The following is a 144,179-nucleotide window of genomic DNA, read 5'->3' as shown; positions in this document are numbered from 1 at the left end:
CAATGATCGCTTTGTTATTTTAATTTTTAACTAAAATGCTTGATTGCATTTCAAAATCATGAATAACTTGTATGCTGTGTAATGATATGATTGATACAGTAGCCTATATAAGTATTGAAATAAGTTAAGTTACGGTATTAAGACTAAACAGGATGCGCTCTTAGGCCTACAGCGCAATGGTAGTTATACAAGGCTGTTATACTAAGCCTACTAATGATAATGACATTACTTATTATTATAATGATGATCACAATAATAATAACAATAAGGAGATCAAGGAAAAAGGAGGGTTATTATTATTAATATAATTTTTTGGACAATTTGGAACAGTGTAAACAACACTAAATAAATTATAAATAATACCAGAGAGGCTGGTGTAACGATTTTTTTTTTTTTTAAATCCTTTATTACAGCATAGCAAAGATTAAAAACTGCCGAATTTGTGAAATTATTTATCTGACATGTGGATGCATGAGGCTTGGAGCTCACAGAATCAGCAGGCTATTAAACAAACACTCAAACAGGCAACAGAAGCAGGATCTGTCTTATTTCTGTAGATATATAGATTATTTATAAAGCCAGGCACATTTAACAGTTAGGCTGTTGATTATAGACCTAATTAAGTTGGGGTTTCCTCTCTCCTCACTTTTCTTAGACAGTTAAGGCAAGGGCTGTTTTCTCGTCTCCTCACTCCGCTGCTGCCTCCACCGCATTGTTCTCAACACCAATATGCTGGTTAACTTTGCTATTATGCACATAGCAACATGGTCTAGGAAAAGGCGCCAATTCAATAGCGCACTGATGCGTTTCAGAACCGTGGACACTGGATATCGACCACTATCTGACAAGGAAGAAAGCGCATTTGTTATAAAATATTATTTTTATTTGTGTTGCACCATTTTTGTTACATAATATAACCATATACAATTTCAGTAGCACGTCTTAGACTGATGCCATCCCCACGGCCTCCACAATGGATCCATTATAATTTTTTTCTATAAATGTGCTGCCGCTCGACTAAAGAAATCTCGGTCGACCAACAGCCTATTGACCAAACAATCCACCAGTCGACTAAATGGGGTCAGCCCTAATTCCATCTCATCAAGGGGTGACAAAGAGAAATAGCAATCACAAAAATCAACAAGAACAGGAAAAAACACAGTGACATTAAAGCATATGATTAAAACCTGTTTTCAGATTTTTGGAATAAAACACTGCCTTTTTCAAATCTCCTGCAAAAGCCTTTGCTTCCCAAAGAGCCAGAAGGTTGGAGTGACGCTACTGCCCCCAAGTGGTAAAAATATAAAGGACTTACATCTGATAAGAAATCCATAGAAATCCATGGGTACATCCAAAATGGCACCATATTAGGGCTCTGCTCAAAAGAAGTGCACTATATGGGGAATAGGGTGCCATTTCAGACACAGCCCATGACTTAACAGATGCATGGACACTGATGACTAACCTTGCTGTGCTGTGCGAGGTGTTTTCTGTGTCCTGAAGCTGTGCTGTTGTGTAGTGTTCTGTGTGTTCCGGATGTTGGTGGGGTTCCAGCGCGTAGGCTTTGGGATGACCCTGCGAGGAGCTGGGGTCTCCAGGGGGCTCTTACCCCCTCCTCCCCTCTGCTGGCTAAATGGGTCTGGAGAGGCTAAAGAAGAAGAGGAGATACATAGCAGATTACATAGATTCACAACTTATCTAACATACAAAAACTCTGGGTGTGTCTGGAGAAGCTAAAGATTAGAAGTACAGGAGATATGTGGCAGATCTGACATGGATTCACAACTAAACTCACTTGTATAAGTAGAAGTGAATTTCCATGAAAATTGACAAGTATCGTATCGTAACTAACCAATGAGGATAAACTTAGGGATTGAACAGGCCTCATTTCATTATACAGTGCCTTCAGAAAGTATTCATACCCCTTGACTTATTCCACATGTTGCTGTTACAGCCTGAATTCAAAATGGATTACATTTATTTTTTTCTCACCCATCTACACACTATACGTCATAATGACAAAGTGAAAATATGTTTTTAGGAATTTTTGCAAATGATAATGAAATACAGAAATATCTCATTTACATAAGTATTCACAACCCCGAGTCAATAGTTTGTAAAAGTACCTTTGGCAGCGATTACAGCTGTGAGTCTTTCTGGGTAAGTCTCTAAAGAGCTTTCCACACCTGGATTGTGCAACATTTGCCCATTATTCTTTTCAAAATTCTTCAAGCTCTGTCAAATCGATCATTGCTAGACAACCATTTTCAGGTCTTGCCATAGATTTTCAAGTAGAATTAAGTCAAAACTGTAACTCGGCCACTCAGGAACATTCACTTTGTAGATTTGGCCTTGTGTTTTAGGTTATTATCCTGCTGAATGGTGAATTAACCTCCCAGTGTCTGGTGGAAAGTAGACTGAACCAGGCTTTCCTCTAGGATTTTGCCTGTGCTTAGCTCCATTCTGTTTCTTTTTATCCTGAAAAACTCCCCAGTCCTTAACGATGATGCAGCCACCACTATGCATGAAAATATGGAGAGTGGTACTCAGTAATGTGTTGTATTGGATTTGCCCCAAAGAAAACACTTTGTATTCAGGACAAAAAGTTAATTGCTTTGCCACATTTATTGCAGTATTACTTTAGTGCCTTGTTGCAAACAGGATGAATGTTTTGGAATATTTTTGTTCTATACAGGCTTCCTTCTTTTCACCCTGTCACCCTGTTAGGTTAGTATTGTGGAGTAACTACAATGTTGTTTATTCATCCTGGGTTTTCTCCTATCACAGCCATTAAACTCTGTAACTGTCTTAAAGTCACCGGTTTCCTTCCTGGTCTTTGTGGTTGAATCGGTTTTGAAATTCACTGCTCGACTGAGGGACTTTACAGATAATTGTATGTGTGGGGTACAGAGATGAGGTAGTCACACTATTATTGCACACAGAGTGAGTCCATGCAACTTATTAAGAAAATTGTTACTCCTAAACTTATTTAGGCTTGCCATAAAAAAAGGGATTGAATACTTATTGACTCAAGACATTTCAACTTTTCATTTGTAATTAATTTGTAAAAATGTCAAACAACATACATCCACTTTGATATTATGGGGTATTGTGTGTAGGGCAGTGAACAAAAATCTACATTTAATACATTTTAAATTCAGACTGTAACAAAACAAAATGTGGAAAAAGGTAAGGGGTGTGAATACTTTCTGATGACATATTCAATTCCATTCTCATCATTTGTTTCAATGAGGCAACTGACTGAGGAAGCGTAGCACCCTACCTGTGGCTGGAACAGCAGCGGAAGAGTCTGTAGCATTAAGGTGGGTCATTTGGAGGTCCTGAGGAAGCCGAGGTTCTGGATGTACAGTGGCAGCAGGGCCAGTGTTCAGCATGGAGGGTGAGGGCAGAGGGGCGTGGGCAGTCATTACACTCAAAGCAGAGCCTAGGAGACGGTTCTGAGAGGATGAGAGGACATGCATGAAGTGGTCAGAACTGTTATTGAATGACTAAAAGTAAAAAGAGTTGAGTATAGCGGTGATGAAACATGCAATAGAAAAAGAAGTACACTGAACAACCACACACTGCTTGAAACACTACAGACATACTCGGACTCGGGGACTGTATAAAGATGTGTACACCTTTAGGGGTCTACATAAATATACTCTTACATTCCTTTATGCAACGATTAGAATGACGGCAACTTATTGAGGAAAATATTACTATCTGGAGCACTCGTGTGAAGGCTCAGTGCTCCTCCTTCACTACAGTACCTGCAGCTCCATCTGTTGGCTCTGGATCCACTCCAGGTGCTGCAGTCTCTGCTGGGTTACGGTGTTGAGCTGCTCCTCCAGCTGGGTCACCTTCTCTGATGCTCTGTCCTCTCTGGCCTCCTGAGCCCTGCCTGGGTACCTGTCTGACTCCAGCAGTCTCCGTAGCCCCTCCGACACCTGGGAAACACACGCCTCCATGTCACTCTGAGCCTGAAAAAGAAGAAAGACAGAAACAAACCATTAGGCATCCACATCCAGACCACTTTCAATGATCATTGTATGTAGACTTTGGGGGGTTTGGACTTAAAAAAGCTCTCTCAAATGGCATCTTAATCACAGAAGGACACAGAAAAAAGTAACACACAACTGCTCTGCTACAACAATACCGTGACGAGTGGTGCTGTGGCAGCGGTTGTGACCATGGCTGCAGTGGAGGCAGCCCCCTTATCCCCTGAGAGGACAGAGGCAGGCTGGGGCTTCTGGCTCGATGGTGGCCCCTGGTCCAGTAACTGCACCTTCACCTCTCGCCTCAAGGGGGCAGTCTGAGACCTGAGGAAAACAGTATTGAATGGCGTCATCATGACTAACACCTAACGATTTGGGATGTACAGCTGTGTTGCAATGTAGACAAACATTCCAAACACAAATACATCTGGCATGTAAAAAGTGAAAGTCATTCCAAAGCTTTGTGCCATGCTTACCTCTGTCTTAGAGCTGCCAAGATTGCCCCTTTGCCACCACCAGCATATCGGGATATTAGCAGATCATGGCCTAAGGGACAATCCAAGAGTGGGGTTAGGATACAAAACAGCATACAGTGAGCTCCCAAAGTATTGGGACAGTGACAGTGTTATTGTTGTTTAGCTCTGTACTCCAGCACTTTGAATTTGAAATTATACAATTACTATGAGGTTAAAGTGCAGACTGTTGAGGGTATTTTCATCCTTATCGGGTGAACTGTTTAGAAATTACAGCACTTTTTGTACATAGTCCGCCCATTTCAGGGGACCAAACGTATTGGGACAAATTAATTTATGTGTATTAAAGTAGTCAAAAGTTTAGTATTTAGTCCCATATGCCTAGCACACAATGATTATATCAAGCTTGACTCTACAAACTTGTTGGATAATAATAATAATAATAATAATATGCCATTTAGCAGACGCTTTTATCCAAAGCGACTTACAGTCATGCGTGCATACATTTTTTTTTGTGTATGGGTGGTCCCGGGGATCGAACCCACTACCTTGGCGTTACAAGCGCCGTGCTCTACCAGTTGAGCTACAGAGGACCACGGATGCATTTGCTGTTTATTTTGGTTGTGTTTAAGATTATTTTGTGCCCAATAGAAATGTTTATTGTAAATAAGAATAGAATATAACAGAATGTGGATGCAACCATGATTACAGATAATCCTGAATAATGATGAGTGAGAAAGTTAAAGATGCACAAATATCATAGCCCCAAGACATGCTAATCTCTCACTATTACAATAACAGGGGAGGTTAGCATTTTTGGGGGGGCGGTATGATATTTATACCTCTGTAACTCTCACTCATCATTATTCACGATTCATTCAGGATTATCGGTAATCATGGTAGCATCCACATTAATGTAGAAGTGTTTAGAAACATATTCTATTCTTATTTAGAATAAATGTAACTCCAAATACTCTCAAATTAAAGATGACAGTCTGCACTTTAACCATTGTATCATTTCAAATCCAAAGTGCTGGAGTACAGAGCCAAAACATTTTACATTTACATTTTTGTCATTTAGCAGACGCTCTTATCCAGAGCGACTTACAGGAGCAATTCGGGTTAAGTACCTTGCTCAAGGGCACATGGACAGATTTTTCACCTAGTCGGCTCGGGGATTAGAACCAGCAACCTTTCGGTTACAGGCACTACGCTCTTAACCACTAAACAACAACAACAAAATCACTGACCCAATACTTTTGGAGCTCACTGTATATGAAGTAGGCAGTAGATAATCATTGACAGCATACTGTCCAGTACATCAGAGGTTTAGCCCAAGGACACTTACCTTTGTCCTCACTGCCCTTAGGTTGAACAGAGGTTGGTGTCTCTTTTCCATCTATATTAGGAACCTGAAACTGGAAATGAAATGACACCAGTTCAAAATGGATTACATTTTTGTGGGTGACATACTTGTGAGGCACACACTCTTCTCAGAAAAAAACAAGCTAGAAGTCATCTTACATGGGACTCTTTTTGTGGGACACTTTTTATGGGACTCTTTTTGCTTGCTTTCGTTCCCTCTGGAAAAGACAACATTGGAAGAGCAAAATGTTGTTGGTCAGCCTGAAATCAGTGGCAAATATAACGCAACTGCAATACAATATAACAGTTTCACTGGCCATATAACGAGTGTGGGTTTACGTAGCCTACCTGAGGGTGAAACTGATGGCAGGCTTGCTCGCAGGGCAGGATGCACATGCCTGTGCTCTTGTTTCCTTGCTTGTCTTTGCTTTTCGATCTTTGGTGGCTCGTCAAGAAGAGAGGGCTGGGCAACATTACGCAACTTCTTCACTGTTATCTTTACATTGTCTGTTTTATTAGATATGGTGGACAACAACCCCAAATCCCTCTGCCCTTCATAGCTCTGCTCAGGAAAGTGAATCTTAGTTGCACGAATCAAGACGTCTCCAGCGTCAGAACTTGAAGTGGATTCGTCAAGGTTTATATTCCTTGTAAAGTTCAGAAGTTCATTTGATCGGCTCAGAAGAGTATGAGCCATATCGGATCGACTCTCTGTCACTCAGTTGATTATCTAGTAGCGAGCACTGCAGCAGAGTAATTGTCTGATAGCTAGTAACGTTAACGTTAACTTGATAGCTAGCTTGCTCAACACCAGACCCGATCAGGAATTACACATAACAGTTGTTACTAGCCGTGGGAGTTGATATAAATAAACAACCAATGTCGTCCTTTTCCTTAGCAAGTCGAACATTTAAATATCCCGCTTCACGATTGTTTAATGACGACGTTATGCTAACGGTAGCTAAGTTAGTTACTAACGTTAGCTGGCTAACACCTCTAAAAAGTTGAAAGCACAGCACGACAAAACTCAGTAGAAAGTAGTTATTTTGAACAAACGTAATTCATTGCAACCCGAGGTCAAAATCTAACGATACAACATAGCTTCCCAACTGTTAGCTACCTAAGGGAAAATATGAAACCCCCGCAACTGTTGCTGACAACAATAACTTCCGGTAAATGACCAATCCTCTCTCCGCGAGAAATATCGCCATCATCTGCTGGGCATGATAGGGACTCCATAGGTGAGGAAACATTAATCCAAAGATAAAATATATTAATAAAATACTAAATAATTACATAATTAAACGTATGCTGTTGATAATTATTGATTTTAGATAAAGGGAGGGCTAGCGAGCAACAGGATAATGAGGTATTGAATATTTTAATTACCTCGTGTTACACCGGAGTGTTTATGCAGTGACACAAAATTCATCCTAATTTGACATTTCGGTTATTATTTTCGAGAATTTACTTTTCGATTTTGAGTTCCATACATATCCACACGAACGTATAAAATATTTCATACTATTCCAGAAATATTTGTTTGTTTTAAAAACAATGTTTATTGTCCAATATCTGGCCTTTCAAGCCTCTCGAAACCGTTGGTGCCGCAGCCACTGCAGTCCCCTTTTCACAACGTCACATGTCCTTCGGAATCTGGGTGGGTGAATGACTTATTTTCTGTGTTAAAGAACATGTGATTGATCATGCATTTTGTGCACAAAATTTGATTTCAAAATGTATGTCATGTCTTCAAAGGCTTCACTTGACCTGCAGTACTAGGATATATAGTTAGCATGTGAACCTTACCAAATCAGCTAGTGAGCTTTTAACGTTAGCTGTCTGAGCTTGCTAGATAGCTAACGTTAACCAGCTAGCCAGCTAGCTAACACAAAAAGCCTTAAACTATGTAGTAGCTAGCTATGGAAATGGTCAGTTATGAATGCATGGTCAGGTGTCATATATAGCTAATCAACGAATACTCTGTAGCTATCTTGGTAATTCAGTACTCCCTATGCCTAGCTAGTTATAGCTAGTGAGCAGACGTCATAGCTACATAACAATGGATAGGGCTGTCATTCAATGAATTACATTCATGGGTGTAACTTTAATCCAACAGAAATCTCGTCTAATTGAACCACAATGGCTGTCCAGGTAACAGAAGCGGACCAAGTTAAACAGGTATGTACATTGAGGATATTCGCACACAATTCAATCTGGTTTAGTCTTAAATCAGTGTTAAAAAATTGATGCATTTGTAAAACATTGTATTTGAATTTATTATGGATACCCGTTTGCTGCTGCTCAGCTACTTTTCCTGGGGTCTAACAAAATTAAGGCCGTTATATACAATAAAAAAATTACGTTACATTACATTTCACAACACTTTAAGTGTGTGCCTTCAGGCCACTACTCTACTACCACATATCTACAACCCAAAATCCATGTGTGTGTCAGTGGAGGCTGCTGAGGGGAGGACAGCACATAATAATGGCTGGAACAGAGCGAATGGAATGGCATTAAACACATGAAAACCATGTGTTTGATGTATTTGATCCCATTCCACTAATTCTGCACCAGCCATTACCACGAGCCTGTCCAATTAAGGTGCCACAAACCTCCTGTGGTGTGTGTATAGTGATTTATGTTATCATGTGTGTGTCTGTGTGTCTCTCTTCACAGTCCCCGCTGTTCCATAAGGTGTATTTTTATCTGTTTAATATGTATGTGTTTACAGTTCAAAGAATTTCTTGGCACCTACAACAAACTCACAGAGAACTGCTTCATGGACTGTGTAAAGGATTTTACCACTAGAGAAGTAAAGTCAGAGGAGGTAGGTTGATTTCCTTGATGTCTTCAAGACTCAGGTCTTGTTCCTCCGCTCAGACGTTGCTGACGCATGCCAGATCTTATAACGCCTGGATAGGTATTTTATGTATCAGCTAACCACATTAGTGTTGCGTTCCCCTGCTCAGACGTTGCATACGTCAACCAATGGTTGCGTACCACATCATCGACTATGCAGTCGGACACCAGATTACTATAACATATGATTTGGTTAGCTAATACGTAAAATACCTATCCAGGCGTTGTAAGATCTAGCATGCATCAGCAACGTCTGAGCAGGAGTACACGACCCATATGTATAGGACAATCCCACGGTAGCAGAATGATGCTGAGACTCAGATTCTTTTCACTTTAAAATGTATGTCAAACAAAAACCAATGATTGCAAAGTTAAACAAACCATACAACTCTATGCACAATGACTACTTTTAAAACAATTTCCACAGAACATTTTACAAAAATACATTTACTTGAAGAAGAGTGCATATAAAAAAAGTTGGGTAACAGAATGACAGTTTGATGTTTGTGCCGTCATTCTGTTACCAAACTTTGCATTTACAAACTTTCTGGATCATGTCCCACGCTGTTATTGAATGGCATTAAAGATCATATCATCAAATTCATGAAAACAACATGGTCATTTAAGATATGTAAAATTGTATTTGTGGATTAATTTACTTTTACCTGATGATTTTCATGAAGGTTTTCAATTGTTTTATTTTCTGTAAACCATCATAGAAGGCATTGGGTAGAAGTAAATTAATCCACGAAAAATAATATAATTTTACATATCTTAAATTACCCAGTTTTCATTAAATAATCTTGAAGGCCATTCAAACATTGCGATGACGTGGCACACAACCATTGGTTGATGCATGCAAGATCTGAGCAGGGGAACACAACCTCATACTTATTGCTGGGCAGTAGGCAGTCTCGAGGCCATACTTCCAAATCCTGTCTTATCGTTCGAGGCTCGGTAGTGGGTAATCTCATCCACCAGAAGGTTCTCTCTCTATAGCAATCAAGCCTGGGGACAACGTTAGGTAATGGGTAAAATAGGACACAATGTGGCACCATTGCTTATCAACTAAATGTTGTCACTGAATGTTCCTGTATGTTGTCAAATTTCACATTTTACCAGGTTAGCTTCTTTAGAGTAGAAGCCTTTGCGGTTGACAAAGCAATATTTGGAGAGGTGTGATATGGATGTGTGATGTCATAGAACTGTAATTGTTTCCACCTCAGTCCACCTGCTCGGAGAGCTGCCTTCAGAAGTACCTGAAGATGACCCAGCGTATCTCCATGCGCTTCCAGGAGTACCACATCCAGCAGAACGAAGCCCTGGCTCAGAAAGCAGGCTTAATGGGACCACGGTAGAGAACTACTGCCCTTTACATGGACAGATAACGCCAGGAGTCGCCCATCCAGTCTTGGCACAACTCAATGTAAATGTGAATCAGTGGATGGCTAACACCGGCCACAAACTTCTCCTTGTCAACCTCCACTACTTCTTAGGCTGGGGCTGATGACTGCTTGGACACTTTTATCCAGAGAGCTGTTATGAGCCCTCAAACAGAAAAGCCTGATCATGACATATGAGATCATATTGAGTTGCGATCCAGGCAGAACATGAGATAAAATAAAAATTAGCTACCTTTTTTGTTTTTATTATAGTGTACGTGAAATATTGTCTATGATTGTTGTATAAGGTAATGACAATCCTGGGTATTAATAGTTTGGTGTCTCCTTTATCCTATAATGATAATTCCCATTTGTTCCCTGAATAAATGTTTCGTACCAATGATTGTGCATCATTCATTAAATTAAATTGTACATTGGCATACTGCTAAATTACCCATTGTATAATGTCCTGTTGTTTGACCTCTAAACACATTTGAAATCACTGCCATCTGTTGGTAATGGATTGTCACTACAGCTAAGATGGAAATATTGAGGAACAGCTCAAGGACAAAACTGTCCTCACTTACATACTTCTGTCTGTCACTTGAAGGTCATTGGCCTAGAGATGCATAACCAGAGGATATTGAAGATTATAAAGCAGGTAGTTTGGGTCCTGAATGCTGATTGGCTGACACAGCATTTCAGTTGTGTGTATCAGACAATATACCATAGGTATGACTCAAAAATACTTATTTACTGTTCTATTTATGTTGGTAACCAGTTTATAAAAGCAATAAGGCACCTCTGGGGTTTGTAGTATATGGCCAATATACCACAGCTGAGGGCTGCATCCAGGCACTCCGCTTCGCATCTACACAGGCAGCCCAATTCAGGTCTTTTTTTCTCACTAATTGGTATTTGACCAGCTCCTAAAAAGATCTGACTTGAAAAGATGTGATTGGTCAACAGACCAATTAGTGGAGAAAAAAATATCAGAATTAGACTGCCTGTTGAAATGCATCAATTTGTGATTGAGGTTTTTCAGGCAATCCAAGCAAAATGGTTTGTCAACCTGATAAAAAAGGACAAACAAAACAAGATTTGAATACTGCTTGAATCTAGTGTAGGGCGTATCTGTGTGTTTATCTACATATACAGATGATGTTTCTCCAGAAAATTAAATGAGGGAAATAACAGTTCTAGCACAGTGGATGCAGGACGTCCCCCGAAGCCAGATTTGTCCACATTTCCGCCTCTTGACAATGATCAGTATTGCACAAGGGAAATATTTAAAAACTTTATTAGAAATGAAGAGAGCTCTGCTTATTTTACATAAAGATACAATGGCTTTGCTCAGGGAATCTTAATACCTTCATCTAGGAATCCGTAGATAAACTTCGATTTTAAAGAAGTACGTTTTTCACAATGAAATCAAGTCTAAAACAAACATTTTAAAATGTTCTGAATGCTTCCATTATTCTCTTCTATGGGGTTCAATTCAGACTAATGCTGAAACCCACTGGTTCAGTATATACAGTATAATGTGTGCTAACGTTTCTACCAACTTGACAGAAAAAAAGGTTTTAATATACTGGTACAAAGATGAGGTTTAAAAAATAATAATCATTCTTTACAGTTTGTGTAAAATGTATTTTTCAAATACATGGTTTTGGATGATCTATGTACAAAAGATACAATCATAAGAAACCCCTGGGCTTAACATACATGCTTCTTATGCAACTGTTTTATTTAATTGGTCAGAACTCATGTCGAAAATAAGATGTTTTAAATAACAAATACAAGTACCAAGAAACAAAGTGAAAAAGTGTGAAGGCCACCAAATTATGGTGTTCCCCAAAAATAATCTAGGGAAAAACAAAGGGAAAGTAGTGGGCCCTATTGAAAATGGGGGAAATGTACACTGAGTTTACAAAACATTAGGAACACCGGCTCTTTCCATGACAGACTGACCAGGTGAATCCAGAAGAACACTATGATCCCTTATTGATATCACCTGTTAAATCCACTTCAATCACTTCAAGGGAAGGAGACAGGTTAGGTCCTCTGTAGCTCAACTGGTAGAGCACGGCGCTTGTAACGCCAAGGTAGTGGGTTCGATCCCCGGGACCACCCATACACAAAAAATGTATGCACGCATGACTGTAAGTCGCTTTGGATAAAAGCGTCTGCTAAATGGCATATTATTATTATTAAATAAGGATTTTTAAGCCTTAAGACAATTGAGGCATGTATTGTATATGTGTGCCATTCAGACACAGTTAAGTGCCTTTGAACGGGGTATGGTAGTAGGTGCCAGGCCCACCGGGTTGAGTGTGTCAAGAACTGCAACGCTGCTGGGTTTTCCACACGCAACAGTTTCCTGTGTGTATCAAGAATGGTCCACCACCCAAAGGACATCCAGCCAACTTGACACAACTGTGTGAAGCATTGGAGTCAACATGGGCCAGCATCCCTGTGGAATGTTTTTGACACCTTGTAGTCCATGCTCCTACGAATTGAGGCTGTTGAGGGAAAAAGGGGGTGCAAGTCAATATTTGGAAGGTGTTCCTAATGGTTTTGTTCCCTCAGTGTATCTACTGCACAGTAGCTACCCAATTGAAACATCACAGTAAAAGTCTGCTTTTAGATGAGCACATGACATTATTTCGATATCATACTTTCCCATTGTCCAAACTGTGGAAGGGTCATGTCTCTATATTGTAAAAAATACAAAAAATGTGTCCACTAACAGAATAAATATATTTAACAATGCAAACCATTACTTTATTTTACACAAAATTTCAGGTCTAGAAATCTTTCATTAAATAACTTCACTGCTGTGATATATACTTTTTGAAATGTTCCATACTAAAATAAAAACTCTGCAATTACATATAAAACGGCAAAATACACTCGCTAAGGAAATTAGTCCACTGAAATCATTTTCTCTTGTGTTCCACTGTAAACCTTTTTCTTTATATATATATATATATATTTTTTTATTACTTTTCTTAAAAAGAGAACAAAAAAATATAGTTTGCATAATTAATCTGTGCTGACACTGCAATAGTGGAAGACAACAGCTGTAGTTTTCAGTGAACTACATTCCCTTTCACAATTGAATTTCACACTTTTCCAAAATAGGGCACTCTGCTGTAACACTAGTACTTTGGCAGTTCTGATGGTGCAAGCGAACATAATTGACCTTTTTGCAAACCATGTCCAGCTGGTTAAGTGACCATTATTAACATAGGTAGGGACCCTTTACATTGTAGGTTACATACATTGCATCTGTCTGGTTCTGTCTGGGACATCATTGATTCATTACTGCATCCAGATTGGTCCCGTTTGGGGAACCAGAGGAGGATATATCTGTTTCTGTGGTTCTGACAGAGCGGGAGGAGAAAAGTGCCATGGACTGTTCAAGGATGGAGAGTCTGAAGGGGTTTGGCTAGGAGTATCTTGGGTTTGTGGTTTACTTTACATTCAACTCACATGGAATCCATTTCCTGACGACTGCGATAGGTGGACTACAATGACTACGAGGCAGGAAAGTGCAGGAAGTGGAAGTGGTGGATGGGATACGGTAGAAAGGATAAAAGGAGACCGAGGGGGGCAGTCGAGTGCTTTAGGCCGCTTGCTCCTACGTGTCAGTACATGGGTGCGTCCCAAATGCCACCCCTATGCCATATATAGTACACTACTTTTGACCAGGGTCTCTGGTCATTTGAAATGGGCTTCTGGTCAAAAGATATGCACTATATAGGGAATAAGGTGCCATTTCGGACGCAGCCTGTGTCTCCAGGGAGGCAGCGGGATGCTGGGATGGCAGGCAGAGATGGGCATGGTGGTTGCCATGGGAACCATGGGGGAGGAGGCGTGTCATCACCTACACTCGACAGCCACAGTGTTCTGAGTGGGCGAGGCAGAAGAGGGGCTCATCCCAGTGTCTGACGAGCCGGACGATGTTGACGCTGTGGTGTGGGACACTGGGAGGGAGAGGGAGGAGAGGTTAGACAGCTGTATCTGTCTTTCATAGAAACAAAACAAACCATTACAATGAAAGCTATAGACATGAGTAGGACAGGGAAGAGGGAGACGATGTTAGACAGCTGTATGCGTGTCATAAACAGACACTAAGGAAATATTCCAAGTAAAGCATTACAATACAACGCTATTGAAGCAGTTTGCTCGAACATGACTGAGGACTAGAATAACACAGTCTTCAGATAAATCAGAGGAGGAACTGAGGAAGAGTCATTACCTTCTCTTTCTTTCTTCTTTAACCTCTTCCTCCTCCTGTCTATGGAGGCCACTTCAGACTTGAGTGACATGTAGTACTTCCTTATATCCTGTAGTTTGTCTTGTAAGAAGGATATCCTCTCAGCACTTGTCATGCTGTCCAGTTCATCTGCTCAGAGACGCACAAAAGTTCTTATTGTAAAGGTCGGAACAAATACAAACAAAAACATACTTTCACCATTCAGCTATAAAGCTATGCATGCTTTCAAAATAATTTAACTTAGAACACCAAATACGAAATTACATTTAAGAATAGTCACAAAATTAAAGGCTAAAATCCAAACTCTTAGGGTCAGTTTCCCGGACACAGATTAAGCATAGTCATAAAAAACGTGTTCAATGGAAAATCTACATCGAAAGGGATTTTTAAGTCCAGGACTAAGCTTAGTCTGTCTGGGAAACCGGCCCCTGTTGTGATTCCTCAACACCTGAGATCAGTGTGATAAGCTGATTAGCGATAAGTGGTTAGTTCTACTTACTGAGCTGGAAGGTCCACTTGTATGTGCGAGGGGAGGGGAAGGAGGACTGCTTTTCTTTGTGCTTATACTTCTCAAGCTCCTTACTGTTAGGAGAGACCAGCTTCTGGCTTCCTTTAGACATGGAGTGTTTCACTGGAGTCAGCTTACTGGAGGTGTCCATGACAGCCAGGTCCTCACTGTCACTGCTGTTCCCTGTGGTCACACACACACACACGCGCACACACACTTTAAATACTTTATTTGAATCCACAAATCACATTACCGCCAAGAATGATTCAAACATTGACAAGTTTTTTGGGGAGTGATTTAATAGCCTGCCATTAATGGAATTGAACAATGCAACTTACCTGTTCCGTTCTTATCAATTTTGGACGTTGTGCTTGGCCGTTTCTGGTTTCGCTTCTGCTTCTTTGCAGAAGAACTCATATTGCAGTCCATCAACCTTTTCTGACCTGATGGTGAAAGGGAGAATATTGAGAATTTTTATTTCAGAGGACCAAATCACTGTGCATTTATTTATCACAATACCACTAACCGGTCTCTCATCTTCATAAAGGGACATTTATTTTACAAATACCTAACAACAATGCTGTAACGTTAGTAGGAGATACGCATCTATCAAATGATTTGCCACGGATATAAAGCACGGCGCAGGTCATCGTCGCCATGTTGGAAAAATGGCAGAGAAAGGCAAGCGAGTTGCAACAGCAGCGAACAGCCTGCTCTGCCCCAAGTCAGTACAGTCTACTGCTGAAGTATGGACTGACTGCTGGGAACCTGTCTACAACTTCATCAGACAAGCTGTCAAACTATCATAAATACACGCTGTTTGTCAGTGCAGCGCCCAACATCCATAGTTATCTAGCTAAAATTCCATCCCTGTGTTTGTCAGTGAAGCTAGCAAGCAGCAGGCAGGCTACACCAAGCTAAATCAGCTGATAAAATCACTGGCGACCGATATAATTGCACATGTTTTGTGCGGGAATAGGGAGATGTCGTTTTTGACAACTTTCTCCCGGTCGATCAGTGCCCGTGTTTCATAGTGAGTGAGTCATGCACAAGACAGGTCGAGGGACAGAATGCTTGCAAATAGATTTTTTTATAATAATATAAATAATAAGCCATTTAGCAGACGCTTTTATCCAAAGCGACTTACAGTCATGCGTGCATACATTTTTGTGTATGGGTGGTCCCGGGGATCGAACCCACTACCCTGGCGTTACAAGCGCCGTGCTCTACCAGCTGAGCTAAAGAGGAGCACATTTATATTGGTAAGCGGCAGTTTGGATATCGAGTGCGCATCAGCTCAATGCTAATTTTGGCCAAAAAACTTGCAGACTCGAGTGATCGCTATGGAACACAACAGCAAGTGGCCACTCGATAAAAGGGCTTAGGGGTCAAGTGTTCGGTTTGAGATTCAGCATTTGACTACGGTAGATAGAACTTCATTGCCCCCTAGTGGTCACACGCAATTAGACGACCATACACAATAGGACCATATTCTGCATTGTGAAATTATGATATTTTTCTTACTGTTTTAACGAAAAGCTTTAAAAAATGGCAGTTTAAATGTTAAGAAAAATATGCCATTTGTAACATCCCTAAGATAGTCTATTCTATGCGTTTCTTTGTGTGACCCACCTCTGTCCTTGGTGTCCCTCTCCTGTAGTGACATGCTGGAGTTGCTGGAGCTGGTGCTAGCTTCAAAGCAATTGGAGTTGGCCGACTCGTTATCGCCAAGCCCCTCCTGAGACTCCCCGGCTACGCTGTCCACCTCGATGGTGACGTCGCTCTCACTCTTGGTGCTGTGGGACTCATCAGGGCTGGGGGCAGAGGTGGGGGAGAAGACCCGTGGAGGAGCAGCGCCCCCCGATGATAGAGGAGGGGGGTTGTGGGAGGAGGCATTGGACGGAGGGGGAGCATGGACCTTCCCCTGACTCATCATCATTAGGAGGTCTTCTGCTGAGGTCTTGTCCTTCTCATCCAGGTCGTCCAGATCCACCTCGTGGCAGACCAGCGCCTCAGGGCCGATCTGGGGCATCACCTCCTCCTCGGCCCCCAAGCCTGGCTGCTCCGACCTGGGTCGACCTCCTGCTACACCTCCCTCTCCTAGACCTTGACACTGCACCTCCGGAGTGAGGGCAGGCATCTCTGTTTTAACCTCAGGCTCCGTTTTCCCCTTAGTTGGCGTCAGGCGCTCCTCGTCTTTCTGTCCCCCTGCCTCCAGCCTCCACTCTGGCGAGTCAGCGGGCCTCCTGGCCGGCGAGTCAGCGGGCCTCCTGGCCGGCGAGTCAGCGGGCCTCCTGGCCGGCGAGTCAGCGGGCCTCCTCCCCGGCGAGTCAGCGGGCCTCCTCCCCGGCGAGTCAGCGGGCCTCCTCCCCGGCGAGTCAGCGGGCCTCCTCCCCGGCGAGTCAGCGGGCCTCCTCCCCGGCGAGTCAGCGGGCCTCCTCCCCGGCGACGCCATCTTGGTCGTCTCCTCCCTCCTATCCAGACGCACCTTCTTGTCCGGCGTCCTCTGCTCGGTAGCTTTACGCTTGGCCACACCTCGCTCCTCCCTGCAGGTCTCCTCCTCTGTGGCTGAGTCTGTGTCCGAGTCCATGGTGGGAAGGTCAGGGATGCTGGGAATGTGCTCAGCAGGGAGACAGTGAAGGACCACCATGGGCTCATCCTGCCTGTTCAGGGGGCGCGGGCAGGGAGACGACTCGGTCTCAGTGTAGTTGGGAGTGGTGGTGGTGGTGATTGTTTTGGTGGGTGTTTCAGAGCCAGTGTCGTTGTTGGTGGTGTTCCTCTCTGGCTCGCGAACGTTACTTCTACGTGCTGCTTTAGACCTGGGGGATTTCGGGGTAGGAGGGTCCTCCTCCTTGGGTCTGTCAGGTTCAGGGGTCATTGGGGGCGCCTGGGGCTGCTCCTCAGCCTTCTCCAGCTCCCTCCTCTCAGGGAGCTTGTCCTCCTGCTGCTCCTTCTCCTGAGGGCTGCTGGGAGGCTGGACCTGTGCTGCGGCCTGTGCTGCCTCTGCTCTTCCTCTCTCCACCCTCCGGTCCTCCTCCTCCTCCTGCTTACGGGCCGTGGCGGGGTCCGTCCTCTCAGCCCACGAAGGCTTCTTCTCAGGAGAATCCTCTGACTCACTGTCCTCGGACGAGTTCCCCGATTCTTTTACCAGAAGTAGAGAGGGGGGGACATCAAGGGTTAGCTTGCATCCATCAAAAGTCCAGGCTTCAATCCTTAAAATAACAATTACTTCCCAAACACCAAGGGGCAGTTTCCCAGACAGTTTAATTCTAGTCCTGGACTCAAAATCAAGCTCAATGGAAAATCTCCACTGAAAAGGGCTTCATAGTCCAGGACTAGGTTTAATCTGTGTCTGGTAAAACCAGCCTCACATGGCCAGAAACGCCCTCTAATCATTTTTAGATGTGGAATATCATAGTTATCCTAATTAAACTAGTGACTACACTATACTGCATCTAGAGGTATGTTGACCTACCATTGGAGTTGGAATCCCTGTCCGAGTCATACATCCCAGAGGTTCTTCTTGTGCGCCGGCGAGGGGTCCCTGTTTACACAGACCGACAGACAAATTGAATGAATAGAGCTGTCATGATTCACTATTCTACATGACAGACAATGATATCAGTTCTATATACTAATACATTTCGGTCTGAACATCTTATAACATTGCACACTGCTGAACGAGCCCCACGGTCTTACCCTCTCCATAATACTGATGATCTGTGCAGATTAATGTGAGGAGGAGATGGGTAAAAGAAGTCAGGGTACACCATCAAGATGCACCCATGGAGTCATGTTACATGCTGGTACCTAAGTACAGGTCTCGGGTCTCTTACCCTCTCCGTTGGGCAGGGCTGTTACATCAGATTTGCTCTTGCTGCTGGAGCGCCCCTCACTGCTGGGGGTCTTGGAGACGCTGCGGTTGGCGCTGGCGGGAGTGGTTCTAAGAAGAGGGCGACCTGGCTTCAAGCCACCCGGCTTCCCCTGCTTGTCGTCCTCCTTCTCTCCTTCCTCTCTATTCTTCACTTTCTTTTTCTGTTTCTTTTTTGTTCCGCCCTTGTCCACAGGCCAGATGATCCGGTCTGCTTTGACCCACTCATCATACCTATAGGGGAAATGAAACCATAAACACTATAGCTAGACCCCCTCATTCATCTCTCAGATTGTTCACATACAACAATAACATACTGCTTGCACATAGCAGCAAAGTATTACATTGAAAGTCAAAGTCACTTCAAAAACAGAGAGAAATATAGCGAAAGGTGGAAAGTAATACTGATAATCCTGACGTGATCAAGACAGCGAATCATAAAAACACAAGAATCCCTATCATGGCTTTGAGGTGGGTGAGAATGGAAGCATGTGTCCTTGGGTTACCTGACGTTCCAACCGTAGTAATGGACCAGGTACAGGACATCTCCTCCATCGTCGTTCTCGGCCTTCTTGATGTTGGCCTCGTAGATCTTCTGGGTCTTCCCTCGACCGTACTTTACCTTCACCTTAGTCCCGGTCACTGAGTCTTCAGAGTCCTCGTCCTCACCCCTGTCCACACATACGTCAACTTAGAACCACGGGTAAAGGCTGTCCCTGAGAGCCTTCAAATCTTATGGTGCCCATTCACAAAAATAAGCTAGCTGCTGCTAGCTAGCATCCAAAAGCAGGTTATTAACACAGCCAATATTGGGGTGTATTCACTAGGAACCAAACAGGCGAAAACAGGAAGGGACTAACTTTTGCAACTAAAAAGTTTTCCACTGCATAACGTTTGCTACAGTTTTCTACAGTGTGCACTAATGAATACACTGCTTCAAAGTTTGTTCAACATAAATGGAGCAGCTGAGCTGACCTCTGTCCACAAAGATGGAAAAAGCCCAGGGTTCTGATGAAAAGGAGTAGAACACATTGCTTTACCGTGATAGTGCAACTTTAAGTAGCTGCCATTTCCTGGTTGCAAAAACTCTTAGTTCACCTAATTGTAGTTTGTGACTAAATAAGCTAGTATAGCGTAGAGAATCATTGTACCATCTAAACCGCTGTGAAATACATTTTGAATAATCAAAAATATTGTTGTTTCAGCTGTTTGACACTGTTGTACAAAACCGAAAGACGCAAAAACAAAACTTAATAACGGGAAGCATAGAAATAGCGCACATAGAACAGATATACCGCTTCTTAGGCTTGCTTTCATGTAGAATGATGGATCTATAACTCACATTTCTATGTGAATTTGGTCAGGTCCCCCAAAAAGTTGCATATTGCCACTAAGGGTTTTCTACAGACCCCCTTTCTGTGATGGTACAATGATGGCTCTGGCACCCCAATGGTGGAACAAGCTCCCTCACGACGCCAGGACAGCAGAGTCACTCACACCTTCCGGAGACATTTGAAACCCCACCTCTTTAAGGAATACCTGGGATAGGATAAAGTAATCCTTCTACCCCCCCCCCCCCCAAAAAAAAATTTGTAAAGTGGTTATCCCACTGGCTATAGGGTGAACGCACCAATTGGTGAGTCGCTCTGGATAAGAGCGTCTGCTAAATGACGTAAATGTGCCCTTGAGCAAGGCACTTAACCCTAATTGCTCCTGTAAGTCGCTCTGGATAAGAGCGTCTGCTAAATGACTAAAATGTAAATGTAAATCTAACAAAAGAGTCCAAAAAATACCTTTGGGTTCGCTGTAGAGCCATTCGAACAAGGCCTCAAACTCAGCGAAGAAGCTCTTCAGCCAGTACTACAAGCACTACTCCAATTTCACATGATAGAAATGGGACGTATTCATTAGCTCACACCATAGCAAACCGTTTTGCAACGAAAGTGTGAGTTTCTTATTGAACAAGTTTCGGTCAGTTTGCTTCCTAGTAAATATGACCGTTAGCTCTGCACGTTACAGCAACAACAAAAATCAGCAGCACCAATAGGAAACATGACATCACAAGACTTCAGCAAGTATGTGAAACCACACTCAGATTAGAATCATATTCCGCCTGTTTGTGTGTTACCCAATTTAAGACATTCTAGTTGGTTAAATGGCCACATCCTGACAAGTACAAAATAGAGGAACTTGAGAAGATGAACACTTGGCAGCTAATAGACTTGATGCCCTGAGGTGACATTCAATTATTACATCATCTTGAACATTCCATGAATTCTATCACCATTTACACTACCAGTCAAAACTTTGGACACACCTACTCATTCAAGGGTTTTTCTTTATTTTTACTTTGTAGAATAATAGTGAAGGCATAAAAACTATGAATGAACACACATGGAATCATGTAGTAACCAAAAAAGTGTTAAACTCTTCAACTGGAATGCTTTTCCAACAGTCTTGAAGGAGTTCCCATATATACTGAGCACTTGTTGGCTGCTTTTCCTTCACTCTGCGGTCCGACTCATCCCAAACCATCTCAATTTGGTTGAGGTTGGGGGATTGTGGAGGCCAGGTCATCTGATGCAGCACTCCATCACTCTCCTTCTTGGTCAAATAGCCCTTACACAGCCTGGAGGTGTGTTGGGTCATTGTCCGGTTGAAAAACAAATGATAGTCCCACTAAGCCCAAACCAGATGGGATGGCATATCGCTGCAGAATGCTGTGGTAGCCATGCTGGTTAAGTGTACCTTGAATTCTAAATAAATCAGACAGTGTCACCAGCAAAGCACCCCCACACCATAACACCTCCTCCTCCATGCTTTACGGTGGGAAATACACATGCGGAGATCATCTGTTCACCCACACCGCATCTCACAAAGACACGGCGGTTGGAACCAAAAATCTCCAATTTGGACTCCAGACCAAAGGACAAACTTCCACCGGTCTAATGTCCATTGCTCGTGTTTCTTGGCCCAAGCAAATCTCTTCTTCTTATTGGTGCCCTTTAGTAGTGGTTTCTTTGCTGCAATTCGGCCATGAAGGCCTGATTCACACAGTCTCCTCTGAAGAGTTGATGTTGAGATGTGTCTGTTACTTGAACTCTGAAGCATTTATTTTGGCTGCAATTTCTGAGGCCGGTAACTCTAATGAACTTATCCTCTGCAGCAGAGGTAACTCTGGGTCTTCCATGCCTGTGGCGGTCCTCATGAGAGAGTTTCATCATAGTGCTTGATGGTTTTTGCGACTGCACTTGAAGAAACATTCAAAGTTCTTGAAATGTTCCGTATTGACTGACCTTCATATCTTAATGATGGACTGTCATTTCTCTTTGCTTATTTGAGCTATTCTTGCCATAATATGGACTTGGTCTTTAACCAAATAGGGCTATCTTCTGTATACCCCCCTACCTTGTCACAACCCAACTGATTGGCTCAAATGCATTAAGGAGGAAAGAAATTCCACAAATTAACTTTTAAAGAAGGCACACCTGTTAATTGAAATGCATTCCAGATGATTACCTCTTGAAGCTGGTTGAGAGAATGCCAAGAGTGTACAAAGTTGTCATCAAGGCAAAGGGTGGCTATTTGAAAAATCTCAAATATATTTTGATTTGTTTAACACTTTTTTGGTTACTACATGATTCCATATGTGTTATTTCATTGTTTTGGTGTCTTCACTATTATTCTACAATGTAGAAAATAGTAAAAATAAAGGAAAACCCTGGAATGAGTAGGTGTTTAAAACTTTTGACTGGTACTGTATATTACAGTGTGATGGTTCATTAACATTTAACTGTACCGTTCTCCGACTCTCCTCTCACTGTCCTCATCCTCATCATCCTCCTCCTCCTCTTCGTCCTCAGACTCTTTATCGGACTCCTCCAGGCGTCGGCTGCGTCTGTTCCCCGGGGTGTCCCCTCCATCTGACCTGATGCCGTCTCCCGGACCTCCAGTCTCCTCTCCGCTGGTCTCCCCCACACCTCTCTGCTCCGCCTTCTCCAGCTTTGCGGGCTCCTTCACCTCAGCTTTGACTGGGGTCACAGTGCACAGTCTCCTCCCCTGAGATAAAGAAGAAAGTAAAGTGATTAGTGTCTATGGAGGAGGAACCCTGGGCTGCCTGCAGCAAAACTACCTACAGCATTCGTCTCGAATGTATTTGCTCGATTCCTCGCATCCTCCCTCCGGCTCCTTCTCAAAACGCATTGAAAGAGAAGATATGAGGGAAGGAACAGTAGAAAGACTTCATCTCAATGGGCCATCTCAATGAAAGAGAACCTACCCTGGTCACACTGACTGCACATGAAACTGAACAGGATTTCAATCTAACAGAGTCCCAAAACAGAGTTGTCTTCAGTGTCATGTACAAATTACAAAAAAAAAAAAAAAATACTACTAACCTTGGGAGAAGAGATATCTTTGTGGCCCTCTTTGTCGCTCTCGCTCCCCGACTCTGCCTCCTCCTGGGCAGGCTTGTCCTCCATGGCTGCAGCAGACTCAGTTTCGACGGGTGGTGTTGGGCCCTGGCACTCCTCCACCTCAGGGACCTGGGCAGCCATATGTTCTGTCTGGGACTGGGAGGCTGGCGGATCCTCGCTGTGGTGGATGGTCCTGAAGACGATGCAAGCTGAGCGACAGTACTCCTCAAAGCCATACAGGTACCTACACACACAATATATTAGCATTCCCTCAAGCAAAGTAGACGTCACTTACAACACTTCTAAACAATCTTGGTGCATAAAACAGAAATATCCATCAATCAAATCTATTTATAAAGCCTTTTTTACAGCAACATATTTCACAAGTGCTTTACAGTAATCTGGCCTAGAATACAGTTTGAAGCACAGAAAATGACTCAACAGCTTCAAAAGAAAGAACCATCTGGTAAAGAGTGTTTGTCAGTCTGAGTGAGGTGAACAAACACCTACTTTCTGTAGGCAGTCTTCACATTGTAGGAGGCAGCAGAGTTTAGGACGGGAATGCCAAGGTCTATGTAGATTTGTTTCCACACAGATCCACTTTCAATCTGCAAAAAAACACCATCACAATAACATATCAATAATCATTAAATGTAGGCTATGCTATATCAATAATATATTAAACAAAAGAAACAGAGGTACTGAGACAAAACGCTACCAACATCACTTGATCGAGCGAGTCCAAATGGTTAAGTCGTTTTTCAGGCTTGTTGTTTTCTTTGCCCTCATAGCAGCCAATGTGCAAAACACCAGCCAGACAGACACCGCTTGACCTTGACAGTCCACTAAAAAGCTACATGCTGCAATTTTGCTTACAGAGGCGCAGGAGAGGCGAGGCAAAGCTGGAGAGAACAGGTTGTTCACATTAGACGACGAGACCAGACAGTCTGCCTGCCGCTGCAGTGAAGAGGACTCGGAAGAGGGAGGGAGGGAGAGAGCAAGTTGTAGAGATGATGCACTTACTTTGTCACAGCCCCCCTGGTGGTAGACTAGCCTGAAGAGCTTGAAGAGGTTCAGATCCTTGTAGCCGAGCACAGGAGGCTTGTTAATTGGCGTCCCTAAGGAGGAAAGGACGAGAAGAGCAGAGTGACGTTACACAGAGGAAAAGTAGCCCATTTTAGGGCATTGAAAAATAATCACAGGAGGATCCTTTTTATTTCATAGGTTGTTGAATGAGTGATAAGGATGCATTGTGTTATAAAGACCTGCAGTGAAATTCAATGAAAGATGGATGGGGAATTCAGAGCCGGGCCAGGTAGTGTGCCTGCGCAGTAAAGTGTTGTGTGCAGTAAAAGTCATTTGAAAGATCACCAATTATTTCCCATTCTTCTCCCAGACGTGTGCACTTTTTCACTCTCTCAAGGATTTAAAAGCACTGGATTGGTGTGGAGAGTGTCCACCATATTTCTTACATCAATCCAATGGTTTCAAACTCTTGTGAGTGAGGGACTGCACAATTCAGGGCTGCGTCCCAAACTGGTACCCTATTCCCTATATAGTCTCTATGTGCCCTGTTCTAAAGGGCACTATATAGGGAATAGGATGCCATTTGGGACATAGACAGACTGGAAGATAAATGGGACAGTGCTGAAGGCTCACCTCGATCCTCCATGAATTTATACAGCTGCTGCAGGAAGTGATCCCTCTCCTCTGGGTCCGCCTCATCCTCAGGCTGCAGGAAACACACACCTTGGTTATATAGGCAAATTAGGCATCAACTGACAATTACTGATAGTCATTATCCTTCATTGAGTGTGCTACTAATTTAATAATAATAATAATAATAATAAGCCATTTAGCAGACGCTTTTATCCAAAGCGACTTACAGTCATGCGTGCATACATTTTTGTGTATGGGTGGTCCCGGGGATCGAACCCACTACCTGAGCTACAGAGGACCACCAATTTGACACGGTCTCTCGACAAAAACACATTTGAGCCAAAATATCAATGCAACTAACCTGGTAAAATAAAAGGTTACATTTGTTTAAAAATATATAATAAATAAAGACAAAAGCCATAGTCACAACCTCTACAGACTAGTCTAGCAGAGTAGACAAGGAGACATGCAAGCCATCAGTCTTGACATAGCTAATACATTCCTGTAGAGTTAGCAACGCTACTAGAGCAGAGGAAGATGTCATGTATGCCAAGGCCAGTAGGCAGTCAGGTGCTGAGATTATTTTGAGCTCATGCCCCGTGTAGCTCAGTTGGTAGAGCATGGCACTTGCAATGCCAGGGTTGTGGGTTCGATTCCCACGGGGGGGCCAGTATGAAGAACAAAAAATATATATGTATGCACTCACTAACTGTGAGTCGCTCTGGATAAGAGCGTCTGCTAAATGACTAAAATGTTAAAAAAAAAAAAAAAAAAAAGTAATGCTTTGCCTCTGAAGTCGTTGCACATTCTGTTACTTGTCAAGCCAAGTCACTTGCGTAAAACAATTTACTGTAGGTTAAATTCAAGGACCGATTTAATGGTTAAATATATTTAACACTCACACGGGTAATCCGATAGCCAGGAGAAACATGTCATCATAACTTCCGATGAGTTTGCGAAACCATTCTCAGAGATTCATATTGCCCCTGTTGTGTTGGTGTAACCTATTCACAGCATCCAGGGCCATAGATATGGCTCCCTATGTACATCTATTACTAAAGAACAGATACTGTCACAGTACACTGAAATCTAAAATGGAGGAACTAGAAAAAAAAAAAAAATGTACATGCCATTGTAATCTATGTAGTCTGTGACGTGTAAACTATACCTTGACTGACAAAGTGCTCCAGACACAAGCAAATACACAGTGAAGTGAACACATTTCACTCATGAGAAGCGAAGCTTTTATGACAAGCAGCAGAGGTAGAAAGAATTCGAGGAGTCAGGAGCCTCCACTGGCCCCCAGCCAATCCCCACAGCCCCTCTCTAAATGATAGGAAGTAGCTGCCAGTTGCTATGGGAACAGTGTCTGAAACCACACGAATGGCCATTTGTCCCAAACTCTGGGAGCAGGAAGAAAGAACCATTGTTGTTCCGGAGGAAGGGGCTTTCCCTCACACTGGGAGTACGTCCCAAATGGCACCCTATTCCCTATGGGCCCTGGTCAAAAGTAGTACACTAAAAGGGAATATGGTGCCATTTGGGACGCAAACAGGGTCTATTGGGAGTCTGGCTCAATCAAGGTGGCTCAGTAGCCACAAGATGTTAGAAAGGGAATGCAATGAATCCAAGGTGCCAAGCCAACTTCATTCTCAGAGCAGGTGAGGTCATTACAATGTACAATAAACAGCTGGGTTTACATTACTCAGTGAGTCGGCGCTCAGATAAAACTTATCACGACAAAATGAATACGCAGCCAAGAGATTGGTAAGAACTTCCTTTTTCTCTCTCCATAAATTAGTAGCTATTCAAGCAGGTTGTGATGGTCATTGTTAGTAGAATATTACACACTTCAGTAAACAGTTAGTCAAACAACTGGATAAGCTACTGCCTTGTCAAAACTGATAGATAGACTTCTCATTTATGAATGTAAAAAGGCTCTGGCCTAATCAGCATCTAAAAGGAAAGTGACTTAATTGTAGGCTTAAAATAACCCTCCAGACTAAAACAGTGTTCTTCTTACCTCATCATTGGCATCTTCCTTCTCCTCCTCCTCCTCCTCCTCCTCGTCATCACTCTCCTTTCCTTCCGTGTCCTCCTCGTCACTGCTGGAGGACTCTAAAATCTCGCTCATGTCCATCTTCCAACTGTCAGGGACCACCTTGGTCTTGAGGAAATGCACTGCCCCATCCAACCCTGGGAGTAGCCAGAATAAGGGCACTTTCACACATAGTTCTGAGCTATAGTTCGAATCAGACTTAGATTATTTGTTACATTGTTGTTTTCCCCTCCCCATTTGGTCCAGTTGGTTTCACATTGCCAAATGAACTAAAATGCCTAAACAAAATCCACGTGTTCATGCAAGTCATTTGTTTATTGGAAGAAAATTATCACGTTAAATCCATCTATGATTACCAAGAAGCATAACTTGTCGCAAACTTCACATTACTTTCGCTTTGGTCTTCCAACAACATGCGGGAGGGAACAGCCAAAATAGCCGCTCTAACTGCGATGTGAATGGCCTATATTCAGTAGCCTATCTCCCAGGTATACCCTCCTCTCTCCCCTAATCTGCATGGATGCGCCCATAAAATGCACTGCCACTCACAGAATGTTCCAGAGATATCAAGTAATGGTACTATGTGCATTTAATCAAATGCACGCAGTCAAACAACCAATAATACTCCTTGGCTATTTTCCTGTTTGGTCCAGACTGCGTTCTCAGCTGCAGCGAACCACACCACGGTAAGAATGGAATTGGACTGAGACCACCCTTTTTGAACGAACCACGGTGAGTTGTTTAGTGCGCATAGTGTTCACACCAAGTCCAAACGAACCGAACTAAGGGGGGGAAATGCACCAGAGTTCGGAAAAACCGCTCCAAACCAATTTGGTGTGAAAGCCCCCTAAGTAAAGAGTTAGGCCTACAGGTCAATTTCATCTCAATTCAGTTGAATGAAACATAATACCATTCAGTTTTGGAACTAATTGGAATTGTAAGTGTTGAGCTCCCTAGGTGAACCACCCTTACCATTCCTCGGCGAGAACTCAGGTTTAGAGATGCTGTCCATGTTCACTTCATGGATCTCCTTTCTTGCCACAGTGTGACTGAAAAACAACAAATATCTAAATGTGCATTCAGATTTATTTTTTTGGTACCAATTCTGAGAAGACTAACAGCAATGTACATTATACATGCTTATTTACATTGCCCTTAGCTAGAACATGCATGACCGGGCAAACATATACCAAGACGTTTGTAAATTAACTGGGAATTCTTTAAAACTGTATGACGTAAAAGTAGGATGCACCATGCTTACAATTTGGAGTCTGCAAATGATCTGACTAAACATTGGTCCTTCTTGACTGTCAGGTCATCATTGCAGCTGGGTGATATAACCTAGACAGAACCAATAAATAACATTTAGGAACAATCATACAACAAGGACCAAAGGCAAGGAGGGTTTTTGTCCATTTGCTTTCAGTTTCAATGACTTGTTTTTCAGGTGGTTTTATGAACAGAACTAACATCTCCATGACACTTCTCAATTAGCAGGTAAGACAAGTGGAGCTGAATGTGAAAGATTGAAACTTCACTGATCTGCACAACTCATGAACTTGTCAATGGTTGCTAATGTCTAGGGCCATTTAATTATACAATACATGTTGAGAGAGCGAGAGAGAGAAAGTGAAAGAGAGCAGAGAAAGAGAGAGAAAGACCAACAGAGTGTGACTGGGGCTGTGCAGGTTGTGACTCACCAGGGCCAGGTACCAGGATGTCCAGTCTGCCCCAGTCTGAACACTGGCCACTTTACCCATCAGGTCATCATTTAGCCTCCTCCTGTCCTCATTGTCCTCTTCACTGGAGGACGACTCCTTGTCATCGTCCGCACTGAGGAGTTGAACAATGGGACTCTCCATCAGAACAGAATCGCTACAGGTCAGAAGCTATAGTCGGTCTCCGTCAAAACCTTTAGTCTCAGTTAAAAGCTTCTACAGAGCTCTATAGAAGCTCAACGCTGTATCAATCACAAAGGCCTATATGGGAGCCAGTTTTAAAATGTTCAACCGTAAACAGGCATTACATTTTGTTCATCTTTATCATAATTGGTCATGGGAAGATGTCCATCTATCTTGCTATGTTGTTGTATATAATGACCATGTCTGAACGTATGCAGGAAGAGCATTGAAAGAAGCATGCTTGCTATAGATTAAAATCATACTGGCAAAGGTAAGAGGTAATGCTTGTTAAGTCATAAAACCGCATCTAAAGCAAAGAACGGTGTGGTTCCCTATAGCCAAAAGTAAAAGAAGGTTCAACTTACTGAGCCTGAGATGACCTCCTTCCTCCGCGGTTTCCCTTCTTCCCGATGACGGGGGTGCCAAAGTGCTCCGGGTTGGTTAGGGGGAGTTGGTCCAACGTCTAGATGTGAGTGAGAGAGGTGAAAGGAGGGGGCTTAATCAATGTATTAAAGTGCAACATAACAGAGAGGCCACCAAATCAAATGGCTAAGAAGATGGTCAGGTCAGAAGACCAGTCCCTTTACCTCGCTCTCAGCAAAATGTCTTTCCCCCTTCAGACACAGTGACGTCCTGCGGAGTGTCTTCTCATCCCCATCGTCAAACACTGGAACACATGAAAAACATGTATATACAGTGAGAAACAGCACCCTTGTAAAAGTTAAAAAGGAACACCAAAATATGAGACCTAAGGACTTCATATAGACAAATAGTTATTAACCATCAGGTAAGTTGAGAGAAAAGGGGGAAATGCAACCAACAAAGACATATGTAGCTAACCATTAACTGAGGAGCAGGCATTGTATATTAGTTTGGGTATTGTTGCTGTACTTACCCACTGTGTACCAACTGGCATCTGTGAGTTTGTTGATGGTTGCCTCACTGCAGATCCCCTCTGCACTCTTCACCTCCACTGTGGAGCCCACCTGCAAAAGGACACAAAGGGATGAGACAGACAGCTCATACGTTCTGCTCTTTTACTCCCATTTCAACAAGAACTCAAAACGGCAACAGTTAAGAGACTTCCCTAAATAAAGAACATAATGTACCTGAGCAGCGTGAAAGCCTATCACATATGTTCAAACAATGAAGGGACCCACACAGGGCTTAGAAAACATCAGGACAGAAAAACTGAGGCCATTTTGAACCTTTGGGGAACTTTGAATGTGTAACACTTGCAGTGCCATTGATGCTTACAGTTGTTGAAAAACGGGTGATCAGTGTGCTTTGCCAGAGCATTAGTCACGTGACCATCGCAATTTGGCAATAATAAGCTTTACGTCAACAATACCTTATCTGTACTAACTGTCCCTGTTGTATATGCTCCTGTCACAAGCACAGCACAATTGTTATATCCAACAGATCAGATCTTAGAATCATGTGATTAACATACTATTTATTCTGAGAACCAAAAGAACACTGAGGGCCTAATTAATATTTTCCTTATCTTCCTGTGGCAAGTTTGGTGATGCCAGTTAGTTCCAACTTACCCTTAACGGTCCTTTCACTTGATCATCTTGAACAACTTGCGAGGTGGTGTCTCCTTTGAGCATCACCTAGGGAGAGAGACAAAGAAAGAGAATGAATGAGATAAAGCAGTTCAGTCAAGGTGAAATAATTAAGTTGTGTAACAGACAAAACTCTCCCCTTCCTGACCTGTCCCCAAGGGACTTTAGATTAACTCCTGTATTCAGGGGCTACACATGGCAGTGCTGGAAGACAATGCTTTACCAATAGACTGGTTGCCAACTAAAGACAGCTCTTCAACCATCTGATACGGTAGTAGGTATGTGCTTATAGTATTCCCAGGGAATGGTGCCTTCACTTGCAAACTCACTGTTTGCTCATTGTTCACATCTTTCTATGTGGAGAAAGTTCAATGGGGCTACCTACCATGTCCCATGAAACAATCAGTCAAGGGAACTCTGACCTTGTGACAATCATAATGGAAGTGCTGAACAAAGGAGAATAATGGAGAATACAGGAGGTCAGGTCACAATGTTGCTACCTGGTGATTGGTGGGGGATCATCTGGTCTTAAAACAATAACCATCATCCCTGAACTAAAAGCAGGTTCACCAGTTCACTAACTCCACATTTTCACAATGGGTTTTGGAATACAAAAGTACATATAACTTAAATTCCTAGGCCTATCCATTGCTCAAAAACATACAAAACAAGACCTGGCTAATCCAATGTCCAAGCATTATCAGTCCCTATTGAATTACTAACCTAAACAAAACTACCTGCTGATTAACTGCAGCGGTAAGGGCAGAATATCCAAACATTCAAGTATCGCCAGTGTTTATTGTTGTGTTATGATTATGTCATTACTAAATTAACTTTTTTTTGGAGTGTGTACCTGGTACTAAGTAGGTTGTTACAGACTGCCTAATGCTTTATAAAACAAACTGAGCAAAACTGTTCATAGAACAAGTCTCTACTTGAAAGATGCCACTGGCAGACACTAATATCTAGATATGAGAGGGGGGGGGGGGGGGTTCTTTTGCAGCAAAACTGTCACCCAAAACTGGACAATCAGCTTGTCTATATAAACAACATATTGTTATAAGATTTGGACATCAACATTTGCTGACACATTGGACCATTCCACTTAATACCTTGTTTGATTACAGTGTCATTGTCAGTGTCCCAAATGGCACACTATTCCCTATATAATGCACTACTTTTGACCACAACCCTATGGGAAACCCTATGGGTCCTGGTCAGAAGTAGTGCACTATACAAGTAATAGGGTGTCATTTGGGATGGAGACATTGTTGTGTGGTGCTCTTACCTTAACCTTCACCATCCTTTTAACAGTCTTGATTTTTGCCTCACAGAAGGCACCTCTGTATTTGGCGCTGACCTCAGTTCCCACGGTCAGGTAGGCAGGCTCGTTTGCTGCCTGTGAGAAAAAAAGACACCATTACATTTATCATTGTACTTACTTAGGAACAAAACAGTTCAGCCACTTTTAAAAGAAATGTCCATGAAGCATGAACTTGTAACACCAATCATATGCCACATATAAACATGAAGTTGCATTAGAGGTTTTTCAACTAAATAACATGTCTTGTTCAGGAAGTGGTGGTGGATAAATGCTGTCTGAAAATAGTCTTATGGTGATGCCTTGATTAAAACGTGAGAACATTTAAATGAATTGTGAAACATCTATATGGCTAACATTCTGACTCCTTCAAGTTGACATGTTGTTGCCAACCATATACAGTTGACCATGTCTCTTTGCAAGCTAAGTGAAAGAGGCGTCGGCTTCACTGCTGTTTTCAACTGAGGTTATCCAAGTGACTTACCTTCATCGTAGAGGCTATTTGAGGGAGTCCAGCTCGATTGGTTTTGATTGCTGTAAAACAATATAGTAATTGCAGATTATTAAAGACGTGTCCGAATAACTATGATTGGGAAAAATTAATAAATATGCTAGCTAACGAACTAGCCAGCTACTTAACGCATTCTTTTCAAGCTCGATGCAGCCGCCCACCTCCCTCCAGATTCACAAAAATGTGTGGCTAACGTTAGCTAGCTAGTTTAACTGTATGCCGATTGTTCAAATAGACAAACAAATCGTCGAAAGCTTTTTAAAAGAATATGATCAAGTTCTTTACAGCCCAACGTTGACATAGTACAAGGACGTTGCACATAGACAAGCAGAATAGTGCGTATTTCTTCCCGCTTGGCTCGCAATCACAGTGTCACGTCGCCATCATAGCTCGCAGTGCTGCACCATGTCAGGCTGGGGATTCATTCCAAACTGCTTGTGAAATGACATTACACAGAACATCGGTCTCCAAAAGGTGTGCCACACAGTCATCTTAGACAAGGACGTTTCAGTAAAACAGAAAATATAAACATGTCGGCATTCTTTGTGAAAATAAGGAAAGACAGAAGATCTCTCAACTCGGGAGCTAAATTTAGCTGCCTAGCTAGCTAACTTCACCATACTAGCTAGCTAACGTTAGCTAGCTAACAGTTTCTCGATATGGCGATTTAAACCGCCTTGCTAGTCATGGAGTTTGCCAGATGGCTAGTTCCGGTATAACATTTCAAACTGTGGTTCTCATTTGGATACACGAGAAGCAGGTAGTTCACGACGATAAAACAAAAAGTATCATGACAACAATTATTTATTTATTATCCAATTTCACAAAAGGCGCATACATTTCTTCACTGCAAAAACAAGCCAACTGGTCACTGCGATTCAATTCCTTACCAGCCTAATCTTGCAAGACAAAATAACGACACATTGAGCTAAGTGTAGTCCGTATTTAACAAAACGGGTGTCACGTTGATCTAAATAGCTTGAACTGTTTGTAATTCATTTGAGAGGAATATTAGCTAATATTTTTTATACTTACTGCAAAGACGCGACTGCTCACCACTTGCTAGAGTTGCAAAGCAATACACGAATAATGAGCTTGAGCCGAAGCTGTGTTTCTCGAAATCAGATTGGCTGCTGTGACAGTCGTGGTCGAATCGCAGAAATATGATTGGTCAACACATGCTTCAAATTCTATAGGACATACCTTCTCTGTGTGTATGGTTGGTAGAGATTAAATCGGCGCTTTGAGGGAAAAGTTGCTATTGGTCCTCGTATACTTGGCTTTCCCCCCCCTCCAGAACACCCCAATATGGAAATATGATTGGCTTTACTTCTCTCAACCCAAGCCTTTCACCGGTTAGACATATTTTACAATGGACCGCCTATTTTCGACACTGGCTGGAAGCTTCCTTGTCACTCCATGGATGGAAATGGACTGTATGTGAAAACACGTGCCATTTCTACTCACTCGTTGGATGGTGCTAGCCGTGACTCGTATTTGAACTAAGGAGTTACTAGCTATGTGGTCATTTGCTGGGGAGAGAATGCGATACGAGTTAAATACATAAGATCGATTTGTTTGGGGTCGAGGGTAATGGCGCCGTGTACATGTCTGGAGGACGTCAGAGCGGACAAATTGGTTACGTAACCGGAAGCATGTGCAGGTAAAAGCGGTCCTTGCTATTCGGGATTATTGGGAAGTCCACCCCCCCCCCCCCCCCCCCCCCCCCCATTGAAGGTGAAATGTAAAATGGTTATGGTTAGGGAAGGCTTATGGCAGAGTTTCTAAACATACTGCTCTGTCTTTCGTTATGGATAAGGTTAGCGTTCATTGGTTAGTCTTCTGACGGGGTTTCCTGAGATAGGTGAAATTTCAAGCTTAAATCTACTAGCTAGATTGACTAACACCACTACAAGACAATTTGTCGCCCGAGACAGCATGGCATGTGTATTTCATCAAATGTACAGATGAGATGAGCTAATCAATTCCTCAGATTCAATACACTGGTCAGGTCTTTTGCATTGGGTCTCAATTTGTATCCAAGCAGGGACAGAACCAGATAAGGATGGAATGGAGAGGCACGGTGGTCAGAGGTGGCGGTCCATCTGTAAGGTCAATGTGGAGATGACTGCCCTAATGGAATCACTCAACTCATATCATACCTGAAACATCACACCGTGCACTGAAATAGTATTTATGTTCTTACGACTGGCACCACCAGACCTCCAAGACACCTACAGCACCCGATGTCACAGGAAGGCCATAAAGATCATCAAGGACATCAATTGCCTGAGCCACTGCCTGTTCACCCCGCTATCATCCAGAAGGCGAGGTCAGTACAGGTGCATCAAAGCTGGGACCGAGATAATGAAAAACTGCTTCTATCTCAAGGCCATCACTGTTAAATAGCCATCACTAGCACATTAGAGGCTGCTGCTGCCTATTGAAATCACTGGCCACTTTAAGAAATGGAACACTAGTCACTTTAATAATGTTTAATATCTTGCATTACTCATCTCATATGTATATACTGTATTCTATTCTATAATATTCTACTGTATCTTAGTCCATGCCGCTCTGTAATTGCTTGTCCATATGTAAAAATTCCATTCCTTACTAGTTTTGTGTATATTAGGTATATGTTGTGAAATTGTTAGATATTGCTTGTTAGATATTACTGCACTGTCGGAGCTAGAAGCACAAGCATTTTGCTACACCCGCTATAACATCTGCTAAACACGTGTATGTGACAAATAAAATTTGAGTAACCAAAAAAAAGTGTTAAACAATTCAAAATATGTTATATTTGAGATTCTTCAAAAATCCACCTTTTGCCTTGATGACAGCTTTGCACACTCTTGGCATTCTCTCAACCAGCTTCATGAGGTAGTCACCTGGAATGCATTTCAATTAACAGGTGTGCCTTAAGTTCATTTGTGGAATTTCTTTCCTTCTTAATGCATTTGAGCCAATCAATTGTGTTTTGACAAGGTAGGGGTGGTATACAGAAGATAGCCCTATTTGGTAAAAGACCAAGTACATATTATGGCAAGAACAGCTAAAATAAGCAAAGAGAAAGGACAGTCCATCATTACTTTAAGACATGAAGGTCAGTCAACATTTCAAGAACTTTGAAAGTTTCTTCAAGTGCAGTCGCAAAATCCATCAAGCGCTATGATGAAACTGGCTCTCACGAGGACCGCCACAGGAATGGAAGACCCAGAGCTACCTCTGCTGCAGAGGATAAGTTCATTAGAGTTATCAGCCTCAGAAATTGCAGCCCAAATAAATGCTTCAGAGTTCAAGTCACAGACCCATCTCAACATGAACTGTTCAGAGGAGACTGCGTGAATCAGGCCTTCATGGTCGAATTTCTGCAAAGAAACCACTAAAGGACACCAATAAGAAGAGACCTGCTTGGGCCAAGAAACACGAGCAATGGACATTAGACCAGTGGAAATGTGTCCTTTGGTCTGGAGTACAAATTTGAGATTTTTGGTTCTAACCACCGTTTCTTTGTGAGACACGGTGTGGGTGAACGGATGATCTCCGCATGTGTATTTCCCACCGTAAAGCATGGAGGAGGTGGTGTTATGGTGTGGGACTGCTTTGCTGGTGACACTGTGTGATTTATTTACAATTCAAAGGCACACTTAACCAGCATGGCTACAACAGCATTCTACAGCGATACGCCATCCCATCTGGTTTGGGCTTAGTGGGACTATCATTTGTTTTTCAACAGGACAATGACCCAACACACCTCCAGGCTGTGTAAGGGCTATTTTACCAAGAAGGAGAGTGATGCATCAGATGACCTGGCCTCCACAATCCCCCGACCTCAACCCAATTGAGATGGGCAGCCAACAAGTGCTCAGCATATGTGGGAACTCCTTCAAGACTGTTGGAAAAGCATTCCAGGTGAAGCTGGTTGAGAGAATGCCAAGAGTGTGCAAAGCTGTCAAAGGCAAAGGGTGGCTATTTTGAAGAATCTCAAATATAAAAAAAATAATTGTTTGTTTCACTTTTTTGGTTACTACATGATTCCATGTGTTATTTCTGTTTATGTCTTTACTATTATTCTACAATGTAGAAAATAGTAAAAAATAAAGAAAAACCCTGGAATGAGTAGGTGTCCAAACTTTTGACCGGTACTATATACATTGGCAAAGAAATAACAAATTACTCAGGCAAACCCTTGTTGACTGTATTTAGTTTTTTTTAAATGGTCAAAGATGCTTTTAGTATAAACAGTACTCATCAACTTTTATTTCAACGCTGTGTAATCCATCAAACCAAAAGGGAAAGAAATTACATGAATGGTCCATTAACTACAAAACATACAAAATAACTGTCTGTTTCTTGGAGAGCTGTCCTGTCAGTAGGTGTGTGTGACGAGTGAAGAAACCGCAGAATTGAGTTTACATGTTGTCTTCATCAGAGTCATCCTCCTCCTCCAAAGAATCCTATGGTGGAAGCAAGAAGCATTGTGAATTAGACACCAGCAAGACAGATTTGAATGCTATCACGATAACAGAATTTTGACTTCGATACCAGATTTAGTATCGACTGATTTCAGTTTTTTGCTCCAAAAAGATCACTTATTATAATAGAAAAACTACAAAATTGTTCTAAGTCCACAACAATGCTTAAACCATATATGTAGATCCCTTTTGAGGTCTGGGAAAAAAATAATGATTTGAGTGTAGTTACTCTTTAATTCAAGTGCACCTACCACTTTTTTAGCAGTGTTTCTGTAGCACACATGTGAAGTTTGCAAAATAAATGCCCACTGGATTGATGTAAATAATCATGATTCTGCCCTGTAGGCATAGGCTACTTTGTACTTAGTTGAGAAGATTTTGGGGAAAGCCTTTCCATCTGCCTAAAGACGATTATTATTATCATGCTAAAGGCCAGGGATAAGGAGTAATGGATTACATGTAACTAGCTAGGTTTTCATCCAATTGGTGACTGATTTTCATGCAAATATTCTAAAATCAGCATTAAGAAAATGTGAATTTTCCCACCAGTGGTGTTTCCACCAAATGGACTTGTTGAGGATAAAAATCAGCGCGTGATGACAGTGCACACAATGTACTTTTCATGTACCAAAATAAATATAGAAAGTTCAATGCGTTTCCATCGCATTTTCAACTCTACCCGATAGTTGTCACAAAAACTTGGGTTAAATAGTTAATGTGCATACTCTGGTTTTGGGACGTGCGCTGTAGGCAACAGCTCGTAGATACAGTCCAGTTACCACCCTGTGAAGGTTAACTTTTCATCTGTAGCCTAATAAATTGCATGGTTTCCCGAGTCGTAGTGGGAGGACCACACACCATATCATGGCGACTCCATGTTTACTTCGATATGATGGTTATTATATCAATATATCAACAGACAAAAATATCCCACAATATCGAAATAACAAATCATCTGTCTGCATTTATGAAATTGTACCGAAACTTCCTGTTTCCATCACCGCTGTCGTTATTTTGTATTTTTTTATACGGTATGACTTTACTAGCAATAAAACATGGTTAATGATTTTTTTTTTTATGACCCGTTACGTTACCAGATTTTTGTTTGTAATCAGATACTTTTGAAAAACTTGATTACTTCTAGGACTACTTTTAAATTCAGAAAGGATGTTTGTGAAAAAATTATTTGACACGTTTGTTTTCTCAATGACATTCAAATCAGCATTGAAAAGAGGTGCAAGTTTAAGTTAAGTTTTCCCCGCCTGAGCGAGTCTGACCACAAGTCAAGAGACCACTATGACGACGCACCAAATGTGTTTGATGGCTCACGGGAAACGAGCAGGAATAGGCTTTTGTAGGCTACAGTCCAAGCCATGTCTTCCAATGGTACGACAGCAGTCGGCATCAAAAGATTATCCAACTTGAATAAACGCTAGGAGCTATTGACGACAGCAGTTGTGTAGCCTTCGGGCGATGCGCCTTACGGATTGTGGTTATTTGTATTTTAACCCAATAATGGTTGAATTGAATAAATTTAAGCTGCCTATCAATCATTGTTTTTGCGACCAGTGGACAGCCAGTGAAAAATGTGCTCTTGCAACAGCTGCTATGTGGATCCCAGCCTAAGGAATACAAGTTTAAGGGAGTTTACTTCTAAACTCCTCCGTGGTATTGTGCTCCATACTGTCAGAAATAAGTTTAATTTAAGAAGAGTGGGGCTTTTATTGAGCAATCTAATTCATGCTGATAAAAACTAATTATAATCCATAGGCCTAACAGCCACATGCTCAAACTCGTGCACTTTGGATAGACTTAAACAGCTTCAAAATATCGAGATACCAAAGTGTCACCAACAATTGTCCTATAGGAAATGCAGCATATGGCATTCATTTTTCAGATGCAAATAGCACTTTTCGGTAGTGCTCAAAGCATGTTATCAGATCTGAATGTTATCAGATCTTCAACCAAACCCCCCCCCCCCCCCCCAAAAAAAAACAGATACTTATTTCATTTATTTAATTAACAAAGTTATGCAACACCCAATTCCCATGTGAAAAAGTAATTCCCCCTTACACTAACTGCTTCTGCCACTTTTAGCTGCAATGACTGGCCCACTCTTGCATGCAGAACTGTTTTAACTCAGTGACATTTGTGGGTTTTCAAGCATGAACTGCTTGTTTCAAGTCCTGCCACATCTCAATTGGGATTAGGTCTGGACTTTGACGAGGCCATTCCAAAACTTCACATTTGTTGCTTTTTAACCATTTTCATGTAGACTTGATTATGTGTTTAGGATCATTGTCTTGCTGCATGACCCCAAAAAGTTAGGAAGGATGCCTGTATCTTTCTAGTGACTGGGTGTATTGATACACCATCCAAAGTATAATTAATAACTTCACCATGCTCAAAGGGATATTCAATGTCTGCTTTTTTTTTTACCCATCTACGCTTCTTTGTGAGGCATTGGAAAACCTCCCTGGTCTTTGATTTAATCTGTGTTTGAAATTCACTGCTCAACTGAGGGACCTTTACAGATAATTGTATGTGTGGGGTACAGAGATGAGGTAGTCATTAAAAAACAATGTTAAACACTTATTGCACACAGTGAGTCCATGCAACTTATGTGACTTGTTAGGTACATTTTTACTCCTGAATTTATTTAGGCTTGCCATAACAAAGGGGTTGAATACTTATTGACGCATTATGGGGTATTGTGTGTAGGCCAATAACACAAAATCTAAATTTAATCCATTTTAAATTCAGGCTGTAACAACAAAATGTGGAAAAATACTTGTGTGAATACTTTCTGAAGGCACTGTTTTAAACCCAGGTCACAGAAATGCCATGCAATATAAACTGGTGGTCGTGGTGCATACCTTGGCGTACTTCTCTGCCTCCTCCCTGATGTCTTTTGGAACCAGCTCGTGCTTTCCATTTGTCACTGGTGAAGGGAAATGAAGGTCAGAAGTTATGCCACTCAGTTCAAGAATAACATCAACTGCGATTGATTTGATTGGATCGGGCGATGGCCCGTCACGTAGCTGGTCAAAACTGGTGATGGTGGAGCGTCCGACAGAATCCTAACTCATTACTGCACATGCTTGCCATACATCACTTTGTTATGAGCTCAGTTAACTTTCAGATTTGAGTTGGACACTCTGCTCACACCAGGTTTCCGTTAGGAAAATGTTGCGTAGGACATTTGACCGGCAGCATTTTAATTTACTGGACATTTGAGAAATTGACCAGACCCATATGCATTGGGTGTGTAACCTGATTAGGGCATCCACCCACGGTGGTCAGAATGACTGAAATCACATTTAGATTATGGCAATTCATATTAACAACATGCAAGTCAAGGATGCAATGATGTGCGGTCCTTCTTACCGAATTCTGATGCGCACTTCGAAGATGTACATATTACATTTTTCCTCAGCCAACAAGACCAGTAAAACAGCAAAATCACTAGCCTATGTCAAACTGCTATCCCCCATAGTAGAAAAGTTGACCTATTCTATTGGTCAGCTTGTCGAGAAAGAAATAGCCTATTCCAAAACAGACTCTGGGACAGTTGTTGTACAACCAGTAGGCCTAGGCTACATTAAAACACATTAAAAAGCAATGAGCGATGCAACAGATCAGAAAGTTTAGCTTAAAAATGTTGATCAACTATTATTTATTCACATTATAAGAGCAGCAATGAGCACAAGTCAGTAGGCTAGGCGTGAATGTTCCTTCCATAATGCAATTAGCGGGAAAACACAGTTGTCAAAAGCTCACCGCACATGCCAGCGGTTTCATGTGACAAGAGTTGAAAATAATAGAAAAGGGGTAGATCTAATATGCAACAACTAGCATGGGTTGCTATTATGACTAGGATTGTGCCTTTGGCTACTGGACAATGAAAGAAAGTTTATATAAATGAGAAATGTAAATGTAATAAAATAATTGCCTCCACGGATATGGTCTGATTTTGGCTAGGCTACTTTGAAGCAAGGCAAGACATGCCTCATAATATGTAGTAAAACGTTCCGGTTTTAAACAATTAAGTATATGTTTTGAAAATGCATACTGCCTCCAGCTCATTTCAAAGTGGTGTGTGACGCGCTGATGAAGCCTGCCTTCGGTTGCTGTTTGAGATGCTGTAGCAGCAGCGCTCGCACTGTCTGACAGATTTTCCACTCAAAGGCTCTGTATCTGTATGCTGTACGTGTGTGATAAATAAGGTAGGCCTACATAATGAATATATTGTACATACACCAATTTAATTCCACTAAATTATGCAAATTAACTATATAGACTGATAAGCGTGACCAGTCAAATGTATTTCCATCGACTGATATTTCAATCAATGAATAGGCTCAAAAGCATTATTTCGCAATGGGATTTTTTTCTTTTTCTCCTGGACAATTGGCCAGCGGCAATTTTATTTATCTGCAAAAAAAACAACATCTCAGCCAAAAGCCGGCTATTACCAGCTAACGGAAACTCTGGCTCACACGGAGGGTCAGGTCTGTTACAAAACAAATACAATGACCGCTCACCCGGTACACTGCTGGTGGCTTAGACTAGGGTACAAAATTCGACCTTTGTTTCGTTTGTCAAATTCAGATGTACAACGGGAGACAATAGCTGACTTACAAATACATTATGTACACTGTGTACAAAACATAAGAACACCTTCCTAATATTGACTTGTCCTCAGAACAGCCTCAATTCGTCGGGGCATGGACTCTACAAGGTGTCGAAACGTTCCAAGGATGGCCCATGTTGACTCCAATGCTTCCCACAGTTGTGTCAAGTTGGCTGGATGTCCTTTGGGTGGTGGACCATTCTTGATACACACGGGAAACTGTTGAGTGTGGAAAACCCAGCAGCGTTGCAGTTCTTGGCACAAACCGGTGCGCCTGGCACCTACTACCATACCCCGTTCAAAGGCACTTCAATCTTCCGTCTTGCCCATTTACCATCTGAATGGCATACATACACAATCGTGGTCTAAATTGTCTCAAGACTTAAAAATCTTTAACCTGTCTCCTCCCCTTCATCTACACTGATTGAAGTGGATTTAACAAGTGACATCAATAAGGGATCATAGCTTTCACCTGGTCAGTCTGTCATGGAAAGAGCAGGTGTCTTTAATGTTTGTACACCCAGTGTATATAAGAGGAAGCTGCATTACCTTCTCCAACCCAGCTGAGTTCCAACTCGAACGCTTTGTCTTTCACTTCATCGTGTACAATGTAGATTCTACAAAACCAAAACAAACATCCAACAACACATATTAGTAATACTCAGTGCCTTGATTGGAGGCTATTGATGAGAATGGACAACAGTAGGTGTGTTCCTTTAATAAAACAAAAAACACTTACATTTTGGCCACCTCTTTTACCAACTCCCTGCAGGTCATGTCTTTCATCTGTTGATAGCAATGACTTACATAGTTAAACAATCCAATGACTTACATAGTTAAACAATCAACTAAGATATTCCCATGTCTTATGAAATTGGACAACTTGGCTAAATTAATATTCTTACCTGAAGCTTTTCAATTTCTGTCTTGGCGGCTTGCTTGGCTTTTCCAATAGCACATCCCCAGTAACCCTTAATAAAACAAAATAATTCATTTTCACAACATTGCCTAATGTTACACATTTCAGGTCATCACTTTAAGGCTGCATGATGACATATAGTTTGTAATATGTTCACAACCGAACATTCCCTTCTGAATACATTGCATAGGTCCAAACACCTCAAAGGTCAAATGCAGCAGCAGTTTTTTTAATCTTACTATTTAAATCATGTCTGGGTAACAATGAAGTACTTTCAATTAAAATGGTCAAAAAGAAACAAAAATAGGTTCTTAGCTAAGAGCAATTTCTCAAGCAATAATTTTGCTAGGCCTGTCTGGGAGGAAAAAACGGAATACTAACTTATTGGCAGAAAGGTTTGGAACTCTTTCTTATTGGTCTATTGACTAATTTACCGCATGGTGATGTCACCATGGTAGGCCAAAACTCGATAACACCAAAACAGGCTGAAATTTCAGGCAGTCGTTTCAAACAGCTCTTACACTAAAAGGGCATATCATTTCCACAATATTATTCTAACCTCAGTGTGTAAATGTGTGTGTATATATATAAAACACAGGAAAATCACGTTTTTGACTGCACTGGGCCTTTAAATGGCAATTTTCCCAGACTAAACCTAGTCAAGGACTAAACCACATGCTCAATGTAAAATCTCCATTGGGAATGCCTCTTACTCCTGGACTAGTCTTAATCTGGATTCGGGAAACCGGCCGAGTGTAGTGTGACAACAGTAAATTAATGACAGACAGAGTTCGTTTAGGGATAAACACCCAAAACCTAACTCACATATGAGATTCCAGAGGGATCAACCATGTACAGCTGAGGACCATCATCTTGATCGTAAGAGCCCAAGATGAAGCTGCATCCAAACGGCCGCACCGCACTGTATAACGTGTAGGCATGAACGTACATGGCCACTCTCTCTGAGAGATGCTGTAAAAAGAGATTATATGCCATTCAAGGAATATGACGACTGTCCGTAGGACTTCGGGACAAAGCAATTCAGAATACGTCGACAAAACAGGTTAACCAGTTGAATCAGGTGTAGTAGTCCTGTTATGGAATAGATCAAATATGTGGAACTGACAGGGTATCCGAGGAGAAGTTTGAGGGGAACACTGATTAATAGCAACAGAGTTATTTTTACCTTAAGTGGGATGTTGTGTCCATAATTGGATCTGAAGTTGGAGGCCTCCTCTCTGGCCACCTCAGACAGGGATCGAGCATCAGCCAGTAGTCCAGCCACTGCCTATGGGTAAGAAAGTTAAAGGTAGATTCAGCAATGCACAAAGTAAACAACAGAGTCGGGACGACTTCCGCAACAACTAAGAGTGTTAGGCTTGATGCTAAACTTCTCCATTGTTATGGTCATCGCAGCCATCATGTTGCAGCAGCGTGAAACGCATTCTTGGCCATACGCAGATACTGAGTATCGCACTTATCTGCAATATCTGTGCTGCATCCTGCTGCTCGTGGCAATGTTGTATAATCGCTGAGTCTCATTTTAATGAGTAACCGGTGTATAATGGCTAGCTATGTAGAGAATTGTCATGCACGGAGAAACAGCTGCGCTGAATGAACTATATCCAATCGTACGGCAGAACCTACAGACAGACAGACCTGCCCACATTACAAAGCTGTTAGATAAGACAACCCATCGCCAATGTTATGTTGAAAGTAGGGTTGGGTGATATTACGTTCGCATCGTCTATCAACAATGATTTGACAGCCATCGTAGATGGTGACGACATCGTGATGTGACAGATGATGGTTTAGACAATTTGAACTTGACTGGCGCCCCGCAGTAAAGAACAGTCTCGCAGCGCACAGCACACGCGTGACATTAAGAGTCATTAGCCTAATAAATGTTATACAGAACGCAAGAGGGGAATGTAGGCTAGACAAAGCATAACATTCCACCAAAGCACCGCAAAATGTCCCTCTGTTGGATGCATGGGCTATAGCCTAAACCTATTATATTTATTTTTATAACAGACACTCCTTAACCATCTTATGTTTAGCCCTTAGCCGTAGCCTATATTCCCTTCTCCCTCTATTCGATAGGCTCCGACAGACATGGTCGCCCTGTTCCTAGCTCGTAGCCAACTTTGCAGTATTGCAGTGTGTTTTATTTCTTACATTATTTGCTCAGAACGTTTCTAGCATTATTACCTATTGCCGAAAATAACTTTTGGATATTAGATCAGCAGTCACTCACCAACATTTTGACCAGAAATGTGTCTTTCCCGAATTGGATCCTTTGTTCGCACTACTAATAAAGCAAATCTGAGGAAAATGCAATCAAAGTTTTATCAACACATCACCTGCGCTACTCGCTCATCAAGAATTCTTGACCATTGCTCCTCCCCCTTCCGGCCCTCCCCTGCCCTCCCTTCGGCAAATCCGATCACGCCTCCATTCTGCTCCTCCCTTCCTATAGGCAAAAGCTTAAAACAGGAAGTAACCGTGGTAAGGACTGTTCAACGTTGGTCTGACCGGTTGGAATCTATGCTTCAAGATTGTTGTGATCACATGGACTGGGATATGTTCTAGGTTGCCTCTAAGAATAACATTTGACGTATTCACTGACTCGTGACTGAGTTCATCAGGAAGTGCAGAGGATGTTGTTCCACTGTGACGATTAGAACTTATCCAAACAGTGGATTGATGGCAGCATTCTCGCAAAACTCAAAGCGCGAACCACCCCATTTAATCATGGCAAAGTAACTAGGAACATGGCCGAGTACAAACCGTCCAGAGACAAAAGTTGAGTCGCAATTCAACGGCTCAGACACAAGACGTATGTGGCAAGGACTCCAGACAATAACAGACTATAAAGGGAAAACCAGCAAAATACCTTCGCCCACTTCGAGGAGAACAGTGCCACCGACGTGGGCCACTGCTGTGAGCTCTCGTTCTCAGTGGCCGACGTGAGTAAGACATTTAAGCGTGTTAACCCTCGCAAGGCTCGCCGGCCCAAATGGCATCCATAGCCACGTCCTCAGAGCATGTGCCTCGCAGTGCTAGCTGTGCCACTAGAGATCCTGGTTCGAGTCCAGGCTCTGTTGCAGCCGGCCGCAACCGCGAGACCCATGGGCGGTGCACAATTGGTCCAGCGTCGTCCAAGGTAGGGGATGGTTTGGCCGGCAGGGATGTGGGTTCGTTTCCCACGGGGGGCCAGTATGAAAAAAACAAACGTATGCATTCACTAACTGTAAGTCGCTCCGGATAAGAGCGTCTGCTAAATGACTAAAATGTAAATGTAATATTCAATCCCTCCCTATCCCAGTCTGTAGTCCCCACGTGCTTCAAGATGTCCATCATTGTTCATGTACCCAAGAAAGCAAAGGTAACTGAACTAAATGACTATCGCCCCGTAGTACTCACTTTTATCATCAGGAAGTGCTTTGAGAGGCTAGTTAAGAACCATATCACCTCTACCTTACCCGACACCCTAGACCCACTACAATTTGCATACCGCCTCAACAGATCCATGGATGACAGCCTGCAGGGAGGTGGTGAGGGCCCTGGCGGAGTGGTGCCAGGAAAATAACCTCTCCCTCGACGTCAACAAAACGAAGGAGCTGATCGAGGACTTCAGGAGACAGCAGAGGGAGCACGCCCCCCATCCACATTGACGGGGCCGCAGTGGAGGGTGAAAAGCTTTAAATTTCTCTGCGTGCACATCACTGACAACCTGAAATGGTCCATCCACACAGACAGTGTTGTGAAGAAAACGCAACAGCGCCTCTTCAACCTTAGAAGGCTGATGAAATTCAACTTGGCCCCTAAGACCCTCACAAACATCTACAGATGCACCATTGAGAGCATCCTGTCGGACTATCACTGCCTGGTACGGCAACTGCACCGGCCGCAACCGCATGGCTCTCCAGAGGCCATACCCTCCAGGACATCTACAGCACCCGGTGTCACAGGAAGGCACACATGACTGTAAGTCGCTTTGGATAAAAGCGTCTGCTAAATGTTATATTATTATTATTATTATTATTAGGCCAAGGACCTCAGCCACCTGAGCCATGGCCTATTCATCCCGCTACCATCTAGACAGTACAGGTGCATCAAAGCTGGAACCGAGAGACTGAAAAACAGCTTCTATCTCCAAGCCATCAGACTTAAATAGTCACCACTAGCCAGCCTCCACACAGTACCCTGCCCTGAACTTTAGTCACTGTTACTAGCCAGCTACCACCTGGTACTCAACCCTTTCCTTAGAGACTGCTGCCCTATCTATGTACATAGTCATTGAACACTGGTCACTTTAATCATGTTTTAACACTGTTTTACCTACTTTATATGTACATTACATGGCCAAAAGTATGTGGACAACCCTTCAAATTACTGGATTTGGCTATTTCAGCCACACCAGTTGCTGACAGATGTATAAAATTGAGCACACAGCCATACAATCTCCATAGACAAACATTGGCAGTAGAATGGCCCGTACTGAAGAGCTAAGTGACTTTCAATGTGGCACGGTCATAGGATGCCACCTTTCCAACAAGTCAGTTCATACATTTCTGCCCTGCTAGAGCTGCCCGGTCAACTGTAACTGCTGTTATTGTGAAGTGGAAACGTCCAGGAGCAACAACGGCTCAGCCGCGAAGTGACCGCAGAGTGCTGAAAATCATCTGTGCTTGGTTGCAACATTCACTACCGAGTTCCAAACTGCCTCTGGAAGCAACGTCAGCACAAGAACTCTTCGTCGGGAGCTTCGTGAAATGGGTTTCCATGGCCGAGCAGCCACACACAAGCCTAAGATGACCATGCGCAATGCCAAGCGTCGGCTGGAGTGGTGTAAAGTTTGTCGCCATTGGATTCTGGAGCAGTGGAAACGCGTTCTCTGGAGTGATGAATCACGCTTCACCATCTGGCAGTCCGACGGACTAATCTGATTTTGGCGGCTGCCAGAACGCTACCTGCCCGAATGCATAGTGCCAACTGTAAAGTTTGGTGGAGGAGGAATAATGGTCTGGGGCCCTTTCCTGTTTCAGCATGACAATGCCCCCGTGCACAAAGTGAGGTCCATACAGAAATGGTTTGTCGAGATCGGTGTGGAAGAACTTGACTGGCCCTGACCTTAACCCCATCGAACACCTTTGGGATGAATTGGAACGCCGACTGCGAGCCGGGCCTAATCGCCCAACATCAGTGCCCGACCTCACTAATGCTCGTGGCTGAACGGAAGCAGGTCCCCGCAGCAATGTTCCAACATCTAGTGGAAAGCCTTCCCAGAAGAATGGAGGCTGTTATAGCAGCAAAAGGGGGACCAACTCCATATTAACGGCCATGATTTTGGAATGAGATGTTCGGCGAGCAGGTGTCCACATACTTTTGACCATGTAGTGTATATACACTGTATTCTAGTCTCATCCTATATAACTACTGCTATACACACACACACACCTTTTCAATCATATACTGTCTATACCAGCGTTTCTGAAACTCTGTCCTCCAAGGGGTGCACGTTTTGGTTTTTGCTCTAACACTACACAGTTGATTCAAATGATGAAAGCTTAATTATTTGAATCAGCTGTGTAGTGCTAGGGCAAAAAACTAAAAGTGCACCCCTTGGGGTCCCGAGGACAGAGTTTGTGAAACCCTAGTCTATACACACCATCATATACAAACATATTTATATTCCGGACTCTGACGTTACTTGTTCTAATATTTCTAAATTCCTTTCTATTTTTATGTATTGTTAGGTATAACGGCACTGTTGGAGCTAGGAACATAAGCATTTTGCTATACCCGCGATAACATTTGCAAAATATGTGTAAGTGACCAATAAAAATTGATTTGAATATGAAGGCTTCATCGTTCTACATTTATATTTCAGTCATTTAGCAGACGGTCTTATCCAGAGCGACTTACAGTAGTAGTGAGTGCATACAGTTTCATTTTTTTTATGCATGGATTTCTCCCTATCAAACAATGAATGTAACGGATTTCCATCTCAAAAGGTTATTTGAATAGCCTAAAAACTTAAGGTAGCCAGGGGACTAATAATGAGACAACAATGTCATTAGATTTTTCTATAGGCTATTGATAAGTTGAATTAAGTTTAACCTTATTAAGAAATAAATGATCCATGCAGGCCAGGAAAATCCTTCCAAGCGAGGTTGAAAACTCAATGGCCAATAACCTATCCTCATTCCTCCTACTGGCCTATCATAAAAGCTGCAAGACAAGTTAGTTATGAAAAGTAGCTTACAGTGCATTCGTAAAGTATTCAGACCCCTTGACTTTTTCCACATTTACGTTTCAACCTTATTCTAAAATGAATTAATAAAAAAAAAATCCTCAATCTACACACAACAACCCATAATAACGCGAAAACAGGTTTAGATAATTTTAGCAAATGTATTAACAATAAAAAACCGAAATACCTTATTTAAATAAGTATTCAGACCCTTTGCTATGAGACTCGAAATTGAGCTCAGGTGCATCCTGTTTCTATTGATCATCCTTGAGATGTTTCTACAACTTGACTGGAATCCACCTGTGGTAAATTCAATTGATTGGACATGATTTGGAAAGGCACATACCTGTCTAAATAATGTCCCACAGTTGACAGTGCATGTCAGAGCAAAAACCAAGCCATGAGGTAGAAGGAATTGTCCGTAGAGCTCTGAGACAGGATTGTGTCAAGGCACAGATCTGGGGAAGGGTACCAAATTTTTTTTGCAGCATTGAAGGTCCCCAAGAACACAGTGGCCTCTTATCATTGTTAAGTGGAAGAAGTTTGGAACCACCAAGACTATTCCTAGAGCTGGCTGCCAGGCCAAATTGAGCAATCGGGGGAGAAGGGTATTGGTCAGGGAGGTGACCAAGAACTCGATGGTCACTCTGATAGAGCTCCAGAGTTCCTCTGTGGAGATGGGAGAACCTTCCAGAAGGACAACCATCACTGCAGTACTCCACTAATCAGGCCTTTATGGTAGTGGCCAGATGGAAGCCACTCCTCAGTAAAAGGCACCTGACAGCCCGCTTGGAGTTTGTCAAAAGGCACCTAAAGGAGTCTCAGACCATGAGAAACAAGATTATTTGGTCTGATGAAACCAAGATTGAACTCTTTGGCCTGAATGCCAAGCGTCACGTCTGGAGGAAACCTGGCACCATTCCTACGGTGAAGCATGGTGGTGGCAGCATCATGATGTGGGTATGTTTTTCAGCGTCAGGGACTGGGAGACTAGTCAGGATTGAGGGAAAGATGAACGGAGCAAAGTACAGAGATACTTGATGAAAACCTGCTCCAGAGCGCTCAGGACCTCAGACTGGGGTGAAGGTTCACCTTCCAACAGGACAATGACACTAAGCATACAGCCAAGACAACGCAGGAGTGGCTTCAGGACAAGTCTCTGAATGTCCTTGAGTGGCCCAGGCAGAGCCTGGACTTGAACCCGATCTAACATCTCTGGAGAGACCTGAAAATAGCTGTGCAGCAACGCTCCCCATCAAACCTGACAGAGCTTGAGAGGATCTGCAGAGAGGAATAGGAGAAACTCCCCAAATACAGGTGTGCCAAGCTTGTAGCGTCATACCCAAGAAGACTCGAGGCTGCAATTGCTGCCAAAGTTGCTTCAACAAAGTACTGAGTGAAGGGTCTGAATACTTATGTAAATGTGATATTTCCGTTTTTTATTTTTAATACATTTGCAAACATTTCTAAAAACCTGTTTTTGCTTTGTCATTATGGGGTACTGTGTGTAGATTGAGGGGGAAAAAACAATTTAATCAATTTTAGAATAAGGCTGTAACGTAACAAAATGTGGAAAGAGTCAAGGGGTCTGAAAACTTTCCGAATGCACTGTATTTCCCAAATATACATTTACATAATTTAGCAGACACTCTTATCCAGAGCAACTTACAGTTAATGAGTGCATACATTTTCATACTGGCCCCCCGTGGGAATCGAACCCACAACCCTGGCGTTGCAAGCGCCATGCTCTACCAACTGAGCTACACGGGACAATATACGAAGGTGTTGTCCTAAAGTTGTGGCTTTCAAAAATAACAATAATTCATGTCTATAGCCTAAGCCTAGGCTAATCTCAATCACTGTTTTATGATAGAAAAATAAATAATATTGTTGGTTCTATTATTTTGCCAGGCAAATAAAGCAATTATTATCCAGTTCTGAAGACAGTAGACTGATTCTATCCAGCCCGTGTCACTACGGTAAGACAGCCCGTTGCTCAAACAGTCACTGTTTATCACAGAGCGCCACAGACACACAAACCTGCTCCATGCTGTAACATGATTCACTATGAAAAAATGCCAGACGCACACTTCGGTAATAGTGAGAAAGTTGTAAAAACGGCACCGAAGCATTTTGCCACTTGCCAGTGACTTGATAAGCGGATTTAGCTAACGTGGCCTGCCTGCTCAATGTGCCTGCTAGCTACTAGATAGCTTCAATGACAAACACAGATGAAACTAGCTAGTGATTTTGGGCACTGATAAACAGCGTGTAGCTAGTTTGACAGCTTGCTGAAGTTCTAGACATGTTCTCAGAAATCAGTCCTGAGCGCAGCAGCAGCTGCCACGAAACTGTCAGCAGTGCACTACTAGCTAGTTTTCATGCACATTTAACTTGAGAAATACCAAATACCTTAGCTAGATGTAAAATTGCACGACTAACATCTCTGACAAAAACGTCAATTTATTACAGATGTCTTGATTTATCTTAGATTCACTCTATTTTGAGTGACATTTTTTACCATGACTCAAGAGGGACAAACATAACACACCCAACCACATCCCCAATTCCAGTTTTTCTTAATGAGCAGCAGAGTTCAGTCCACCTTTAAGTTCTTTCGAGATAAATATACGGGTTGACAACGTCATGACAAATGCATGAGCAACCCAGAGGTAAAAGGCTGTGTATTATTGTCACTGATCAGATAGCTAGCAACATTGACTAGAAGCTGGTGTGTGGTGAATTGTAGACCGCTTGTTTCAGCTAGCTGTATTTTGTTCTTGATACCATCTCTTGTTTTGACGTGTTTAGACGCTTGTCACGTTTATGCTAATGTAGCTAGGGTTATCCAGCTAGCCAACTAATAACAATGTATTTGAAAGACAAAACAAGTGCATTGGGTAAATGTTTTTATGTTTCCAATAAAGATTTGCAGAAGAGCTCAGAAATATAGCTTACATGTTGTCAATAATCCTTTGATTATAAAATAACCCATCTGTTTTTTGCCACATGGTTATGTGCGCATCAGTTTTGTTGGTCAACACCCTCCCCGTATTTACACTATGGATGTGGTCTGGATGAATACATACCATTCCTACGTGACGGTCAACATTGAAGATGCGCTTGTTTGAGCCTTGTTCGTAAAGTTTAGAGAGAACCAATTTCTCAACACCGAACACAACCCCATCCTTGCATCGGATCCCAATTGCTGTGCTGTAAGCAGAAAGAACAAGAACCAACAAATTGAGACACTTGGGTACAAAAAATGGTATTTGTGCATTTTCCATCATGTGGGTACTGCATTGAAAACATTCAAACAGGGAAGGATCATATACCTGCTGTTTTCTACTGCCTTCATGGCATATTCCACCTGGAATACCCTTCCATCAGGTGAAAAGGTAGAGGCAGACAAGTCATACTAGAAAGGGAAAGAGTTTGGGATGTTATACTTTAAAGGCCACTGTTGAGATAACATACAGTGGGGAGAACAAGTATTTGATACACTGCCGATTTTGCAGGTTTTCCTACTTACAAAGCATGTAGAGGTCTGTCATTTTTATCATAGGTACACTTCAACTGTGAGAGACGTAATCTAAAACAAAAATCCAGAAAATCACATTGTATGATTTTTAAGTAATTAATTTGCATTTTATTGCATGACATAAGTATTTGATACATCAGAAAAGCAGAACTTAATATTTGGTACAGAAACCTTTGTTTGCAATTACAGAGATCATACGTTTCCTGTAGGTCTTGACCAGGTTTGCACACACTACAGCAGGGATTTTGGCCCACTCCTCCATACAGACCTTCTCCAGATCCTTCAGGTTTCGGGGCTGTCGCTGGGCAATACGGACTTTCAGCTCCCTCCAAAGATTTTCTATTGGGTTCAGGTCTGGAGACTGGCTAGGCCACTCCAGGACCTTGAGATGCTTCTTACGGAGCCACTCCTTAGTTGCCCTGGCTGTGTGTTTTGGGTCGTTGTCATGCTGGAAGACCCAGCCACGACCCATTTTCAATGCTCTTACTGAGGGAAGGAGATTGTTGGCCAAGATCTCGCGATACATAGCCCCATCCATCCTCCCCTCAATACGGTGCAGTCGTCCTGTCCCCTTTGCAGAAAAGCATCCCCAAAGAATGATGTTTCCACCTCCATGCTTCACGGTTGGGATGGTGTTCTTGGGGTTGTACTCATCCTTCTTCTTCCTCCAAACACAGCGAGTGCAGTTTAGACCAAAAAGCTCTATTTTTGTCTCATCAGACCACATGACCTTCTCCCATTCCTCCTCTGGATCATCCAGATGGTCATTGGCAAACTTCAGACGGGCCTGGACATGCGCTGGCTTGAGCAGGGGGACCTTGCGTGCGCTGCAGGATTTTAATCCATGACGGCGTAGTGTGTTACTAATGGTTTTCTTTGAGACTGTGGTCCCAGCTCTCTTCAGGTCATTGACCAGGTCCTGCCGTGTAGTTCTGAGCTGATCCCTCACCTTCCTCATGATCATTGATGCCCCAGGTGAGATCTTGCATGGAGCCCCAGACCGAGGGTGATTGACCGTCATCTTGAACTTCTTCCATTTTCTAATAATTGCACCAACAGTTGTTGCCTTCTCACCAAGCTGCTTGCCTATTGTCCTGTAGCCCATCCCAGCCTTGTGCAGGTCTACAATTTTATCCCTGATGTCCTTACACCGCTCTCTGGTCTTGGCCATTGTGGAGAGGTTGGAGTCGGTTTGATTGAGTGTGTGGACAGGTGTCTTTTATACAGGTAACGAGTTCAAACAAGTGCAGTTAATACAGGTAATGAGTGGAGAACAGGAGGGCTTCTTAAAGAAAAACTAACAGGTCTGTGAGAGCCGGAATTCTTACTGGTTGGTAGGTGATCAAATACTTATGTCATGCAATAAAATGCAAATGAATTACTTAAAAATCATACAATGTGATTTTCTGGATTTTTGTTTTAGATTCCGTCTCTCACAGTTGAAGTGTACCTATGATAATAATTACAGACCTCTACATGCTTTGTAAGTAGGAAAACCTGCAAAATCAGCAGTGTATCAAATACTTGTTCTCCCCACTGTAGCTACACTTGTCATTGACAGGAACTGTCAGACTTCATACTTTTACATCAATCTAACCAAGCTCAAGGGTGTCACTTTTCAAAGTATTACCTAGAAAAAACATGGAAGTTGCTTCATGATAGGCCTAATTGTTCACCCATGACTGTGGCCACGCACGACTCCACACCATTATCAAGTTTGCTGACGACATGACGGTGGTAGGCCTGATCACCGGCGACGATGAGTCAGCCTACAGGGAGGAGGTTAGTGACCTGGCAGTGTGGTGCCGGAGCAACAACCTCTCCCTCAATGTCAGCAAGACCAAGGAGCTGATCGTGGACTACAGGAAACAGGGGGGCGAGCACACCCCCATCCACATCGACGGGGTGGCAGTGGAGCAGGTAGTCTGCTTCAAGTTCCTCTGTGTCCAAATCACTAAAGAATTAAAATGGTCCTAACACAAACGCACAGTCGTGAATAAGGCGCTACAGTGCCTCTTCCCCCTCAGGAGGTTGAAAAAGTTTGGCATGGGCCCTCAAATCCTGGAAAGGTTCTACAGCTGTACCATTGAGATCATATTGACTGGCTGCATCACTGCTTGGTATGGCAATAGCACCGCCCTCGATCGCATGGTGCTACAGAGGGTTGTGGGGACAGCCCAGTACATCACTGGGGCTGAGCTCCCTGTCATCCAGGATCTCTATATCAGGCGGTGTGAAAAGAAGGCCCGGAAAATCCTCAAAGACCTCAACCACCCAAGCCATAGTCTATTTTCTCTGCTGCCGCACAGCAAGAGGTACCGGTGAATCAAGTCTGACACCAACATGCTCTTTAACAGCTTCTATCCCCAAGCAATAAGACTCATAAATATTTAACAAAATAGCTACATGGACCGAGTTTACCTTGTATCTTTATTGACCTTTTATTTCAGTATTTTGCACTGTCTACGCACACTCACAGGGCCCTACACACTCACACACACTGTCACTCCAACACACACACAAACAGTCCATTTTCTCACTCACACTTAATATGCACATACATTCATACTGACTCTACACACCCGCACACATGCAAGCTGCTGCTACTCTGTTTATCTTATATCCTGTTGCCTAGTCACCTTACACCTATACATATCTACCTCCATCATGCCAGTATCCCTGCACATGTAAATATGGTATTGGAACTGACTTTTTAAATATCTCCTGTATATAGTATGCTTACTTACTTTATTGTGCATTTCATATTTCTTATTCCTCGTGTGCTTTTTTTCTAGTAATACATTGTTATTGATTATTGCATTGTTGGTTTTTGAGTTTGCAATTAAGACATTTCACTGTAACGTTACTTGTGCATGTGACATTAAAACTTAACTTGAGTAATCCCATTTTTACAACACAGATGCAGCGTGTCATTCTAGCTATTTAAAAGATTGTAAAGAACTTGTAAATATCATGTTGTGAAATTCAATTTACCCAGTGGTGAAATAAAACCTTTGTTCAGCGATAGGAGAAAGCAACCAATACCATTCGCTTGAATTGGTTTCAATTTCGATTTAGTTTCGCCAGCATTGCTAATTTAGCTAGCTAGCTGCAGTGGCAGTGCAAGTGACTCAGCAGGCATGATAACATGGCTAAGTAGCCAGCTAACTAGTTAGCTAGCTAGATAGTTCTGTAGGGAAAGAATAGCTAACTAACGTTAGGTAGGTAGCAGTAACCAATGTAAAATGTGCTTCACTACATACGATTATAGATCTTAAACGAATTAATTAATTTAATGTGTTATTAGTTATCTACTACTGTAAAACCTCAAACTAGCACAGAGCAGCCACAGTTAGCAAGTTGGTTAACTTTGTTGCTAGCTTGGCCAAGAATGAGCCGTGCTAACAAGTTACCAAACCTTTAACTTGTTAGCATACAAATGTATAAAGAGCACTATCTTAGCTATCATACATACCCCAGTTCCAATTGAACTCATTGTGGTCAAAACTTAAAAAACTGCTTTATAACAACGCAGTCGGATGTGTTTCAGCACATCCCAGTCATTCACCAACCAACAAGGAAATGGCTTTACATTCAACAGCAGCCCCACTGAACATGCAAAACTACTGCCACCTACTATGGTGGAGTGTAATAGCAGAGAGAGAAATCATAAACATCTACTGGAATATTTTATACAGTAGGCATACTAATTTTAAAATACTATAGTCTTCTATGTTTAACCTCATTTCAAAATGAAGAGATGTAATCGGTAATACACTGGTAAACAAACTAAGTTCAGCAGTTTACTTGCCATCAACCCTGGCTACATTTCCACCTGCAAACTGCCCTAATCAATAACAGAAGCACCCCCTACCATTTGTTTCTTTACATTCATGCATGTAATTAAATTCCTTCTCTTTTCTCAACATTCGTGGGAGAAGCATCTGTATTGAGGTTTATGAATGATTTACTTTAGCTAATCATCGACTGCTCCCTGGTGGACAAAAGTTCAGCAATAATAAGAGTTCTACTTGGAACGTAAACTTCCTCAATCCACAGAAAGCACTGTAGCGGTGTGCATTCAGTTGCTTGAATAATTCAATAGGTTTTTATTAGCACAGATAAACCGGTCTCTGGTCACATTTCCGATTTTGTGGTAAGTGCTTCAACAATGTAACGCTATACTGTCTTGTGAAAATAAAAGTTACATGTTTAGCTAGCTACATTAGCTACTTTTCAATGAAGTTAGCTAGCTATTTAGCTAGCTTTCCTTGTTAACATTAGCTTGCTAGCTACCTAGCTTGACACAGGGGGGAGGATCTTTGCTTGACCCTCGCGGCTGAGAAAGCATCAGATTAATTTATGACATTTGTACACGTGGCGAATGTTTTTAGATTCGAAATGTGCGCAGAACTTAGATTGATAACGATATGCCACACTAACGTAAAAGTTCGGGTTTGGCTATAGCTTCCATGTCAAATATTTGACATTTTAGGCATGCCATAACAAATGTAAATATAGGGGCATAATATGCTTGTTATAATACTGCATCGCGTAACGTTATTTGGCTGTCAAGAAAGTGTACAATACAAATGGTATCTGATTTCTATAATGTAGCCTAGTCAGCTTGAGTTGGGCAGCAAAACAATGTTGTACTATGCATTTAGGACTGTACAAAATAAGATATGTTATGGTGTGAATCCCTACCTCAGTATGTGAATCCCTCAAAGACCAGACTGTTATTTTAGGGGCATGCCATGATCTTGAGAAAATTAGGGTGTATAATAGCCATGTACTTCGACATTGTTTACTCAGGGAGATTGTTCACGATATACTTCGAAATTGGACGTCTATCCATGTCCTGAGGAGGTCGGGAAATGCCTTCAAAACCGGACACTAGGGGAAACAGTTAGCCCTATTACCATCTAGTAGACTTGGGTTTTGCTAGGGCGTTGTGGACGGGGATTGTGGATGGGCGTAATCCCATGACTCTGGATCATGCATGGTGGACACAGTTTTTTTGTTTTAACCCTATCCCATAACTCTGGATCAGAAGGTTGTGTGTTTGATCCCAGTGGTGGACACTGTTTTTTTTATTTGATGTTTTAACCCTATCCCAAACATTAACCCTTACCTTAACCATTCGGAATGAGTGCCTACTCTTAACCCTTAAAGGGGAAGTGTGGCGGTCTTGGTTCCTGCAAGCTGACTAGTTGAATGGTGTTTCCTCTGACACATTGGTGCGGCTGACTTCCGGGTTAAGCGAGCAGTGTGTTAAGAAGTAGGCGGCTAGGCGTGTCATGTTTCGGAGGATGCATGTCTCGACCTTCGCCTCTCCCGAGCCCATTGAGGAGTTGGAGCGATGATACGGGGTCGTAACTAGCAGTTAGTGAGAAAATGGGGTAAAAACTACAAAAATCTGCTTCTTGATATGCCACACCTGTCAGGCAAATGAGAAATGTTCACTAACAGGGATGTAAACACATTTGTGCACAGAATTTGAGAGAAATAAGCTTTTTGTGCATATGGAACATTTCAGGGATCTTTTATTTCAACTCATGAAACATGGGACCAACACTTTACATGTGTGTTTATATTTTTGTTCAGTATAAATTGGCCTGTGTGTATTTTCGTTAGTCATCATGTATCTTATTTATCCAACACAACTATCACATGCGCACAGGATACAGAGCCTGTTTTGAGCAGGGTCACTCCTGCAGCTCCTCAAATGCAATTGTGGGTTAAAAACACTTTTGGTGCAAAATTAAAAATATCAACTATTTGTATTTCTCAACTGGTAATTGAAGCGCACCTCACATTCACCATTCAAGTGCAGGCAAAAGGCTATCAGCGCGTCACCCACCACTTTACAATGTGAGCTGGAGGCATTATGCATTTTGAAAACATAATTTTTTGAAACCTGAATGTTTTATTTCATATTATGAGGCATGTCTTACCTTGCTTCAAAGTAACCTATAGGCAAAATCCCACCATGGAAACATGAAAGCAATTATAAAGACTTCATAGGCGGCGTGTGAGTTTCAAGTTTGGGGAAACTTTCAATTTATCCTTCCATTTCTCCGGTTTTGCTTGCCAGTTATGATTTTTATATGCACATTTTCGTGGAACAGTTTCATTTCAATAATAACGTTTTTGTTTATCAAAATCATTGTCACGTGGTTAATCATAAAAATCTAAATTAAAATGATAAAAATCTAAATGTTAAAAGTAAACTAATGCGAGATCACCAGCCTCTGCCATATGGACACATTGATACACCGTGATCCATTGGTGGCGAAAGAAATGAGCGCATGAAACTCATAGCCTATAGGCCAATGCAACAGGAGGCCTATAACTTCCATTGCTCTTTCAGACCAATGATTGGTGATTATCGAGGGGGGGATTGTTGGAAAGATTTTTCAAATAGCTTACTGTGAGGAACTATAGTTTTAATATATTAACATTCGCAATGGATGTTAAACACTTTACTACATTTCCGCGCAGCAGGCCAGGTACTTCAATGCGTGCTCAGGCGTGCGCGCTCCCTCAACGTTATCAGGACAGAGAAACCAGACACATGCTCATTGCTCACATGGAGCACTCCAAACAAAAGACAATTACAAAATGTATGGTGATGGTTTATGAAATAAACCAAAACTTGTTTCTCACAAGTGTGGAAGAATGAGAACGGTAAATTACTGTAATTAATCGATGCATTAACAGAAATCAATGTAACCAAATGGTGGGGATTAACGTTACATTTACTACAGGTGACATGTTAATGGGGAATTGATCAGAATGAAAGGGCAAACAATTCACACAATTAAACCATGAATGTGCAAGAATAGCGGGAGACAGCTGAGCCATTCTGGAGAGAGACACACCTATATCTTCGCCACACACCCCTCCCCTTCTTCTTGTTTCAACATTTTAAATTATACTCGGACACATTATCTTCACATATATTTGAGATGCTTTTCACTGACAGCTGCAACTCAATAATCAGCTAGGCCTATTGCCACGCGCGATGCCCAAATTGCGGGCTTCCCAAATAGGCGTAGGCCTACGAGCTTGTGATATGAAACAATCCACAACTATTTTTTAAAAGAAGGTAATTGTCCTCGATTCCTCTGTGGCTAAGTCATGCTTTCTGGTGAAGTATTTTCAATTATTTTATTTGTTTCTGTATAGACAAGAGTAATGATGCAATTTTGGCAAATGTATTTCCATTTAGTTCCCTATTCGACCCACCGCTATGCCATTTCTCTGCTGTTCTATTGGTTTTCATATCAACTTTCTTTCGTTGTCCAGAAGCGCAATCCTAGTCATATTAGCAACCCATCCTAGTTGTTGCATCTTTAGATTCCCCCTCTTTCTAAATTTCTAACAGAGATTTTCATCTCTGTCACATATGGAACCGCTATCAGATGCGCTGTTTAGAATGGTGCTTTCCCAGGTGTGCTGTTTAGAATGGTGATATGCCGCAAATTGCATTTTGGCAAATGTTTGAAAATGAAGTTTTATTGGCTGCTTCATTACATGACTTGCATGTTCTGTTAAGATTGATTACCATAATCTAAATGTGATTTCTGTCATTCTGAGCACCTTGGATGATAACCTTGGTAAATATGTCAAATGGCTGGTCAGTTAAAATCTTCCCGGTCACGTTGTCAGGCGCCACATGTTCCTAATGGAAACCCTGCCAGTGTGTCAAAAACATTTTGAAATTTGATGTTTGAAGCAACTTCGAAATTTGACATTTGGAGAAACGTGGATAAACGTCTAATACTGCAGTGATACTGTGAGAGCTTGTTGTGTTTACTAGCTAGTACCTCAGAGAGAGAGCGAGCCCAGAGAGCTGTAAGTGAGTACACAGACACGGTGCATGTTTCTTTCCCATTGGCTGTTCGTGACAGGTGAGTTGAAGAGTCTATTGTTCATTTGACCAGGAAGTTCTTTGAGATGCTGTGAGAAGTGTTGTCATGGATATGTATCAAATTGCAACTGAGGTGCCCAGAACAGTAGCTATTCAGTGTCACTACAGCACCCTGGTGGAATTACAGTTGGCTGATGGCTACAAAAATTAGAGTTGATGATGTTAGAAATGCACTACAAAGAGCTAAGCACAAGATATCTAGCTTGAAAAAGGAGCTCTCGGTGAAGTAAGTACCCTAGCTGCCATGTTGCAATAGCCTGCTTTTGTTACAGCTGGGTGGCCTACGTGGCTTCTGAGTCGATATCATGCATGCCTTTGGTTCAGCAAATTTAGAAATTATAGCCTAAATTGACAGTCAGATTGATAAAAGGTTGTTTTAATGGTTGATTATAGTCTTTAATACTTTGTAAAGTGTCATCAAGGATTTAAAAGTCATTGCAGTTAAATTCAAATCCATAATGATACTTATCCTTATCATACAAGTACAGTGCCTTGCAAAAGTATTCATCCCCCTTGGCGTTTTTTGTATTTTGTTGCATTACAACCTGTAATTTAAATAGATTTTTATTTGGATTTCATGTAATGGACACACACAAAATAGTCCAAATTGGTGAAGTGAAATGAAAAAAAAAAAATTATAAAAAATAAATAACGTAAAAGTGGTGCATGCACAGTTGAAGTCAGAAGTTTACATACACCTTAGCCAAATACATTTAAACTCAGTTTTTCACAATTACTGACATTTAGTCCTAGTAAAAATTCCCTGTCTTAGGTCAGTTAGGATCACCACTTTATTTTAAGAATGTGAAATGTCAGAATAATAGTAGAGAGAATTATTTCTTTCGGCTTTTATTTCTTTCATCACATTCCCAGTGGGTCAGAAGTTTACATACACTCAATTAGTATTTGGTAGCATTGCCTTTAAATTGTTTAACTTGGGTCAAACGGAGTGGGTAGCCTTCTACAAGCTTCCCACAATAAGTTGGGTGAATTTTGGCCCATTACTCCTGACAGAGCTGGTGTAACTGAGTCAGGTTTGTAGGCCTTGCTCGCACACGCTTTTTCAGTTCTGCCCACACATTTTCTATAGGATTGAGGTCAGGGCTTTGTGATGGCCACTCTCAATACCTTGACTTTGTTGTCCTTAAGCCATTTTGCCACAACTTTGGAAGTATGCTTGGAGTCAATGTCCATTTGGAAGACCCATTTGCCACCAAGCTTTAACTTCCTGACTGATGTCTTGAGATGTTGCTTCAATATATCCACATAATTTTCCTTCCTCATGATGCCATCTATTTTGTGAAGTGCACCAGTACCTCCTGCAGCAAAGCACCCCCACAGCATGATGGTGCCACCCCCGATATAGGACTCGTTTTACTGTGGATATAGATACTTTTGTACCTGTTTCCTCCAGCATCTTCACAAGGTCCTTTGCTGTTGTTCTGGGATTGATTTGCACTTTTCGCACCAAAGTGCGTTCATCTCTAGGAGACAGAACGTGTCTCCTTCCTGAGCGGTATGACGGCTGCGTGGTCCCATGGTGTTTATACATCCACAGGTACACCTCCAATTGACTCAAATGATGTCAATTAGCCTATCAGAAGCTTCTAAAGCCATGACATCATTTTCTGGAATTTTCCAAGCTGTTTAAAGGCACAGTCAACTTAGTGTATGTAAACTTCTGACTATCTGGAATTGTGATACAGTGAAATAATCTGTCTGTAAACAATTGTTGGAAAAATTACTTGTGTCATGCACAAAGTAGATGTCCTAACCGACTTGCCAAAACTATAGTTTGTTAACAAGACATTTGTGGAGTGGTTGAAAAATTAGTTTTAATGACTCCAACCTAAGTGTATGTAAACTTCCGACTTCAACTGTATATTCACCCTATGCTATGAAGCCCATAAATAAGATCTGGTGCAACCAATTACCTTCATAAGTCACATAATTAGTTAAATAAAGTCCACCTGTGTGCAATCTAAGTGTCACATGATCTGTCACATGATCTCAGTATACAGTGGGGGAAAAAAGTATTTAGTCAGCCACCAATTGTGCAAGTTCTCCCACTTAAAAAGATGAGAGAGGCCTGTAATTTTCATCATAGGTACACGTCAACTATGACAGACAAATTGAGAAAAGAAAATCCAGAAAATCACATTGTAGGATTTTTAATGAATTTATTTGCAAATTATGGTGGAAAATAAGTATTTGGTCACCTACAAACAAGCAAGATTTCTGGCTCTCACAGACCTGTAACTTCTTCTTTAAGAGGCTCCTCTGTCCTCCACTCGTTACCTGTATTAATGGCACCTGTTTGAACTTGTTATCAGTATAAAAGACACCTGTCCACAACCTCAAACAGTCACACTCCAAACTCCACTATGGCCAAGACCAAAGAGCTGTCAAAGGACACCAGAAACAAAAGTGTAAACCTGCACCAGGCTGGGAAGACTGAATCTGCAATAGGTAAGCAGCTTGGTTTGAAGAAATCAACTGTGGGAGCAATTATTAGGAAATGGAAGACATACAAGACCACTGATAATCTCCCTCGATCTGGGGCTCCACGCAAGATCTCACCCTGTGGGGTCAAAATGATCACAAGAACGGTGAGCAAAAATCCCAGAACCACACGGGGGGACCTAGTGAATGACCTGCAGAGAGCTGGGACCAAAGTAACAAAGCCTACCATCAGTAACACACTATGCCGCCAGGGACTCAAATCCTGCAGTGCTAGACGTGTCCCCCTGCTTAAGCCAGTACATGTCCAGGCCCGTCTGAAGTTTGCTAGAGTGCATCCAGAAGAGGATTGGGAGAATGTCATATGGTCAGATGAAACCAAAATATAACTTTTTGGTAAAAACTCAACTCGTTGTGTTTGGAGGACAAAGAATGCTGAGTTGCATCCAAAGAACACCATACCTACTGTGAAGCATGGGAGTGAAAACATCATACTTTGGGGCTGTTTTTCTGCAAAGGGACCAGGACGACTGATCCGTGTAAAGGAAAGAATGAATGGGGCCATGTATCGTGAGATTTTGAGTGAAAACCTCCTTCCATCAGCAAGGGCATTGAAGATGAAACGTGGCTGGGTCTTTCAGCATGACAATGATCCCAAACACACCGCCCGGGCAACGAAGGAGTGGCTTCGTAAGAAGCATTTCAAGGTCCTGGAGTCTCCAGATCTCAACCCCATAGAAAATCTTTGGAGGGAGTTGAAAGTCCGTGTTGCCCAGCGACAGCCCCAAAACATCACTGCTCTAGAGGAGATCTGCATGGAGGAATGGGCCAAAATACCAGCAACAGTGTGTGAAAACCTTGTGAAGACTTACAGAAAACGTTTGACCTGTGTCATTGCCAACAAAGGGTATATAACAAAGTATTGAGAAACTTTTGTTATTGACCAAATACTTATTTTCCACCATAATTTGCAAATAAATTCATTAAAAATCCCACAATGTGATTTTCTGGATTTTTTTTCCTCATTTTGTCTGTCCTAGTTGACGTGTACCTATGATGAAAATTACAGGCCTCTCTCATCTTTTTAAGTGGGAGAACTTGCACAATTGGTGGCTGACTAAATACTTTTTTTCCCCACTGTATATACACCTGTTCTGAAATGCCCCAGAGTCTGCAACACCACTAAGCAAGGGGCACCACCAAGCAAGCGGCACCACGAAGACCAAGGAGCTCTCCAAACAGGTCAGGGACAAAGTTGTTGAGAAGTACAGATTAGGGTTGGGTTGTAAAAAAATATCAGAAACTTTGAACATCCCACTGAGCACCATTTAAATCCATTATTAAAAAATTGAAAGAATATGGCACCACAACAAAACTGCCAAGAGAGGGCCGCCCACCAAAACTCACAGACCAGGCAAGGAGGGCATTAATCAGTGAGGCAAAAAAGAGACCAAAGATAACCCTGAAGGAGCTGCAAAGCTCCACAGCTGAGATTGGAGTATCTGTCCATAGGACCACTTTAAGCCATACACTCCACAGAGCTTGGCTTTACGGAAGAGTGGCCAGAAAAAAGCCATTGCTTAAAGAAGAAAATAAGCAATCATGTTTGGTGTTCGCCAAAAGGCATGTATGTGGGAGACTCCCCAAACATATGGAAGAAGGTAGTCTGGTCAGATGAGACTAAAATTGGAATTTTTGGCCATCAAGGAAAACACTATGTCTGGCGCAAACCCAACACCTCTCATCACCCCGAGAACCCCATCCCACATTGAAGCATGGTGATGGCAGCATCATTCTGTGGGGATGTTTTTCATCGGCAGGGACTGGGAAACTGGTTAGCATTGAAGGAATGATGGAAATTCTTGAGGGAAACCTGTTTCACTCTTCCAGAGATTTGAGACTGGGACGGAGGTTCACCTTCCAGCAGGACAATGACCCTAAGCATACTGTTAAAACAACACTTGAGTGGTTTACATTTTTACATTTTAGTCATTTAGCAGACGCTCTTATCCAGAGCGACTTACAGATAGTGAGGGCATACATTTTTCATACTGGCCCCCAGTGGGAATCGAACCCACAACCCTGGCGTTGCAAGCGCCATGCTCTACCAGCTGAGCTGCACAGGACTACTTTTAAGGGGAAACATTTAAATGTCTTGGAATGGCCTAGTCAAAGCCCAGACCTCAATCCAATTGAGAATCTGTGGTATGACTTTGCTGTACACCAGCGGAACCCATCCAACTTGAAGGAGCTGGAGCAGTTTTTGCTTGAAGAATGGGCAAAACTCCCAGTGGCTAGATGTGCCAAGCTCATAGAGACATACTCCAAGAGACTTGCAGCTGTAATTGCTGCAAAAGGTGGCTCTACAAAGTATTGACTTTGGGGGGAGAATAGTTATGCACGCTCAAGTTCTTTTTTTTCTCATTATTTCTTGTTTGTTTCAAAATAAAACATATTTTGCATCTTCAAAGTGGTAGGCATGTTGTGTAAATCAAATGATACAAACCCCCCAAAAATCATTTAAAATTCCAGGTTGTAAGGCAACAAAACAGGAAAATGCCAAGGGGGGGTGAATAATTTCGCAAGCCACTGTAGGCCTATCCAAAGTGTTGGGATATTGGCAATGATCTATAATGCCTGACTGTTAGCCTATATTGAATGATACTAGTTTTTGGATAAACTTGAGAAGTGTAAAGGCTGCTAATGATAATTTGTAATGTTAGAAATGTGATACCTCGGTTTCTTGAAATGTGACACCTCCCCTCTCAGATAACACAGACCAGACAGTGCTGTAAGAGGGAGGGAAGCTAATAATAAAAATCAACCTGTGTTGTTGATAAAGCCCGACCGCTATATCGCTTTCAGCTGATCATTTCACAGATATTCAGTAAATAGGCATGAGATAAAAAAAATTCATCCTATCTGAACACTTGCGGCCATTGTCATGATGTGTCATTATTGTTGCAATGTATAAAATCAATATTTGAAACGTAGTTATTGTACAAGTGCTTTTTTGTATGGCAATTTATGAGAATTCAGTGTGGGAAAATTACACTTTTAAATTTTGCCACTGTAAAACAGTATATCGGCAGAAACCGTACCTTCGGAAAGTATTCAGACCCGTTTACTTTTTCTACATTTTGTTACGTTACAGCATTATTCTAAAATGTATTAAATCGTTTTTTTTCCTCATCAATCTACACACAATACCCCATAATGACAAAGCAAAAACTGGTTTTTAGATATGTTTGCTAATTTATATTTAAAAAACTAAATAAAACGGAAATATCACATTTGCATAAGTATTCAGACCCTTTACTCGGTACTTTGTTGAAGCACCTTTGGCAGCGATTACAGCCTAGACTCTTCTTGGGTATGACACTACAAGCTTGGCACACCTGTATTTGGGAAGTTTCTCCCATTCTTCTCTGCAGATCCTCTCAACCTCTGTCAGGTTGGACGGGGAGCGTTGCTGCACAGCTATTTTCAGGTCTCAAGAGATGTTTGATCGGGTTCAAGTCCGGGCTCTGGCTGGGCCAGTCAAGGACATTCAGAGACTTGTCCCGAAGCCACTCCTTCTTTGTCTTGGCTGTGTGCTTAGGATTGTTGTCCTGTTGAAAGGTGAACCTTCGCCCCAGTCTGAGGTCCTGAGTGCTCTAGAGCAGGTTTTCCGTTCATCTTTCCCTCGATCTCGAGTAGTCTCCCTGTCCCTGCCGCTGAAAAACATCCTCACAGCGTGATGCTGCCACAACCATGCTTCACCGTAGGGATGCTGCCAGGTTTCCTCCAGACGTGATGCTTGACATTCAGGCCAAAGAGTTCAATCTTGGTTTCATCAGACCAGAGAATCTTGTTTCTCATGGTCTGAGAGTCTTTAGGTGCCTTTTGGCAAATTCCAAGCGGGCTTTCATGTGCCTTTTACAGAGGAGTGGCTTCCGTCTGGCCACTCTACCATAAAGGCCTGATTGGTGGAGTGCTGCAGAGATGGTTGTCCTTCTGGAAGGTTCTCCCATCTCCACAGAGGAACTCTAGAGCTCTGTCATAGTGACCATTGGGTTATTGGTCACCTCCCTGACCAAGGCCCTTCTCCCCCGATTGCTCAGTTTGGCCAGGGTGCCAGCTCTAGGAAGAGTCTTGGTGGTTCCAAACTTCTTCCATTTAAGAATGATGGAGGCCACTGTGTTCTTGGGGACCTTCAATGCTGCAGACATTTTTTGGTACCCTTCCCCAGATCTGTGCCTCGACACAATCCTGTCTCGGAGCTCTACGGACAATTCCTTCTACCTCATGGCTTGGTTTTTGCTCTGACATGCACTGTCAACTGTGGGACATTATTTAGACAGGTATGTGCCTTTCCAAATCATGTCCAATCAATTGAATTTACCACAGATGGATTCCAGTCAAATTGTAGAAACATCTCAAGGATGATCAATGGAAACAGGTTGCACCTGAGCTCAATTTCGAGTCTCATAGCAAAGGGGCTGAATACTTATGTAAATAAGGTATTTCTGTTTTTTATTTGTAATACATTTGCAAACATTTCTAAAAACCTTTTTTCGCTTTGTCATTATGGGGTATTGTGTGTAGATTGATGAGGGGAAAAAAATAATTTAATCAATTTTAGAATAAGGCTGTAACGTAACAAAATGTGGAAAAAGGGAAGAGGTCTGAATACTATCTGAATGCACAGCAGGTGGGGGCAATGTGCTGGCGGGGGCTCATTAGCATATTTTGGGTTATGATATAAAATATGTTGTTTTTGTGCCAACTGTCAGTTGGAATGTTGTACCAGTTTAAGTGGTTTTATCATTGTGTTGATCAAGGTTGAGCAGCTCTTTAGCTCGGTCAGTTGTAAAAGCATGTGATATTCAAGAGCTGCACTGTGAAGAGGTTACTGTCTCGGAGCTCTACGGACAATTCCTTCGACCTCATGGCTTGGTTTTTGCTCTGACATGCACTGTCACCTGTGGGACCTTAGATAGACAAGTATGTGCCTTTCCAAATCATGTCCAATCAATTGAATTTACCGCAGGTGGACTCCAATGAAGTTGTAGAAACATCTCAAGGATGATCAATGGAAACAGGATGCACCTGAGCTCAATTTCGAGTCTCATAGCAAAGGATCAGAATTTTTTTAATGTATTTTTTTGTTGTTGCAAGAATGTCTAAAAACCTGTTCGCTTTGTCATTATGGGGTATCGTGTGTAGATTGAGGATTTTTTTATTTATTAATACATTTTAGGATAAGGCTGTAATGTAACAAAATGTGGAAAAAGGGAAGGGGTCTGAATACTTTCCGAAGGCACTGTGTATCGGTATCAGTAAGTTTTTTTTCCCCCCCCCATAAATTCAGAATCGGACCCCAAAAAACATATTGGTCGGGCTGTTGACATGAGAATTTGTCGTAATGGTTATGTATGTCTTATGAATATGTTATCAAGTCCTTTTATAGGTATCCTTCAAATAAAGTGCTGCTAGCATTTCCTTATGTCATCTGAGATGATAAAAGCAGCATGGTTGTAAATCTGAGGCCAGCTCAGTCAGGGCACATTGTGAGGGAGATTAGTCAGACGCAGTAATCTGAAAAGCATATGACCTGCTTGATTTGCCCCATAAAATCCCATGAGAGGAAGTTAGTGAAGTCTCAAGCAGTTGAGCTGAACTAGTCTGGGATTCTTCTCTTAGAACAGAATGCATGGAACCCAGAGGAGATTCTAACATTCTAACTAGTTAATTTTCATTCATTCACAGGGAGAGCTGCTACTCTGAGAGTGAAGAGGAACTCAGTCTGTCATGGACACACAGCAAGGAACTCAAAGACTCTCTCGTTGATATGTACAAAGGTAAATACAAATGTTCAACTATGTATTCTGGTTATTAAGCTACTGTCACACATGTCAGAGACTGATTTCCCTGTAGTTATTGTAGACTTTTTGTGAGAGTGGACGTGTAGCAGAATGTTCAAGGAGGATAAACCAGGCTAGAAACTTTGCAATTTGTTGTTCTATGAAGATTGAATTGTTCTGTTAAGATAAGGTATAAGACAACCAGAGTGTTTATAGTGAGTCCACTCCATAAGGGAATCAAGAACACATTCTGAAGTGTAGCCTAATAACAGCAGTTCTAAGACCTCAACTCAAACAATGTGCCTTTTTTTATTTCACCACTGAGTTTCAAAGACTTCTGAGAAACAGTCCTTTCCTTTTGACACTAGAGACCAATGTGTGTAAGAATTTTATCTTGTGTGGATGATTTTGGTGTTAAATGTAATTTATTCAAAAGAGTGTGATGGGTTGGAAGGAATTACCAAAAAGCGCTGTTGGAGAAAAATAATATTATAAATGTTAGACCTAAGTCTCTCCTCAAGAGGGCACACTTGCCATTTCAAATCGTTGCTTGAGAACTTTGGTATGAAGGAAAACTGAGCCGGAGGTGGACCATCCTTCTAAAACGAAATACGTGAAGTTAGTCCTTTTTCAAGCCAATTGAAGTGGTCTAAACTGTGGGTGTGACTGATATATGTTTTCTGAACTGGCCTATTACATTTATCGACAAGTCTCTCTTCGAAAAGGAAAAAGTTGCAATGTCCTTGATTTGCTGCTAATCTTCAAAATAAATAGAATGGAAACAGGGAGCCCATAGGCATAGACAGTTTGAACACCATAACAAATATGTTTGCCAAAAACCTTTCATTACAATTTATTTGACTTAAATGAATATTTTCATCCATATTTTCCAAAAGCTTTAGGCCTATTACTCATAAATGTAGATCCTATTAATCCACAGATGTGGTGGTGGTAGTCATCATTTGACAGAGTGTTCATCTGTATGACAGTGTGAAGTGTTTAACGAAGTAGTTTGATTGATAAATGTTGTCCTTTCATAGAGAAACCACGAGTGGTTATCAAGCCTAGGCTTATTGTTGCATGACTGATGGGGACAAAAACGTGTAGTAGATAGTGCAGCAATCAAGAACTGCCCCAAGGTGGGTAGCTTATGCATTTTCCTGTTACAGTAGATGCTAGTACAGCTGAATATTAACATTCCCAACAGTAAGCGCTCTATGTTAAGGTAAGCTGTTTTGACCTAGCGGCGGTTTGTTGTGTTAGTGATATGCAGATGTATCCTGCTCCAGCTCTGCTTGTCCTACCACATCCTAGTGCAGGAGGGTGGAGCCCAACCACTGGAGCAGGATGCAGCGCAACACAAATCCTGATATGAATATAAAGGGCCTCAGAGGAAGGTGTGTCAGCTTGTCTGTGACCGGTACCTTGTCAAAAACTACACCTGGAGGCATCGTAACTCACATGAATGTCAGCTAACTGTCAGCCCTGAGCCCCTGCAGGCACCCCAGCAGACACTGGTGGACATACACAGATAAAGAAAGCATACAAGGATGACAGGCAGATTCGCTCCTAGGTCCCAGCCTCTTGTGTTTCAACCTCTATGAGACATGAAACCGTCGCAGTGTCTCAATCAAGTCTAATCTGTCTTTAGGGGTTCATTTAATCTCTAGTTATTAACCTTTTTCTACAGTGCCTGTGTCTGCGAGCAGCATTGAGCTCTCAGTTCTCAGATCCTACTGGCAGCCGTTCGTCATCACTAGGCCTATAAGAAAATCCCTAATTCTCTTTAAAACAAGAAACACTTTGCTGCGTGGGTCTGTCTGACTCACTTTAATAAGACTGACTCAGGCAGGTGGAAGAATAGGTGGCAAATATCCTATCCTAATGAATATGCTTTGAGGATTATCACGCGTTTCGTTCAGATGATTATGTGTCCATCCATAGTTAAGCAACAGTCAGAAATAATCGGGAGTGGTTCCTACTTGTCAAATAAAGGTTAACTTAACGTGTTCTGCAAATGGAGAGAATTTGCTGTTTAAATTCCGCAATATAAGTAATATGGTTTATCAGAGATCAAAATAATTGTGCCTTTTTTAAGGATAATTAGGGTATGCTGCTTAGGCCTGGCATATTTATTATTTATTATTATTCATGTAAATTGAATTTAATATGTGTTGGCCTTGACCACCAATAAGTGGATGTTCAATATGAAATCATAGCTCTGTCTATGAATTTGAGAGTGGTAACATTTCCCAACGAAGTAGCTAGCTCTGTTCCAAATCAAGTGGCAGGGCTGCCGTTGCACTGGGCTGAAACACATAGCATCCGGAAGACAGCTTTTTGAACTCGGGTCTGGTATGTCAAATTCCTGTGTATCTGTCTGCTGACTGCTTTTTCTTCCCACCAGATAATTCAAAGTGCAGCCTGCCTTCAAGCCCGGGCCAAATAAAAAACGATGTAAAGTTTCCTAGAGAGTTGAATTGGCTCTCCGAACAGGGAGCTTTGTTCTAAGCAGGTGGATCTACCTCTGCCCTAACCCTTACTCCCCCACTCTTAGCATCAGTCTCCCAGGCAGGAAATGTAGTGTTTAGACCCATTGGGTCAGTGATACTAACAGCAGCTGATAGCGGTGTGGAAGAAACAGTTTGGTCTCTAGTCTTCCCCCATCATTCACGACCCTCGGCGATGTTCCTCCAACACCCACCCACCCAGCCTCTCACTGACTCCCCCCTCCACCGGGGCAAGAGGCGCGCTATCGGCAAGTTTGGGCTACCATGTGGGTCTGATTGAAGTCCTGAAATCCTTGGAATTGAGTGTGGTGTGGCCTAACAGGCCGCCCCGCTTCCTAAGTGGGTGGTCTCACTCTGAGCGGTAGGCAGGCACACAGGCACAGGGATTCTCACCCTCTGTCCCTCTTTGTCTCCCTGTGTTGGTTTAGGGAATAGACACAGGGTGGGCACTGTTAAAACGGTGCCTGGGGTGATTATTCTGATCTGGGAGAGACCACAACACATACATAGACTCACTCATGCACACACACACACACACACACACACACACACATTGTTTTTGTACAGGTTTTGGATGTTTTTGTGGTTCACTAAATGAAGCATCTTAATTCTTGAGTTATTCATGTTTTGTTAGCATTTCCCATACAAAATCCCTATGTGTAATATAGCCTTAACCTTCCTTCAAATGAAGCATCTCTGGTGACGATGGATACCCTGTTGTAACTTTAGCCACCTGCCGGGAAGGGAATGGTGTCCAGTCCAATGCCTTGTTAAGGAATTGGAAAGAATTCACCAAGAAAGCGGCCTATTATTTAGTCCTTGCTGGGTCTCTTAATAACATTGCAGCAATGTTGTGCAAATGCTGCATTGCAAGTCCCCCTCAATTGTGGCAACACACCCGATGACAGCCTATGAACCATAGAGCAAAACAAACAGGGCTGGCTTTGCTCAAACGGTCACTGCTGTGGCCCATGCTCAAACATCAAGTGCTAATGAGGACCTCTTGGTTGTGCTGCTGCTGTCAGACCTGGGTTCAAATAGTTTCGGGTTTCTTTCACATACTTTAAGCTGTAGTTGGTTGAGCTTGCCTGGAATACCAGATGGGCTGTGTTTGCACTCTTTGGGACTATTCCATTGGTTCCGTTGTGCCAGGCTAGGTCAATCAAGCAATTTGAAATGAAACCAATACTATTTGAATCCAGGTGTGATTGGTTGGTTGTGCTTATGTGATCAGCCCTCAGCCACATCCACCCCCCAGAGGAGCTCAGCAAAGCACAATGGCGCTGCAAGGCAGTTTTGACGGCTAGGAAAACATTTATTTAATGTCTGAATTAACTTTGAATATTTTCGTAACCTTAACCCCACCTACCTACCTCCCCTTCTCACTATTATTAGCTACAACAACTTATAACAAAGCATCTTAGTCACTGAAACTTTTTTCCTTTGGAAAGAATCCTGGAATGTTTGAGGCTGTTTCACAAATGGCACCCTATTCCCTACATAGGGAATAGGGTGCCATTTTGGCTATGGTAGGGCTCTGGTCAAAAGTAGTGCACTATGTAGAGTATAGGGTGCCATTTAGGATGCAGGCTGGGTGTTGATTCTAGAGCTGGGCCACTTGTCTCCTGCTGGTTGTTCTGAAGGACAGGTCGAAGCCAGAGCATCGCTCATCTTCTACAAAGCGCTTCATTTGGATTCCGTCCTAGCGCATAGCAAAAGTTCCTTTTTAAAAGCATGTTAGTAGAGGGATTTTCTTAACAAAAGAAAGCACCCCAGTATAGAGTCCTCCTTAACACTAAAATAATCATTGCGTGTGTGTGTGTGAATGCGTTCGCGTGTGTGTGTACACATTGTGAATCCTCACATTGAAATGTAGTGCCTAATGGATTATGGGGCTAAAAGCAGATGAAATAAAAGTTGGACAAATGATGTTCATTGAGGGTACTGCTGACTTTGTCCTGCAGTAGTGAGTAATCTAGTGTTACCTAACAGTTGCATAAAGAACTGTTTCAATTGACCCTAACCTGTGGATGTCACACTATTGCACCATGCAGGTATAGAGGGAAAGGTGAAAAGAAGGTAAGGATGGGAAACTGCCTGTCAAAGCTGGCCACGTCATGTGACCCTGAGTTGACTCCTGAAGGCTGGCGGACCCACCCACCTATCCCTCCTCAGTAGTGTCTGTAGAGTGACTAATAACATGTCCGTTCTTGTGACACACACCACTCTTTACTGGTTTCACAAGCCTGTCGGTTACAATGAGGCTTTGTTTGGTGTTGTTACTATGACACAACATAACACCTTTGCACTTAAAACCATATAATTACATATTAGAAGTATTTTGGCTCTCCTGACCCATCCTGAGGTTATTCCCATTGTTTGGCGTCATGTATTCATTATCTTCATGAAAACAACAGGATATCATGCTAGAGACATGTAGTTGATTCCACATTGAGTTTGATGGTCAATTTATAAATTACTTTAAACAAGCATTCTAATACAGAATGTGAAGGAAAAATGACATTTTCCTTTCCAAACAAGAACTAATGTAGCCAAATATGCCAGAACTTATTATTTACTTATGGATAAGCCGAGGTTGGTCTCCTTCTGTGGAAAAATAATTGGAAGATTACAATATTCATCATTTGTATCTATAGGATGCTAAACAAACAACTGAATAACTGGAATAATTTAACATCATGTTGCATAGAACAGTATGCAGTTGATTTGAATGCGTAGTAAGTTCTGATATAACGAGGAGAGGAATACAGAGTGAGTTGGTTACTGCAGCGTTCCTCAACTTCCGGTCCCCCGGAAGGCACCGGCCCCTGGGATGTTGTTGACCGGTCCCTCAGTTGGTTAGCTGACACAGATTTAGTCTGTTCTGAAGTGCTAGTGTTAAGATAAGCAAGGAAGCACCAGGGATGTGTCCCAAATGGCACACTATTCCCCCTAAAGTCCACTACTTTTGACTCAAGCCTTATTGTCCCTAGTCACAAGTGAATATGGTGCCATTTGTAAAGCTAGTTTGTTGTTCTCTGGAATAAAAGAGGTTGAGAAATCCTGGGTAAACATATAAGATCCAAGGGAGTGTGTCTGTCTGCTCAGTGCTGATGAGTAGTTAGCCCTCTGGTTGATGCTTGATAGATCCAGTCATTATTCAGGCTTTACATTCCCAATAAAGCCTCTGCTAAACCGAAAGCATTGAATATATAATTCCATGTGATCACTGTAATTCAAATAAGCACATTGGATGATGTGAGTGACAATAATTAGAAATCTGATTATCTGCACTGTATTTGCACTCTTGGTAGCTTAGCTGATCAGAAAGATTTGTCGTCCAACAGTATTAAGAATTAAAACAAGTCCTTTATAGTGACTAAGGCCATGCACACTGTGAGGGGTTTGTGTTATCATGTACTTTTAGCCAAGTTTGATTCACTGTGTAAACGGTGTGTTAGAATAAATGGTATTAGACAGCATTACAAACAGAATTGACATTGATTCAAATGCAACCGCTTTTGAATTTGACCTCAGACATCAATCTTGGCTTTTTGGTCACTGGTTGTCAGATCTTCTGAAGAGCTTACAATAGATTTTTAGAGTACTGGTAAGCGGTGACTATTTTCACTATTACACAAATAGATTTGATAAGAAACTGTAACTATACCAATACAGTACCAGTCAAAAGTTTGAACACACCTACTCATTCCAGGGTTTTTCTTTATTTTTACTATTTTCTACATTGTAGAAGAATAGTGAAGACATCAAAACTATGAAATAACACATATGGAGTCATGTAGTAACCCAAAAGGTGCTCAACAAGTCAAAATATATTTTATATTTGACATTCATCAAAGTAGCCACCCTTTGCCTGGATGACAGCTTTGCACACTCTTGGCATTCTCTCAACCAGCTTCATAAGGTAGTCACCTGGAATGCATTTCAATTAACAGGTGTGACTTGTTAAAAGTTAATGCGTTTGAGCCAATCAGTTGTGTTGTGACAAGGTAGGGGTGGTATACAGAAGATAGCCCTATTTGGTAGAAGACCAAGTCCATATTATGGCAAGAACAGCTCAAATAAGCAAAGAGAAACGACAGTCCATCATTACTTTAAGACATGAAGGTCAGTCAATCCGGAAAATGTCAAGAACTTTGAAAGTTTCTTCAAGTGCAGTTGCAAAAACCATAAAGCGCTATGATGAAACTGGCTCTCATGAAGACCGCCACAGGAAAGGAAGCCCCAGAGTTACCTCTGCTGCAGAGGATAAGTTCATTAGAGTTACCAGCCTCAGAAATTGCAGCCCAAATAAATGCTTCACAGAGTTCAAGTAACAGACGCATCTCAACATCAACTGTTCAGAGGAGACTTCGTGAATCAGGCCTTCATGGTTGAATTGCTGCAAAGAAACCACTATTACAGGACACCAATAATAAGAAGAGACTTGCTTGGGCCAAGAAACACGAGCAATGGACATTAGACCGGTGGAAATCTGTCCATTGGTCTGATGAGTCCAAATTTGAGCTTTTTGGTTCCAACCGCCGTGTCTTTGTGAGACGCAGAGTAGGTGAAAAGATGATCTCCGCATGTGTGGTTCCCACCGTGAAGCATGGAGGAGGAGGTATGATGGTGTGGGGGTGCTTTGCTGGTGACACTGTTGGTGATTTATTTAGAATTCAACGCACACTTAACCAGCATGGCTACCACAGCATTCTGCAGCGATACGCCATCCCATCTGGTTTGCGCTTAGAGGGACTAACATTTGTTTTTCAACAGGACAATGACCCAAAACAGATCTCCAGGCTGTGTAAGGGCTATTTGACCAAGGAGAGGGATGGAGTGCTGCATCAGATGACCTGGCCTCCACAATCACCCTGACCTCAACCCAATTGAGATGGTTTGGGATGAGTTGGTCCGCAGAGTGAAGGAAAAGCAGCCAACAAGTGCTCAGCATATGTGGGAACTCCTTCAAGACTGTTGGAAATCTGTTAATTGAAATGCTTTCCAGGTGACTACCTCATGAAGCTGGTTGAGAGAATGCCAAGTGTGTGCAAAGCTGTCATCAAGGCAAAGGGTGGCTACTTTGAAGAATCTCAAATATAAAATATATTTTGATTTGTTCAACGCTTCTTTGGTTACTACATGATTCCATATGTGTTATTTCATAGTTTTGATGTCTTCACTATTATTTACAATGTAGAAAATAGTAAAAATAAAGAAAAACCCTTGAATGAGTAGGTGTGTCCAAACTTTTGACTGGTACTTAAGATAGCCATAGTTTACTTTTCAAGTTACCATCACTAAAATCCGGTAACCCTTTCCTAGGCCTACATACTGAGGCAATGCATCATTTTCCATAAAGCGCTTGTGAAAACGAGTTGACTATATTTCCTAGTCACTTTATGTGCAGAGGCATTGGGATCACCTTTATGTTTTCAAGCAGGAATATGATCATTGTATCCTGATTTAACAATAGAAGTAATGCAGTAAGTACAATCAGACCGAGCGATGCCTTTTTCTCTCCTGAGTGTGAGATAAGATATTCAGGAGATGATCTAGCAGTCTGCAGGAGGGTTTCGTGCTCTAAGCTATTCACTCTGCACAGCTGTCACACCTACAAGGGATTGGGAAGGGTGGGATTGCTTCCTTGGCTCTCCCCAAGCCTCCTGGCTCCCGGCTTTTTCTCGCCAAAAATTAGCTGGATCTTTGTGAAAATGAGGCACTCATCCCGGCTGATTCTGCAGGTCATTCCTCCGGGCCCCCCCTTAATGCTCGGGGATCAGAGCTTCCCGTCCTGTTGACAGACTGCCACCCAGAATGGATCCATCCAGCAGAGGATCTGCAGTGGTGCGGCTTTCACCATGCTTTCCCCAATTCCCCAGGGCTCAATTCAATTATCACTATCACTGAGGCTGAGCCTCCGACAGATAGAGATCTCGTGATCCAATTCCTTCCTCTCAGGGCTCCCAGTCTACCATCAGAGAGGCACTAAGCCCAGGTATAGGCCTAATCAGGGTGTAGGCGCACACATTCACACACCATAATTAGTGAGGTGGTTTAATAGGGCAGCTCTACTGGATGGATGTAAACTATTTGACCGAAAGTTTTACTTTCCAATAGTCTTTCACTTTGACGTAGCAGCATAAGTTTGAGGGGGAAAAGTTCTGCAAGAGTGATGAGAAGCAGGCTCATCATACATTCTTATTAGAGGTGACCTCTCTCTGCCTGCGCCATGGTAGTGGCGTTGTCTGAGGTTTAACTATGTCAACTTAGCAAATCTTTAGGAAACAGATATGCATTGCCTTCTGAACGGTGGCGTCACTTGTACACAGCGCTAGTACCTCAAATGAAGTTATGCTGTCTGACGTAAGACAATGATGAATATGTCAATCTGTCATTCGTTCTGCAATCATGAGTTCTCTTAGAAGTTGTAGCCACACATCTATCTAGCTTAGAACGTAGTTATGTTTAAATGTAAATCACTTGAAAGTGAACAAATTTGCCCTTCAAACAAATGTAACTAGCTATGTCACTGTTTCAGGCAGGACGCTGGGCGGCTGTCACCTAGAGTGGCTGGGAAATGACCTCAACAGAAAGCTCAGCATCACTCGTCGTGGTCGGCCATTGTGTGTTCCCTCGTTGATCGCCTCTCACACCTCCTGCTCGCTCTATGCCCTTTCATTTATCTTGTGGCAATGGTTAATATTACACACATGTCAATATTTGTCGCTTCAGAGGTCCTCAAGTAGAGCGTTTATTTCCCCACCTGTCTATTAAGCATTTTGTCAGTTTTGACGGTGGATGAAATATGAAACGGAAAGGTGCAAAGTTCAGTTACTGCATAAAGGCTGAAATGTGCCCTGGCTGGCTCTGTGCTTCATTGTTCATACATTTAATGTAATGGAATTCCACCTTGTACTCGCCTCTCTTTAAAAGCCCTTTACAAATGACCTGTTTGCTTTTTAGCCCCATGCCCAAAGATGTAGCACTGCCATGTAGACCTATGGAAGAACCCTTTGTGGAAGTGTTGAGTGAAATGTTGTTGAAAGTTTGAGAAAAGATCTTTGTCATCATTTGGATGAATATCTTAAAGTATTGACTTAAAGCCCAGAAATGTGCGTAACTTTGTTGTTATAAAAAGGTTCTCATTTGATTTGCACATTAGGCTTATGTCTCCTGATAGTTTCAGAAATAATCGGTTGGCTTTCACTTATTTGTATGGTAAACATAAAACTAGTGATTCCATACCAGTTTATTCAAATGAGAAATTGTTAGTTTTTCTAGTATTTTTAGCATTAATAATACATGTTATAACTATGTTACCACACTGTTATTGCAATAGTCAAATCAATAAACTTCATAAATGAAAGTGTAATAAAACAATTCCATATGCCATAGATGGGACTTTTGTGGAGCAAAATAGGAACAATGTATCCAAATCTTTTGATCCCAGGGAAGTGAAGTCCATCACCTGCCTTCGAACAGGCAGCCCATGACAATCAACTGTCTCAGCAGGTGCCCTCTCTGGGTGTTAGTGTTCCATCCCGTATAAGATGTCTGTTTACCTAACCACCTACTACATTCTCCATCCATCTGCATTTTACTGGACGAAAAACCATAAGCACGCCGCTGCACAATTAAACCCGCTTTAAGTTCCTCTCCAGATTAATGTCTGTATCAAAATTCATAAAGAATAGTGGGAAGATGTGAGGCCTGAGCTGGAGGATTCACAGGGATTTTGTATGAAGCCCATTTAATCAGGATAACACTGTTATTAATATTCATCAAGTCAGCTGGAATACAAATGACTGTGGAATCTGGAAACTTTTGCCGCGGAAAATGTATTAAATGTAGCTTAAAAAATTAATGGAATTTTGTTTATATTAGGGGGTGAGTGGGGGGGGAATACAAAACCCGGTATTGGTTGACTGAGATTGGGTTTAGATATTTCTTTTTGAAGAATTCCATCTTTGACAGACTTCAAAGGCTTTTTCAATGAATGCAATGCATGAATGGTCATTTAAAAGGATTTAAAGACATTACGCTGCAATAATTGTACATGAATAATAAGTAGCCCACAGAGGCAATTAGCTCTAAGTCTACAAGGCAAGAATATGAAGATCACAGAAAGACAGGAAAGGACAAAGGAAATGAGAACTTAGAAATGCTGGATAAAGCGGGTTTCATCATTTAAAGGCTATTGTCATTGATTTGAGTTTTCATATAATTGTATTACTTTTAAACCAGCACTCTTTCACAATTGTTTCCATTGCTGCATCCATCTGCTTGTCTCTTGAAAGTCACTTAATTGAAACACTAGTATATGAATTCTAATTTGAGTTAGTGTTCTCTTTAAGCATCCAATTATGTTCTGTTGACCATACCAGGCTCTTGTAACATGATTGATCAACATGCATACTATTTATGAAAAAAAGAAAAGGGCCCAACCTTGCTTGTGGGAAATGATGACCTTGACAAAGAATGACCACAATATAACGGCCAATCACAATTCATGGATTTACTATGGTGACTATAGGGTGATTATTGGATTGATTGGTTCACATTTATTCGTTGATAGGCAGGTCTTTCTATCTCCCACATAACCTCCTCCAAATGCAACATTAAGCTTTAAAAGAGCAACTCCCAGACTCTCATGTCGTGGTGCCAAATTTCTATGAAAGGATATAAATAAAGCCTCTTTTTGGGGGCGGAATGGATTATTGGATCATATTTCATTAAGGCTTTGTTTGGTGATTCACTGTGTGGAAACCCACGTCAATCAATGATTCAAGTTTGTATTTTGTCGAGCTGCGCCCTTTGCCGTTCCAATCCCATCTCGGTTCCTTCCTTTACCCCCCAAACCAAAATGATGAGAACATCAAAAGGTCAGGTTTGTATGCTCTGTTTTTCTGCTTCTCCTTTATCAAAGCTACTTTCTCATGTTCATGTTAAAGGATTACCAATCTCCTGGGCCATACCTACCACTGCTACCAGCCCTACCAGCTCAAAAGTCCCTCTCCTTCTACCAAATCCTCCCCCAAAAGACTAGCTTTTGCCCAGAGTCTATCACTGGGATTAATGGAGCCCTGTGGTTTCTCCCACAAAAAGCCAGTTGTCCGTTCACGCCTCACCGTGTCAGAGCTGAATAGCGTGTGAGCAGTGTGTGAGCAGTGTGTGCTGGCTTACAACGCAGGGATAACGTTCCACTGGCATCTGCCCTAGAGGTCACCCACCCGCCAAGCACCCAACCTCCCAAGAGCTTTCTCTTTTTCCCTCTCTTCCTTCTCGTTCACTCAATCTCTGTTTCTCCCTCCTCTCCTGGGTCCATCTCTAGGTCTCCTTCTTCACCTAAACTCTCAGTGGTTGTGGACCCACTAACTCCTATACCTTTTTAATAATTCTAACAGCTGAAATTAGCATAGTTTATATCTGTCTTTCATCAACCGTAGCCCTCTTCTAGAAACATAGTTTGTGCCATCCGTATACCCAAAAGAGAAGGACCGAGACACTTCCCCTTTCAATAGTCCTTTCTGGAGATTCTAAAGTGATTTGTATATCTATCAATATCTATATGGTTCATACAATAGAAACCACTGTGTGTCTCTGAGGTTGCCCCCACCTTGCTAACCCAGCTGCCATGCTGCATCTGGAAGGGTTATGTTAAAGTCACTTGCTGCATTCAGTGTGTATTCTAATTGTCTTTTGTCTTAGCCCCTTCACCACTAGATGGTAGCCCTCTCCTACAGTACACACACACACACACACACACACACACACACACACACACACACACACACACTGCCTAAGAGCAACAGGCTCCCTTCCTGCTCCCTCCTCCAGACAGTGAATGTCAATGGTTCCCTTAATTGCTTCCAGTCAGTGTATTTGTTGCTTGCTTATGAATTAACTTGCAGTTATTGGAACCAATTGAACAGCCATCATTTAATTACACCTGAGTAGAGGCTGAACTTTAATTGGTGGGGCTTCCTAACGAGTAAGGAGGATCTGATATGGGGCTTGAGCAGTATTAAACGCCTGTTTACTTTCCTGATAGCTAAAAGCATTAAATGATATCTGCGTGACGGGATTATGATTTGTTAATTGCTGGCATACATTAGTGCCTTGATAAACTGTTAGTTAGAGCGATGGTACGCAGTGGCGAGATAGGGGGATCGATGATGAGATGACTTAAATAAAGCACCATTTCACTCTGCAAATTAAAGGTGTCGGTCTTGTTTTTCTGTACTCAGGGAGGTTATTAAAGATCCTCTCTGCAGCAGAGGTACCTCTGAGATCATATTGACAGGCTATAATTAATACTAACCTTTCCTCTAGGCTAACGTACTGTAAAGTGCCTACTTCGGTGCCTCCAACGAAATGCATTTTTCCTTAGAAATGATTAAATTAATTATATCCATTTCTGTATTATTTTCAGCTAATCCTAAAGTCAATGAGGAGCTGAAACAAAGACTGCCCTCCCCAGTAAGGCACCAAAGCTCAGAGACCAAGCTGCCACAACTTGGGTAAAGATACCGTCGTATTATTCTCCTCTGTTCATACGTACTTACATTGTTTGGGTATGGCTTTTCACCCACGTGACAATAAAACAATGAGTTGTAATATTACGGTATGTTTATCAGTGTTACTGTGATTACTCACTGTAATAATGACTTCTTCTTTGTCGAGTTGTGTATTCTAAATCCTAAGCGAATGTTAGCTACAACGGCTAAAAATAAAAGCACAGTCTTCTAGTTTGTTCATCCTCAGTTGAATGCGAAAACTAAATTGGATATGAATACAATTAGCTACTGTATGTGGAGTGTGTGCACTGTACACTATCAATTTGTTAGGTACCTTTGTTCACATATTGTAGATTGTGTTAACATGATTTTCATTGCACCATTGTCTTAAAGACCATTTTATTTCTCTCAATAACATATTTTTTTCAACCCTCTTTCAGACTCAATGCTGTTTGTAAATGTCCACAAAAAGAGTAAAAATAGACATACCACATCCTGTAAAATTACGCTATGAGACCTTTTCCAGTTAAAAGATGGTTGAAAAGTTAAGAGTTGCTTGCCGTAGCTTACAGGCTTAGCACTGGGCAGGTCATGCTGCTGTGACAGTGTCGACAGTGATGAGCTCTCTTTTTCTTGACCCACTACTCACCTGTCAAGTCCCTGGTTGCATCTCAAATGGCACCCTATTCCCTATTTAGTGCACTACTTTTGACCAAAGCCCTTTGGGGCTAGGGCACCATTTGGGACGCTACCCCTGTTAGCTATAGCAGTGGCCCACCTGAACATCTGAGCTCAGGCCATGCTCAGCTATAAATTCTACCATACCCATGCATGCACTGTAATATTAATGGATATTAGCAGTAGATTCAAAATTATTTGGAATTCATTTGAGTACATTTTGAATTCTTTCATTTGAATTCTTCAACCAAGTTTCTTTAGAATTTCTCTTTTGTTCCTTCAGTTTTTATTTTGCTTTATTTCAGAAGTACTGACTTGGGAGCCATTTTGGGCACAACATCAAATCAACTTGTACTAGAGGTGCTTGACAAAGACTGGCCACAAGGTATCTGACCTTTTTTTTTATTTTTTATTCTTCTTCTTCCAGTCTTCCTATCTGTCAAGACACAAAATACAACATTTTGTAAATGGAGATCTTTCTTCAGTGCTTGAGTACTGGGCTGGCTGTATGTATCTGTGTTGTAGTAGCACATGATAGGCATATGTTGTCCACTGGCACTTCAGTATTTGGAAGCTTGTGCAAATGACTGCTGATTTCAGAGGCCGGGTCTTCCTGCCTGTTTACCCGCTTGCTTTAGTGTAAAACCTGTTCCATGCGATACATAAACATTTATTTACAAGTGTAAATCACCTCCAGCCATGGTGTCACTCTGCCATCAAATAACCGTTACCTAGACCGTCCGCAGTCAAATGGCACTGCCACTATTTAGATAAACTGGTTGGATTGACAATGAGAGATAAACAGAGTATTTACCCATTGATTTATATGTACACTAGATGACTGATGGGGGTGCTGTTTTGAAGCCACCGTGCCTCCATCTTGGCACTCCTCCACCATTGTAAAAAATATTTTGGAAGCTATTGAAATGCATTTATTAATGTCTACATTTGTTTTTGCCACGTTTATTCTATTACAGACACCTTAATGCATACTTTAAATGATATTATGTGAGCTAAAGATACAAATGTAAAATATATTACTTAGTTACATTTTTTGAAAGTAATAATTTTAAAATAGTTAAATAAATGTAATTTTGTCCTTGAAACATTTAATTTAAATACTGTAGAATGCCATTAATTCATATGGAGGACTGCTACTTCTGGGGAGTGCCAATATGGCCGACCGGTGGCTTCAAAGCCTCTCATTGGCCAATACATAGCATCAGCAATCCAGGGTTTATATACATCATTGGTATTTACCCACCCTTCACCAAACACTCCTGATATGTAAATGTATTCAGCTCCTCTGCTCAAATATACATTTGGGCTGTAGTTAAAACACTTAAAGTCCTGCTAGCCAAACAGCTATTAATGACACGGCCTGTGCGGTTATTAGAAGATGACATTTGACGGCAAGCAGGGGGGTGTTTTGCTGTGATATCAGGAGTGAGCCGGAAAGGAACTCCAAAAGGAGACGTTTTTGCAAGCAAAGGCTGCTGGCCCTACTCATCATGTCTCTTCTTGACTTTTACACTATTTACCACATAAAACGTCACATCTGTCCTTGCAACCCCAGTCTTTGAGTTGAATTTTCTCAGGCTTGAAAGGAGAATCTCCCTCAGTTTTTCCCTATAGGAAACAGCCAACAGGCCAAACACTGTCAGATTAAACAACACCGGCTCTCACCATTGGGAAATGCCACTTTAAACAGACGCTCATACTTTGTGGAGGCAGTTGTCTTTGTGGGGACACGCCACAGCCAGATAAAAAAATAAAAATAAAGAAGTAACCCAGGTTTAGGAACAATGTGTCCCATATTTTCAGTTGCGACAAAGGGGGTTATATAAGCGCGTTTGGTGTTATTCATGGTTGAATTTACTGTTTGCATTGGTGAGTCTTAAAGAGAATACTAATATCTGTTTGCAACAATCCAGAGAGGACGACCCTGACAACAAAGCTACGAGGAGGAGGCAGACCTCCCTGATCTCGACTTCAAAACCTGACCTTTCGCAAAATAATTGTCACCGCTAAGCTGGAGCTACTTTTGGACATAGTGGGGCAATGCTGCTCATGAGCTTGTCCATCACAACGCATGTATTAGCACAAACAACAGACTGCTGCTTAAAATAATCGAATATGTTTGATGCAACGTTTGATGCTCATTAAACCAGCTCTTGTTTGAATTAGACCACATTTGAATTGCATTGATGCTGAAGCGATTAATCTGTTTTATTCCTTCATATATATTTCATAATTGTAAAGAGGTGGCATTTTTCATGCAACACTTGAACCAAGAGGTCAAGTTGTAACTTGGAAGGCAATCATACTTTAAAGTAGTGATGGGAAGTTCGGATCTTTTCGACTCGTTCAGTCAGAAGAACGAATCTTTCGACTCATTTCGTTCATTTGAGTCAGTCATGCCCAGAGCACGCAAGACCCCCTACCGGCGAACGATGAACTGAAAACTCGAAATAGTCATGATTTTACAAGCCTCTTGTTCACATGTCGTTCACCATAAGGGGCTTATTGGAGCTGTCATTTGTGACTGAGATTTGTAACAACATGCTTTAAACAATGTACATTTGTTGATTGCTAAGCATGCAAATAAGATTGTCTTGGTACATTTGAAACAGGTCTAGTTGTGGCCGCAACCGAATTGGATTGTGAACGACTCTTGGCGGAATGCATTGCTTAACTGCAGTGAGGGTGATAAGCAGTGCAATGTCGTTTGCGAACTGCAGGCCCCCAACGATTCGTTCTCGAGTTCGACGTTGTTGAGCAGAGGCTGTGTATGTTATGGTTCTACAAAGCTGTGTCCATCATAACATTCAAGAATCAATTAATTGCATTCACTCTTGCACCATGCCCGATCAATTATCAGTTCTAAAAATTTATTTTTCTTCTCTATGCTCATGATCTATTTTCCTGCGCGCATTTGACAGACACTTGGTGGTCGGAGAACGTCTCTGAAGCCACTAAGCAGGAGGAGTCGTTCAAAAAGAACAAATCGTTCGCTAACTGCACATCATTACTTTAAAGAGGTTTCTTTGACATTATGCAAAGCTGACAATCATAAATTGACCTTTTTGAATATGATTTTCTTTAAAGCATTTTAGCTTATTTTCTATCAGGCTTGGGCATTAGAATTTGACTTGAAAGCATGGATCGTTACTTTAGTCATTTAGCAGACACTCTTATCCAGAGCGATTTACAGGAGTAATTAGGGTTAAGTCCCTTGCTCAAGGGCACCTCGGCAGATTTGTCACCTAGTCGGCTCAGGGATAGGGAATGCTCTAACCGCTAGGCTAGCTGCCACCCTTTCGCTCCCTCTTCTCTCTCTCTCTCTCTCTTCTCCCTCTTTCTCTCTCTCTCTGGCTCAGCTCTCAACAGAAACATTTACAGAGCACCATGTAGTTCCCTGCCAGCACCAGTCACCCATCCTCTCTGCATTCCCATGTTTCCTCAAGAAGCCCCCCCACCCCTCCCCAAAATTATAGAAAATAGCCCATTCCACCAGCTCATAATTCACTGGGTCTTTAAGTGGAACAATATTGTCATGGTTGGTGTTGAGGATGCACTTAGATTTTTTTATTTCTATTCACACGCCACTAATGTCCGTTTATTTTCTTACCACATTTTACCGTATTTTGCACAGTGATCGATGTGTAACCATTTTCCCACAACTTGCAAAGGATATTGAACAAAACATTTACCAAACATTTCTTGTGTTTTTAGCATTTGTTCCCTATTAAGCTTAATGCATTCTAACTGTAATCTCGGTAACTTTAGTCCCTCAGTATTTAAGATCCGTAGAGGAAGAGAGTCGGACATCCAGATCTCCATCACCCCAGGCTCACCACAGGAGATCTCCCTCACCCCAGGCCCACCACAGGAGATCTCCCTCACCCCAGGCCCACCACAGGGCTCCAGACGCAGGCAGGAGGATGGAGGAGGAGAGGGCCTCCAGCCGGAGCCCATTCACCCAGGACGGCTACAGGTCAAAGGGTCACATCCAGGGGTCGAACAGCAGTCCTCCAGTCTACAGAAGACACATCATCCCTCCTGACTCCAGCCAAGCTCTCCAATCAAGGTGAGCTGTCTTAGAGCCCAATCGTAACTAAAGCTTAACTCAGAAGTACGTCAATCATATTTTGGTGTCAATAGGTGATTTTCGCAAAAAAAAGTTACATGCACAGATCCCATAAAAACTTGAACCAGAAACACATACATGTACCTGTGGAAGAGTATCTGTACCCACTATAGCACTTGGCAATATTGCCACATAAATATGATGTAATAAAGCATCACTCCAGTCATTTTAATGTAGCCTCTTTGTGGCCTTGTGTGTGTGTGTGTGGTCTGTCTGGTAACAAGAAGTGTTTCTGAGGGACCTAAACCTAGGTATGCCCACCACTGTATTTTTGTCCTTTGTCAAAATATTAAATTAATAGCTGTTTTTGAGTGCCCTGAACCTGTATTTCTACAACAAAAGATGTGATACTGTATATTTGTCCTCTTGTAAAGATATTCAATCAAAGGTCACATGATTTGGCATCTGATCTGAAGGTGTAGATAGATGGATGGATGGATGGATGGATGGATGGATGGATGGATGGATGGATGGATAGATAGATGGATAGATAGATAGATGGATAGATAGATAGATAGATAGATAGATAGATAGATAGATAGATAGATAGATAGATAGGCTATAATGTGAGGCATTGCTGCGGGGAATCATATTCCTCACTACAAGAGGGAAGTAGGCTACATGGCAATACACTGCCGTAATACCTTAATATTACCTTAAAGGTCAACTGGATGATTTGCCTAATATAACAGAGTAAATAGACACTGTAATATGCCTGCAGAGTGCATCCCTTGCGTATTTGATAATTGCGTCTGTTTTGTAGGAGACAAGGCTATAACTAATTTGTGTTGCCGTTCGCTCTCAAGTTGTAATATTGTTGCTCTCTCTCTCTCTAATCAAAATATTTTTCTCTCATAATGCAGTATGCAAGAGGACCAAGGAAACACTCAAGTTAGCAGCAGTTCCTTTGACTCCAAAAAGCAAAGCCTCGTCCTGGACAAAGAGAAGAATATTGCCTTCCTGCTGAAGGAGCTGGATTCACTCAGAGATCTCAATAAGAAGGTAGGTAGAAATGTTAAAGGAATCTTGCCCAGCTAGATACAGGTCCTAGCTAAAATACAGGGCATTTGTGGTTCCTGATTTCTTTCACTGTTTGCAATATAGGCTATGTTTTTGACTGTGAGCAATATCTGTTTGTGAATCAAATGTCCTTTGTCTTAAGTTGTTCTCTTCCTATTCTTTAAATAGATTCTTGTATTGTGTCTGTCACAACTGCCAACTATTGAGTGTCCACCTCTCTTGTCTGTCCACAAACGTTACCCGCCACCGTGTCCACGTCCAAAGCATATGACTAGCTGGTTATGCTGTCCTGTCCTGTTCCTGTGTTTGGTCTGGAGCATGCCCAGTAGTGTCCCTCTGTGCACAGGCTGTCCCCTTGCAACTGAGCGCCTGTTAGAGCGGCTGTAGCCACAGAGAGGCCCTCTGAAACAGCTATAATTGATGCCTCTGGTTTGCAAGTAGCTGTGACTCCTGACAGAAAGTCAGGAACAGTTCCCAAGAGTCTGTTTTTGCTGGCAGGGCCGTGAGAGCCGACTCCGAGGACTCAACTGAGGCATGTTTTCAAAGTGCGGGGGGGAAAAACACCAACTCGGAGCAAAATATTTAAGACAGGAGGTTAAATCTATCACTAGGTCTTGTAAAATATCACTCCCCGACAAGATTTATAGGAGTTCAATAGCAGTGCTTCTCTTTTATTGGCGTCTGAAATAATGTGATGTAGAGGCTCCATTGTATAATTTGTTACAGAATGCCTGAGTGATCATATATATATATATATATATATATATATATATATATATATATATATATATATATATATATATATATATATATATATATTCTGTTTGTTAAATGGATGGTTGTCACCACCCTGGAAACTACAACAGTTATTTAGTATGTCGTCAAACTGCAGGATGGAGTCAGGTGTCTATCTAGTGTTTTGCATGAGGTTTTTGCTACTGTCTGTGAGTGAAGCAACTTAGCGAATATGTCTGGACACGTACTTACGGGCTCTGCAGCTCAGTATTGGTTGGGGTCAATTCCATTTTCAAGTCATTAATCCAATTCATGAATGCAAAAATTGTCATAGAAAGTGACAGGACATTTTTCTGATTTTTCAATTCAATGACCCTGCCAACTTTGAAGTCTGTCTGTTTCTGTGCCCTCCGGCAGCTCCAGGACAAGTTGGCCATGAGGGAGAAGGAGTTAGAGAGCAGGCTGGTGGACGCTGAGCTGATGGAGACTCAACTGGATGCCCAGGCCTGTGAGAAGGCTGGAGGTACAGTATGGAGGGGAGAGAGGACAAACCCTGGGCCTGTGAGAAGGCTGGAGGTACAGTATGGAGGGGAGAGAGGACAAACCCTGGGCCTGTGAGAAGGCTGGAGGTACAGTATGGAGGGGAGAGAGGACAAACCCTGGGCCTGTGAGAAGGCTGGAGGTACAGTATGGAGGGGAGAGAGGACAAACCCTGGGCCTGTGAGAAGGCTGGAGGTACAGTATGGAGGGGAGAGAGGACAAACCCTGGGCCTGTGAGAAGGCTGGAGGTACAGTATGGAGGGGAGAGAGGACAAACCCTGGGCCTGTGAGAAGGCTGGAGGTACAGTATGGAGGGGAGAGAGGACAAACCCTGGGCCTGTGAGAAGGCTGGAGGTACAGTATGGAGGGGAGAGAGGACAAACCCTGGGCCTGTGAGAAGGCTGGAGGTACAGTATGGAGGGGAGAGAGGACAAACCCTGGGCCTGTGAGAAGGCTGGAGGTACAGTATGGAGGGGAGAGAGGACAAACCCTGGGACTGTGAGAAGGCTGGAGGTACAGTATGGAGGGGAGAGAGGACAAACCCTGGGACTGTGAGAAGGCTGGAGGTAGGATGGGTCAGACAGTACAGTACAGACAGTACAATACAGTGAGGATAATAACATTTCAAATAAAGCCTATTATCTGACCAGTTATAATTTTTCTGTGCTATAATGTAAAGTGATACCACATAGGATTTTCAAGATGGTCTAAAGGCAAGCAATGTCTACAAGATGAAGCTAGAATGTAGATATCCTCAGACATTTTATCCCTGATGAACTTTGGTATAAAAAAACAGAGATGTCAAGTGTGGCAAACAATTATCAATTTGTTTTACATGCAACTTGAGTATCAAAACGAATAGTAACTTACTGATCGTATTTGTTAATGTAATTTAACCGCTCCCAACCTTCACTGAACAAATATTTGAATTTAGCTGAGCAAATCACTTATTTTCTTTACTATAGCTTTTCTTTTTAGGTGAGAGCCCTCTCAACCCATCTAATAATTAAAGAAAATACAGTATATCGAGCTGCACAATTAGCAGCTCCAATTGTACGTTTAATAAATTTAAAGTGCGTGTCGTGTAGCCTATTTGCCGTCCTCGTATGAATATGATTTGCATGGCTCAGGGAGGCGATGTTTAATGAGCAAATTCCAGCTAAAATGCTATATTGATTTTCTTACTGAACTTTGTAATGGCTTACAGCGAGGCTCACTGTTTATCATTAAGCCATCTCTGAGAGAGTAGAGGAATTAGCTGTTGATGGATCTCAGGGGCTCTTTCGTAGTGGGATTAACAAAGGGATCTGAAGACAGTGGTAATCCCAAAATCTGCTGGTTTTAAGGCAGCCGGCATACAGTGCAGGAATTTCGGATCCCGGGTCAGGTGTAAGCTGAAGGGAAATCTCTCCCTGCCAGGCTACAGAGTCTGTATCAATAAGAAAAGTTTTCCCTCCATGAGTGGGACAGACAGAATTACATAAAAGTAATCATAAAAGCACTCATGGATGGACTATTTTTCTTTTTGTCTAACTCAGTATGTGGTCATCATAACTCAAACTCAATTTGGCAACACATTAGACAAATAATTTCACAGCTCACTCTCACTAAAACATGTCCAGTTTTCAGACATTAGAAGAACACAATGTTTTTGGCTCGAAAAGGTTTGTTCAACCTTGTTTATCAAATCCAATGTCTTGAGTTAGGGTTAAGGACCGGCCAATCTCTTAACCATTGTGAGATGATGAGTACTTGCTAATGTTGTGACAAAATGTACACCAACTGCCTGTCTCTGAGGTACAGTATCACGGTGTCTTTATTGCTTGGGGCAACTATATGTCCAACCTCTGTGGAGACCTGCACCAGTTCACTTCCCCACCAAATGAGTTTGACTGGAGTTAATACCAGTGCCACAGTGTTTCAGTGGCAATAACCTCCTTCCACAGGGAGCTTATCATTGTTATTGAGCAGTAAATGATGGTCAGAAACTAAGAACAATGCTTCCTCTCTCTTTATATCTATCTCTCTTTCTCTTTCCCTCTCTCTCTTTTACAATTTCTTTATTTTTTCTATTTCCATTAATATTCCTGTCTCTTTCTCTCTGTCCCCTCTCTCTCTCTCTCTCTCTTTCTCTGTCTCTCTGTCTCTCTCCTTCAGCCCTAGTGGAGGAGATCTACCAGGCTCAGAAGGATAGGGACCAGGCAGTGATGGCCCGGCTTCGTCTGGCAAACGAGGAGAGGGACGAGGCCCTGCTCAGGGCCAAGCACCTGCAGCAGGCGGTGGCTGAGTATGTGCTAAAGCACCGCAACACACCACAACATAGTAAACAACAACACACCACAACATAGTAAACAACAACACACCACAACATAGTGAACAACAACACACCACAACATAGTGAACAACAACACACCACAACATAGTAAACAACAACACACCACAACATAGTGAACAACAACACACCACAACATAGTAAACAACAACACACCACAACATAGTAAACAACAACACACCACAACATAGTAAACAACAACACATCACAACATAGTAAACAACAACACACCACAACATAGTGAACAACAACACACCACAACATAGTGAACAACAACACACCACAACATAGTAAACAACAACACACCACAACATAGTAAACAACAACACACCACAACATAGTAAACAACAACACACCACAGAGCAGGGTTGGGGTCCATTCCATGACAATTCAGGATATAAACTGAAATTCAATTTCCAAGTTTCCTAATTTTCTCAACCCTGGCACATAGACCCATTCTGCTTAACTAACTCACCTCTCCCTCATCTTCTCTGTCGGAATCCAATTTAATTCAGTCAATTCAGAGTGTAACTTACATTTCAAGGAACATTTGAATTTTGATTTCCTGAAATGAATCAATGGGAAATGGTGTTGTTGACCCCCAACCCTACCACACAGGGCCACTCTGATCAGCTAAGACACCTGTCTCCCTCCCTCCTCTGTCCTTCACAACACCAGCAGTACAGAGAGAAGTTGGGAAATAAATTGGAGAAGGCGGTCAATGAGATAATAGTGAAAAGCATTCGATTTTCTCTCTCTCTCTCTCTCTCTCTCTCTCTCTCTCTCTCTCTCTCTCTCTCTGTCTCTCTCTCTCTCTCTCTCTCTCTCTCTCTCTCTCTCTCTCTCTCTCTCTCTCTCTCTCTCTCTCTCTCTCTCTCTCTCTCTCTCTCTCTCTCTCTCTCTCTCTCTCTCTCTCTGTCTCTCTTCTCTCTCTCTCTCTCTCTCTCTCTCTCTCTCTCTCTCTCTCTCTCTCTCTCTCTCTCTCTGCCTCTCTCTCTGCCTCTCTCTCTGCTAAACTCTTTGTTATTTCCTCACTCCCCCATTTTCTTCTTCTTCCTATGGAAGTGGGGACGGAGGATTTACTGACCGCTATAATGGGTCAGTTTGTTTACTTGCCGTTGCTTAGACGAACTCCGCGTTGTGCTTCAGGCTGGTCGACAAGGTGAATGAATGGAATGGGGAGGGGGGATGCAATATCGACTGTTTGGAAATATATCGGAGGGGTGTGACATTTCATAAGAGTCCCCTCGCCCTCCGTGCGAGGTTGTCAGTCAAGAGTTGCACTGTATAGGAAATCAATCAAGTCCTTCAGACCAGCAGATCTTTACCAGCCTGTCTGAAGAGGGCTAATTAATGTGATATTTTTTTTGTTTAGGTGGTTGTTCGTCTGTACTTAGGTAGCAGGACCTTTCCAATTAAAGCTGCATTGTCCACTAGGAAAGGGTGTAGGCAGGCAGGCATTATTAGCTGGTGCAGTTTAGAAGTAATTACATTTCTACTTAAGGGAATATATAACTTTCTGTCGGAAGCAAATCTATATTTCAATAAGCCTTGGTATGCTGGTTGGTGTGAGACCCACTTGAAAAAAATTATTGGGATTTGCACAAAACCCATTGTTGTTGTTTAAAAAAATATCCAATGCATTGTTTACTATAAAACAGTTGTCAAACACATTTTTATCTCCTAACACATTTATTTGATATTGCCTTTTATTTGAATTATTTAAATGATTTAAATTGGCTGGACTTGGTTGGCATGAAGCACATTCAGTTAGCCTAATATTATGCCAAATAGCCTGGCAATCTAATTAGAAAAACATCCCATTTCATCTCTTCATGCTTTTCAGCGGCGTCTCCCAGCCTTCCTCTTAGAAAGAAAAGGTAATTGATAGCCAAGCACAATCCCATTATAGCTGGAATATGGAAAAGCATGTTCTAAACCTTTATATTCCCTGGCAGGTCAGTGGCAGGCCCAGTATGATTGAGTATGTACCTTTATAATGGGAGGTGATCCATATAATGCCTTTGTAAATGAGCTGAATAATTTTTGTTTTTTTCCCAGAGAGGAGAGGACCGACTGATTGGCTTGCTGGGGGAAATCACATTGGCACTTTAAAGGTGCAATCAGCATTCTGTTCTCAGCAAGCGTTCTCCCCGCCACTGTTTCAGTGAAAAGCCGAGGGATGGGGCTGGTTAAATTTTACCACTATCAAATTCCTATGGGCCCTTTTCAAAAGTAGTGCACTATAAAGGGAATAGGGTGCCATTTGGGACGCAGACAGGGAGAGGTGCCTCGACAGGTAGATGTTGAAACGGGGTGCAAAGAGCCATGTCCTGTCCTGATTTAAGCCAGAGGAAAGATGGTGTTATTGATATGCTAAATGAGTTTTCTTGTTGAATTGTATTTTGATTAATACAATTTTTTTGTAAATCGCTTCAGTCTCAATTTATAAAAAACTAAAACATTTAACAAGCAATATCATTTTATTGTTGTTTCCCACTGGTTTAGTTCTGGTTGTTAGCTAGAAAAACATTCTGATGAAGGTAGATTGAGACCAGTGTGCTGGAGTTTTTCTTCTTTTTGATTGTTAGCAAAAAAAATTACTGAGTGTTTGAGGTGGTCCATAAATCTCCTGACACACTGCTGTAATTACAGTAATATTTTCCCTGTATAGGTGTTCAATACTGCAAACCTACAAATGATTCAACCCCTCATCTCAGCACATATGAACAATTGATCCCAGGAGTCATATATAGCAGTAAACATGAATGTACGAGGGAATAATGGCTGGGGTCTGCTGGCACCTTTCATATGTTGGGGGTGTCTTTTGTTCTGATCACCGACTCTGAAAACCAACAGAACGCAATAATTAGATGTGAGGAAGATTTGGGAAGTGATCTCATTTTGCCGCACTAAGGAAAGGAAACTCTCTCTCCTCTTTCTCTCCCCCTCTCTCTCTGTCCTCTCTCCCCCTTTCTCTCTCTATGTCTCTCTCTCTCTCTCTCTCTTCCCCCTCTTCTCAGCCTGGAGAATATTAACCCTGAGGAAAGTGATGCGGTAAGACCTCCCCTTAGGAGCTCATGTGGGCTCATTTTTCTCACCAGAATGTCCTCAATAAAAAGGTATCAGGAAACAAAGGACAGCTAAGCACATTTCAGCGCTATGATATTGTTATTTTAGGATGTTATGTTAACATCTCCTTAAAAAAATATATTGACAATAAATATATTGTTATTATTGGCTTATGAAGGTTTGACATTTTTAACATGAATTCAGATATATCCTACATGTGCACAAACCTATGCACCACTTCTGAGAACTGATCTTTTTGCACCTGTAGCATCTGCATATTATTATTATTTTTGTTTGTTTTGTGTGTTTTTTCATATTGGTCAGTTGTCGTTGTTGTTGAATTAGGAACGCTATCTGTGTGTGTGTTACACACACGTGTGTGTGTCGTGTGTGTTGCACCTGCGTGTTGTATGTGTGTGTGTGTTAGGACCTTGAGGAGCTGCTGAACAGGGTGATCAGTGCAGATTCAGCGCTGGGTATTGAGCGCAGCGGGGTGGTGATCGTGGACCGGCTGCAGAAGGCCCGGGAGAGGAGGAGGAAGATTACAGCAGAGGAGAAGATTACAGCAGAGGAGATGAACGCTGTTATAGAGGAGAGAGAGACAGCACTGGCCAGGGTGGGTCTGAACGACACTACACACAAATTACACACACTTACAAACACAGTCGTTATAGAGGAGAGAGACCTGTCTACCTTTCATTGTGTCAATGTTTAAGAAATCCACTATACTGTCTCTCCTCTGAATACTGCAAAAAGCTGATATCTTCAACAATATTGACATCTCCTCCCATTTTCTCAATTTTAAAAGGCCCTTTGATTGGAAGTCTATTTTGCCAACACACACTGACACACATAGGCAAACACGGCTCACCCAACTAGTTCACATGTACACGAGGCAAGCAATCTCTTCCCCCTCTCAAACAGACACACACGCAGGGGTTTTGTCTGATGTTATCTGTTTGATTTAGTAAAACCAACTACTTGATTCGCATTTGAGGTTATGGTAGTGTTATGGTAGTGTAACCTCCAAATATTTGATACATCAATCTTACGTGAATATTTTCAACGATTTTAAAACAAACAAGCAGTCTGACAAATATTGACATCCAGATATTATACCTCAACATCGGTATTTGCTTGGATATCTGTGATGGTTATATATAGACTAGACCTCTCATGTAGTTATTCAGTGTCCTGTTTTACAACTGGGTTTGTTTGAGGAGAGTTATGCAGACAGGCCACCTTCTTGTGCCAATGTGCAAACCAAGTAAACAAGGCTTAATAAAATTGGAACGTGTCACAGCCCCACAGTATTACTGTTGACCAAATCACCAGAGAAATCCCAAAATTATTGTTTAGGGCAGGGGTTCCAAACTTTTTCACTCAGGCCCCCTTTCTGGCATTGGGGAACACACCCCCCCCCCCCCCCCCCCCCCTCCCCCGTGCACGCGGCACATCTATTTCTATAGGGACAAGCACTGTTCATGACACAAACTGTTCACACCGCTCTTGTTGGCTGAGAGAAAATGTTGCAGGTTTAAAGCATATGTCCTGCAATTCTACACATTTTGTCACAGGTTACAGAGAACATTTTGCGATTTTAAAGCTAATTTCCTGCAATTCGACACATTTTCCCATGTCTTATGTGTGTTCATGTGTTATTTGAGTGACTCAAACATTACAACAAAAAATGAGCAAATTTTTTTTTTTGCTGACATGGGCTAGTTGATCTGGACATTTCTGCCAAGTTATAAATAGCTCTCTAAAGTATGCAATGACTGACATGACAAGAGGAAAAGCTGATGATGCACTACCCAATTTTGAAATTGCACCTTAGAGAGCTATTTATATTGTGTTCAAGAGTAAGTTGAAAGCCGGACTTCCTTCAAAAATCTAGCAGAAATCACCATGTCAGAGCCTCGCTCGTCTCTAGGATGGTGTGGTAAGAATGTCAATCATAGCCCAGAGTTTTCAGCAGGATACTACTGTGCAGGGAGTCATACGGTCATGCATTCATCTGGGTGGGTGGTCGCAGACAGAGCTACCAACTGTTTCTAGCTGGAGTTTGACATTTTTCTCTGTAGCCTGGATTTACCAGGCATATTTATGATTGGGATGCTTCTTTTCTGCTTCCCTCTCTGTGGGTGAGCTGCATGGATCTCTGTCCCGTTCAGCCCGACGCCGAGGCATTAAAAGGCAGGCATCAGACGTGTGGAGAAGAAAGGCCTCCACAACTCCAATATGGCTGCGTCCTAAATGGCGCCCTATTTTCCTAAATAGTGCACTACTTTTGACTAGGGCCCATAGGGCTCTGGTCAAAAGTAGTCCATGATATAGGGAATAGGGTGCCATTTGGGACTAACCCTATACGTAGACTGAACAGATTCAGCTTCATGGAGGTCACGCTACTCCGGAGCAACACTTCCAACTGGTCTAGAGCTAGTCTAGTTTCACATGGCTGTAGACTCTCTGTGAAGAAGGCATATTGGTTTATAGGACTGTTTGAGATGATGTTTCAGTTAAAACTTTAAACAGGATCTCTAATGGGTCAATTTCTGTCACTGGGAGGTGTATAAATGTGTAATAAAAGGGTTATTTACAGTAACTTTTCTAGTAATGCCAGGTTAGCTGTATTGGTCCAACTTAGCTACTGTCGTACGTTTCAGTCATATAATTAGAATATGGTTTCAGTATTGTTTCACTGTGTTCTGAGACTCAGTAACAGAAGAACCACAGAACTAGAATGAATAGGACAGGCGTCCCTATTCAAGTCAATGACGCCATAATTGGTGGACTGGCTGCCTCATTCTATTTCTATGAAAAGAACACTTGTGTCCTCTCCTGCTCATTTGTCATCATTGGTTCAGTCTCTTCTCTCCTCTCTCATCCACCTATCTTAGTTATCTTGTCCCAGGTGTTCACCAAGCCATTTTATGAGGCTTTTTTTTTACAATGCCTAAATCAAAGACTGTATGTGGACTTTGGGGTCACTTCCCTTTGTTCAAAATACAAGCTGGTGCAATCAAGTTCTTCAAAATATGAGAGCCTAAATCTGATTTGAAAATGTGTTGATTCTCCAGATTTGTACACATATACAGCATATGTGCTATATTACTAAAATCTAGTAATCAACTGACCAATGCAACGACTCAAGTTCATAGAAGCCAGTCAATGAATTTGAGGTTGAGTCAAGTTTTCAGGTTGTCAATGAGGGAGATGTCGCCAGTCTTCTTAGTGCCTCTGACTTTAACACAAGGCTGAGTGGGAGCAACCAGCAGAGCTCAACCCTAGACTACAACCATATCTCCACAAAACCCCAGGCTAACATCACATTCACATCTCCTGGAAAAATATTGCCCCTGCTTTTTGTGGAGGGCAATAAAATCCTCTTTGGAGCAATTTTAAAAGTATGTTACAAATGCCTGTTCCTAATCCCTGTGAGGCGGAGACGGGTCTCCACACTCTATCCTGAAGGATTTCTCCGTCCCCTGCTGCTCTGTCTATCCCACTCTTCATCTCGAAGGGATTAGCCCACTGCGACTACCAGAGGGCCGCTACATCCACCAGCCTGCTGGAATATGAAAAGCTGGATAAGTGTAGGGAGGAGGGAGGAACAGCAATACATCTATTCTATACCCGCACTTCTTCTTTTCTCTCTATAAAGTGAATGCAACAATACAAAGGTTATTAATTTGTTAGGTACCTGGCAGTATGGTTACTTTAGTGAATATTATAAACTGGTGGTTCGAGCCCTGAATGCTGATTGTCTGAAAGGCGTGGTATATCAGACTGTATACCATGGGTATGACAAAACATTTATTTTTACTGCTCTAATTACGTTGGTAACCAGTTTGTAATAGCGATCAGGCACCTCGGGGGTTTGTGATATATGGCCAATATACCACGGCTAAGGGATGTGTCCAGGTACTCCGCGTTGCGTCGCGCGTAAGAACAGCCCTTAGCCATGTTATACAGTGCCTTCGGAAAGTATTCAGACCCCTTGACTTTTTCCACATTTTGTTACATTATAGCCTTATTCTAAAATTGATTAAATAGTTTTTTTCCCTCATCAATCTACACACAATCCCCATAATGACAAAGCAAAAATAGGTTTTCATAAAATGTTGCTAATTTTTTTTTTTTTTTTTTATATATATATATATATATATCACATTTACATAAGTATTCAGACCCTTTACTCAGTACTTTGTTGAAGCACCTTTGGCAGGGATTACAGCATCGAGTCTTCTTGGGTATGACGCTACAAGCTTGGCACACCTGTATTTGGGGAGTTTCTCCCATTCTTCTCTGCAGATCCTCTCAAGCTCTGTCAGGTTGGATGGGGAGCGTTGCTGCACAGCTATTTTCAGGTCTCTCCAGAGATGTTAGATTGGGTTCAAGTCCGGGCTCTGGCTGGGCCACTCAAGGACATTCAGAGACTTGTCCCGAAGCCACTCCTGCGTTGTCTTGGCTGTGTGCTTAGGGTCATTGTCCTGTTGGAAGATGAACCTTCGCCCCATTCTGAGGTCCTGAGCACTCTGGAGCAAGTTTTCATCAAGGATCTCTCTGTACTTTCCTCCGTTAATCTTTTCCTCGATCCTGACTAGTCTCCCAGTCCCTGCCGCTGATAATCATCCCCACAGCATGATGCTGCCACCACCATGCTTCACCCTAGGGATGGTGCCAGGTTTCCTCCAGATGTGATGCTTGGCATTCAGGCAAGGAGTTCAATATTGGTTTCATCAGACCAGAGAATCTTGTTTCTCATCGTCTGAGAGTCTTTAGGTGCCTTTTGGCAAACTCCAAGCGGGCTGTCATATGCCTTTTACTGAGGCGTGGCTTCTGTCTGGCCACTCTACCATAAAGGCCTAATTGGTCGTGTGCTGCAGAGATGGTTGTCCTTCTGGAAGGTTCTCCCATCTCCACAGAGGAACTCTAGAGCTCTGTCAGAGTGATCATCGGGTTCTTGGTCACCTCCCTGACCAAGGCCCTTCTCCCCCGATTGCTCAGTTTGGCCGGGCAGCCAGCTCTAGGAAGAGTCTTGGTGGTTCCAAACTCCTTCCATTTAAGAATGATGTCGGCCACTGTGTTCTTGGGGACCTTCAATGCTGCAGAAATGTTTTGGTACCCTTCCCCAGATCTGTGTCTCGGAGCTCTATGGACAATTTCTTTGACCTCATGTCTTGGTTTCTGCTCTGACATGCACTGTCAACTGTGGGACCTTATATAGACAGGTGTGTGCCTCTCCAAATCATGTCCAAACAATTGAATTTACCACAGGTGGACTCCAATCAAGTTGAATGATGAGCCTCTGATTTGATTGACCGTGTGATGCACGTGTGTTTTCAGACATAATGCGCCGAACATATGTAACGCTAGGTAATCCGTGTTTGCTCTGTGCTCCATGTGTTCCACGGGTGATATGTTTGGGTGCCGTACTGTAGACCCAGGAGTGGCCTTCCTAGCCTGCCTGTCTGTGAAGAGTAGAGAGGTGCGCTCCTGCTCTCTGTGTTCTGATTTAAATACGTTTAGTCCAAAACATCTGTTGCCTGTAAACCATAACTCATCCTGACACTAAAGAGAAGCTTTGTGTTTTGTCTGGACCAGGGAACTATTATTCCAGACGGCAGAGGAAGAGGATGGGGGGACGAGAGCAGAGAGCGGGGCTCCTAGGCTGCGCCCGCCTGCTCTTGTTTGCAGGAGGACTTTGGGGTTTTTAGGCAGCTGGATGTTGAAACATTGCGACTTGTCAGGGAGAGAGGGATGGTTTACATTCCTGGTAACTGTCCTTTAGTCTTAGAATGTGCACATGGAGAAGAGCACATATGGACTGGTATAAAACAACTCTGGCTTACAATAATACTGAGACGTTCTGACTGAGCCGCGGTCTGTGCCACAGTCTGGGTGTTTATACTGTCTGTCTATCTGTCTGTCTGTCAGTGTAGTCTACAGTGCCTGTGGAAAAAAGCAGGGGAACTGCTGACATCAGTGTAGATAACAATCACATAGTATGTAGTAATTCATGTTGTGTTTATGGTATTGAAAAACATAACATTTGATAATTATTTTTAAATACTTTTATGAAAGCGTCAGTGTCATCAAAGTATTGCATGTTATTAATTCATTAAATAATGTATTTATAAATGCTGGAGAATAAAGGTCAACAGATATACATTTGAAAACAAGGCATCTCTGTGATCTTTTCAAACGGTTGTAACAGTTCGGTTTGGCCTATAAATTCTCCATTTCCCTTTGTCCGTAACAGAGAGCTACTGGTGGGAAAGACTGGCTGAAGCATGCATACATTTAACTCTGCCTGCCTGGTATGCCGAGGCTTTCACTGCACTGCGAAGGGTGAATTCCCTACTAATATATTTCAAGTGATTATTTCCCCTTCTCTTCCTCTGGCTCTTCTTCCACAGTGCAAGCGGCTGGAGCAGGATCTCCTACAGACGAGAGAGCAGAGCCAGACTTCAGCCAACAACTTGAGACAGCTGACTGCCGAAAACAATCAAGAGCGTTCTCGGAAGGTAAATCTACACCCCCCCCCTTCGCCCCTCTCGCCAAAGAATCCTTGCAAATTAAGGCTTCGTGCAGCACAGGTTATCCTTCACTAGGGTCGCGTTCCAAATGGCACCCTTTTCCCTATATGGTGCACTACAAAAGTAGTGCACTATAAAGGGAATAGGGTGCCATTTGGGCCTAGCAGTCTGTACATGAATACATGGGGTGTGTACATTACTGTGCCCAGCTCAGTGCTGCTGTTTGCCAACAACTCCGTCTTTAAATATGGCCTCCCCCACCCCTACTACAGTATGCTGGGGTCTTATTTAGATACCAACCCCTAAACCAAAACCAGCCCTGCCCCCACACACCACATTTCCATTTTTATTTTCCTCACAGGTAAAATTGTATTGTTTATTCAACCACTCACTGTTTGCTTGTTTTGGCCCTTATTTGGCCTGGTGATCTAAAGCAATAGAGCTGTTGGTTGGGTGATCCAACCACATATTTGATGGGATTTAGAATGACATCATCAACAAGGGCTGGGGACATAATGTCACACACACACCAACACACACACGTGTCCCCTCCAGTGAGGTACAGGGTAAACACAAGACTATTTGATTTCTTCCATTTATCTGATGACGCAGTGCCCCTATGCTTAATGCAGAGCGAGTGAGCTGTAAACATGCTCATTAGATAGGGCTAGCTAGGTAAACGGTGTCACCCCACCGATGAGCCTGAAGTAGCAAGGTTGCCTGAGAGGTCACATGATGGTCCCATTGAGAAAAGGATTGTCAGAGTATACAGTAGATTACGCTGCTATTTGTTTGCAGTCAGGCCTATTCTGGCTAGTGCTTGCCTTGCTTGCTTGCTACTGCGCTGTGTGTAGTCATTCACTGCTCTCCTCTCCTTGTCCTTTGGCTGACTGAGCTCTCGAGTCACCACCAATTGGAATTGATAGAAAAAGCAATATACCACAGAATTACCACATAGCTAGCTCCCTTATTGTTGACTCTGACCTATTCCAACATCTACATTTTATACATCATATTCTCATAAACATTTGCTTTAGAATTTTCAGATGACTACTCTCTCTGGGTGTGATTGCAACATTTTGAATCGTATATTTCACTAATAGAATTCATGATCATGAAAATCTCTGCAACATTTTTAGGCGAGAATGGTGAAACGGACACACCAGATGTTTGTTGATGAAAACAATGAACATGTTTGTGACTAGGAATATTGTGGTCGTTTATTTATTTCAGATGACTATGATGATTTCTTCTGCTTCAACTCAACTATGAGAACCTCTGTCCAGTCTTCTTCTGTTCTTTCTTAAGGCTGCTTGCTGCCAGTATTTGTACTCTTCTTCTTTATTTCTTAGAAGGTTTCTCCAATCTCCACTGATGGCTTATTAAGAAATATATTACATTTTGTTATTAATGTAGCACTTGGTTTTTCTATAAATCCCCTTAATTATAGATTGGCTCCTGGGATTACAGAGCAGGGTTTTTAATTTAAAATGAAACGGGAACAGCTGTCGTAAAATTAGTCAACAGTGCCGGGAACAGATCCACAAAACAATTTAAAAACTCACAGATCTTTGATTCATCAATTGACATTTTACTTTAAAGAAACCAGCTAAGAGAAAATGACTTTTAAAATGATTTAAAAATAGAATGGTCGGTGTCAGAAAGTCTTCTGCTGAAATCCATCTTGACGTGCAGAAAATGTACTCATTTTAAATCTATATTTTCTATAACTGCATGAAATGACTCTCTGAATACTCATAACCTTACTGGTTTATGTTCTAAAGAATTATAGAAACAGGGACAGGGAACATGGCCAACCCAACATTCCCAATTTGTTAACATTTTAAGATCCCCAGACTTGCATTTGATCATGACACCAAATCCTTCCCTATCATGACTAAGTAATGTCAAGTAGAAGTGTTGTGGAGGAGCAGGCTGAATCTGAGCTGCTAGGGCTAGAGGAGGAAGCAGTCGTAATGATTAACTGCATTGGCAAGGCGGGGAGAGGAGAGGAGCATTGCGGTGCGATCATTCTGGGCTGTCAGTGCTTGAAAGAAAAGCTGGTGTGCAAACACAGGTGGTTCAGGGCTAGGGCAGCCACTACAACAGACCTCTTGAAATGACCTGAGCATTGAGAGCAATGAGAACCCCTCAACCCCGGCCCTCTCCTCTCCACCCCTGCCATTTCAGAGGGCCCTAAAGTCACAGACATCTACTCCGCTCAAGACCACACACACACACTCTCTCACACACACAGAGATTTAGGACCCACTTACAGAGCGTCCTTGAGAAGACTGAAGAACTTGTTCTCTCACAGGCACTCACAGACGAAAACATGATTTTTCTGTTTTTTATATACATTTCCATCCACACTGAGGTTGGAATAATACTGTGAAATTGTGAAAATGATAATGCCCTCTTAGTGTAAGTTTGAAAAGACCGCCTGAGATTTCAGCCTGTTTTGGTGGGATGGTGTTTTGGCCTGCCTGGTGACATCACTATGCTGTACATTATCAAATTTGATTTGATTTTTGATTTGAATTAGTTAATAGACCAATAAGAAAGAGACCAAACCTCTCTGCCAATAACAGCTCGTTTTCAGTTTTCCCCTCCCCACTCAGACCACTCCCAGACAGTCCTAGCTAAATTCTTGTTTGGGAAATTGCTCTTTCTTTTTCTTTTTGACTGTTTTAATTGAAAACAATCACAGTAAGGTACTTAATTGTTACCCAGAAATGATTTGATATTGAGATAAAAACAGCTGCATTGGACCTTTTAAAAACTTAAAATAAGATCTGATACCCACAGCTTGATACTACTGTTTGTTGAAGACATTATCATGAAAGCACAGTCATCATAGACTTGCTCATTAACTAGCCCTCAGTTTAATGTGAATGCAGGTACGTTACTTGTTGCTGGGGTCTAGTGTGTCAAGGGCTTAGTTGCCAGGTGTTGTCTCTGGCTGTCACTATCTCTTTGATTGATGACCATTAACATTAACAGGTGATTCAGACTGGAGGAGGAAAGGCAGTACAATTTGACCCTAGTTTAAATTCAATTATTCTAATGAAATGGTCACTACAGATGAATAAGGAGAATGTTGAGAACATAGTCCAGAATAAAACGTCAATATACATATACAGTACCCCCAAAAAAATTTGACACCTACTCATTCCAGGGTTTTTCTTTATTTGTACTATTTTCTACATTGTAGAATAATCATGAAGACATCAAAACTATGAAATACCACATATGGAATCATGTAGTAACCAAAAAAGTGTTAAACAAATCAAAATATATTTTATATTTGAGATAAGCAAAGAGAAACGACAGTCCATCATTACTTTAAGACATGAAGGTCAGTCAATCCAGAACATTTCAAGAACATTGAAAGTTTCTTCAAGTGCAGTCACAAAAACCATCAAGTGCTATAATGAAACTGGCTCTCATGAAGACCGCCACAGGAAAGGAAGACCCAGAGTTACCTCTGCTGCAGAGGATAAGTTCATTAGAGTTACCAGCCTCAGAAAGTGCAGCCCAAATAAATGCTTCACAGAGTTCAAGTAACAGATGCATCTCAACATCAACTGTTCAGAGGAGACTTCGTGAATCAGGCCTTCATGGTCGAATTGCTGCTAAGAAACCACTATTACAGGACACCAATAATAAGAAGAGACTTGCTTGGGCCAAGAAACACGAGCAATGGACATTAGACCGGTGGAAATCTGTCCTTTGGTCTGATGAGTCCAAATGTGAGATTTTCGGTTCCAACTGCCGTGTCTTTGTGAGACGCAGAGTAGGTGAACGGATGATCTCTGCATGTGTTGTTCCCACCGTGGATCATGGAGGAGGAGGTGTGATGGTGTGGGGGTGCTTTGCTGGTGACACTGTCAGTGATTTATTTAGAATTCAAGGCACACTTAAGCAGCATGGCTACCACAGCATTCTGCAGCGATACGCCATCCCATCTGGTTGGCGCTTTGTGGGACTATCATTTGTTTTTCAACAGAACAATGACCCAAAACACACCTCCAGGCTGTGTAAGGGCTGTTTGACCAAGAAGGAGAGTGATGGAGTGCTGCATCAGATGACCTGGCCTCCACAATCACCCAACCTCAACCCAGTTGAGATGGTTTGGGATGAGTTGGACCGCAGAGTGAAGGAAAAGCAGCCAACAAGTGCTCAGCATATGTGGGAACTCCTTCAAGACTGTTGGAAAAGCATTCCAGGTGACTTTCTCATGAAGCTGGCTGAGAGAATGCCAAGCGTGTGCAAAGCTGTCATCAAGGCAAAGGGTGGCTATTTGAAGAATCTCAAATATAAAATATATTTTGATTTGTTTAACACTTTTTTGGTTACTACATGATTCCATGTGTTATTCCATATTTTTGATGTCTTCACTATTATTCTACAATGTAGAAAATAGTAAAAATAAAGAAAAACCCTTGAATGAGTAGGTGTGTCCAAACTTTTGACTGGTACTGTATATTAGATATTCTATTTATATATATCAACAAAGTCCACATCAGTCAATAGTTTGTTGTGTGTCATAACAGATGCAGCTTTCCATAGATTGATCTTCCCAGTTCCCACCGAGTCAGAAATGCCAGCCAGTCCCTGCTGCCAATCTGTTGCACTTTGGCCCCATCCGCCCCACCACCGGCTGTCTGCCCTGCAACCTCCTGTACTGTACCTCTAAAAGGTCATGCTAGTTATTCTCCTTCACAGGCCTGCCTTCATCACAACAGGTTAACCCGCTACTCTGTCAACCTCATTTGGATATTATTCTAATGAATGCTGATATAATACATATGATTAAAAGAACCTGGCTTTGAAGTCAAGCTCTCCTCCCTGTTGGTGAAAAGTACATATTGACTTTAGAGGTTGGCCCCTTTTTGATGTTCTCTTTGACTTGGGAGACCTTGGTGCCAGTAATTAGAATGATGGTTCTGGAGAACCGAGGGGAAGCTGCATGTACTTAGTCAGGCCAAAGGTGTTTATAGCAGCAGACCAGACCGCAGCCCAGTGCACATATGGTTTCAGCCTCTACAATCCTTGTCCAAGTCATAAAAGGCTTAAAAAAGGAGGTGCTTTTGAATTTTTTTCCCCACGACATCTTTATGATACTTTTTTTTTTTTAAAGGGAGGTACTTTCTGAATTTGTCCAATAAGAACACAGATTTCCCTGTTGTCCAATCCTCTTCTCCGGTCACAGATTTAGACAAAACCCCTCCAAGCTCTCTCCCTCTTCCGCTATCACACAGAAGCTATAGATATTGCGGTCATTTACAGTATGGCCCTGCCTGCCTTGTTTATTTGGACATCCTGCATTGTTTCCTCCTCTCCCAGCTGTTGAGACCATCAATACATCTGTTTCAACGGCTGCTAATTAGCAGGGTCTTTATTGTGGGCCAGGTTTAACCACAGGGTTGCCCAGGACACTCTCACAAGCACAACCACACATTCACTCACACACACAAACACTGTTTACCCAGCGTCCCCTGCTCCCACCCACCGCCGCTACCCGGCCCGCCGGCCTCCCTTCCCGGTAGGCCCTCTGAGTAGGTGCTGAGTGGAGAGACAATAGCATGAATGGGATCCCCTCAGAGCAGCCTCATTGTGTTGGATGCTCCCTGTGTGCTGCTGGGCCTGCTGGCTCTCTACATGCGCTGAATTTAAACGCAGTTAAAAGACATACGCTGCTACGCTGCAGACATGGATAGTTCTCTGTGTGAGAGGAATCATTGATGTTACGTTTGCAGCCTCGGCCTCAGTAGGAAAACTACTGTGAGAACCTGTAAAGAAGTGATACTTCAGCTGCATTTTAACATGGTTTGGTTTTGACTGAACTACTTTTTCCAGTGTTCAGAAACAGAATTCATAAGTGTGTTAACTTTATTGTCAAATCAAAATGTTCAAAATGCAAGAGCATTTGTGAATGTCTTCTTTCACAAAGAGACAGACATGGATGAATAGCATTGATTAAACCACCCGAGCACAATGCCACTTAACTGCTGCAAGCTATGTTTGTCAAACTGTGATGGGATGTCTGTGTGTCTGTCCCTTGTGTTTTTACCAGAAGGTGCTGGAGATAGAAATCTCTTGTGTAGAACATATATAACTACAGTGAGGGAAAAAAGTATTTGATCCCCTGCTGATTTTGTACGTTTGCCCACTGACAAAGAAATTATCAGTCTATAATTTTAATGGTAGATTTATTTGAACAGTGAAAGACAGAAGAACAACAAAAAAATCCAGAAAAACGCATGTCAAAAATGTTATAAATTGATTTGCATTTTAATGAGGGAAATAAGTATTTGACCCCCTCTCAATCAGAAAGATTTCTGGCTCCCAGGTGTCTTTTATACAGGTAATGAGCTGAGATTAGGTGAACACTCTTAAAGGGAATGCTCCTAATCTCAGTTTGTTACCTGTATAAAAGACACCTGTCCACAGAAGCAATCAATAAAATCAGATTCCAAACTCTCCACCATGGCCAAGACCAAAGAGCTCTCCAGGGATGTCAGGGACAAGATTGTAGACCTACACAAGGCTGGAATGGGCTACAAGACCATCGCCAAGCAGCTTGGTGAGAAGGTGACAACAGTTGGTGCGATTATTCGCAAATGGAAGAAACACAAAATAACTGTCAATCTTCCTCGGCCTGGGGCTCCATACAAGATCTCACCTCGTGGAGTTGCAATGATCATGAGAACGGTGAGGAATCAGCCCAGAACTACACGGGAGGATCTTGTCAATGATCTTAAAGCAGCTGGGACCATAGTCAACAAGAAAACAATTGGTTACACACTACGCCGTGAAGGACTGAAATCCTGCAGCGCCCACAAGGTCCCCCTGCTCAAGAAAACACATATACAGGGCCGTCTGAAGATTGCCAATGAACATCTGAATGATTCAGAGGAGAACTGGGTGAAAGTGTTGTGGTCGGATGAGACCAAAATCGAGCTCTTTGGCATCAACTACACTCGCCGTGTTTGGAGGAGGAGGAATGCTGCCTATGACCCCAATAACACCATCCCCACCGTCAAACATGGAGGTGGAAACATTATGCTTTGGGGGTGTTTTTCTGCTAAGGGGACAGGACAACTTCACCGCATCAAAGGGATGATGGACGGGGCCATGTACTGTCAAATCTTGGTTGAGAACCTCCTTCCCTCAGCCAGGGCATTGAAAATGGGTCGTGGATGGGTATTCCAGCATGACAATGACCCAAAACACACGGCCAAGGCAACAAAGGAGTGGCTCAAGAAGAAGCACATTAAGGTCCTGGAGTGGCCTAACAGTCTCCAGACCTTAATCCCATAGAAAATCTGTGGAGGGAGCTGAAGGTTCGAGTTGCCAAACGTCAGCCTCAAAACCTTAATGACTTGGAGAAGATCTGCAAAGAGGAGTGGAACAAAATCCCTCCTGAGATGTGTGCAAACCTGGTGGCCAACTACAAGAAACGTCTGACCTCTGTGATTGCCAACAAGGGTTTTGCCACCAAGTACTAAGTCATGTTTTGCAGAGGGGTCAAATACTTATTCCCTCATTAAAATGCAAATCAATTTATAACATTTTTGACATGCGTTTTTCTGGATTTTTTTCTTGTTATTCTGTCTCTCACTGTTCAAAGAAATCTACCATTAAAATTATAGACTGATCATGTCTTTGTCAGTGGGCAAACGTACAAAATCAGCAGGGGATCAAATACCTTTTTCCCTCACTGTATCTGTGACATTACAATTGGTAATCATGTTCAATCTATTCATTGCATTTCTATCTACATCATTCTGAACGGTCTGTCTGTCCGTTGTGTTGTGTAAACAACCAGAAATCCTACATCTATAGGGGATGTTCAGACTGGACGTTGTTCTCTTCTTGTCGACATTTTTCCTTTTCCTATTCTCTTACCAGGAGGACGTGGAGGCGGTCCAGAGAGAGAGAGACAGGGCCCTGGAGCACAGCCAGCAGCTGGAGGAGGAAATACAAACACTGCGAACGTACCACAGGTGACACACACACACACTTCCCCTTTAAAAATACTCACACACACTTCCCCCTTAAAAATGCTACACCTTCACTATCATCTGCATAGTGAAGATTCAAATATAGGAATCCCGATCGGCATAAGTGTACATTCACAGTTAATAGGAATATATGGTTTATTGCTGCTTGGTACATTGATATGATTTCTGCTGTGGTTACGCAGCTCCAAATATTGGGGATTTAAAGGCACAACAGTGAAATATGATAAGCGATATATTCATCTGCTTTGATGTGACTTAGCAGGATTTTAGTGGGAAGTCATTTGTGTAATCATATCAATGATATAATGAAATGCTCAATCATGCATTTTTCCAATAATACATTTTATGTCATTTATGTCAACAAAAAGTATCCCATCATTTATGAAACAACTGTAAAATACTGACCCTAGTAATAAATTATTATATTCCTGTGTCATTTTGAATCCCATTCTGCACCAATAATACTAGCAGCAGGGAGAGTGTTACACATTCATGGGACCACAGATCATTTCCATTTTATTTGGCTGAAAGGGTTGGGGATGTCACACCCCCATTTTAACTTCTTAATAAAAAATATGGCTGCACAGCAAGACAGATCAGTGCTCTCCAACTTATTAAAAATGAGAAGCATGTTCTGAGCCAGCTCTCCTTCCAACCTACTCTAAAAAATCCATATTAAGAGCTAAAACTGGACCTCATATGCGTTGTTTGCTCTGGATTGAGATAACTAAAATAAGTAATTACACCCTAATTATACTTATAATATTAATCCGTGGGAACTCCTTATTAGAAGTTCTGGAAAATACAGAAAAATAAGGAAAGGTTGCTTTTTTATTTGTTTTAGCTTTAATCCGACAATGACCGTTTTTGTCATTTGTCATTCAACGGAAGAAATTAACACCTTAAAAAATAGAAAAAAACCATGGGAAACTTGAACTTCCAGCAGTGTAGATATCCTTCATTGTGTATTTTCCATTGGCTCAGAAAGTAGCCGATCGGGTTTGGTAACATGCATCCTGTTCTTAATGTGTCCCATATTCTGATAGTAAGTTTTCTCTTTTGGTTTTATCTGCATCTCATCTGTCACGTGGTGGAGTGTTTGTCTGGCGTTGGTTACCTCAGAGTGACAGATCTATGGTCCTATTCCCACTGCGAGATATGAAGGAGTGTCTAAGGAGCGGGGTGTCGAAAGATAATTCTACTTTTCAATTCATATTACATCCTTGCCTTACCATCTGTTGTGGCTGGCAACGTGACATTTTGGTCCGCAGCTCAAATTGACTGTGAATATCACAGTAGCCACTAGCCATTAAGCACAAACTATTCAACAATGACAGAAACCTTTCTTCTAAAACATATGACACTATTGAATAATGCAACCAAACCATATTACACTCTTGAATAATGCAACAATTCACAGGCTTTATCTTCTCGTCTGTAGGCTACACTCATTACATTTTAGCTTCAATACAAAATAGTTGCTATAAGAGCATGTCTTCAAGTAATGTTAGCGTATCAAAAATGATATATTCATTTTTATCAATATCATGCAAATCATTACATGTGGTAAAAGCAAATTGCGACTGAAAACGTGGGTATAAGTGAATTCACCACAACGAGCTGTTTTATCTGGAAGCCCATACCCGCCACAAAAAAAAGCCTCATGATTTGTCAATGTGCATAATTAGTCTGTACTTCAGTCTGATCAACTGTAGACTACTGATAACAAGCACAGATCCAGCTAGCCTAGCGACATCTATGCGCTCTGATCCCACCGGGGAAACGTAGCGTCATGTTTTTATAGCCCAAGCTACAGTATGTATTTATAGCCTAAAATAGGCCCTTTTATTTGTGTTCTGAGAAAATGTGAATGTGATCAAATTTGGTTTATATTCACACTTTGGGTGGCTAGGCTACCTAGGCCTTTTTCATCAAAATGATTGACTTGAATTAATAAATTAACACAATAGTGATGACATACTGTATGAGTATCTTTTTAATTACAGATGCAAAGGCCTACACGATGCAACCCTGCATAGCCCATATAAAACCGTTTTTTTTTTACAGTTGATTTATTACTGTCATACGCTACAACTAGGGTCAGGAGTTGGTTACGTTAGCCTACTACCAGATCAGGAAAACAATCCCCCCCCCCCACCTCTGAAATCATCACACAATGTTAAAAATGAAGGGGAAAAAAACATATCCTATTTGTGTGATCTACATTCTACATGTTTTGGGTGATGGGCTTCCATTGTTTTACGTGGCTCAGTGCAGACGGCAGCTGTGACAATTTCAGAATGTAACAGGCTGTTACTGCAATTTCAGGCCAAAACTCAATAAAACAAGTCTCAAATATTAGGAAAATGTCTATACATTTCAGCTGTTTCAAAAACATTGCTCTGCTATTACCATTTATACTGTAGGAATGTTGGCTCAAAAAGATAATTCTGTTCACACTGCCCTGCTTTAAGGGGGCAACTGTCGGGGGTAGTACGTAGCAAGTACGCAAGTTTACATTTGAGGAATATGTGTAGCCGACAGTATTTTTATAAAAGGTGCAGTTAGTGGGAAGAGGCTCTATGAGAACGCTAGTAGGTTTTTCTGAAGCCCCCCACTTCACCCTGGCTTTACTCCGAGGACACTGAGGACGACATTGCATTCTCCTCTTCTCAGACAATTTGCATTGTGTGTGAACAGGAGGGAGAGAGAGTGAGGAAGAAAGAGATAGATAGAAGAGTGGGTCCTATCACTGGTCCTGTGGTGCTAGACCTTTATGTGGGGAACCACCCTTCCAGGCCCAACAAAGCCCAGAAGAGAAGATGGCTCGGCTCTGTGTCTGTTTGCTCTGAGGATTCACTGGCCCTCTCCATTGTGTCCCCAGGACAACACACCCAATCACATGAAAGGAAGGCACCAGACGTAAAATCAAAATAAAGAAAACGGCATGGGAAGAAGAAGAAGAGAAGGGTCCAAAACGCTAGCGGCCGGCCAGCCTACCACGTCAAAACACAGACTCACATTATGGGGTTCCATGTTCAGAGAAACCCCTGTTGATTAAAAGCAAAAATAGAGAGAAATGTACTAGATGTAGTAGCCGACGGGGGCCAGTTGTTTTAAAGGGTTGACGTTGTTGGAGGGACTGCGGCGGGTGGGCTGAGGGAGAGGGGCGACGGCCGGTGCTTTGTTTGAGAAACAGCCAGACCAGGGCTGCGTCCCAAATGTGTCCTAAATGGCATCCTATTACCTACACAGTGCACTACTTTTAACCAGAGACCTATGAGCCCTGTTCAAAAGTAGTGCACTATATAGAGAAATAGGGTGCCATTTGGGACTCAACCCAAGGCTGCTGGAGGGAGTCAGTCAGCCCAAGCAAGACACGTATTAACACTCCATCTCTGCTCCGTCCGGACGGACAGACGGCTCCCTGGGGAAGGCTGATTATCACTGAGGCTGAGTGGGTCGCACTTTAACACCTAAAAACTCGATAGTCATTAGCTAGGCTAGCAGACGGAAACAAGACAGGCTGCCTGGAGTTTCATACTGGGGCCTTACGACATACTTTCATATCTACACAGTGATTACACAAAACCCTGATGAGGGCTACGCATTGGCTTTAACAATAAAGAAGCATTTTTATCAACTTCCACTGTCCCTCAAGAGTTGCTGAATTTCCTCTTCACTTTCATGGGACATTTTAGGTTCATTTTAAAGTGATACATAACATACGTCACCATCAATCCTGACTGAGTAACAACAAGGAAAAGTTAACCAGTGCCTCAGACTCAGGGTTAGCCCTGCCTTTTCAATCTGTGCTGCCCAATACATTTGGCGGATTGTCTGGGAGCCCTCACAGCAAGCTAAACTCCATCGAGATAGAAACGGAGGAAGTAATTCAAAACGCACAGCAGCACCCCTGCAGACCCCCGAACCCCCAAACCCCAAAGCCCAAATTGGTTTGTGTTCCTACATCATAGGCAGGTGATAGAAACCAGTGATTTAGGGACAAGCCAGTATAAACAGCGTGGACACTCCTCCCAGTGCTGAGAGTGTCTCACTGTGATTTATTTATATGGTAGTAGGAGCCAAGGTATCCTGGTCCAAGATCTGTTTGTGCTGTCTTGCCAACTGCTATGGTCTTTAATATATTGTCATACCAAACATGACAACGACCATAGGGGTTGGCTATACAGCATAAACAGATCTGGGACCAGTCTAGAGCCAATGTACTGTAAGTGGCTGTCCTCCCCAGTAAATGTGCTTTGGCTTGGGACACTGTACATGTGTCGTAAAAGGTGAGGTGACCTGGCTGCCTCTCAAAGGTGCCAAGGTAGGTAGTAACCAAATGTTATCCTGTCCAGTATGTAACTTGGTGTACCTGTCTGGTAACAGGAGAGGTCTGTGACCAGGCTGTCTCTGCTGACCTTGTGGTTTATTTGTTTAGAGTCTCTATTAAAGGGTATTTTACATACCCAGCCCCTAACAATCCTCCTCCACACTAACCATTAACCATACATACGTCCCAAAATGGCACCCTAAACCCTTATATAGTGCACTACTTTTGACCAGGGCCTATATAGGGAATAGGGTGCCATTTGTGACACAGCCCATCTCTAGAATTGGAGGGCAGGTTTGTTGAGCTCTAGCGTCTGTGCTTTGTTATCAGGTTAGGGGAGTTAATGGTTAACTGTTTTGCATTGCAGACTGTTCTGCAGGTCACTGGCAGAAACTGGAGCAGAAAGCCACCATGTTCAGAAACACAGAATGGATAGTCATAAACCTTCTATAGATAGACACACAGACGCACAGGAGCAGGTGGGAAGATAAGAATGAGGAATCTGGAGCGGAGCGTCACTTATTGTAAATACTGTACTTCATGACAAGATAGTCATGGGAGCTTACTAGGCCTATTTCTCACTCCAGCTAGGTATTTGGATGAAACGTGATCAGATCAGTACAACAGGAGCTTCCTAGCTAGATTAAACGGACACTCGTCCTCATGAATGGAACGTGATCAGCTCTAACAGTACAGTACATGCATGGCCTTGTGCTTTTGTTGTTGTTCCAAGGAGCACTTCCCATGGAAGTTGTCAGCACTATGAATATTGGTGCTAAAATCCCCAAATTTTACTTTAATATGATCACAGTAGCAGACTTCAGCTAGAAACACAACTTAAAATGACTTCTCATCTGGTTTGTGGTCTCTCAATAGATAGCTCTCTGTCGCTCCCTGGGAGAATCTCAATTGGTTTTGCTCGCCTCCTCTCCTCCGTCCTCTCCTCGCCTGGAAAAGGGCAAAGGTAATCGAGGAGAGGAGGAGAGGAAAGGTGGAAAAAAATGTGCTTGAATACATTTAGACTCCTTCTCCACTCACATGTCATCAGGCAAATTACGTTTACAGGGATGGAATCCCAAAATAAATGTGTAAAGTCATCAAAACAAATGTAGCTAGTTGTGCAAGACATTTTATAGATACAATGATAAGTAGTATATTGTTTTTAAATGTGTGCATGCTTTTCTCCTTCGAGAAAACAACAGCTGATTCAAAGGTGGTCTGGCGGATTTTAAACACTTCTGCGGGAGGATACTCTTGTGCATCCTCTGCCGAACTAGGTAATTAAGGAGGGGAGCAGACTCCTTCGTTTACTAACGAATTTACACTCTCTTCTGTCACTCGACCACTTATCGGTTTCCGGGTCACAGAGTCGTCGAGAAGAGGACGGCCTTTTGCCCAATTCAGAATCTCCCCCTCTTATCTCTCATCATCTCTCTCTCCTTGCTTCGTTCGCTCTCTCGCTCTCCCAGGAAATGAATTGGAACAGTTTGCGGACAATGTCTCTCTCTCCTGTTGATTGGTTTCCATGTCTGTTGTAAAAGGAGGGGTATAGTGTAGCTGGGGGGGGGGGGGGGTCAAGGCGCAGTAGCCAGGGTCAGATAAGATAATCCATAGTGAACGTCCTCTGCCCTGCCTTTGTTTGTCACAGTCATCGGACCTTCAGACCCAATATGTTTACATTTAATTAAACAAAGCACACAAACTTTACATCACTTCCCATAGCTATCAATAGCACATCTGAATTGATTACCCTCAGCTCTGAAAAACAAGAGGAAGCATTAAACAGGAGCTTCATCTTCCCCCTCTGAAACTCATTACAGGCCAGAATGACTGATATGATTTTAAAGCTATGTCCACACGCCTACCTGGAATGGCGGCAGAGACCTCTGGTCATTAATCTAGATGAGGTTGTCAGCCGTCAGTGGACAACTGACTATAATGTCGCTCATAGAGCTAATGGAGGATAGAAAAGGTATTGCTATCTTAGCTCAGGGCTCTCCAACCCTGTTCCTGGAGAGCTACCGTCCTGTAGGTTTTCGCTCCAACCCCAATCTAGCGCACCTGGTTCTAATAATTAGCTGGTTGATAAACGGAATCAGGTTAGCTACATCTGGGGTTGGAGTGAAAACCTACAGGTGGGTAGCTCTCCAGGAACAGGGTTGGAGAGCCTTGACCTAGCTAGTTACCAGCCCCTTCAATGAATGGTCTTGTTTTTATGTTTAGCTTTGAATTGATATTTAACTCTGCTGATGTACAGTGGGGGGTTTTATCAAGCAAAATATGGAAAATATACTGTAAATCTTTCAGTTATAGAAATGGAATGCCCTGGGGTTATTTCATACTTAGTTATATTGCAAGCCAAGGATTGTGTCATCCAATGGCCTTCATCAGATTGTTCAATGATCTTCTATTTTATCTCTGTGCGTCAATAACAGTGACTTGAAACTCATGCTGAGGGCTAAATTAAGGATCATATATTGGTCTGTGGAGAGAGAGAGAACTCCTCATGACACAATCTCATTTTTTATCATATTGCCAGTGAGACATATTTTGTAAATATATGTTTTTCAATTGGTTGGACACATTCTTGTGTGACTGTCCAAAAAATGCCTTGGAATTGGTTTGGGTTAATAACTGAAAACTGGGGATGGGCAAAGGTATTGTTCCATAGTTCCTGTACTGTAATAGAGTCAAGAATAGAGTAATGAAGCTGGAATAGGTTGTGTCCCAAATGGCACCCTGTTACCTATATAGTGCACTACTTTTATCCCATTGACCCCAACTCTGACTATGTATGCATCCCAAATAGGGTGCCATTTGGGATGCATTCATAGTCAGAGTTGGGGTCAATGGGTAATGTTTTGGTTTCCTCTCCTCCCCAATAGATAATGGGGTTTTTCAGCCCTTTACTAAGGTGAAGAGTACCCTACACTACCCTACCAAGCTCTATTGATAATATACCCACACCAATGTAGTGTTTACAGTACCTCAATCTTTCTCTTTTTGAGAGCTGCTTTCTCTCTCTAGCTTTATTTGAGAGATTCTCTCTCTTGCATCTCATTGGAAAACACCTGTCTGCTTTCACCTTGAGCTCCTATGTCTCAATCAGTTTGATGCTCTCAGTCACACTGGTTTGATGCTTTCAGTCAGTCAGTCCCGTCAGTAATGTACGGTAATATATTCCACTGACATTCTGCTGCATTATTGCCTCCAGATATTGTCTCATATAGTGACATAGCATTTGAATATTAAACTTGTCTCTTTGCCATGGGGTGTTGATACAGAATAACGTTCCCTACTGTAAGTTAAACTGCAGGCATGCTTTCATTGGTTAAGGTCAAGTTTCTGTCTGTTTGTGTTAGAAATGTGGCCAGCTGCACTCTGACTGCAAAGTCAAAACTGGAGAGTAGAGGAGACTTGTTGGTTGGAAGCCTGTTCAGTGCATCACCCCTGTACTGCACTTTCAATCTACAAGATCTACTATTGTATCCTTGCAGAGCTTCCATACTTATTTTTTCTACAACCTATGCTGTACTTGTTGTACTTGAGGTTGTTTTCAGTAGTTGTGCTATACCTCTTTGCTGTTCAGTCGACCCAGTATGTACAAATATTTTCCTCCCACCCAATTCAAAGCCAAAAGATCATATCAATGTGTCAAGTGCCTTGTTAACAATCCTAACACTATTGTTGTTAGCTGACATCCTGTAGCTTCCTGAAGGACCGGTATGATGCGGGTGATGTGTTGACATTCATAGTTTTACTGTGTAGCTTTTTCACGCCCGATACATTTTTGTATCTGTGTGATGATGGATTATTGTGATGCAAGGGAAAATTCAATTAAGTATAATCTCATTTAATTCATCTTATCTCTCCCTACAGCCTGCACCAAGCCCAGTGTGAGGCAGGGACCACCAGTCAAAGAGGGCAGGGGGCCTCATCTCTCAGCTCTCCATCCCAGACCCTCCAGACCAAGCCCCTCCAGCCCAGGGAAGCCCCCTCTGGTCTGGCCAGTCCCCCCCAGCAGCAGCCCCTCCTGGCTCAGCTCCAGAGAATGGCCTCGGAGCACCAGAACACCCAGGCCCAGCTACAACACTCCCAGGAGGCAGCAAGGGAGGCCAACGAGAAAGTACAGAAGTGAGTAGCTAACTAGAGTACAACTCTGGTTTTACAGGCCCCTCACTAATGACTAGCCCATGAAAAACTGCTACTATAACAAGTCTACTTTCTCAACCTCCTAAAATGAAGGATCAAATCCACCAGCGGCAATTTTGTTTCACTTAATATAGACACGCTCTTAACCCCCGCCTTGTTGCCCCATGGCAAGAATTTGGTAAACGCATGCTCCTCCGTAGCCCCTGCAACAGATTCCCCACCCTGCCCATCCCCAAAACCTTCTCGCCCCCCCCCATGACTCCTGCTGCACCCCTCCCCCACCCTATTGACTTGTGCTAGTGGTGTCCATGCTGATGGATGGTTGGTTGCTGGTTGTCTGGGAGGCCTTCTCTCCTCAGTCCCAGCCTGGTCTCTGTTGCTCCTGCACCCTCCCATCCTCCCACAGTCACACTGGGGCTAGCCGCTAAACAAACAGCAGTCGCCCCGCTCATCTATTTGCCTGGTGAATTAACAGGGGGGTTGGGGGGTGGTGATGGAGGGGGGGTGACAGTTCTCAGCACTGGGAAAGCTGAAAGGCTTCCCCCCACACCCCTCAGATTGGGAGGGAGAAAAGAGGGGATTCTGGTTGGTATTGTATTTAAACGATCCTCACTGGAGGGCCTCCATTATACTGGAAGATCACACAGCGTCTTCTACAACCTTCACTCTAAATGTAAAAACTAACGCACTCTTCCTGTATGAAGGCAACATTTTCAGTCCTCTGGCTTAACTGCTCTTGCAGTGTGCAGACTGGGAATAGTTTGCAAAACTGCAGCTAGCAAATACTTTGCGTGCACTGAACTAGTGCAGTTACTGATGTTTTGCACTTTTATGACGTTTATAAGGTAGTGTTGACAGTTTCAGAGCATGGTCTGATCCTTTCCCAGAAAGAGGCCTGTCAAGGCTGTTGGATGTGTCAAGGTGTAGAGGGTGGGTAGAGATGGCAGCCCAGTGCCAGGAGGAGCAACAGCAGCAGGAGCATCTGAAGACAGTCACACTCGACCGTTAACTGACCCCCAGATGGATGGCCCTGGTCCTGCTGGGATGCGTCCCAGATGGCACCCTATTCTCTATAGTGCTCTAGGGCTCTAGTCGAAAGTAGCTCACTATGTAGGGAAATAGGGTACCATTTGGTTTGTGGTGGTGTAGGAGTCTGTGGGAAGCAGCTCTGACGCGGGCCCCGTCGCACGGCGGTGAGAAGAATGCAGGGGGAGCCGAGTTACCCCCCTCTCCCCCCTCATCACCCCCCAGAGCACACGGCTTGCCAGAGGAAACGGAGAGGCGGCCCAGAATGTGGCACCTGAGTGCCGGGGGCTGACGGGGCTGACGGGGCTGACGGTCCTGCAGTTCCATTGATGGAGGGGCTGAGCCGAATGTCTAATGACCTATCTGAAGCTGCCTGCTGAATCAAATCTTGGCCATGGAGGAGACGAAAGGACACAAAGACCCTTTTCATCAGGAGGTGGAGGTTGTCCTGGCCTGCTAGTAACAGACACGCTGCTTACTGCTGTCTTTCTCTCCCGCTATCATCATCATCATCATCATCATCATATCCCAGACCCTTTGCTGCTCTACAGTGTATTCGGAAAGTATTCAGACCCCTTGACTTTTACCACATTTTGTTACGTTACGTCCTTATTCTAAAATCAATTAAATAAATACAAATCCTCATCAATCGACACACAATACCCCATAATGACAAAGCGAAAACACATGTTTTTCAGCGGCAGAGACTGGGAGACTAGTCAGGATCAAGGGAAAGATGAACGGAGCAAAGTACAGAGAGATCCTTGATGAAAACCTGCTCCAGAGTGCTCAGGACATCAGACTGGGGTGAAGGTTCACCTTCCAACAGGACAACGACCCGAAGCACACAGCCAAGACAAAGCAGGAGTGGCTTCGGGACAAGTCTCTGAATGTCCTTGAGTGACCCAGCCAGAGCCCGGACCTGAACCCGATCTAACATCTCTGGAGAGACCTGAAAATAGATGTGCAGTGACGCTCCCCATCCAACCTGACAGAGCTTGAGAGGATCTGCAGAGAAGAATGGGAGAAACTCCCCAAATACAGATGTGCCAAGCTTGTAGAGTCATACCCAAGAAGACTAGAGGCTGTAATCGCTGCCAAAGGTGCTTCAACAAAGTACTGAGTAAAGGGTCTTATGTAAATGTGATATTTCCATTTTTATTTTTTTATTTTATGAATTTGCTAAAATGTCTAAAAACCTGTTTTTGCTTTGTCATTATGGGGTATTGTGTGTAGACTGATGAAAAAAACAATTTGATCAATTTTAGAATAAGGCTGTAACGTAACAAAATGTGGAAAAAGTCAAGGGGTCTGAATACTTACCGAATGCACTGTATACCCAGTCCTCAGGAAAGTACCTCCCTCTGTAAACGTTGTTGTTACGTAACTTTCTTATGATTCATGGTTGTAAATGTTGTAAATGGCATTTTCGATGTCATTTGTAACTGTATTGATTATATACTGTATATGTATAAGTATATTTTAAACACTTTCTGAGCTCCTCTTTAAAACCCCGATAAACACTAAGAAGTGCACCATCCATCCCTCCATCCAGTACAATGCACACTCTGCTGAAACAGTGGTAGCTATATTTTACTGCTTTACTGCAGAAAGATTCTTATTCGGGGTTGTTTAGAATGAATGCGAGGAGCTGCGTGTTTACTCCGTCTTATTCCAGCTATAATTGTTGGTTTTGCGACACTGAATTCTTAATCAGGATTTATGTTTTCTCTGGCTGCTCCCTGGCGTGTGTGTTTGGGTTTACTGGCCACCCTTGGTAAACAGTGTTGTTCCAAATCCCCACCAGTACACCTTGGACAGACACACGCACTAGCTGGAACTGTCTAAACGTGACAGAGAGGCTAATGCATATATTTAAAAATGCAACAAGGGGCTTCACCATTTACACACAAGGGGGACAAGGTCTGTGTGTGTGTGTGTGTGTTTGAGAGGGGGAAGAGATGTTTTGCCTCGTGTACATGTGAACTAGTTAGGTGAGCCATGTTTGCCTATGTGTGTCAGTGTGTGTTGGCCTGCGTGCATGGCCTGTACATTCAGTGGCTGGAGTGTTTGCATGGCCTTTGTGACTTGGACCTTTCCTAAACATTAGCAATCCTCTTGGCCTTATTTTCTCTCCCCACTGCTAATATGTTGATCTCTCCTCCACAACAAGCTGATGTTACACACAGCCCTTGCCGCCATGTCATCCTCACCATGCATAAATAAACACAGCCAGGTTTGTGGTGATGATGACTCGCCATGTTGAGAAAAACAGATGGAGAGTAACTTCCGGACAGACAATACCTGGGTTAGACCACTCCCAGATGCTGCCTGATTACCAGCTAGTTGGTAGAAACCCTGGGCAGGCAAACTGGCAGGTCACAGCTTAGACAGCCTCGCAGGCAGCGTAATTCTCTGGTTGCGTCCCAATAATCTCTCCTTCCTGCTGGAGTGTGCACTCGTTCACTACTCCCCACAAATAGAAAAGCGTTGGATTGGTGTTTGTATGAGCTAGAGGGAGTTTCCATATACCAGTCATCTCCTTTCAAATCCATGAAGGGAAGTGAACAAGTGCACACTTCGGGAGAAAGGAGAGATGAATTTGACGCACCCTCGGGCTCTTTTCAGATCATTACAACTGGGCTACTGAGGGAAAATAATCTGTGGACCATGTTTCACTCCCTCGAAAAGATCAAAGATGTATCTTTCTTCCTGGTACCTCCTTGTGTAAAAGTGTTTGTTATTTATGTGCGTGTGTGTGTGTGTGTGGCACATGCACAGTATCAGGAATTTAAGAATACTTTATCACCATCAACTCCCCCACCTTATGTCAAGTTTACATTTAAAAGGTAACTTTGATATAATAGCCTGCACATGATTAGTTAGTTGTTTAATACCTACAATGACTAAAGATGTATCTTGTGATTTTTGATATGGTATATCTGAAAATCAAAGTGAAAATATTTTTTTACAACTATTACAATACAGGAGCAGTGTAGCCTTTCCACTTGTGTCAAATTTATTATTTCCATATCAGTGATGTCACGGTGAGGACGGGGGAAAAGATTTTCATGGAAAGAGCTTAAATCCTCACTCTATAACAAAAAGCCTGCTGTATTCTGGGGTTCACTCACGGCTTTCTATTCTAATTTCATTCACGGTGGGAGATTTTCCCTATCTAAGTGCTCCCAAAGTTTTGAATTCTACAGAAGAAGAATGTTTGCACTTGGAAGAAAACTTCCATTGCTTCATCAATTATTATTAGAACATTTGTTCACGAGTCAGTATGTGCTGAAAGGCCATTTGTACTACTTGTACTCTAGTTCATTTCCTCCTATTTGGTACCATGCTCTTCACCTATCAGTGGTGCTTCTGAAGATCCCATTTCATTTGGCTTAATCTGATTCCCTTCTGTGATATTATAACCATGGAATTATATTATCATTGAATGAGATAATAACCTCTCAAGTCCTGTGAAATGTTCCTATTTGAAAATACACCAAATATTCTTTACTCAAAGCCAATTTCCCAACATCTTTCACCTTAACATCGTTCCAGTTGGATGCTTTTTAACTAAATAGCTAGGAATATTATTATTGACTCAGGAAGAAAACAATTCCATCAATGTGTTTATTGTACAACCTGCCCATAAACCTGTTAATATCACATCCGTATTTCAGACCCATAATAGTCTGGATAGGTTAAAATTAGAATGTGTGATGACTGTGCATGTTTTGGCCAGCTTCACATGTCTTGTTTCTAGAGAGCCAAAAAAGCTATGTGCTGTTTCCTCCATCTCTCACCCAGCCTCTCGCTCCAAAAGCATTCCTCTCCTCTCTCTTGCCCGCCCGTCAATTCAGTTATTTTCATCCTGTCAGGGAATCATTAGCTTTTCTTTTCAGCCATAAGGACACCATTATTGTCCTGCCCCTCTGCCAGGAAAAACACTAGATCCTGTCAACTTAGAGAGAAACGGAGAGAGGGAGAGAGAGAGGAGAAGCGGGAGAGTGAAGATAATTTGTACAGTGGGTTTGGTTTGGTCTGACTACCACTTAAAGAAGCGTCTACATCCTGCCCTGTAACAAGTGTATCCTTGTGTTAGTGTCCTGGGCACCACCGCACCAGGAGAGGTGCATTCATTCCTCACACCCTCTCTTCATCCCGTTCTCCCTGTCTCCCCCTCTACCTCCCTTTGTCTCCCTCTTCCCCTCTCTCCCACCCCCTCTTCCCCTCTCTCCCCTCCTCCCTTCCTCCCCTGTCTCCCCCTCTTCCTCCCCATCCCTATCTTTGGGGTTCCTCCCCCTCACGCGTCTTTGGGTCATTCAAAAAGCATTATATAAAACCCATGTATTCTAATTAATGTTATTCTCTTTGTCACCATGCAGGTTGGAGCGGCTGGTGGAGGTGCTGAGGAAGAAGGTGGGGACAGGCAGTGTCCGGACGGTCATCTGACTGAGACGACGCCTGGGGAAGCAACAGTCAGTCCACTCAGTTCCTGGCTCCGTCCTAAATGGCACCCTATTCCCTATATAGTGCACTACTTTTGACCAGTTCCCTATATCCCTATAGGCCACAAGTAGTAAAGGGAATAGGGTGCCATTTGCGATGCAACCCCTGTCTGCTCTGTCCGAACTGGAGCAGCCTGACCGACCGTCCAGTCGAACGGCCACATCTGGTGACCAGGCTGCCTCCCTGCCTTCCCAGACCCAGGCTGTTGTGTTTAACTCTGTGTAAACACACCCAAGCTTTAACTGGGCAAACAGTTGTTAGAAGTGCAGCACTCCAAAGCCTCATTCCAGGCTGGGCTCAAACTGAATTGTAAATGTTTAACCACTTGGGTTGTTGGTTTGTTGCTTCCCACTCTCTTTCTCTCTCTTTCTTTCTTCAATTCTACATTTTACCTTACTGAAAATCATGTAACATTTTTTGGGGTCATCAACTAATTTCTGTATTGATGTTTGTGTTGCTGCCTATCTATCTCTCTGTTACAAGGGAAATGCCTGTGTGCCTTGCTGCCTGACTTATTGATCAAAAATGTATTCTCTTTGATATCCCAGATCAATACAGTGTCCTGACATATACAGTATTTCATTGAAAAGGTTAGTGCTGTATTGTAAAGGTTGTTGGTGTTGCCTGGATTCGGCATTGATGCTGCCTTGGGCCAAATAACATGTGATGTATTTGGTCAACTCCGTGATGCTCTCAAATCAAATCATTAATGGAATTTGTGATTTGAAGAACATCACCTATCAACTTCTGGGATTTTTGCCTCTTGTATTATAAAGTCAGTATTGCTGTAATATTTCATAGACATTTTATGGTGTGCGTATTGTATGAAATAAAACATATAAACAACTGATAAAAATAAACATCTTTATTATTCTGATAACTCAACACTATTTACTATACTCAAAGACAAAATGTGTGACATTATTAGTGGCCACCAAATATGTTGTTTTATTTTCAGGACTTTTTTTTCTTAATTTTTATAAAGTAATTTTTCAACTCAGTCACGACCATTATATCCCTATGGATTGATATCGACTTCTGATTGAAGATAAAACTGTCTGTTTTAACACTTCTGTTTATCTAAGGTTCAGCTCTCAAAGTGTGCTAATTTGGAACAGGTCTTTAAAGAGGAAAGAAATTAACCCACTACCTCTGATATTCATTTTGTAAGATCCATATGACAATTCTCTAAATTACACAACTGTATTATTTGTTCTCTCACTGACTAAAGGTTTCATGAAGCAATATTAACTTTTTAGAAGTATTCAAAGTAGGTCAAAGTATAGAGTGAAGGGTTTATTTTGTTAACTCCAATAATCAATGCATAAGGGGCCCTGTGTAGCTCAGTTGGTAGAGCATGGCGCTTGCAACGCCAGGGTTGTGGGTTCATTTCCCACGGGGGGCCAGTATGAAAATGTATGCACTCACTAATTGTAAGTCGCTCTGGATAAGAGCGTCTGCTAAATGACTAAAATTTAAAAATGTAAAATATCAATTTCATGGAACTTGAACTTCTAGCTGGGTTTTATAGAATTACATTTTAAGCAGAGCTTTAAATCTCTTAATTTTAATACATTTGTATTTTGTCCCGTGGCACTGTTATTTTGGCTATTGCACACTGGCCAGAATTTGACAAAGGCATTGCACACTAAAAACAAATGATTCATATAGTGCCACATAAGGGTTATTTGGCTTGTAACCATAGTGGATCCCTTTTTGGTGCTATAAAGAACCATTACAAAAAGGGTCTTGTATCGCACCAAAAAAGGGTTCCGCTATGGTTACAACCCTTTTTGGGGCTATATAACACCCTTTTGTATGGTTCTTTATAGAACCTTTATGGAGAATGAGAAGTGTTTTTTACAGGATTTGTTATTCTGGTCAGCCATATTATACTGTTAAAATTCCATAGGTGTTGTTATTATTGTTTTATCTGACTAGTTGAATCAGGTGTGGTACCTCTGGAACAGCTGGGGGTCCCTGAGGAGAGAATTGAGAACCACTGATTTAGTCAACTGTTCTTAATTAACACAAGGCCATATGCATAGAGATCCTATTAAATTACTAGAGGGGCTATGTCATAAACCCTCAAAGTTCCAGAACGGCGTGAAAATGGCAGCCAAATTGGTCAGGGAGAAATCCAAACCAGTCTAATTGGAATTTTTGTTTTCCTGGAAAGCTGTGAGTGCTATTATATGATAAAATATCAGTACTTGTTGCATTTACAACTTGTTTAAGTCCTATCATTAACTGATTTCTGCCAGTGTATGGCTGTGGATTGACTGCATTGTTTGAATGGAATGTTGGCATATTGGCAGTTAATTAGAAAAATGAATGGAATCATTCCTCTTAAACTGGCTACCTAGCTAGCTAACAAACATGCAGTGCAGATATATACTTCAAATTCATTATTTCACACTATCTTATCCCAGCACTGGCAAACATGGCATGGTTTAACAACTCCCTGACCAAAATGGCTGACCTTTATCCCATCATAAGAAGGTTCATGTCCATTCTAGTATTCCATGGCCATGGATGAGTCTTTCACAAGACATGTCACTGGCCATAGTGATATATAACATGTGATGGCATAACACAACAGATTACTCACACTTGCACAAAAAGAGCTGTGAGCAAACCATGCCCCCAAATATCAAAATGAGCCGCTGCCCCTACATTTTAATTATCACTAAATGAGCAAAGAACCCTTTTGTGAACTGCAAAGAACCTTTTGAAGGGCTCAAAGGGTTCTTTGCATCATTATGGTTCCACATAGAACCATCCTTCCCAAAGAACCCTTGAGGAACCCTTTTTTCTTAGTGTGTACTGACTTTGAGAAATAAATGTTGTGGTCTAGAGAGAGATGCAAGGAGAGAGGCACTGTCTCATTTTCCTGCACCAAAAACCTCTCTTTCTCTCTCTCTCTTTCTCTCTCTCTTTTTCTCTCTCTCTCTCTGTTTTCCCTCTCTGTGGTCCATCTTTGCATACTGATAGTTTATAAACATAAGAGGGCCGAAGAGATTAGGCGACCTTTACTACAGACTACACACCAAACAATTATATCCGCATCGTGTACGTTTCATTTTTCTTATATTGATGAGTTGACCCTAACGAGCCCTACTTTCCTTCCGGTGTCCTTCGATAAAAAAGCTAGGGCTGTGGTGAGACTTGTGTACCCATACAAGATCGATTATGTACTCAGAAAATGTGTTGGATGGTTGGATGCACCGTTGCCCTCAAGTTGCAGTCTAAAGACAGGAGGGGTTGGGTAGAGAGTACCCTCCCCTCAGATAATGCTCGAGCGACAAGCTTCTCGATTTCATCTGCGCTGGTAACCGTGGAGATCGCACAACTTGGGTGTCCCCACTCTTAATCCCACAAGGTCCTCCCAATGTATGTTTCTCCGTCAGATAATCCGCGTTGTTCTAAATACGGAGGCAAAATCTTTCACTTTGTTGAAATCTGAAAACTTTTGATATCCCTGGTTATCCCCAAATCGGCCACGCCTCCATTTGTGAATTACGCATTATTATGATGATCGCACACACTCGTACGAATACAATGCCTCATGTCGGCTAGCCTATAGGCCTCTATTTTGATTATGGTTCAGTTCAATATATCTTGACTAGGCCTATAGAAGCACATTTTATATTTATTGAGCAATGTTATTTTGGAGTCTGATACTTGATTTCTCCTCGGTATTGTTCTCTCTTGGTCTCCGTGTAAAGGATTGTACACCGGCGCATCAAAAAGAAGGGGATTCCCGATTACCCTATTTTGAGAACCAATCGCATGATGACATGACTACAAAACAACTTTTTATACGCTTTAATTAAAAACGTGTTCCGGCAGCCCAGTGGTGAATGAACTTCAGAGAAAAGCGTGACTGATCCTGTTGCTATAACGACACCAAATATTTCCAGTCTTTCCTTCCACTTTAACGCACTCCATCCATTCGTCCATCCATTTATTCGTTGTGGACCTTCTTTTCTACTAACAATGTATGAAACTAGAGGCTAATTGACAATAAAATGACAATGTTCATGAAGCACATATTTTATAAAGCCTTGGCCTATGTGAAAAGCATGCCATTTGGGGGGAAATGTGCCTATTGCGCAATGATGAAAAGCAGGCTATAGTTCATTCTCCTGGCTATCTCGTTGTTTACAGTGTTGCATAATATGGTTAGTCGTTCTTTTGATATAGGTAGACTATGCGTGTTTTACATTTTTAACTATAGATTATTTGGGCGTTCCGTATTAGATTGTCAAATTGTTTAACATTTAGTTTATATAGCAAATACTGTTTGTTTATAGTGCCACATCTTATTTTATTTACCAGACTGGTAGCCTAATATTTAATATTTGGATAGCTGGAATACATTTGGAATAACTTCCATTTGTCTTCGTCCTCTGCAAAGCCTGGCGCATAGCACTATTCTGTATCCTCCTTTGTTTGTTAGAACTTTTTCCGTTACCCTGCAAAGAGAGCAACCAAAAATAATAATAATTGGGTTGTCCCCTTATTGTGGCCTCCAATGGATTAATGAAGACACAAAACACCATGGTCTCGTAGCAGGCAGGCAGGCCGAGGGACCACCAACCTGACATAGTCGATGTATATTAGGAGGACACAAAGCCCTAATAAACTTCTTCCGTATAATTTTTAATGGAAAACCAGCTGCTTCTAAAGCTGATTTCGGATAGAGATCTCTCCCTCTTCTCCCTCGGCCTTTGAAAGCTCCTTTCTTTCGTCTTTGAATTTGAAGGGGTATTGCTTTGCTCTTTTCGTTGGCCAAGCACAATTGTGTTATTGGAGATAATTAATTCAATCCCCATCAAAAGGTATTAGAAGCGCCTTGGCCCTGTAGTGGCTTTCTAAACTCAGAATGAAAAGACGGAGAAGAAAGGTCTACGGGTAGGCTCGCTGATGGTCGCTTTTGAAGTAAAGGGGTCTGCGCATTGTTGTCGAAATTTTTGTCCATAAGGCTGAAGAAAGCGTCAGGGCTTTTGATGGGGAAACGTGAAATGCCACATAAGTTGGAAAACAAGGCGCTGCTGAAATCTCCATGCTGGACACTGCCTGCTGATAACATATGTCACATATTACTAAAGGTTGGACAACTTGAATAATGTAGTTCAAATTTAAATGTGTAGAAAAACACGTATAGCCTATACGCCAAAGGCAATTGAAGACTAGGCCTATAAATAATAATAATAGCCTAATCATAATAATAATAATATGTTTATTATTCTAAGTATCGATGTGTATATAATAAACATTATCGGGGTAAGCATATGTCTATATAATTACTACTAAATTGACCTTCGTAAGCTATTAATTTATATTATCTTATATGACGGCATAAAGCAGTTGATGTGGTGGTTTAGACTATTAAATACTAAAGTGAACAGCTATTATGGGTTTCAATGTGATATGCTCTTACAGTAAATTATAAATGTTGTAGCCTATCCCCTAGAAAAAAACACCTAATTGCCTTTTTCACAGGTGAAATGTCGAACATAATGCATGATATTCTATATAAATTAATATTTATCTCTTATTTGCACATTGAGGTATGGCTTAAAAGCAAATATTTAAATCAGAATCAAGCAAAAGTCACTGACAGGTTTGCTCTCTGTTTTTATTTGCCGTTTCACGTTCGACACAAGGTGGTTTCCATACTAAATCGAACACTGCAAAGCTTTTTTTCAACAGCTGGGCAAGCTAATGAACAAGATCTGTCTAAAGTTCAAATATTTCTCATGGAAACGTGGAGTCCTTTTCTCCACAAATTGAGGTTTATATTATTGGAATGTGCAAGAGAGGTTTAACAAAGGAGAATAAATAAACGAATTACTCGGTGCATTTTGGATTATCTGCTGGGGTTGATTTGACCATTTTAAAGGTACCTACCTTTATTGCCAAGCATATACTGGCCAATACCATATTGTTTGCCTCCAAAACTGTACACCTTCAAATACAGTAGGCCTATGAAGTAGGTTATAATGGGCCCATCAAATAATGCCGGTGGGGACCTTGATCCAAACCGCTTCACAAATAATCTAGATCATATCTGGAGTAGGCGTGTTTCTCCGTTAAATGTGTCAATTTGAGGTTCATGCCCTCTTTGATATGCTTGTAGTTCATTCATGAACACTGTCATTATGGCAAAATGACTGTAATAGCATATATCACAATCATTTTATTGACAAAATCATGTATCCTCTTGAGGTGAAAAGAACAAAAATTCAATATTAACGTCAGCCTAAATTCTTCAGGGAAAAATATCCAATCGTTGTAGGACAATAGGCCTAGGTGTTATCCATATTTAAAGTGACGAACAATAAAACATTTATTAGTCACCATTTAGGATATTATGGTCCAAATTTGATTTGAATAAGATACAATTGAAAGCATACAAATGTAGGTTTTTAGATATTGTTCATATTAATGTTAGTTCATCAAGAGTAGGCTAAAGGTACGACTCGAGCATGTGCAACTCATGCACAGACAAGCTTCTCAGTTGTTCCAAACATATTTAGATGTATTATCTAAATAAACATAGCTTCTTAAAATGTTATTTTATTTATATAGAACAAGTAAGCTTGAATTTGTCTGTGGAAATATAATCTGAAGAAAAAAAAAGCACAGACCACAGGCCTATGGCCTAAGCCTATAAAGCCTCAATTCTCCTCGATATTTTCACCACACTCAATTCAATTCTCCATGTTATTTGCGCATCGGGGGGCAATTACATGATAATTAAACACATTTCACGGTTACTCAGCCAAAATGTGTGTCTACAAAATACCATGATCAAAGTCAAATCTGTTCAGGTTCACGAGCCGCATCATGTAGGGTTACGATTCACAAAAAGATGCTTTGGCCTTTCCATGATATTGTTAAAAATCCATTTACAACACGCCCGAATCCTTTATGAGGTAAAGCTCTGCGGCTGTATTTCTGTTAGATTTGGCTTTAGCCTTGCTCATTGATCAAAAACTTGCGGTGCGTCAACCCAAGCGAGCATCAATACAGTTAGCGTTTATAAACTTTACAGGGATATTAAAATGATATTGAAAATGATATTGAATACACTTTGGATGTTTCTATCGATGGTTCAAAACCTAATTTCATATGGAGATATAATTCATGATATAATATTTTACGCAATAGCTTACAAGACAGAACAACAAAGCTGGCTATATGCCACTCTGACAGAAGCTTTAGACCATATAATGAATACATTCCCTTTACAATGGTAATGAAAATGTTTTGTAAGGCTTCATTTAAACTCAAAACGTTAAAATTCATATTGTTCCTGAATTATTTGGATATGCGTAAAAGTTGGAACAGTTGCGTAATTGAATGGTAATTCTTTACCCCTCATGCAAAGAATAGCTTCTTCAAATTAACATCAGAAATACCAACAATCAGTGAATAAATCGGATTTGTTTTATTTGAAAATTAACAAGAAATAAGTTAAGCACATGCAGAGACATCAAAACAAACAGAGAAGGACAAAACGCTGACATTAGGCTGCACATAAAATCCCAAATTTTCTGGTTTGAAAAATACCACAAAAGACATAGAATTTTTATGTATAAAGAAATACATATTTTATTTATAATGCATTTCCACGTGGAATTTAAGATTGTTATACAAGATTGGGTTGTAAATATGTTTGTCAGATATTTAGCAAATAAACCAAAGCAATGCATAAAATGACAACATCCATTTAAAAAAGCAGGCTATCTGGAACAGACGGGTGTTTTTCGCTTCACCTGTGTCACGCGTTCCACGAGACCTTACTGACCTTCATTCATGCACATTGTAACACATGGACATATTCATTGTGGGTACTACAAGTTTGCGGAATACAACATTATTTTACAAGCTCAAAATTGTTTTAAATACACTAGCAATGATTTACAACTGGATATACAATCATTCAATGGTAACACTTTACAGTATAGGCCTATTGTATTTTACTCATACACATTCTTATACATTAAAGTAACAGTCCTTATGCACCAGGTGCATGCAAAAAATAAGATACATGTTTTCTGTCATCCTTTTATCGAGCACTATAAAAATGAGAAGATACTAAGAAGTGTTGAGGACTGGTCTGGAATACACACCTTGATAGTATGACGCCTCTATTGCGGATGGGTCCATAGCTCTGCCAGCCATGGACGCACTGCCGAGGGGTAGACTGGAAGACATACCTGAGCCGTAGGAGGAGTATTGCAAAGCTTGCTCGTAGGCTTTCAAATCCAGTTTGTGCTGTTGCTCTGAGGATGACATTAAATTATTTATTGAAAACGGGTGGTTGAATGAGTAATGGGGATCCCCTTTTAGGTGCAGATGGGACTCGTGCGCCATCGAGTGCGGAGGTAAAGGGAGAGAGGACAGGGAAGTGGCCGAGCTGGCCACGGGGTGGAGAGGTGGCCCGCTGCTCTTTAGTTCAGAGGCACTGCTACTGCTCCTGTGCTCCATGCTGTGAGGGCTGGAGGACTGGTTGGAGGTGGAGAGGGAATAGGAGTCCACATTCCCAGTCTTGCTGTTGGTATTATCGCTCGAAGGCGACCCAGAACCGCACTGGTCTTTCCTTCCGTCCCCTTTACTTGAAGATATCTTTCTATTTTCGCATTTAAAGCGCTTTTGTCTGCGGAGGTAACAACCGTTCTCGAACATATTTCCAGAATCTGGGTGCAGGGCCCAGTACGAGCCTTTGCCTGGCTTATCCGGTGACCTAGACACTTTGATGAAGCAATCATTAAAAGACAGGGAATGGCGAATAGAGTTCTGCCACCTCTGTTGGTTCTGTCTGTAGTATGGAAATAGGTCCATTATCCACTGGTAGATTTCGCTAAGCGTGAGCATCTTGCTTGGTGCTTGCTGAATGGCCATGGTTATGAGGGATATGTACGAATACGGAGGCTTTGCGTGCGGGTAGCTTCTCCTGAATGACTTGTTGTCCCTTGCTCGGTTCAGGTTGGGCTGAGTATAGGACATTGGGCTCATAGTAGGGCTCATGCTCGCGTATGGATTCATAGCGTTCATGGAAGCCTGCTGAGCCGACATCGCGCCCATGTTCGAGGGGCTAAGGGCAGTGCCCATTGACGGTACCCCTCCACCCATTCCGTTCATCGCACTGGACGCGCTCGGGGGCATCCCTGTCATTGTCCCGGGGCTTAGTCCGGCTCCCAGGCCGGGGTTGGCATAGGACATGTTGAAAGAACCTGAGGTCATATTTCCACTAGCAGACATACTCATGTAACTGTTCATACTGTTCATGGAACTCAACCCTGCATTCATGCCGCTGTTCACCATGGGCGAATATACCTGGAATAACATGAGAGAAATGTGATCACAACAATGCATTGGTCTTCCACACACTCAAAGTGCTTAAGTTTTGTAGTATTATTTTTTATTCTGCTGAAATCCACTGTGTAATAATGTATAATTCATCATGATTAATATTAGGCTGTTAAACACAAAATATTTCTAAACGAAACGATTTTAATTAATTCGATTTGACTAGAAAACATGAGATTCATTTTGAGAGCCTCTAAACAGCAGCATGAAAACAGTGCAGCCTGGTCCATTTATTATGTATCTCAAACTCAATCAATATTGTTTCATTGTGTTAGGGCATATAATGCCATTTAGTGCTGCTTTTCAAGCAATGCAATCATTTAGATAAGTATTTTATGTAGGCCTATTATGCACAAACAGAGGGTCAAGCAAAGTGTATTACTCTATCTTATTATTGGCATGGAACAAACGTATTACAATTGTTTTCAAACATTCCACTGACTGCAACTTTCTTTTCGAATAGCATGCATTGATAAACATATGACATGATCTCGCTGCATGATGGCTGGTAAATATTCAGTGCCAAATCCCATTTTTACGCGCATATATAATGGTATTTTATTTTTTGTTAAAGTGCCAGTATCTCAAGTCAGCATTCCGCCCGCCGTGACTGCAATGTGCACTGCTGCCACCCGGCGGGTTTGGCCATCTCTCGTTCTTTAGGATACATCATCAGGTTGCATATAGTGAAGTCTATGCCCAAAACAGCCCAATATTCCATAAACTACAACAACACCGTGCTATGGAATTCAATGCAGTTTGTTAGAAAACATACATTGAAAAAACGAAGACGTGGAAATCAGTTAGCACTTCATTGTTATTCTAATACACAAATCGAATAAAACCAAAATACACATAGCCTACCTCTTGTGCGTCATTGTAATAGCTGCTCCAATCTGGCGTTTCGTGACCTTCCATTTTCACTGTACCCAACATTATGGTTGATATCCACAAATCGTAAACATGCAGTTCCTCAGACTTAAGTTTTTGAGAAACGTATCCTAGGAAACGGTGCGCTGTAACTGGTGGGATGTTGCAGGAGGGCTAGAGTAAAGAAGTGAGGAGATGTTGAATGCAGTGTGACCTGTGAGTTTAGATCTTCCCCTATTACGTAGGCGGTACAACCCACCCACTTTTTCAGTGTTCATTTGCCTGGCTCTTTTTCCCTCACTGAAGTCACCCCTCCCGTGCCCACAGTTATTCTGCGTCTTTACAGAGAAAAAAAGCCCAGTCAAAAATAATGTTTTTCTCTCCCTAATAAGGTGTGTAAACATTCCATCCGTCAGAAAGCAGGGTTTGAAAAACAGCCGAGCATGGCATTTGTTGTTGTACAATTACGCACTTGGAATTATATCCACAAATAAAGGTATTTCATATGCCATGGAGAACGCCAGGCATAAACCAAATAGACTAGCATTACAACCTAGCATTTTAGGCCTTTATTACGCTTAATCATGAAGGGGATTTTAATGCAATAAAATGTAACAAAAACGTCACTGTTTATGCTTATAATTTCAAAATATCCATTACCCACACAAGGGCGCGCGCGCCCTACAATGTCATGATAATATTTGCTCTGGCTCACAGAAAGTTGGCAATAGGGATCCAAATGTTAAATTCTGCGAGAATTGAGAAGGCGTTAGCACTGAGGATATTGGATATTCTTATTTTAAAAAAAATCACTGATAAGCATGCATGGTTATTCTTCTGTCAGTTTTATTTAGGTGTTTTGCCATATAATGCAAGGTTAATTTATTTATATTACTTTCATTTATGTGCAGACTATGCCATATACATTATTTAATTGTAGCCTACGTAGGCCTGTGTTTCATGTTTAATGTTATGACCTCTGGACAATGGAGAAGACAAGTGTCAACATCTTTATATGAGTGAAAAGAGCTTCACATTATTCCCCTATTCTGTTAACTGTACGCTAGGCCTACAAGGAGTTGCAACCAGGTCCTTCGATTCTAAACCCGTTGATGAGCGAATAACAGCGATAATTATCCCCTTACATGGGATTATCTCAGGGTGATCTCTAACGCCATTAGGGAGAGAACATCGATTTGTTCAAGACGGATTAAAACGTCCCACAAAGCATGGGAAATTAGGTTTACTGCTGGATTTGAAATCTGACACGGTACATATAGCCAACCCCACAACGGCCTACAGATGAACATGGTTGTTTTACAGATATTTACGCTAATAGATTGCTTTATTCTATGACATGAGTCCTTATGATCACATATTTATTATCGTATAGCAAAAAATGTAAAATGAAAAAAGAATCAGAAGATGAATTGCCCCAAAGAAAGGCCCATCATCTTCACCACATTAGAAGGAATTAATTATATTCCACATTAGAAAAATGTACTAGTCAATATTGGATTTTATGACAATAACATTTCCTGAAGGCCTACACATCCAGAATAAAAACTACGGAGCCAATAGAAAAAGGCATATGCCTATGCCAAATTGAAATTCTACTTCTTCTGTCGATTAGAAAAGCCTTTTTAGCTTTGAACACGTTTGCATTTTGTAACTTTTTATTTTGTTCAACTTCCAAAGCTCGTGCGGTTTTTGGCAGTCTTAGTTCTGCACCCACGTGGTGTCTGTTTTGTCCAGCCTAGTTGTCTGGTTTGGTTGCTAGGAGATCCTTCCAGCCACAACGAAGAAATGGTGGATGTTAAATCTTCCCAAAAGTTTGTAAACATTTTACCTGCCAACGTGTTTATTAGATAATATTCAAATATTTAAAGTAACGTCAATTTCAGCAAAGAGCAGTGTCTTGTCACTTCAATAGTTTTGGAAAAGGTAAGCGTTGGAATTTGCTAACGTTAGCTAATCTAACGTTATTCTAGCAGCATTGAAGTGGTTCACTGACACTGGCAACATTGTGGCTAGTTAAATGGGGCGTATGACATCTTTCAAACTTCATTAGCAACAAAATAGACACTATGAAACTGTTATACTGACAGTGCTGCTACTTTTTGTAACACAGTAACAACAATCTTAACATCAACAGTTTGATAATCATGAGTTATTGAGTAGGCCGCGTAATCCTACATAGAAGAAGCATCATTGTCATGTCAGATATCACGTTTTAGGCTACCAATTTTTTTTATTGCTGTGTTTTTTAATCCTTTTAATTTATGTTTCATAATCATCCATTGAAAAATAATTCCTCTTACTACTCACCCAATTCCATCCTCAATCCTTTACTTTTTTGCATGTTTCACTTTTCAACATTTGGTCATGTTGATAGACACGGGGCAACATGCTGAGAAATAATATTCTGAGCCACAGCGAGGAGCTAAAGCTGAAGAAGGAGTTAGGGGCTCTATGCAATGAGTCCCAGTGTGAATTCCTACAAATGAAGCAGCTGTTTTTCAACTCCCACACATCCACCAGCACACAGGCCCAGCCACCAGACTCTCTCCGCACACTGGAGTCATCAGGACTGATGGAAGAGGCTACAGAGGGACTCTGTGGCACATCGGACACACCCCAAAATAGGACCTCACAGATGTCTGCAGGGTCAGTCAGCCTGTTGGAGTTCCATGCAGATCTGCTACATTCCCCACCTGCCTCCTTACCACAAAGTGCATTCCTACCAGACATCCCTAAAACGAAGTCAGAGGTGAGCAAGAGTCAAGGAACCACACGTATGAAAGGAATCAGTGAAGAGAGAAATTCAGTTCATTTGGTCCTGTCTCCTCCAGGGCAGAAACCTTCCCCGAAGCCGGCCATAGCTCAGCTAGCAGGGACTACCAAAGTGGTGTCCATGTCCATGAGGCCACAGCCTCCCTCCAAGCCCAGGTCAGAGAGGCCAGCAACAGGGACCAGGACATTTATATACAAGAGCAAGAAGGAGTCAGAGCAGGTGTCGGAGAAGGAAGCGGCTGAGAGGCGCATCCAGAAATCAAACTTCTTCAGCAGATGTCAGGCTCTGAGCTCGGATAACACCGATGACAGCAGGAACAGTGAGGACTCGGGCTCCGAACAATCCCACGGGAACTCCCCACAGAAGGTCAAGAAAAAGAAAAGGAGGGAACAGAAAGATAGGTCTACACATACACCAAGGACGTCCACTGACGACAGGAGCTCAAAGAGCCAGAGGAGTACCAAGGCCCCCAACAGTATCCACAGTGTCAAGTCCACCACAGAGCTGCTCGATGAGGCCCGGGGCATTGTAGGGGCCAAGGGGGCAGAGAGCCAGGAGGACACGGACCCCCAGCAGAGAGACCCAGAGGAGTCAGTGGCCAAGGCTATGGGGCTTGTCAGAGGCAGAGGGAGGACGGTGGATGAGATCATTGCCTCCCTACAGAGAGGGGACAGTGATATGCCATCCGCCTCAGACCAGATGATCAAGGAGCTGATGGAGAGAGTGCTGGGGGACAGCTACAATGCTGACAACGAGGTGACAACATGATTACAATAGGATAACAACTGATAATATGCTGAATGGTCACAAACATGTTGACCTTCATACTTTTGGTTGAGATTTTAAATAAGCCCAGTGATAGTTAATTTATATTAGTTATTTAAACAGGTATTCAATGCTCATAACAATTGCACTTCTATTGATTAATGACAATCTTTGTTTTTGTATAACAATCAATCATTTTTAAAGGAAGAGAAAACAGCGGAATCAGAGGAGCGAGAAGAGAATATTGTCCATGTACAAACAGAGGTAATGCAGAGACTACAGTGTTTAGATTTATCACATTTCACTTGCCTTGACTTGTGACATTGAAAAATAGGTTTTCAGAGCATTTGAGAACTTTTTTAAGTGGAGAGGTTTCTGTTATTAAGGTTGTATAAAGTTGAAACTAAATTCTACCTTGATAAGGAATTCTGTTTGTATGATAGTTAACATTAACAAACATATCCTGATTTTTCCAGGGAACTCAGATGTCCCCGGTTCCACAGAGGATGTTGTGGGTTAAGAGGGAGACACCTACCCCTCCAAGACTTGTTGAGTCCCCTAAAGTCACATCAGGGGTCTACAAGATGGCTCACTCACTGTCTGAACGAGACACAGACTGCGATGACTCTATGGCCTCTGCTCCTCCACAGAAGGTAATACTTGGATTTAGTTGGTTGTCATTGTGTGAAGTTCAGTAGTTGTTTTACAACTGTACTATCAGTTTATCTTGTTCCCGCCTAATTTATGTAAGTCTTTTCTTATTTTAGCTCCCACAATTAGAAGACAAACATTTGTCTTTTATTTGTATTAATTTTTTTAAAGGTGACTTATACAGATGTAATGACAGCTCGAGGAGATACCATAGCTCCTTCTCAGAGACCAGCGAGGGTGTCTTTACAAAACAAAACCATTCACAGCCTCTCTCTTCTAGCAACATGGGCCCCCAAAGCACAGTAAGCATCTTGTATTCCCTCTCAGTCTGGTTGATCATGAGAGTTGTGAGTTGTTGTTACAAACAGATTTTGAGTTGTGATCATTATTGGAGGTTAAACTACTACTTCTATTACAAGCTTGGGTAATAAATTGATAAAACATGCAACACTGCACTGTAAAATAAATGGTGTTTTTCCCCAAAAACAAGAAAACATGTTGCTTAAACCCTGTATAATCATGGTCATCACTGTGATCTCCCTGCTTGTTCTGAAAGAAGTCGTTTTCCAACAACCTCTTCAATTCGCTATCGTAGTAACTATCTCCAACCTTGACGTTAATGGATGGGGCGGGGGTGGCATTGGACGGAGGTGAGCTCAGTTCCAGGGAGTCTGTCTGTAAGTAAAGTGACTACTAGGCTATCATCAAAACTCCCCACCTGATTCTCAGAGACCCATTGACACAGAGAGTAATTATGCTCCCAGCCTAACACACTCTTTAGACTGCTCTCTCTCTGTCTGGAGCCTGATGCAACCACACACTTCCTTATAACTGACTCCTTACTCACCTAAAGAGACCAGATTTACTGCCTCCTCCTGCTGCAAATGCTGAGTTGGAGTTGTGCCACTCCCTCCCACTCCTTCCACTCCCCTCCAACCCCATTCAAGAAAAAATGGAACCAAAACAAGGGCCATTTAATTAGGGGTGTTTTTCAGAACTTTGGTTCAGTGAAAGGTTTCTGCTGGGTATGGATAAGAGGCTTTATAAGGGGGCCAGGCTGCCAGCCTGTCTGCTGATGGGAGATGGATTAGATAAGGAGCAAGGCTGAAGGCAGTGCTCAGGTCGGCTCCACTCCACAGTTATGGAATGCTCATTTAATTGAAAACAAGGCAAATGACTCCAGGGTGACCTTACAGGTTTGCCGCTCCGCTAGCTGAACTGAGGCATACCTACCTAACCCAGAGTGCCAGAGAGATGATCAATCTCGGGAGTGGCAGGCCATAGTGAACATGTTAGGCTCCAATAAATTGTCCAGTATCTGTCAGGACAGGAGGTGGGTGGTGGGTGGCGAAGGGAGGCCGGGCCTTTCCCTCCTAGCACAGAGAGGCCACACACAGAGTCTCCAGTTCAAAGAGTGGTGAGAAGTTATGGCAGGGATGATCTGAGCAAATAAACCTCCACCTCATCTGCTTACGCCACAGAGAATGGTTCATCTGTTAGGACAAGCCTCAAGACCACTGTATTGCTTGTAGACTTTTCAAATATGTGGATTGTTGTTGAATCGTTGACATTCTTCAATATAACAAACCAGTGGGGTTTTGGTTCAAAACAAAATGTCAGCTGACTTCCCCCTTTACCATACATGATAATACTGTATGTTGTGTTTTTATATACCCTGTGTTATTACAGACTAGCTACAGAAGTCAGAAAGTATGTTACATTTAGATACAATTGCAAGTAAGCATGAGCTTGGTCCTAGATCTGTTTGTGTTCTTGCCAACTCCATTGCTGTCATTGTCAAGCCAGTGACAAGGAGTTGGCATGATGGCGCAAACAGACTGGTGAAGTAAGAATATCACAACATTGTAGTCATTACGGTTGTAATTCTCTCCCACAGTACAGATGGGTACAAGACCATTCACCACCTCTGTACAAACCCAGTCAGCCAGGCCCTTCCTCCGGAGCTGCAGCTGGCTTCCCGGGTCTGTCACACCTCCAGCCAACTCCCTGCACCACCACAGTTTCACCAACAGAGGGCAGCACTACGACACATCGCTGCCCAGCCTGAAAGACACAGGTAAAACCAAATCTCTCCCAGGCTCTGCTTCATAAGTTGTTTTCTGACCAAAACCTAGACTTTATAGCAACATTTGGAATTGAAGTGCTGTGATACAGGGTATGATACCCTGTTTGTTGCATTAAATTATTTAGTAAATATGATTTGGTCATCCTCTACTTTTTCTCTCACTACCTTCTGCACTCCACGTAGGAAAACGTTGCATGTCAGGAGTATCATTACAACAACCTCATATCATGTAAAACTATTTAATCTCTTTGCAGGATAGTAAATGAAGGCGTGCCCTGCATGGAGGTGACTGAGTCTGATGGAAAGGACTGTGTGACCCACCTGCCTCCCCAGACTTCAGACAGCCTGGCTGACTGGCAGAGGATCGCTGAGTATTACGTAGAGAAGCCCAGGATGATGCTTCATGGACAGGCGGTGAGGAGGATCAGCACTATGTTAATTCAACTTTTTCCCCCAAACATTTTGTCTAGAAAGTGTTTTACCATCCAACAAGATGATCCACTAGGTGGCACCAAACATATTTGTAACTCATAAGATACAGCAGGTTGCTTTAAAGGTACTGCTTATAACATGGTAATAGCACTGTAGCTATCTGGGATTGTTTAGGAATGTAAAATGTTTAAGTTCCAATGAAGCTAACACCGCATTATCTTTTTAATTCCATGTATGAGTTTGTTTTATTCAAGGGAACTTTTCATTGGTCTAGATGAGTCACCTGTCCTCCCAGTTAATTTTGTAAAATTTAGTTTTTTTTTTTTTAGTCATTTAGCAGACGCTCTTATCCAGAGTGACTTACAGGAGCAATTAGGGTTAAGTGCCTTGCTCAAGGGCACATCGACAGATTTTTCACCTAGTCGGCTCGGGGATTAGAACCAGCGACCTTTCGGTTACTGGCACAACGCTCTTAACCACTAAGCTACCTGCCGCCCCAGTTCTCTGTGTCTCTCATACAGTATTTCTCTCCTTCCTCCCAGACTTCTCTGTGTTCCAACGAGTTGAAGATGTTCTGGCACCCAGCTCCTCCCAAGTTCAGCTGCTCTCCTGCCTTCGTCAAACACAAACTCTTTCCCAAGTACCAGGTAGTGTAGTACCAGACAGACAGTCAGACCACATGGACAGTTAACGGAAGACTTAACTCTACTCCATATGTTCCTGGCTGTGTTTTAGTTGAGACGTGATGGGGTAACATTGGAGATGCTCTTTGATCATTACATTACAAGATGTGTTACTACTCTGAAAGTTAGATAACATTAACATTGATCGTGCCTTTTTAACCAAAGATGTCCTGGTGAATTAGAATATCTTTGAATATCAAATATCTTTAATATGTCTGGAAAATATCAAATTGCAAGTTAACCAGTTAACCATACCTTGCCAATGTGATCTCACCCTATATACCCTACTGCTGTGTTTCTATGGTGTTTGTTACTCAGGCAACACGGAACGATCTCTCCAGAGAGGAGCTCTATGGTGATCTGCAGGACCTGGTGGAATCAGCCTGTGACCTGACAGAGATGGAGCCAACCACCTCAGTGGTCAGTGTGTGCTTTAGTTACACCCCCCCCCAACTAAATTAAACAAGCCTTTCCCCCTTCTATCTCTAGCATGCCCTTACGTACGTGTTGGATCTTCCTACAGGAAAATGTGCTGTCCAGAAAGTTCAAGTCTATGATAGACCTCAGAGTAAATGAGCAGTCACCTCAACCCTCCATTGATGAAGAACAGGTGAGTGTATATGATATGTCATGTCATTCAATAACATGATGAACCACTATATCAGTACATCTCACTGCCTAAGCAGAGGTTCTGACCATGGTCTCACTATTCACCATCTTGACACAGTTGAAGAGGCCCCTCTCTGCCCCATACCTCAATCCTGTGCCAGAAGCCTTCCTCAAGGTATCATGTGACTTCGCCACCATCACCAGAGAGCTGGAGGTGGTTCGGCAGCAGCTGTCCTCCACCGTGCTGGCTGAGGAGACCCCTCCCCAGGCCACCCCCATCGTCCAGCAGGAGGCCGACCACCAAGCCCCCGCAGCAGGCCCCACTACAGAGGAGCTCACCCCAGCCCTCAGCCAGAGCCAATTCCAGTACAGGAAGGACCGAGGCAGGGTGATGCTGGGGGAACCCCTCATGAGAGGCAGCATATCCCACTCCAAGAAGAAGGTCACCAAGGGTGGGAAGAAGCTGTGCCCTGCCAAGCTGGCCTACATCCATGAAAAACTGCAGGAGCCTCCACGTACTCTCATCAGGTAGGCAGGCTTACAGTACTGTGATTCATTTGAGATAACAAAGCAGTTATATAATTTGCAGACGAATGTGCTTTCATTTGGATATACAGTAGACCCATGTTATTGCTGTATTTACAGAATGTATACATTTCTTCTTTACATCTAATCCCCCTGTCTATCTGTGTTGTCTGCCTCTTGTTTTCCCAGGAGTGAGTCTGTGTGCCAGCTATTACCCATCAAACCCACCACGTGCCCTTCAGAGGAGCCTCCCCTCCCACTCCCCTTGCCCCGCTACTCGAGCCTACCCCTGGTGCTGGACTTTGAGAGCTTCGCCGCGGACCAGGGGGGCATCCCCGACGTGCTCCCTCCCCGGGAGTGGGTGAGGGATATCTGGGACGCCTGGTTCGACGAGCTCTTCCCCCCACTGGAGGAGAGCAGCAGCACCTCCAAGAAAGAGTCAGACTCCTCCAAGATTGCCCCCAGCAGCAGCCTCCAGAGCGGGACCCTGAAGAAGCCTGGGGAGAAGGTCCTGACGCTGGATGAGATCCAGGCTCTAGACTGGGTGGACCTGTCTCTGACCCTGGACCAGGGCCTGACCACAGGGGACCTGGAGGGAGAGGTGGCCAAGCTGACCCAGGCTATTGCCCAGCAGGACAGAGCCAGCGCCTTTGACCTGTGTCGCAGGGGGGCGCTGCAGAAGAAACTGGGCCGGCTCAACCAGGCTCTGGAGGATCTCAATGCCGTAAATTTAGTTCACATTTTCAGTAGGATAGCAGAGGTTTGGTTCTGAAATAGGACAGCCATGGAGGAGTGTGTTAGGTTGGAATACTGTAATTGCAGTTGGAAGCTAGTCAAAGTAACTTGAATTAGACATGTATTTATAAGTATATAAGCTAGCTAATAGGTTTGACCTGATTTCCCTGCTAGCTTCATTTTCCTCCTCTAGGCCTAGCTTCAGATGATAAATGGTTAATGTGTTGTTATTTCCACACTAGGCCATTTCCCTGGAGCCCTACCTGCTGGATGCTTACTGGCACAGGCACAGCATTTATCTGCTCAGAAACAACCAGAATAGCGCTTTGGATGACCTGAACTTTATCATCAAGCACACCAAGAAACATGCAGGTAAGCCCACCACAGCCCAAAGCCCTGTGTATTTTATTAGTTACTGTAGATACAAGTGATTCACAGTACATACAGTGAGGGAAAAAAGTATTTGATCCCCTGCTGATTTTGTACGTTTGCCCACTGACAAAGACATGATCAGTCTATAATTTTAATGGTAGGTTTATTTGAACAGTGAGAAACAGAATAACAACAAAAAAATCCAGAAAAACGCATGTCAAAAATGTTATAAATTGATTTGCATTTTAATGAGGGAAATAAGTATTTGACCCCTCTGCAAAACATGACTTAGTACTTGGTGGCAAAACCCTTGTTGGCAATCACAGAGGTCAGACGTTTCTTGTAGTTGGCCACCAGGTTTGCACACATCTCAGGAGGGATTTTGTCCCACTCCTCTTTGCAGATCTTCTCCAAGTCATTAAGGTTTCGAGCCTGACGTTTGGCAACTCGAACCTTCAGCTCCCACCACATATTTTCTATGGGATTAAGGTCTGGAGACTGGCTAGGCCACTCCAGGACCTTAATGTGCTTCTTCTTGAGCCATTCCTTTGTTGCCTTGGCCGTGTGTTTTGGGTCATTGTCATGCTAGAATATCCATCCACAACCCATTTTCAATGCCCTGGCTGAGGGAAGGAGGTACTCACCCAAGATTTGACGGTACGTGGCGCCGTCCATCGACCCTTTGATGCGGTGAAGTTGTCCTGTCCCCTTAGCAGAAAAACACCCCCAAAGCATAATGTTTCCACCTCCATGTTTGACGGTGGGGATGGTGTTCTTGGGGGGTCATAGGCAGCATTCCTCCTCCTCCAAACACGGCGAGTTGAGTTGATGCCAAAGAGCTCGATTTTGGTCTCATCTGACCACAACACTTTCACCCAGTTCTCCTCTGAATCATTCAGATGTTCATTGGCAAACTTCAGACGGGCCTGTATATGTGCTTTCTTGAGCAGGGGGACCTTGCGGGCGCTGCAGGATTTCAGTCCTTCACGGCGTAGTGTGTTACCAATTGTTTTCTTGTTGACTATGGTCCCAGCTGCCTTGAGATCATTGACAAGATCCTCCCGTGTAGTTCTGGGCTGATTCCTCACCGTTCTCATGATCATTTCAACTCCACGAGGTGAGTTCTTGCATGGAGCCCCAGGCCGAGGGAGATTGACAGTTCTTTTGTGTTTCTTCCATTTGCGAATAATCGCACCAACTGTTGTCACCTTCTCACCAAGCTGCTTGCCAATGGTCTTGTAGCCCATTCCAGCCTTGTGTAGGTCTACAATCTTGTCCCTGACATCCTTGGAGAGCTCTTTGGTCTTGGCCATGGTGGAGAGTTTGGAATCTGATTGATTGATTGCTTCTGTGGACAGGTGTCTTTTATACAGGTAACAAGCTGAGATTAGGAGCACTCCCTTTAAGAGTGTGCTCCCAATCTCAGCGCGTTACCTGTATAAAAGACACCTGGGAGCCAGAAATCTTTCTGATTGAGAGGGGGTCAAATACGTATTTCCCTCATTAAAATGCAAATCAATTTATAACATTTTTGACATGCGTTTTTCTGGATTTTTTTGTTGTTATTCTGTCTCTCACTGTTCAAATAAACCTACCATTAAAATTATAGACTGATCATGTCTTTGTCAGTGGGCAAACATACAAAATCAGCAGGGGATCAAATACTTTTTTCCGTCACTGTACAGCATGATAATGCACTGACTGACTCTGCCAAGGTGACAGTGATTGCACTTCTGCTGAATTTCTCACTTGAATGAATTTAAATTCCTCATTTTATGAGCGTTTTAGTTTTTTCGCTCTCTGTCATGTTCCATCTGTATTTTCAAGTTAGTGAGTGCTCCACTGATTTAAATGTTAGTTCCTTT

The 144,179-nt window shown here is 42.3% G+C and overlaps 6 protein-coding genes across 9 annotated transcripts in view; 2 read left to right on the top strand and 4 right to left on the bottom strand.

Annotated features, from left to right (window-relative positions):
• The window catches only part of kiaa0586 (KIAA0586 ortholog), a 100,404-nt gene extending 93,390 nt beyond the window's left edge, over window positions 1-7,014 (bottom strand). Inside the window, exons 1-8 of the mRNA XM_084182429.1 lie at window positions 6,185-7,014; window positions 5,996-6,054; window positions 5,820-5,889; window positions 4,475-4,544; window positions 4,160-4,322; window positions 3,774-3,983; window positions 3,284-3,458; window positions 1,466-1,648 (exon numbers count right to left, since the gene is read on the bottom strand). Of these exons, the coding sequence (XP_084038555.1) occupies window positions 1,466-1,648; window positions 3,284-3,458; window positions 3,774-3,983; window positions 4,160-4,322; window positions 4,475-4,544; window positions 5,820-5,889; window positions 5,996-6,054; window positions 6,185-6,533 (1,279 nt within the window). The 5' untranslated portion in view covers window positions 6,534-7,014. The remainder of the gene's footprint in view (window positions 1-1,465; window positions 1,649-3,283; window positions 3,459-3,773; window positions 3,984-4,159; window positions 4,323-4,474; window positions 4,545-5,819; window positions 5,890-5,995; window positions 6,055-6,184) is intronic.
• A 214-nt stretch (window positions 7,015-7,228) lies between these two features.
• LOC311145443 (mitochondrial import inner membrane translocase subunit Tim9-like) lies at window positions 7,229-10,484 on the top strand. Of its 2 annotated transcripts, none has more exons than XM_084181681.1 (4): window positions 7,229-7,496; window positions 7,956-8,017; window positions 8,574-8,669; window positions 9,928-10,484. In XM_084181681.1, the coding sequence occupies exons 2-4, from the start codon at window positions 7,979-7,981 to the stop codon at window positions 10,057-10,059; spliced, it is 267 nt and encodes an 88-aa protein (XP_084037807.1). In that variant the 5' UTR covers window positions 7,229-7,496; window positions 7,956-7,978; the 3' UTR covers window positions 10,060-10,484. The 2 variants fall into 2 exon arrangements, with proteins under 2 accessions (XP_084037807.1, XP_084037808.1); XM_084181682.1 differs by lacking the exon at window positions 7,229-7,496 and adding an exon at window positions 7,508-7,575.
• An 883-nt stretch (window positions 10,485-11,367) lies between these two features.
• On the bottom strand, window positions 11,368-33,635 carry LOC311145640 (AT-rich interactive domain-containing protein 4A-like; the record flags this gene model as incomplete). The annotated part of the gene is made up of 26 exons (XM_084181907.1): window positions 11,368-12,605; window positions 13,977-14,072; window positions 14,348-14,494; window positions 14,865-15,056; window positions 15,212-15,316; window positions 16,506-18,014; window positions 18,349-18,417; window positions 18,710-18,978; window positions 19,251-19,415; window positions 22,544-22,803; window positions 23,142-23,403; window positions 23,670-23,767; window positions 24,183-24,277; window positions 24,819-24,891; window positions 26,842-27,014; window positions 27,850-27,926; window positions 28,139-28,218; window positions 28,578-28,710; window positions 29,144-29,241; window positions 29,366-29,445; window positions 29,674-29,764; window positions 30,329-30,394; window positions 31,635-31,745; window positions 32,152-32,201; window positions 33,382-33,436; window positions 33,627-33,635. The coding sequence occupies 26 exons, from the start codon at window positions 33,633-33,635 to the stop codon at window positions 12,538-12,540; spliced, it is 4,431 nt and encodes a 1,476-aa protein (XP_084038033.1). The 3' UTR covers window positions 11,368-12,537.
• A 2,787-nt stretch (window positions 33,636-36,422) lies between these two features.
• On the bottom strand, window positions 36,423-55,592 carry LOC311145908 (proteasome subunit alpha type-3). Its single transcript, XM_084182288.1, has 10 exons — window positions 55,487-55,592; window positions 51,806-51,888; window positions 51,560-51,683; window positions 43,398-43,499; window positions 43,037-43,183; window positions 42,198-42,263; window positions 42,032-42,078; window positions 41,842-41,909; window positions 39,536-39,600; window positions 36,423-36,641 (listed from the first exon to the last, which is right to left on the bottom strand). Exons 1-10 carry the CDS (start codon window positions 55,505-55,507, stop codon window positions 36,597-36,599), a joined length of 768 nt encoding a protein of 255 aa, XP_084038414.1. The 5' UTR covers window positions 55,508-55,592; the 3' UTR covers window positions 36,423-36,596.
• A 474-nt stretch (window positions 55,593-56,066) lies between these two features.
• mipol1 (mirror-image polydactyly 1) lies at window positions 56,067-123,259 on the top strand. 3 transcript variants are annotated; one of them, XM_084182285.1, is made up of 14 exons: window positions 56,067-56,167; window positions 68,159-68,250; window positions 81,202-81,289; window positions 82,270-82,349; window positions 85,754-86,054; window positions 86,978-87,116; window positions 88,287-88,392; window positions 90,567-90,696; window positions 93,765-93,798; window positions 94,241-94,429; window positions 100,236-100,343; window positions 108,273-108,367; window positions 116,601-116,855; window positions 122,285-123,259. In XM_084182285.1, the coding sequence occupies exons 2-14, from the start codon at window positions 68,241-68,243 to the stop codon at window positions 122,349-122,351; spliced, it is 1,602 nt and encodes a 533-aa protein (XP_084038411.1). In that variant the 5' UTR covers window positions 56,067-56,167; window positions 68,159-68,240; the 3' UTR covers window positions 122,352-123,259. The 3 variants fall into 3 exon arrangements, with proteins under 3 accessions (XP_084038411.1, XP_084038413.1, XP_084038412.1); XM_084182286.1 differs by lacking the exon at window positions 56,067-56,167 and having other exon boundaries at window positions 68,168-68,250; window positions 82,273-82,349; XM_084182287.1 differs by lacking the exons at window positions 81,202-81,289; window positions 82,270-82,349.
• Window positions 123,260-129,852: 6,593 nt separating this feature from the next.
• On the bottom strand, window positions 129,853-132,846 carry LOC311145750 (forkhead box protein A1-A-like). Its single transcript, XM_084182037.1, has 2 exons — window positions 132,657-132,846; window positions 129,853-131,759 (listed from the first exon to the last, which is right to left on the bottom strand). The coding sequence occupies exons 1-2, from the start codon at window positions 132,726-132,728 to the stop codon at window positions 130,518-130,520; spliced, it is 1,314 nt and encodes a 437-aa protein (XP_084038163.1). The 5' UTR covers window positions 132,729-132,846; the 3' UTR covers window positions 129,853-130,517.
• Window positions 132,847-144,179: the final 11,333 nt, after the last annotated feature.

The sequence above is a fragment of the Coregonus lavaretus genome (genome assembly GCF_964263955.1).
Source record: "Coregonus lavaretus genome assembly, chromosome: 18".
Lineage (NCBI taxonomy): Eukaryota > Metazoa > Chordata > Actinopteri > Salmoniformes > Salmonidae > Coregonus > Coregonus lavaretus.
Note: the sequence above shows the minus strand (reverse complement) of the source record. Positions and strands in the feature narration are given on the sequence as shown.

Coding starts and splice junctions, on each gene's coding strand:
- LOC311145443 (XM_084181681.1), top strand. CDS start 7,979: ATGGCTGTCCAGGTAACAGAAGCGGACCAAGTTAAACAG. Junction 8,018..8,573: donor AAGCGGACCAAGTTAAACAG/GTATGTACATTG, acceptor ATGTGTTTACAG/TTCAAAGAATTTCTTGGCAC. Junction 8,670..9,927: donor GAGAAGTAAAGTCAGAGGAG/GTAGGTTGATTT, acceptor TTTCCACCTCAG/TCCACCTGCTCGGAGAGCTG.
- LOC311145908 (XM_084182288.1), bottom strand. CDS start 55,507: ATGAGTTCAATTGGAACTGGG. Junction 42,264..43,036: donor ATCCCTCTGGAATCTCATAT/GTGAGTTAGGTT, acceptor TGTTTTATTAAG/GGTTACTGGGGATGTGCTAT. Junction 41,910..42,031: donor GTAAAAGAGGTGGCCAAAAT/GTAAGTGTTTTT, acceptor TTGGTTTTGTAG/AATCTACATTGTACACGATG.
- mipol1 (XM_084182285.1), top strand. Junction 81,290..82,269: donor ACCAAGCTGCCACAACTTGG/GTAAAGATACCG, acceptor GCTTTATTTCAG/AAGTACTGACTTGGGAGCCA. Junction 82,350..85,753: donor TGACAAAGACTGGCCACAAG/GTATCTGACCTT, acceptor CGGTAACTTTAG/TCCCTCAGTATTTAAGATCC.
- LOC311145750 (XM_084182037.1), bottom strand. CDS start 132,728: ATGTTGGGTACAGTGAAAATGGAAGGTCACGAAACGCCAGATTGGAGC. Junction 131,760..132,656: donor ATTACAATGACGCACAAGAG/GTAGGCTATGTG, acceptor ATGTTATTCCAG/GTATATTCGCCCATGGTGAA.